Genomic DNA, 143229 nt, shown 5'->3' with positions numbered 1-143229 from the left:
GGGCAGCTCACTGTCGCCTTCCTGGGGGTTACTGGGGCTGGGCAATACACGCTGGCACAGCCAACCACACTCACATCCGGGTAAACAAATTAAACTCCATACATTGATGTCCAGAACAGTCACTCTCACCTCACCTCTGGCGCTCAGCTCTTCCGTGCACGTTAGCACCAAGGCTGTAATGAGGTCAGGAACTGGGTAGCCCTGGTGGAACCCAGACTGGGCATATTACTGTGCAAGTGCTCCTGAATAGCACCTTCTGTTACTCTGCTGATGATCAAGAGTAGATTGATGACTTGAATTTGTCCTGCTTTTTGTGGGTAGGACATATCTGGGAAATTGGTGTGTGGATGCCAGTATCCAGGTTGCACTGGAACAGTTTGACTAAGGGTGCAGCTAATTTACAAGCACAAGTCCTCAGCACCCAGTGGGTTCTGCAATTTATTGAAATAATACTGGAGCCCTTAACTGTGTTGTAGTCGATGCCTTCAGTTAATTCATTTTATCACAATAAAGCTTTGATATTTACTAACTCACACTCAAATTTATTAAGCATGAATTGGAGCAAACCCTGTGACATGGGGACGAGGGAGGCTGGTGACAGAGAGCGAGGGTGAAGGATACATACTCTGATTCCTGAGCATGACCATTGATGTTCAGCAGGGAACTCTCAGCTTTTCATTGTATTTATTGAGGACTTGGATGAAGGAATAGAAAGTTGAATTTACAAATTTACAAACACTAAATTGGAATGGCAACGTGTGATGTGAACTTGGGACCAGCAATTTGCAAACAAACAGAGACAAATTAAAGAGCAAAACTCCAATATTGCAGAGTATCAGGTGGGAGAAACTAACATTGGGATCTTTTATAAATTGTGACAAAATAGAAATTGCAGAGTAGCAATTAAATGGAGGTGTATGTGTTTAAGATAGGTGACATTAAAAACAGGTGAGCTGCCAGGGAAAGTAATATGTCCCTGTTTATACGCAAATCTCCATGTGTGTCTGTGAGGATTTATGAGTATGTGTGTGTCCAAGAGATTGTGTATGTGTGGGGATTTGTGTTTGCGTGTCTGAAAAGAGGTGTATGTCTGTGAGGATGTATGAGTGTCTGTGCAGGGGTGTGTGTGTGTGTGTCTGCCAGGATGTACATGTACATGTACATGTCTGTGAGGGTTTGTGTCCATGAGGATTTGTGTCTGTCTCTATGAGGGTATTTATGTGTCTGTGAAAAGGTGGGTGTGTCTGTGAGGGGTGTGTCAGTCTGTTAGGATGTGTGTCTGAATCTGTATGAGTGTCTGTCATTCTGTTAGGGAGTCTATCTGTCTGTGAGCATGTGTGTGTCTGTCAGGGTGTCTAAGAGGGTGTGTGAGTATGTGTTTCTGTGAGGGCTCTGTCCCCATAAACATGTGCATGCTTACGAAGGTCACTATCCCTTTTGAGTGTTGATAAGACTTTGGTCTTTGAGTGTGAGGGTCTCTCTCCCTGTGTATGCAGGTCTCTCTACCCTTGTGTAAGGATCTCTTTCCCTCCTGTCCTGTGCCTCTGTCTCTGTGTGAAGCTCTTCCGGAACATTTTTCCAATGTAACCTTACCCCGAATCTGGGAATTCTGCAAGTCCTTGGATAGGATCAATCTCTCAATCACATTAATAATGCAATAGCTTGAGTCTGGGGCAGGGCATTAAATTTCTTGTAAATATTAGTTGAATAAACAAGAACGAAGATGATCATAAAAAAAAAGAATTGGTATCATCCAGCTGTCCCTGTCTCCTCTACATTCGCTAAGCAACTGGTAACTTGAAATTAATTTTGGTGGAAGCCACCACTCTGTTTGTAAATATTTGTTCCCACTCACCCACCCTGACTTCAGGCTCCTCCAGCATTCCAGTAAGATTAACACAAAGTAATAGGACAGAATCCAATCTGTCTACTCAATGTTTTACAAGAAATTCATCAGGAAACCTTTTCACCCAGGAGAAAGAAGCAGGTTCAATCATAACTTTCAAGAAGTAATTGAGGAAATATCTGAAGAGGAGCAGTTTCGGGGGTTACAGGAAAAAGACTGTGACTAACCCAATTGTTCTCAAGTATTGCTGAGAAAGGACACATTTTCTGGAAGATTTCTGTCCTCAACTTATCAGGATGATCTGCAAGAATAGCCATTTAGGGAGATGTCCAAAATTTATACTGCATGACGGTGCTGATTGATTGTCCAGGGAACTCTGTTAGTCAGAGGTGCTACTATGGAGATTGCACCTATTAATGCTGATTGACAGCCAGGCTTTGTTGACATTGTGTGGTTACCTCTTCAAAGATGGACCAAATGGTCTCTCTTCATATTATATCATCCTATCATTCTATTGTACTTCTAACTTCAGAGCTGTCCCACCTCTCCCACCATCTCTTGATTGGTCAGTGTTATCGGTAGGTGCTCAGTATTTCCAAGCTAAATGAAAGGGACTGTTTAGGATGTTCCCATCATCTTGGCCACAGTGCATGAATCCTTGCTGTCCTCTAGCTTCTTAATCTCCAGTACAACCTTCTCAAAGTTGCTGCTTTTTTGTAACTTCTCTTTCCACACTTTGGTCCACATACCCTCTCTTGCATGTGTTTTTGGTTTCTGTCCTCACTGAGTACCTTCCATCCACCAAAACCTGACATTTAAAGTTCTCATCTCTGTATTGCAATCTTCCAATAGCCTCTCCCCACCCTTTCTCTGTCATCACCTTCAGTCCTACAATCCTCTCGGACCTCTGTGTGCTCTCAGTGTGGCCTCTTGAACTTCCTGGAGTGTAATGCTGCACCATTAGCTGTGCCTCCATCTCAAACTCTGGAATTGCCTCCTTAAATTCCTCCTGCCTCTCAATTGTCCATCGCTCTTAAGATTCACTTCTTTGACCAAGCTATTGATCACCTGACCCAATGTCTCCCTATATGGCATTTTGTTCCAACAGAGCTGAAAATGTGTTGTTGGAAAAGCACAGCAGGTCAGGCAGCATCCAAGGAGCAGGAGAATTGACGTTTCGGTAATGAGCCCTTCTTCAGGCTCATGCCCGAAACGTTGACTCTCCTGCTCCTTGGATGCTGCCTGACCTGCTGCGCTTTTCCAGCAACACATTTTCAGCTCTGATCTCCAGCATCTGCAGTCCTCACTTTCTCCTAGAAGATTTTGTTCTATCACCCTCTTTTAAGAATCTTGGGATGTTTTGGGTACTATGTAAACACAAGTTGTTTTTGTCTTAGACCATAAGACCATAGACCATAAGAAATAGGAACAGGAGTTGGCCACTTGGCCCCTTGAACCTGCTCTATTATTCATTATGGCTATTCAGACATTCCTCAGGTCCACTCTCCTGCCCTTTCACCATAACCCTTCATCCCAGACTAATCAAGAATCTATTTATATCAGCCTTAGATATATGCAAGGACTATGGCCCCACAGTTCTCACAATCCTCCAGGACAAGAAATACCTCCTCAACTCAATTTTAAATTGGTGCCCCTTTATTCTGAAACTATGTCCTCTAGTCGTAGACACGCACATGAGGGGGAACATCCTCTTAGCTTGTACCCTGTCAGGCCCCCTAAAGAATTCTATATATTTCAATCAGATCATCTCTTGTTCTATAAAACTCCAATGACTCGATTCCTTCCTGTTTAGGTTTTGCTCACTAGACAACCTCTCCATACCAGGGATCATCCTAATGAGCCTTCTTTGAACTGCCTCCACTGAAATGGTTTCAATAAGTGGATCAAAACTGCTCAATTTGCTCCAGATGTGGTTTCACCAGCACCTTGCACAGTTACAGTTAGACTTCCTTACTCTTAAACTCTAAACCCCTTGAAATAAGGGCCAACCTTCCATTAGCCTTCCTGGTTACCTGCTGCACCCATATGCTGACTTTCTGTGTTTTGTGTGGAAGTACCTCCAAGTCCCTTGGTGCTGCAGCTTTCTGTAGTTTTTCTCCACTTAAATAATATTCTGTTCTTTTACTCTGGCTTCCAAAATGAGCAACTTTGCATTTCCCCACATTATACTCCATTTGTCAACTTTTTGCCCACTTAATAACTGATCAATATATCTCTGAACTGTTTGCATCCCTCTCTCAACCTGCTTTCCCACCTCTGTTTGTGTCATCAGTAAATCTGGCTATATTCATTTCCTTACTCCCAGTTTGCAGCATATACTGTAAGCAGTTGTGGTCCCACTACTGATCCTTGTGGAACCTCATTGGTCATCAACCTGAAATAGAATCTCTTATCCCCACTCATTGCTTCCTACCCCATAGGCCAATTCTCTATCCATGCCAATGTACTACCTCCAATACTGTGGTCTCTTATCTTGTAGCTTAACCTTTTGTGAGGTTCCTTGTAGAAGTCCAAATGCAACACATCGACTGGTTCCTCTCTATCCACTCTGGTTGATTCTTCCTTGAAAAACTCTAAATAAAATAGTCAGGCATTTCATGAAGCTACATTAATTCAGTTTGATTCGATAATGATTTTTCATCTGCCTGCCTGTATGACATCTGCTGTTTACTGAAGTAGCATCAACTGCTTCACTGGGCAGGGAATTCCAGAGCTGATCTGGGACAGGCGCTGGAGTTCAGTTCATGAACTGTGATTCATTGTTGAGCTGAAAATCCAGTTGAGACATAACACAGTGGTATTAAAGAAACTGATTGTGGGGTAGTGATGGTGGTTATCTGGTCTCTGCAGGGACCTCTCCATCTGAGGATTTATACAATTCATACCTAAAACCTCAAGAAAATATACTAGGGAAATCATGAAGAGTTTTGCAGAAAAAATCAAGAGTAGGTGTCTCCAATGGCAGGAGGATCACTGGCCATAGGGACAGGGAGTGTTGGAGGGGGGGCAGGGTTGGGGAGAACATGCAGTGAATGTCATTTTGAACTGAATTGAGTTGGGATCTGAAAAGTGTTCCCTCAATAAACAATGGAAAGTGTTCAAAGACAATTCACGAGGCTGATCCCAGGTGTGGGGGGGTGGGGAAGCAATGTTATGAGGAGAGATTGAGTAGATTGGGCCTGAGCTCATTGGATATGGAAAAATGAGAGGCCGATTATTGAAATGTATAAGATTTTTAGGAAGCTCTCTGATGACTTGACAGGGTAGATATGGAAATGATTTGGAGGAGCTGGTGTGGGCAAAGTTGAAAATCACAAAACACCAGGTTATAGTCCAACAGCTTATTTGGAAGCACTAGCTTTCGGAGCGCTGCTCCTTCATCAGGTGGTTGTGAAGCTGGATTATAAGAAACAAAATTTATAGCAAAAGGCTATAGTGTCATGTGGCTGAAATATATTAAACAAACTGAGATTATGGAAACTTAGATATGGACAGGTTGTGGGAGAGTCTGAGACCAGAGGGCAAAATCTCACATTAAGGGGTCACTGGTCTATCAGAGATGAGGAATGTCTTCTCTCAGAGATTTAGTGCATCAGTGAAACTCTTTACGACAGAGGATTTGTCCAGGCTGGTTCATTAGATATAGTCAAGGCCAGGATAGATTTTTTAACCAATCAGGGAATCAAGGATTAATGGGAAAAGGCAGGAAAGTGGTGTTGAAGATGATCAGATCAGCCATGATCTCATTCAATGGTGAAGCCGATGGGCTGAATGGTCTGCTTTTGCTCCTATGGTCTTCAAAAGGAGAGAACTGGGGAAATGACTGGATTTGGAGGGAAAACATTTTAACAGTCAAACTCAAAACTTTGTGTCGCGGGTTGTAAACGTCTGAAAGCACCTCACGGATTTACATTTGGCGGTCACCGAGGATATAGGATACAGTTAGGTGATGGGACAGGGTTGGTTCGACCGTTCCTGGGTAAATGGTCCCTGGCAAGGGGCGAGCCGCGTGAAGGGGCCGGTTTGCTCACACTGACCACATGGAGTGCTGAGGGGGAGGGGGAGTGTGACTGACAGACTCTTGTCTCTGTTTTGTTTTTGTTCTGTTTGTTGTTTCGACTGCTCCCCTGGCCTGTTCGGGACACAAGGCGACAGACAGCGGAGGAGAGAGAAGCGGAGCGCCAGCAAGCGAACCGAATCCTGATGCAACTGCAGCAAGAAGCTTTCCAAAAATCCCTCAACCAGCCCATTCAGCCTGACCCCATCTGCCTGCACAACTCCTCGCTGTACGCCCTGCAGAACCTGCAGCCCTGGTCGGATGAGACGTCTAAGATTGCCTCGGTTACCTCCGTGGCTTCTGCCTGCGAGTAACAAATAGACTCAATCATGTAACTGGGGCTTTGACAAAGACAGAGGCCTCCGGATTCATGTTGTTGTCCTTGCAGTGGCACAGACCCGGCGCTGGGAGGCAGTCACTCTCCGGTCAAACTGGACTGGTTGCAGGTCCCGGAAGAGCCCAGTTTCCTGCTCCCCAGCCTCTCTCTTCGCTCCCTCCCGGGACACTGGATTGGGAATCCCCACTCCTGCCGGAGCAGAGATTAAAAAGCCAACTCGGCAGCTCGTGAATTCCACCTCTCTCCTGCCATCAGGTCAAGCTGCGAAGGAAGTGAGTGCTTCTAAAGCAGGTCAGCTCAGTAACACAGAGACACCTACAGAGACATCAAACAACAGCTCATACTCCAACAGAGGGACGGGTACCGACAGAGCCCGAGACTCAGATTGAATCAGTCAGGGGGACAGATACTTATAGAGATACAAACAGAGACATAAACAGAAATAGAGGGACAGTTGCCTATTCTGTATACACACAGAGACAGTTAGGGGGACAGACGCCTATAGAGACAGAGGGACAGATACTTACAGAGACAGTCGGGGGGACAGATGCCTATAGAGACACAGGCATGGACAAAGAGAGAAACACAGATACTGACAAAAAGTGGTGGAGGCTGGTATAATTACAACATTTAAAAGGCATCTATATGAGAATATGAATAGAAAGGGTTTAGAGGACTATGGGCCAAGTGCTGGCAAATGGCACTAGGATTAATTTAGGATATCTATGACTCTATGACATGGACAGAGACATGGGCAGAAACAGAGAGATAGATACCATCAGAGAGACAGAATGAAACATGGACAGAGACAGTCAGGGGGACAGATGTGGACATACACCTACAGACGCAGACACATGTATGTAGGATCAATGTTTGGACAATGAACTGACATGAGAGATACCTGCGTCCAATGATCATCCTCTGTCTCAGTTGTGAACCTTCATCCCTCACCCCAAATGCCCACCCTATGCAGCCTCAGTTCCAGCCTTGATATCCAACTTTGTTTAAGTCAATTGGAGAGGAGCTGTGAGGAACTCGGGGAATAAGAATTGCTGCTGGTCATTTCAAAGGCCACGCTGAACTGTGTACAGGTCATTAACCTCACTGGGCAGGGGACCAGGTAGAATTAGTAAACCAGTTGGCTTTTTATGACAATCCAACAGCTTCACAACCTCCTGAGGCCGGCCTCGTATTTCCAAATTCAATTACTTTTTACAACAAAAAGTGTTAATTCAGATTGCTGCTGTGGGATTTAAACTGTGGTCCCTTTCACTAACTGATGCAGTGATGTTATCAGCCCGCCGCTGTGCATTATAACAACAGGCCACCAGTAAAACATGGGGCAACCGTTCCAGATGTAATGAATGTGCAGTGAGCAAATGGGTTCACATGGAATGATTGTGGAGTCATGGAGTTGTTTGAGATACTGAGTTTCAAAACAGGTCACTGTGGAGGGCAATTCTCAATTTTAAACAACTCCTTTCAGTTTGGGAAAGTTTGCCCCATTCTCACACTGGTGAGTTAGTGCACAGCGTCGGTCATCATGAGTTTGTTTTAAATCAAATCAATGTTTAGTCTTTAAGGGATGAGAATTATTGCCCTGTAAGAGATATAGTGAGTCCACTTTAAAAGACATGTGAAAGACAGCTCCCTGTCATCGCTATATAGATATATATATAAATATATAAATATATAAAGTAACAGTAAAATTAGTGATCAAAGTATTTTGTTTTCTGAAGGTCAGTGTTAGCATTTACAATTTCGGCCAGGAATCTTTGTTGGACAAGCATTTGACAGTCAGAATGATTCCAGCACATAGGCTATTTCTTAACAATGGACCTAGCTTTCAAAATAAGTTATGCACTTATGATCAATATTTTCTGTAATCAACTTTCTACAAATCTTGTGTAAATTATGTCTAAAACGAATGAGGGGAAGAAAAGTTCTGCAGCACTAAGTCCTGTATTTGGAGAGTCTCTGATTTATTTTTCTATGTACAAATCTCAGCCTCTGAGAGGAGAGGGGTTCAGGGTCAAAGCGTCCCCATTTAAACAGCAAAGTACAGTCATGAAAAGGGCCAAGTCCTTGAAATCTGAAATGAAGACAAAGTGGTAAAAATGCACAGAGGGTCAGTCAGTATGTGAATGAAAGCAAGATCTTGCATTTGTATAGCACCATTCACAATCTCAGGACATCCTAAAATTTTTCATTGTAATGCAGAAAACACATCACCTGACCTTTGCACAGCGAACTCCCATAAACAGCGATATGATAATAACCAGTTAAACTGCCGTTCTGTCGTGTTGTTTCAGTGATAAATGTTGACCACAACTTCAGGGAGAAATCCTCTGTTCTTCACACTGAGATTTAGAGTGAAAGTACACGGAAACAGCTGACATTACCTTAAATGGGACATTAACTTGATGTTTCTCTCACTGTCAGTTGCAGTTGGATCTACACTGTATTTCAACAGCAACTTGCATGTAGATGGCAGCATTATCATAGTGAAACATCCCAAGGTGTGATTTTCAGTGCTGTCTGTTTTTATCTCTACCCGATTCAAAGTCAGTTCTATCATCCACCAGGAATTTTATTTTGTGTTAAATTTGTCAGAGCAGCTTTGGTTTGCATTGTTCAGGGTGTCCTAACTCCATAGTTTGGCCAATCAACCCCTGGATGAGCCTTCAACTCAATCCCATTTATTGCTTTAGGTGATACTTTCTGGATTGTTTGAATTTTCCTGGCTATGCTGATTTGGAGAAGATTATTCTTGGTGCCACTTTGATGAATATTACTCTTCAACTGAAACAAGAGATTTTTTAGTGACAGCACCTAAGAGGTCTGGGGATTCATGTGAACTTGGTTTTAAATGTTCTACACAGTTCACAATCTGTTCCTGAGTGGAAAAGTCTCAGACCCATGTCCCATATACTTAATAATCCATGTAACTGTTAGTTCCACAGATAGCACTTGACACAGTTACAACCAGCGTTTCTCCCCTCATCACAGAACCTTTTAAGTTTTGTAAAGTTGTTATTTTTTTCATCCAGTCTGTCAGATTTTTACCTGTTTTTCCATCAATCAATGTTTACACAATGTAAATAAAGCAGAAGTTTGGTTTTTGTGTGTGTGTTGTCTTTTCCTGTTGAGTTCTAACTGGCGTCAACTTTAGTGATAGTTTCTCAGTCACTGAAATCTCAACATAACCACATTCCTGTCAAAATCTCATTGGCAATCACACCACATTTGTCTCACTGCCATAATCTCAAATATTTCTAACATTCTAGAATACTTCTTTTGGTTTTTTTTTTAATTGATTCCTTGCTAAATTGATATTTGCTAATTTTCTCATTCATGTTTACTCTTGCAAGTGTCATCGTTGTCAAAAAGATTTGTTCAAATTATTTCAAACTTGCCAGAAAATAGATTTCAGGGATGAGGAATTAACTGTCTCAAGAAACGTTAAAAAAGTAATTTCTCATTTCCTTATAAGGAGAAACGCCATGATTTTTTTTATAGTTTATAAGGAAATTAGAATTGACAAATGGAGGCAATGTGCTCTTTGAGATGAAAGGCTGATTTCCCCTGAGCCAGGGTTAAAGACCACTCAGCGGGAAATACAGGGGAAGGCATCAGCCAGCCAACTGTCTTAGTGCAAAATAATTCTCAAGGAAGGACAGCAAATCCAATCAAGATAAGTGGGATGAAGAAACAATTGAGGAGAAACAAGGCATCAAGGAATGTGGGGACAAAGGGATGGTGGGATTAAGAGATATGGGGAGGAGGTGGATGGGGGTGGAATGGGGATGATGCGTTTGAGGGACGTGGGGAGAAGGGGAATGGTGGGATTGAGGGATGTGGGGAGGAGGGGGATGGTGGGATTGAGAGATTTGGGGGAAGGGAGATAGTGGGATGTGGGGAGAAGGGGAATGGCATGATTGAGGGATTTGGGGAAGGGGGGGATGATGAGATCGAATGATATGGGGGATAGTGGGTTTGAAGGACATGGGGAGAAGGGGAATGATGGGGTTGAGGGACGTGGGGAAAAGGAGGATGGTGGGATTGAGGTATGTGGGGGGGGAGGGAGATGGTGGGATTAGAAGGACAATGGGAGAAGGGGGTTGATGGGATTGAGGAATGTGGGGAGAAGGGGAAAGTGGAATTGAGGGATGTGGGAAGAAGGTGAGGTTGGATAGGAGGATGGTTTGAATTGGCTGAATGATCTACATTCAGACTTCAAAAATAAAATAATCTATTCTTGGGACAGTTTGAGTGGCTTTCAGATTCCAAAGATGCCGACCTGGATGGAGGAGCTAGCTGGGAATCAATAGTGCAATGCTATCTGACAACATCATTATCCAAGTTGTTTCTGCCAGCACAGCCAGTCAAGTTGGTCTCTCTCATTCTGTCTGTCTCTTGTTATTCTGATGTATAAAAAGTGGGGGAGGGTGCACTTGGTTAGAGAACAAGTTTGAAAGGATTGAGAAGACACTGTCAAACTTAAAAGCAGCAAAGAAGGCTTTTTACCTGCTCGCTTTGAAATTCAATATTGATTCCTCAGGTCTTTCAAACCAGATACTGTCAAACTGGGGAGCAGTACTGCAATAGGTGGCAAAGTATGTCTTATGGTTGCTCAGCCACATCTCAAATTGATCCAATTGTAAATAGCCAATTGCAGCTTTCAGACAGTGGAGGGAATATAACAACACTCAGATAAAAATAAAAATAACTTAATGTGTAGTTTTCCAGGTCAAATATTATGAAGCAACCCACCAGCACCTTTACTTGGGCAGTTTGGAAAATGTCAGATCAGCCAGTGACATGTACATCATGGTAAAGAAAAAGAAAATTTTTAAAAAAGCTTTACAGTTCGCATGGTTAGTCATAGTGGTGCGTGCATGTGCATACACACACACATGTTATACCCTCAGACTGTCAGGAACACAGTCCAAGACAACAAACATACTGTTGTGAAACAAATTTGGGATGTGATTAATTGCTTTCTTGGAATTTGTCACTTAATGTCCATGATTCCAATGGTATAAGTGATTGTTTATGAGGCGCAAATTTCAACAGAGTTACTGTCTCCTATTTCAACTGGATGTTTGAATTTATTTGTAAAAATCTAATGGAAAGTTTTACGTAAAATATATTTCACTGAAAAAAATACAATATTCTCTGACATGAGTTGCCTTTCTAGAAAATGATAAGAGTGATTGCTTAAAGTTATATTGGAATCCCAGGTTTAACTCAAATCTTGATGTTCTTTTTCAGCATTGCATGATATTCAAATCATAAATATTAGACTTATTTTAGCTGCTTACAATAATTAAAAATCAATTGCAATGAGTTTCATTCTGAAATATAACCAGATACTACACATTTCAATTCTCCTGCTCACTTGGTTTCATTCATTATCGTATGACAAACCCATACGTTACAATATCATCAATATTTCTGTTAAATAATCCAATTTTTACAATGTGTCCACTTTACTATAAATGAGTTTACTGTATTAAAGGAGGGTTGTCTGCTTTATAATGAGGCAATGTTGCTGTACTAACGGATTAAGTCACTATTGACATAACTGGCATTCATCTAGCAACTTTAACAAACTAAAACACTTCAAAGTGCTTCAGAGAAAGGTTATCAAGGAGTTTGTGACACAGACTAGTAAGCGGTAATAGACAAGGTAACTCAGCCACATTAGGGAGATTTAAACAATCCTTAGATAAGCACATGGATGATTTTTGGGATAGTGTAGGGGGACGAGCGGAGAATAGTTCACAGGTCGTTGCAACATCGAGGGCCGAAGGGCCTGTTCTGTGCTGTATTGTTCTATGTTCTAAGAGCTTGATCAAAGAGAAAGGCTTTAAATAGTGTTTGAAAAGAAAATTGTGGTCACGAGAGATGCAGAGCTTTGAGAAGGGAGTTCTGGATCTTGGTGATCTGGCAGCTGATAAGGCTGGTTGCTGGGTCTTAAGCGGCAGCGTGTTCCAGAGGCTAGAGTATGGGGCTGAAGGAGACTACAGAGCTAGAGAGGCATTTGAAAATGACAATGCATATTTTAAAATACAGTGGTTAGGATCTGGAAGGCATTGTAGGAGGAATATTCAATTGCAGCTTTCAAACGGGAATTGCGTAAGCACTGAAAGAGAAGTAATTTTCAGGGTTAAAGTGCACATGTTTGGGGAGTGGGACCAGCTGAGTTCTTCTTCAGACGGCCAGCCTAGGCTTCATGAGCTGAATGAAGCACTTTCCAAGCTTTTTCCCATTTGACATAACCGTGGGTCTATATGAAGGAGATTGAGGCACTGTCTCATTCCCACATGTTTAGATTAAAACAGCATCTTCATCCATAGAAGCTTTCTCCACATGGGGTACTGCAAAGCCTCTAAGCCCTAAAAACATTCCAGTTCTGTCTCTCAGAACTAGCTGCACCCCTAGCCAAGCTATTCCAGTACAGCTATAACACTGATGTTGACCTAAAGGTAGGACAATCCAACCTGACCAATTACTGTCCCATCAATCCCAAATGCTCTTGATCTTCAGTAAAGTGATGGAAGGGATCATCAGCAGCGTGAGGAATTGGAATAACCGGTTCTCAAACTCAGTTCCACCACACCTGAGCTCATTACAGCCCTGGTTCAAACATGGACAAAAGAGTCGAATTCAAGAGGTCAGGTGAGAGAGGTCTTGATAACAAGACTACATTCGACCAAGTGTGGCATCAAGAAGCCCTAGCAAAACTGGAATTAATGGGCATCAGGGGACAAATTCTTCACTGGTTGAAGTCATACCTGGCACATAGCAAGATGGTTGTTGTTGGAAGTGAGTCATCTCAGCTCCAGGACATCACTGCAGGAGTTCCTCAGGGTGGTGTCCTCGGCCCAATCTTCAGGTGTTTCATCAATGACCTTCCCTCCATCAAAAGGTCAAAAATGGGAATGTTCGCTGATGATTGCACAATGTGCAGCAACATTGGTCACTCTGCAGATACTGAAGCAATCCGTTTCCATATGCAGCAAGACCTGGACAAAATCCAGGCTTCGGGCTGACACGTGGCAAGTAATATCCTGCTCGAGAAGATGGCAATGGCATCTGCAACGAGAAAATCTAACCATTGGCCCCTCATATTCAATGGCACTACCATCGCTGAATCCCCCACTATCACCATCCTAGGTGTTATAATTGACCAGGAACTGCAGTGGACCAAATACAGTGGCTACAAGAGCAGTTCAGGGGCTAGGAATCCTGCAGTGAGTAACTCACCTCCTGAATCCCCAATCCACAAATCAGGAATGTGATAGAATACTGTGAGTTGGCTGGATGGGTACAGCTCCAACAACACTCAAGAAACTTGATACTATCAGGACAAAGAGGCCCCTCGATTGGCATTCTTTGAATCATCTATCACCTTGAAAATTGACATCCTCCCCCACCAATGCAGAGTGGCAGCAGTGTGTACCATCGACAAGATGCACTGCAAAAATTCACCGAGGCTCCAGTGAGAGCACCTTCCAAACCCATGAACACTACCATCAGGTAGGCATAAGAGCATCAGGAATCAAGGAACACTACCAAAAAGTCCCTGTTCAAGCCACTCACTATCCTGACATGGAAATATCTCGCCATTCCTTCACTATCTTAGAAAATCTATCCTAGAAACTCCCCACTTAACAAAGTTGTGGGTGTACCTACAGCACATGGACTGCAGCAGTTCAAGAAGGTGACTCACCACTACCCTCTCGAGGGTAATAAGGGATGGACAATAATCACCGGCTCATCCAACAACGCCTATATGCCCTGAATAAATAAAAAACTTCAGGTCTCACTGTAGTGAGACCTGACTGGGGCTGTTAATCTGGTCCAGTCAGAGAGACCTGGCTGACAGAGATAAACTAGAGTGAAACTGGGATTTGAGGTTTGTCTTCCTGTCCCTGTAAACTGTTTGAACGGTAGGCTTTGGGGCCTGACTTTGCTGCTCCTCTCCCTTGTAAAATTGCTGTCTCTTGTGTACAGCTGTAAATGTAACTGTTGTAAAATGTTTTTGTAATTTGTTTAATAAAATAAAAGAAAATAAACAGGAGATACAGCATCAAAAAAAAACTGGAGGGAAGAAAAAAATTAAACAGGAATATTGGGAATCTGGGTTGGAGGGTGCTGCACGCAGCGGTCCCCTGCAACTGCAGATTGCGGTGGTTCACGGACTCCCAGCCCAACTGCCTGTTCTGTGGTGCTGTGGAGTCCGTGGACCACGTGTATATTGGGTGTGGGCATTTGCACTCCCTTTTTGATTTTCTCAAAAAACCTTCTCTACTTTTGGTTGCACTTCAGTCCCACCCTCCTGATCTTCGGGCACCCGGTACGGAGGAGGGAGGGCAGGTCTGAAGACCTCCTCATGGGTCTGCTCCTGGGCCTGGCCAGACTGGCCATAAACAGGTCCAGGCAGCGGGCCTTGGAGGGGGTCATTAGGGCCGACTGCCTGCCCGCCCCTCTTCCATGGTTACGTTAGGGCCCGGGTGTCTTTGGAGAAGGAGCACGCGGTGTCCACCAACACCCTGGAGTTGTTCAGGGAGAGGTGGGCGCCGCAGGGAGTGGAGTGCATTATTTCCCCCTCCAACTCTATTTTGATTTAATCCCCTGTCCTCCCCTTCACTGTTTGATCACACAGCATTGCCCTTTGACGTGAAGGGCACTGCTTGTCACTGGACCACTCGGGTGTTTCCTTTTGAAAGTGCTGGATCAGTATGAGTGTGTGCACGTGTGCAAGGACTCTCCCCCTTGAAGGTGTCAGAGGGGAAGGGGACTATCCCTGAACCAGCTGCCCCACATCTTGAGAGAGAGGAAGGAAGAAGAAGAAGACAGAAGGAGGAGGAAGAGGTGGAAAGAGGTGAGAACTTTGAGTCCTGGGCCTACTTTTGGAGCTGCAGCCTAGCCTCGTCCAGGTCAAGAGAGTGTTACAGCTGACCTGGGGCCCACTCCCACTGCTGGTCTCTGGGACCCCGCCCAGGCCTGCCTCCACTACCACTGTTTGGGACTCGCCTGATGCCCCTTCCCACAATCTCCACCACTGCTGCGAACTGAGGCCCACCTCCACTGTTGCTGCCTGGGACTTCCTCCCCAACAGGTCTGCCTCCACCGCTGGGACCAAGGGTCTGCCTAGGACTCGCCTGAGGCCTTCCTCCACTGCTGCCATTGCCTGAGGACTGCCTCCACCACCGCTGCCTGGGACTCGCCTTGTCCCCTCCCTAGGACCTCCACCACTGCCACTGCTGGAGGCCCACCTCCACTGCTGCTGCCTGGGACTCAATTTTGGGGCTCCTCCCCAACATGTCTGCCCCCCCATCACCACGACCAAAGGCCTACCTGGGACTCGCCCAAGGCCTGCCTCCACCGCTGCTGTTGCCCGAGGCCTGTCTCCACCATCGCTGCCTGGGACTCGCCTCGGGTGACCGGCTTTGGGCACATCCCCAGGACCTCTGCCACTGCTGCTGCCAGAGGCCCACCTCCACCGCTGCTGCCAGAGGCCTACTAACATCCAGCAGCAGAGTATGGCGAGCCCGAAGGTCGCGGGGCCCAGCCGCACCTACGCCGGGGTAGCCCCTGCCTTAGGCTCAGCTGTTCCAACCCCGGCCGCAACCACAACCGCCTTCAGGCACTTGACTAAATGCCTGGGGGTAAAGGCCTATCCCCACCCCAACATAGGGCGGCACGGTGGCACAGTGGTTAGCACTGCTGCCTCACAGCGCCTGTAGACCCGGGTTCAATTCCCGACTCAGGCGACTGTATGTGTGGAGTTTGCACGTTCTCCCCGTGTCTGCGTGGGTTTCCTCCGGGTGCTCCGGTTTCCTCCCACAGTCACAAAGATGTGCAGGTCAGGTGAATCGGCCAAGCTAAATTGCCCGTAGTGTTAGGTAAGGGGTAAATGTAGGGGTATGGGTGGGTTGCGCTTCGGCGGGTCGGTGTGGACTTGTTGGGCCGAAGGGCCTGTTTCCACACTGTAAGTCTAATCTAATCTAAACATGTCCATCGAGGCCTGCAATAAGGCCATGGCTAGTGTGGTCGGCCCACTGGCCATCGTCGCTGCGGCCCGCATGTACGGGAAGGCCATGATTTTCCTAAAGACCGAGCAGGCGGTCTTCCTGGCCGTGGAGAGGGGGCTCACTGTGGGCAGGACACATTTGCCCGTCGACCCTTTGGAGGTCACAGCCCAGAGGGTCATGATCTCCAACGTCCCGCACTTCATTGCCAGCGAGCTCCTTCTTCCCCACCACACCACCTTGGGGAAGATCCGGTCGGGTGTCCAACCGCTCCTGCTCGGTCTTAAGGACCCCACCCTCCGACAAATATACTCCTTCCAATGCCAGGTGTTCATTTGCCTGGCCCGGGAGGAGGTCACCGAGGGCTCTTTCACCCTCCTCCACAAGGGCACGGCCTACCGCACCTTCTGGACGGCGTGCAGTGCCACCTGTGCCGCGAGGTAGGGCACATTAGAAAAAACTGCCCCACCCAGAAGGCTGCCCAGCCCACACCAACGGCTGATGGTGGTGCTGCCGCACCCACTTCCCTTCCCCCGAAGTCAACACCACAGGCCCCGGCACCAGAGGCTTCCAATGCTCCAGCGTCTGGCAGGGATGGGGGGGTGAGCGTCCGACCGGCGGAAGGCGCCCAGGAAGACGCAACGTGTCAGGCCCGCCCACGGGGGGACCACCCCATCCCCCATCCCCCATCCCCTCCACCTGGCCCATGACCCACCCCGCCCCAGCACGACAATGCCCCTGCAGCCGTGCCAGCACCGCCCCGGCACGGGTACCCTAACCCCGAACCCGTACCTGATCCTGGCCCCACTAACCCCACACCCGACCCCCGACCCCCAACCCCCACCCCATTACAGAAACCCGTGGGGCTTCAACACCTGGCCCGGGGCCCCACCCAGCCCAGCCACACCCTGGCACTATCCTGGGAGGAGCCACCACTGCCCTACCTCCTACAGCGACCGTGTCTCTGGGCCCCGCCTGTCAGCACCTGATAAACCAGGGGTGGGGCAGGAAGTGACATGCTGACCCTCCCCACACTGGCCACGCCCCCTGTCTTCCCCCAGCCAATCGTATTCCGGGAAAGGCTGGAGTGGGGGGAACCTCGGGCCCCATGACCACCAAGGCGGGTGGGGAGGGGAAGGGCCATAAATTCCCCCCTGTCCCTCTCTGGGGAAGAGGTGCCACCTCTTGGAGGAGAGAGATACTTCAGCAGTGTGCATGGCTGGTGCTGCCACTCTCTAGGGGATGAGCTGACGGTACCTCTTGACTGTCCCTGTCCTGCGCCGTGGCCAGACCTACCCAAACCCCCAGGGGCTACAGCGGGACCGTCTGCTGCCATAACTCCTCCAGCCCCTGGGGAAGACTTTGATAACCACACAGGCTGTGGTGCGGGTGACAACGGAGGACCCTCTACTGGGTCGTCAAACGGTGGAAGGGAGGAAGGTGTTATTCTCGATTCTCCCTTCTCCCTCCTCCCAGACTTTGTTTCTCTGGGGCCCTTAGCCCTGGGGGAGGACCTTTCCCCGAGGAGCCAGGCGTCCTGTCGTCGGGAGAGGAGCGGGGCCCTGAGCCTCTGCCGCCCGACGACCCAAACTCGGTGTGCTGAGGAAGGTACTGCCGGTGACCCTGGGGATGGGGTCACTGGAGGTTTGAGGCCAGTTGGTGGTGCTGGACCAGCCCCTATCCTCTCGGTGGGGGAGGGGTCAATGACCGAGGGCAACCTCCCGGAGGAGGGTCCGGGATCGGTGGCAGACACTGGGTCTACGCGGTGTCTGTCTCCAGCGACATTTACGAGTCTCAGGTGCCCCCCACCAATCTCCCCTTCATCCCTCTTGAGAAACTCCAGGAGTTTGTTGAGGAAACTCGGAGTTGCCGGGATAGAGTCCAACTGGCACTCGACCAATGGAGCTCCTTTGAGAGAGTTTACTGGTCGGCCCGGGCTCAACGCGAATGAGCGAAAGCGTGTCAGGAACTTCCTGGGAGCCCTCCTGGTGAGGGCGAGGGATGTCTATGCCCCTCTCTCGTCCTCCCAGTAAATATGTATATAGTTTTTTAAACTGTACTGGTGGTGATTGCACTATGCTTCCAACATGGAGACAACTATAGCCAGCCTCAACATCAACGGCAGCAAGGGGGTCACAGCGCAGATTCCAGACCCTCACTGTCCTTCGGGACGGGAGGTATGTGGTGTGCTTCCTGCAAGAAACCCACACTACCCCGGGAGACGAAGCCACATGACTCCTGGAGTGGCGAGGGGGTGGGTCTACTGAGTCACCTCACCCGCAGATCTGGCAGGGTGGCTATCTTGTTGGCCCTGCATTTACAGACGGAGATCTTGGGGGTCAGGGAGCCAGTGCCAGGCCATTTGCTTCACCTGACGGTTCGGCTGGGGGGCGCGGTGCTTCACTTGGTGAACATCTACGGTCCCCTGGCCGGGCCGAGGCAAGCAAGCTTCTTCGAAGAAGTGTCCGCTTCCATTGACGAGAACCAGTGCGTCGTCCCCGGGGGAGATTGTAACTGCATCCTCGAGGACAGGGACCACGGCGGTGCCCGCACAGGTTGGGCGTCGGGGAGGAGGTTGGGGGACTTGGTCAAGTCCTTCGACCTGGTGGACGTCTGGCGGAATCTCCATCCTGACTCCATCGCCTTCATTTTCGTGAGGCCTGGGGTAGGAGCGTCCAGAATCGATGGCCTGCACGTTTCGCGGGCGTACGCCTCCTGTTTTCCGAAGGCCCCATGTGGAAATTTGAATAAAGATTCGTGCACCTTGTGTCTTTCACTGTGTCTCACACCTGCATGTGCATATACACAACATAGGTGCTGTGGGAAAAATATAAGCACTACAGCGGTTAGGCAGTAGTGTGGGGGTTTTAAAAAATGTAAACATTAAAAAGAAGCAGGAGTTTTGGACAGCCCTTCCACTCTGAGAGGTGGCTCTGAGGGAGCTGAATCAGCGTCAAAGACTCTCCATGTGTAAGTAAAGGGTGATATAAAAATAAACTGGAGTGACAGACATCCTGTTTCCTCTGAGAGTTGGCTCTGAGGAAGTTGGGTCAGTGTCAAGGTCTCCTCATGTGTAAATAAAGAGCGACTTGGTGACGGGATACCAGCCTCTGTGGAGTTACTTCAGTGGCGATGAGAGAAAATGAAGGAATTCACCCACAACAGTGGTCTTTGAGTTGGGGTGAGCATTCTGGCATCATGCCATTGTTTGGGATGCTTAACCCGTTCACTCCTGCCTTTGAAGACTGGGCCCAGTATGTGGAAAGAATGCTTTTTTTTTTCTGGACAAGTAACATTGGGGCAGATGAAAAACAACAAGTAACTCTCCTGACAGCTTGTGGACCCACAGCGTTTTCAGTTATTAGAAGCCTGACTATCCCTGAGTGGACCAGATTTTAAAAGTTTTCAAGAGTTGAAGGATTTAGTTAAGAAATATTATGACCCCAAGCTGCTTCTAATTCTGGGATACTATTGGTTTTAGTGCTGAAAATGTGTTGCTGGAAAAGCGCAGCAGGTCAGGCAGCATCCAAGGAACAGGAAATTCGATGTTTCGGGCATAAGCCCTTCATCAGGAATGAGGAAAGTGTGTCAGCAGGCTAAGATAAAAGGTAGGGAGGAGGGACTTGGGGAGGGGCGATGGACATCTGATAGGTGGAAGGAGGTCAAGGTGAGGGTGATAGGCTGGAGTGGGGTGGGGGCGGAGAGGTCAGGAAGAAGATTGCAGGTTAGGAAGGCAGTGCTGAGTTTGAGGGATTCGACTGAGACAAGGTGGGGGGAGGGGAAATGAGGAAACTGGAGAAATCTGAGTTCATCCCTTGTGGTTGGAGGGTTCCCAGGCAGAAGATGAGGCGCTCTTCCTCCAACCGTCGTGTTGTTATGGTCTGGTGATGGAGGAGTCCAAAGACCTGCATGTCCTTGGTGGAGTGGGAGGGGGAGTTAAAGTGTTCAGCCACGGGGTGGTTGGGTTGGTTGGTCCGGGTGTCCCAGAGGTGTTCTCTGAAAGGTTCCGCAAGTAGGCGGTCTGTCTCCCCAATGTAGAGGAGACTACATCGGGTGCAGCGGATACAGTAAATGATGTGTGTGGAGGTGCAGGTGAATTTGTGGCGGATATGGAAGGATCCCTTGGGGCCTTGGAGAGAAGTAAGGGAGGAGGTGTGGGCGCAAGTTTTGCATTTCTTGCGGTTGCAGGGGAAGGTGCCGGGAGTGGAGGTTGGGTTGGTGGGGGGTGTGGACCTGACGAGGGAGTCACAGAGGGAGTGGTCTTTTCGGAACATGATAGGGGAGGGGAGGGAAATATATCCCTGGTGGTGGGGTCTATCTGGAGGTGGCAGAAATGACGGCGGATGATATGCTGTATATGGAGGTTGGTGGGGTGGTAGGTGAGAACCAGTGGGGTTCTGTCCTGGTGGCGTTTGGAGGGGCGGGGCTCAAGGGCGGAGGAGCAGGAAGTGGAGGAGATGCGGTGGAGGGCATCGTCGATCACGTCTGGGGGGAATCTGCGGTCCTTGAAGAAGGAGGCCATCTGGGCTGTACGGTATTGGAACTGGTCCTCCTGTGAGCAGATACGGCTGAGACGAAGGAATTGGGAATATGGGATGGAGTTTTTACAGGGGGCAGGGTGGGAGGAGGCGTAGTCTAGGTAGCTGTGGGAGTCAGTCAGTTTATAGTAGATGTCTGTGTTGATTCGGTCGCCCGAGATAGAAATAAAAAGGTCTAGGAAGGGGAGGGCAGGTGCATGTGACTTTAGTTTAACCATAATGCGATGCTGAGAGACCATTCGGTACGTGGAGTTAATGATGTAACCACACAAAAATGCCGACTAGCTGAAGCCCAACTGGACTTCACACAGGCACTACAACTGGCTTTATCTGGAAAATGCAGCAAGTGGAGCATATGTCTTGCAGGATATTCCGATGGAAGTGAACACCCTCGTCAATCCAACTGAGCTTATGGAACATCACTTGAATGAAGGCAATTGCATAGCCTCGCTCAGGACATTTCCTGAGCAGAGGGACTCCAGGTCAGCCCACAGCAAAACCCTAAATAAATCCAAGCCTCAGCCAAACTGTTAAAACTTTCTTCAGGATCTGGGCCAGCAAGCCATTGTAGCTGCTGCCGGTATGCGGACTCGAGACAGCAAAAGAGTCTCATTAAATCAAAACTAAGTAAACGAACTCAGAGACCTATATTCAGGAGAGTGCACACCCTGCAATGTCCACCTACATCTGTTGTGGAATGGTTAAATTGCTTCGCAACATCCAATCAAAATTAACCTCTGATTAAAGGGACACCTGGTTCTAACGGAGGTCAATACTGACACGACTGTTTCAGTGATCGCGAAACTGGTTTTTAACAAAATTCATTCTGGACTCCAACCCCTTAAGTTTGTGCAAGGTCTAGGCTAAACTGAGAATCTATATTGGGGAACTTTTACAGATTATGGCTATAACTTTCACTCCAATCTCTTATGAGAAGCAGCTGGTTCAGTTCCCATTGATTGTAGGAAAAGGCACAGGCCCGAGCTTGATGGAGTGAAATTGGTTGAGAAAGATGCACCTGGTTTGGCTCAACATTTTGTAATTAGAAAATGGCTGCCTGAGTGAAGTCCTGATTAAATACCCAGAAGCTTTTAAGAAAGGTCTAGGGAGCTATCAAAGAATCCATGGCCACCCTGCATGTTGAAAATGTGTTGCTGGAAAAGCGCAGCAGGTCAGGCAGCATCCAAGGAACAGGAGATTCGACGTTTCGGGCATAAGCCCTTCTTCAGGAATGGCTTTAAGAAGGGCTTATGCCCGAAACGTCGAATCTCCTGTTCCTTGGATGCTGCCTGACCTGCTGCGCTTTTCCAGCAACACATTTTCAGCTCTGATCTCCAGCATCTGCAGGCCTCACTTTCTCCACCCTGCATGTTGACCAGGAAGCAATTCCATGATTCTGCAAGGCCCGCGCAATGCCATTTGCCTTATGGGAAAAAAGTAGAGGCAGAAATCTGGCGGCTGGGAAGTGAAGGAATCATCGAACCAGTCCAGGTTATCGAATGGGCAGCACCTGTCACACCAATTGTGAAGCCTGATGGCTCAGTTTGCCTTTGTGGGGATTTTAAACAAACAGTGAACCACTTTTACAGCTGGATAAATACTCAATCCCACACATAAAGGATTTATGTGCAACATTGGCAGCAATTTGTCCTTCACGAAACTGGACATGAGCCATGCATACTTATAATTGCAGTTAGATGAAGATTCCCAGAAGTATGCGACCAGTAATGCTACAATTAATACCCATAAAAGTTTGTACCAATATATGGGTGGCACAGTGGCACAGTGGTTAGCACTGCTGCCTCACAGCACCAGAGACCCGGGTTCAATTCCCGCCTCAGGCGACTGACTGTGTGGAGTTTGCATGTTCTCCCCGTGTCTGTGTGGGTTTCCTCCGGGTGGTCCGGTTTCCTCCCACAGTCCAAAGATGTGCGGGCCAGGTGAATTGGCCATGCTAAATTGCCCGTAGAGTTAGGTAAGGGGTAAATGTAGGGGTATGGGTGGGTTGTGCTTCAGCGGATCGGTGTGGACTTGTTGGGCTGAAGGGCACTGTTTCCACAGTGTAAGTAATCTAATATAAGACTATTATTTGAGGTACTATCAGCCCGTGCGATTTTTCAGTGGACAGTGGAAAACATTTTACAAAGTCTACCTGAGGTTGCCATTTATCTAAATGACGTGCTAATAACTGGGAAGACCAATAAGGAGCACTTAGAGAGTTTGAACATAGTCCTTTCCCCCAGGCGTGTGTAAGCCTTAGATGGAAAAATGTTTGTTCCAGGCAGTAAAATGACCTAACTGGGCTGCAGAGTTACAAGACTGGGTTACATGTGTTGAAAGAAAGAGTGAGGCCTTAGGTCTTTCCCTGGGCTGGTAAATTATAACAGAAAATTCATACATAACCTCGACTCCATCTTGGCATCTTTGTATCAGTCCTTAAAAAGGGTCAGCCTTGGAACTGGTCATATAGCCAAGCCATAGCTTTCAGTGAAATGATGAAACAGCTATCACCCTCTAAGGTGTTGACACACTATGATCCCAAATGAGATCTGGTATTGACATGCAATACCACCCCGTACGGCATTAGGGTAGTATTAGATCATAGTGGCCCAATGGAGAGAAATATCCAATAGTGTAGGCATCCAGGATTTTGACTAATGCGGAGCATAAATAAGCCCAGATGGAGAAGGAAGATTTGGCAGTCATATTTGGAGTCAGGAAGTTCCACCAAAACCTTTATGGATGTAGATTTGTAACAATAACAAACCAAAAATCACAGCTAGGTCAACTGAAAGAGGACAAGGCAGTGCTATGTCAGGAATGCCAGATTCAGCTCAAATACTAAGTGTGTATAATTACAGGATGGAAAATCTCCCAGGAGGCTGTGTAACAAATACATTAAGACACCTCCCGCTGGCAAGATACACCACCAATGGGACCGCCTCTATTCTGGTTTCAAGTTTTCAAGACTCACTTTCAGTGACAGCTGACAATATCAGGCTTTGGATGCAGAAAATCCGGGCTGGGCAAAACTGAAACAGCTGGTGGTGATGGGGGAAACTGAGGGACTGCCACAACCAGAACTGAAACCTTTCTGTAACCTGGAGAGACCAGATCACTGGAGAGAACAGCATATTATCCTGGGGGGCAAGAGTGATATCTCCAGGCAAAGGTTGCTGCCAGGTACTGGCTGAACTCCACCAGGGTCACCCAGGGGGTTTTAAAACAAAGATGTTGGCAAGAAGCTATGTCAGGTGGCCAGGATTGGATGCTGACATCACTGCATTGCTTTGGCAGTGCCCAGAGTGCCAACAAGGACAAAACTTCCAGCAGCAGCTTGCCCACATTCATGGGATTGACCAGGTAAACCCTAGACTCAGTTACACCATACAGGTCCTTTCATGGACTCAATGTTCTTAGTCATTGTGGACACCCATTCAAAGTGGCTGGACATGCCTAGAGTTGATTCATGAAATGGGGACAATGATAGAAAAACCGTGCACATCTTCTCAACGCACAGACTCTGGAAATGTTCATCGCAGATAACGAGCCATCGTTTACCAACAGGGATTTAGAGTATTTCTGAAAGTTAAATGGCATTTGACATATAAGGATAGCCCCATTTAGCTCTCCACCCTGGAGGCTCCCTGCCTCCATTCCGGAAGAAGGGCTTTTGCCCAAAATGTTGATTTTCCTGCTCCTCAGATGTTGCCTGACCTGCTGTGCTTTTCCAGCACCACTCTAATCTAAACACCAAAAAAAAATAAGGACAGCTCCAAGTCATCCATCATCCAATGATCTGGCAACAAAAGCAGTCCAAACTTTGAAGGCAGGCTTAAAGAAACAGCCTTTAGCTTCACCAGGAGCCAAACTGTCCTAATTCCTATTGGATTGTAGGACCATCACTCATTCGCTCAGAGGGATAGCTCCTGCAGAGTTGCTAATGGGGATAAGTCTCCACGCCAAGTTAAATCTGATCTTCCCAGACCTGGGGTGGAGAGTGAATTGGCATCAGAAACATCAATGCTGTACACAATACGAGAGAGACAGTTTACTTCAGGGGACAAAGTTTGGTGTAGGAACCATTGGAATGACCCTGCATTGGTAAGAGGCATGGTCGATGCAAGGTCAGATCCAGTGATGTATAATGTTCGAGTAAGTGCGAAGATCCAAAAACGTGCAGGTTAGGTGAATTGGCCATGCTAAATTGCCCGTAGTGTTAGGTGAAGGGGTAAATGTAGGGGAATGGATCTGGGTGGGTTGCTCTTCGGAGGGCCAGTGTGGACTTGTTGGGCTGAAGGGCCTGTTTCCACACTGTAAGTAATCTAATCTAATCCTGAATATGCATGCAGACCATATAGAATCTGCAACCTCACAAACGGTGCGGGGAGCAAAACTTGCCCGGCTCCTTGACAGGCTTCACAGCCCATTCTGGAATCCGTGAGTTCTCCCTCTCCATCAACATTGAAGATACCTGGGGATCTGAGATGGACGCAGCAGATTTCCCAACTGTACAGCTCTATGACTCTACGTTGCCACCTTAATGCCTTTGCTGCTTGAAGAAGAGAATTATTTTCTGCCAAGATGCTCTGAGCACAACAGACGAGCTACTGGGTGTTATATTCCACCCACATCTGAGGCAGAGTTCGAAGAACCTGACCTGGTGCTACAACACCCCAGGAGGAGCTACACAAAAACCAGCCTTTGTCCTCGAACTCAGAGGGTTGTAGAGATTGTAATGAGGTCAGCCAGGTGGACCTCATACAATAGGAGATCTCAGATTGGGGCTGTTAATCTGGTCCATTCAGGGAGCGCTGGCTGACAGATATAGACAGGAGTCACCTGGTGCGAGGTGGGGGGTGGGGGGAAAGGAGGGTAGGTCAGAGGACCTCCTCATAGGCCTGGTCAAACTGGCCATAAACAGGTCCAGGCAGTGGGCTGTGGAGGGAGTTATTAGGGCCTCTTGCCTGCTCCTGTTCCATGGTTATGTCAGACACCACGTTTCCCTGGAGAAGGAGCACGCGGGGTCTCCCAACACCCTTGAGGTTTTCAGGGAAAGCTAGGCACCACAAGGAGTGGAGTGTATTATTTCCTCCTCTGACTTCATTCCTGCCCTCCCCTTTATTGTTTGAGAAGGGCACTGCTCGTCACTGCCCATTCGGGTGTTTCCTTTGTTCCTGATGGGGAAATACAATTAAAACTTTACACACGTGTTGTTTTTCACTGTGTCCGACACGTGCACACACATGACATGGGGAAAAATAAGCATTACCGCTGTCAGGCTGTCGTGTGGGTGAAAATAAAATTTTTTAAAAATCAGGAGTGTTTGAGGCTCTGCTCACGCTGAGAGCTGGCTCTGAGAGAGCTGGATTAGTGCCAAAGGCTCTCCTCATGTAAATAAAGAGTGACTTGGTGATGGGATACCGGCCTCTGTTGAGTTATTTCACTCCATGTTCAGCCACACACACACATCGTATAAAAAACACAGACAATTTAAAAGGCCAACACAGCTTTGAACTCTCAGTGGGAATTCGACATGTGCAGTTGCTGTCTCAGAATCCACAATCCAAAAAGTTCAGCACTCCAACCCGCTCAGGGTACTCATCCACAGTTGGGAGGGCCCTGCTGTAACTATTCTATAATTCTGAGTTAAAAATCACACAACACCAGGTTATAGTCCAACAGGTTTAATTGGAAGCACTAGCTTTCGGAGCGATGCTCCTTCATCAATTGATTTTGGAGGGCCCGATCGTAACACAGAATTTGTAGCAAAAATTTGCAGAGTGCTGTAACTGAAATTATACATTGAAAAACAGACAATCAATTTTTCAATGTATAATTTCAGTTACATCACACTGCAAATTTTTGCTATAAATTCTGTGTTACGATCGAGCCCTCCACAACCACCTGCTGAAGGAGTGTCACTCCGAAAACTAGTGCTTCCAATTAAACCTGTTGGACTATAACCTGGTGTTGTGTGACTTATAACTTTGTACACCCCAGTCCAACACCGGCATCTCCAAATCATGACTATGATACTGAATGTTTATTCAATTCTTTTTTGTAAGTCACCAATCAATCTGTCTCCAATGTCCTTCCAGGCAATGCATTCCTGTGCTGTCAATAAACATTCTTTCTTTCTCTCCCTCTGGTCATTTGGCAGATTCTCTTCAATTTGCGTCCCTCTCATTACTGACCCTCTTTCTGCTGGAAACAGTTTTGCATTATTTACTCTGTTAAAACACTGTCCTTTATTTAAACTCCTCAAATCAATACCCTCTTTCTAAGGAGAACAATTCCAGCTTCTCCCAGCCCCTCATCCCTGAATCAACACACTTTCTCACAAAGTACAAAGTGAGGGACAATGGAAGCAGATTAACCACTGGAAGGGTCAGGGACTCACACTGAGCCACGCCAGAGCCTTAAGGAGGGAAGGAAACAGAAGATTCAAAGCCACGCAAGATTTAATTCCCCCAGCATCATCGCTCCCTCTCTCTCTCAGAGGCTGATTGGCTCCTTATTAATAATTAATGTTTGTCTAAATGGCAGAGAGAATAGATTAAACTTCTGCACCCTCACTCACCACCACACACCTTAAAATAACTGCTGAAGGATCCTACATAGAGCGGGCCCGTTACTTAAAAAGCTTTTAAAAGGTCAGTTCATGCTGGGAGACAGCCAGTCTGAGGCAGAGGTATTTATAGAAAATCCTGTATCAGGTAACCCCATTCAGAGAGACCAGCCACACATTCATCAAACTCACAGTGTCTGTCGAAAATCAGGGTTTGAGGGTCGATGATCCTGGGGAGTATGAATGTCCAAACTTGCCCATTGGATATGTCTAACATGGGTTTCACCGAGATACTCCAGGGTAGGGTGGGATGTTACTCACGTTTTTCACACTCCTCGATTTCTGTCTTTCTGTCATCTATTTCTCTCTCCTCTCTATGTCGCATTCACTTTATCTTTCACTCCCTTGGGTGTTGGATAATACTGAGTGTCGGGAGGGGAGGGGAGGGTGAGGAGAGGGAAAGGCAAGGGGAGTGCAGGGGAGGGCAAGGGTGAGGGGAATGTGAGGGGGAGGGGAGGGGGGGAGGGGGAGGGGAGGGGGAGGGGAGGGGAGGGTGAGGAGAGGGAAAGGCAAGGGGAGTGCAGGGGAGGGCAAGGGTGAGGGGAATGTGAGGGGGAGGGGAGGGGGGGAGGGGGAGGGGAGGGGGAGGGGAGGGGAGTGTGAGGGGGAGGGGAGGGTGACTGCAGGGTGAAGGGAGAGAAAGGGCAGGGTGAGGGGAGGATGAGGAGAGGGTGAGGAGTGGGTGAGGGGAGGGTGAAGGGAGGGTGAGGGGAGGGTGAAGGGAGGGTGAGGGGAGGTTGAGGAGAGGAGGGGAGGGGGGGCGAGGGGAGGGCAAGGGAAGGGCGAGGAGAAGACGAGGGGAGGGTGAGGGGAGGGCCAGGGGAGGAGGAAGGGAGGGCGAGGAGAGGACGAGGGAAGGGCGAGGGGAGGGTGAGGAGAGTGTGAGGGGAGGGTGAGGGGAGGGCGAGGGGAGGGTGAGGGGAGTGTGAGGGGAATGTGAGGGGAGGGTGAGGGGAGAGTAAGGGCAGGGTGAGGGGAGGGCGAGGGAATGGTAAGGAGAGGATAAGGGGAGGGTAAGGGGAGGGGAGGGCAAATGCAGAGAATTCCATCAGCCAACATCACCAGCCCCTCCAATCCCACTCTGACACTAGCACCCTCACTGTCCCTAAACCCACTTTCCACCTTCACTGCCACCATCCCCAACCCAGCCTTCCTGGGCAGCCTTCCAATGGTCCCCAGTGGTAAACCTCCACAGCCCAGTCAGGTGGGCATTGATGGTGACATTGGTGGCAATGTCCATTCCTACAGCAATGGCGCTCCTTACATTCTATAACCAGTAGCATTCCCACCGATCGCGTATCTGATTAACCCAGATATCCCTGAACAAAACTGCCTGAGGGGCATTGACAGCATCATGCATCCTCCCCCAAACCCCCACCCTCTTGTGGCTTCTCCCTCTGATTCGCTCGCCAGCTCTTGTCCTCCTCATTTTTGATGTATGCCCTGGGGGAGGAAAACGCATTGATTTCCTCTGGAACATCATCCCCCGCTCCCACTGCTAAGCAACTCCTGCCTTGCTTCCTGTGATGGGCCTGTAGAAGGTCATAACCTTATGTCTTCTTGTCTATCTGCCTGTCTCTCTGGCTTTCTTTCTATCTGTTTCTCCCTCACTCTCTCTTCTCTCTGTCTACTTTGTCCTTGCTTATTCTCTTCCCAACAGCTGCCCCTTTCTGTCTCGCAAGCTCGTACATTTCTAGATGCTCTCAACTTCTCCCTCTGCCATTCCCTCATTCACTCACTTTTTCACACTCCATAGCGGCCACATGTTGACAGATCCACTGGATCTGTTACAGATTTCATTAATTTTCGAAATAGTCATTTTCAAAAATAAACAGAGCGTTAAAAATATATTCATTCGCATTTCAACATGTTCTCACTCTTGACTATCATAAATCTCACACTGAGAATCTCCTCAAAAACAGCTCATTATCCTGATATGTCAGTCTCAGCCTTTGTCCAGTTAACGCTTCCTGCCCTACATGTTTACATGTTTAATGGGACAGTGTAGCAAGGGCTTTACTTTCAGTTTAAAAGAGTTGAGGGAGCTTTACTCTGTATCTAATCCCACGCCGTATCTGCCCTGACAGTGTTTGGTGGACTGTGGTTTCATCATTCTGGATTAGTGGTGCTGGAAGAGCACAGCAGTTCAGGCACCATCCAAAGTTCAGCAAAATCGATGTTTGGGCAAATTTCGCTGCACTTTGGATGGTGCCTGAACTGCTGTGCTCTTCCAGCACCACTAATCCAGAATCTGGTTTCCAGCATCTGCAGTCATTGTTTTTACCTTGTGGTTTCATCATGCTGTGTTGAACATGTGGTATTCTATCACACTTCAAAGCTCATTTTGAAAAGTCTACTTTTATCAGCACCTGTTGTGAATTCCAAGTACAACTGCCAACTCCCATGACACAGAATTGAACTCCATTTCACCAGTAGTAAAACCCCATGGACAAAACCCATTTCCTTCACTCGTGCAGTAACAATCCCAATGGACACAAATCCCAACCCCTTCATTCCCACTGTACGCAGTCCCAATGGACACAAACCATTCCCATTCATTCCCACTGTACACAATCCCAATGGACACAAGCCCATTTCTGTTCATTCCCACTGTACATAATCCCAATGGACACAAGCACATTCCTGTTTATTCCCACTGTACACAATCCCAATAGATACAAGCCCATTCCCAATTATTCCCACTGTACACAATCCCAATGGACACAAATCCATTCCTGTTCATTTCCACTGTACACAATCCCAATGGACACAAGCCCATTCTTGTTCATTCCCACTGTGCACAATCCCAATAGATACAAGTCCATTCCCAATTATTCCCACTGTATACAATCCCATTTGAGACAGATCCCTTCCCATTCATTCCCACTGGACAATTGGCCAGTGCTGCTGTAGTTCTGTGTAATCTGTTCATTCGCTGCCTTTTGAATTTCTGTAGAAAGATGAAATTAGTCAATGAGCAAGTTGCCTTTTGTTTAATTTAATTGATACAGAAGGCTGGATCCGAGTGAATCCAATCAATGACGATTGAAATCTGTTTCTGTTGGAGGAATCCACTCCAGATGTGTGTGCAGGAATATGAAATCAAACTGGAACAATGCTTTGACAGGAATGATCTGACCTCATCGGATTTTCTGATGTACAGTTTGTCGAGGATTTTGAAATATTCCTTTACCAATCAATTGTCTGTGACCTTGATTTGTGTTATTTCCCCTTCTCTTCGATTCCAAATTTCCCAGGATAATTCACAGAAACATTCAGGATGGAATTGGGAATGGAAGAGTTGTCTCTGTTTCTCTCACAGACAGATTTGGTGTGTAGTTGAATCAGCACAGTTTGTTTTTTTCTACGAGGTGCAGGGAGTGAGAGTTTGCAGAGTCTCCTCTTTAACCATCTCATTCCCACAAAACCGGAAACTATCAGGAAAAATAAGGAACAGGCATTACAAAGTTTGTATAAGACTGTGAAAATCAAATTTGGGAAAGTTACGTTAGCATTCCATTCATCCCATTTTATCCCTGCCTTCCACTTTACAATTAGGAACCCAAGAACATTGCGCCTCTCGATGTTGTTCTATTGGTCAATTAAATATTGTTTAATCAGTATCTAAACTCTATCCAAACATGCTCCCTAATACCCTCTTATAAACATGACCATCAAATTTTGCCACAGTGCAACATTCCCTCAACATTGACCCTCTGATAGTGCAACGCTCCCTCAGTACTGACCCTTTGATAGTGCAGGACTCCCTCAATACTGTGCCTTCAACAGTGCAGCATTCTTTCAGTACTGACCCTTCAAACATGCAGTACTCCTCAATACTGACCATTTGACAGTAACAGCACTCATTCAACACTGATCCTGTGACAGTGCAACACTCCCTCAGTACTGACCCTCCAACAGTGCGGCACTCCCTCAGTACTGACCTCCATCAGTTCAGCACTCCCTCAGTACTGACTCTCTGACAGTGTGACACTCCCTCAGTACTGACCCTCGGACAGTGCAGCACTCCCTCAGTACTAACCCTCTGACAGTGCAGCACTCCTTCAATACTGACCTCTGACAGTGCAGCATTCCCTTAGTACTGACCTCTGGCAATGCGGCACTCCCTTAGCACTTACCCTCTGACAGTGCAGCATTCCCTCAGTACTGACCCTCGGACAGTGCACACTCTCTCAGCATTGACCCTCTGACAGTGCGGCACGCCCTTAGTACTGACCCTCTGACAGTGCGGCACTCCCTCAGTACTGACCCTCTGACAGTGCAGCACTCCCTCAGCACTGACCCTCTGACAGTGTTGCACTGCCTCAATACTGACCCTCTGACAGTGCGGCACTCCCTCAGTACTGACCCTCTGATAGTGCGGCACTCCCTCAGGACTGACCCTCTGATAGTGCAGCACTTCCTCAGTAATGACCCTCTGACAGTGCAGCACTCCCTCAGTACTGACCCTCTACAGTGTGTACTTTGGCTGTTCTGTCAGCAAAGATTATGGATTTCATTGGTTCGTGGTTTGCAATCTGGCATCTTTTATAAAAGGAGTCACTAAGCTGAGCGAAGCCCCACTTGCCCCCATAAAGAATTCTGCTCTTTCCTGTTCTTCAGATGCTGCCTGACCTGCTGTGCTTTTCCAGCACCATTCTGACCTAAACTCTGGTTTCCAGCATCTGCAGTCCTCACTTTTGCCCCATAAAGAAGCCTCCTTGTCATTACTGGGTGAATTCTACCACTCGCTGTCTTCACCTGGGAATCCATTGTTGGGCACTGACTGACCTGGTGTGGTCCTTCGCTCGCACCAGGGTGATGCTCTCAGCTCCGAGCTTGGGTTGGAAGATGTTGATCACATTGTTGTTCCACAGAAACTTCACTTTGGTTACATCACCCACATCATGTTCTGCATCAATGAGCGCCCAGTATGTTTTGCCTGGATGGAGTTTCGTTCTGGAATAAAGCAAAATGTCCCTGACTCAAACTCCTGCTGCATTTCCTGCTCAGTGTCCCTGTTACTGATCAGGGGGGAGGGGGGAAGGGATGGGTGGGGGTTGGGGAGGGGAGGTGGAGGGGGAAGGTGGGGGGAGGTGAGGAGGGGGTTAGGTGGGGAGTATCCTGTCCTTCAACTGGGTCACTGCAGGAAGCAGGTCCCATATCACAGAGCATCGAAAGTAGAGTTTGACCCAATGCACTGAATATTCCCTCACCAAGAATTATAATGAGGTACTTTATTACTTAATAAAAAGACAAATATATTAACAAAGGATACTTTGATAAAGGAATGAGCATGCTAAGTACATAGGCTTGATACAAGCTTCCTCCCAACACAGGCTAGGTGTGTTTGAACCCAACACAGGCTAGGTGTGTTTGAACGAAGAGTACATTGCATGTAAAATACAGCCGTTGCACAGCTCCCCTCCCCTCCCCCATACCCATCCCAAGTTGCCCATTTTAATCGGCGACCCAGCTTCCATTTTTCAATACATCATAATTTGCCAAATTTGTTTTTGTTACTAAGCCAACTACCTGGAATGTTCAAAGAATCTCTGCAGTGTGGAAACAGGCCCACCAAGTCCACACCGATCCTCCGAAGAGTATCCCACCCAAACCCACTTCCCTACATTTACTCCTGACTAATGCATCTAACCTAAGCATCCCTGAACATTATGGGCAATTTAGTATGGCCAATTCCCCAAACTTGCACATTTTTGGACTGTGGGAGGAAACCAGAGCACCCGGAGGAAACTCACACAGACACGGGGAGAATGTGCAAACTCCATACAGACAGTTGCCCGATGCTGGGATCGAACCCAGGCCCCTGACGTCATGAGGCAGCAGTACTAATCACTGAGCCATCTTGTTATGCTGCCTTTGCCATGATAAGAGTGGTCTAGCCAGGCAGGAATGGGAAGATTGTTTTTTTTTAAAATCCTAACTTGATAAAAGGCAGGAAGGGGGATGTCATAACCCTTCAAGAGGGAACTTGAACTTACTGAGGACATGTCCCCCAAGGGGGTATGATCAATGAGTTTGCAGCTGACACAAAAATTGATGGTGTGGTAAATAGTGAGGAGGAATACCTCAGGGTGGCTCAGTGGCTCAGTGGTTAGCATTTCTGCCTCACAGTGCCAGGGACCTGGATTCGATTCCCATTTCTTCCTACAGTCCAAAGATTTGCGGGCCAGGTGAATTGAACATGCTCAATTGCCCATAGTTAGGTGCATTAGTCAGGGGTAAATACAGGATGGGGGAGTGGGTCTGGGTGGGTTGTTCTTTGGAGAGTCACTGTGGACATGTTGGGCCGGATGGGCTGTTTCCATACTGTAGGGAATCTAATCTCAGACTACAGGATAACATCGATGGGACTTGTCAAACGGCTGAACAGGAATGAATGGAGGTTAATCCTGAAAAGTGCGAGGAGGTTCTCTTTGGGAGCACAAACAAGGTGGGAGAGTACATGTTGAATGGTGGGATCCATAAAGTACAGGGGATCAGTGGAACCTTGGTGTGCATGTCCATGGACTGCAGGATCGGCAGATAAAGCGGTTAAGGCAGCCTGTGTGATATTTGTCTTCATTAGTTCAGACATTGAATACAAAAGCAAGGATTTTATGACAGAGCTTTGTATAACATTAGTGAGACCACAGCTGGAGTACTGTGTGCAATTCTGGTCACCATATTAAAGGATTGCACGAGAGAAGGTGCAGAGGAGATTCACCAGGAAGTTGCCTGGGCTGGAATAATTCAGTTACGCAGAGAGACTCGATAGGCTGGGGTTGTTTTCCTTAGAGCTGAGTAGGTAGAGGGGAATCCGATTGAGCTGAACAAGTTTCAGAGGAGTGTAGGTAGATAGGCCTTCAGTAGAGGGACCATTAACTGGGGATATGGTTTTAAGGAAAGCAGCAGGTGGTTTCAAGTGGATTTGTGCAAATATATCATGGAACTCACAGACTACAAACAGGCAGGAACCTGCAAATATTTAAGGAGGATTTAGATGAGCAGATGAAACATCATACATATAAGGATTTTGGGCCAAGTGCTGGAAAATGGGATGAGAATAGATGCATGTTTTTTGATTGGTGTGGACATGATGGGCCAAAGGGTCCTTTCTATGATGTAAAAACACTATGAGGCCAAGATGCCGCCCTTCAATCTTTCCAACCTGCTCTTCAAAACTAGTTTCCCCATAATCCCTGTCATCCCTTATCTGCCCAACCATTTAGCTTGTGACTGACCACTCTCTGGGTAGCGTACCACTTTGGTAGTGCCCACCATCTAGTTCTGGTGCTACTGGTCTTGCTGGAGCTGCCAATCAGATTATCTAGGGTTGGGGGAGATCATTTCCCCCAAGACCACAGAACAGGGTCTGTCAGCCACCGATTGAGTGTGAAACCCTCCCTCTTAAAATCCAGGTCAATGACAATCCAATAGATATGTTGGAAATAGTGGCACTTACTTGGTGATTTGATGCTGTCGAGTGTTCCCTTTGGATCCATACAAAGCAACATTCAGAATCCCAGAAACAGAGTGGGAACCAGACAGTGTCACAGACACATTGTAACGCCAAACTGAGGGAGTGAGGAGAACACAGAAAGGGGTTAAAGAGTTAGACACAATTATACAACCCAGTGTGACTGTAATGTTGGATAGTTGTGGTAGGATTTAGATATTGAGGCCTGGGTCTGAATGAGATCTACCAGATCTACTGAGAGGTTTAAATGAGTGTCAAGTGAGTAAGGAAGAGATTGGTGGGAGCATGATGTTTAGGGAGCATGTGATTGGATGGAGTGAAGGTTGAAGGAGCGAAGTGAGTTTGATGAAACAAGGGTGGAGTTTGAGGGAGTGAGGTGAGGTTTCAGGCAGTGAGTGTGAAATTGGAGAGATTGCAGGTTAAGGGAGTCTGACTGATGGTTGACAGAGTGAGTGTGGGGGCAGTGTGGGAGTGGCATAGTGACTCAGTGGTTAGTATTGCTGCCTCATAGCACCAGGGTCTCAGGTTCGATTCTAGCCTGGGTGACTGTCTGTGTGGAGTTTGCACATTCTCCCTGTGTCTGCGTGGGTTTCCTCCAGGTGCTCGGGTTTCCACCTATACTCCAAAGATGTGCAGGTCAGGTGAATTGGCCATGCTAGATCGCCCATTGTGTTAGGGATGGGTTGCAGAGGGAAATGGGTCTGGGTGGGTTACTCTTCGGAGGGGTCGGTGTGGACTGGTTGGGCCAAAGGGCCTGTTCCAACACTGTAGGAATTCTAATCTAATCTAATATAGAATGTGAGAGGGTTGAAGAAGAAAGGATTGACAGAGTGAGTGTGAATGCTGATGAAGTGAGTATGATAACTGAGGGAGTGAGGATCAGGTAAGTACGAGGGCTGATGGATTGAGGGTCATGTGAGGGCTGAGCAAGTGAAGGTTGGGTAGTGTGAGGGCTGAGGGACTAACCGTCAGAGTAGTGTGAAGGTTGCGTGCGAGGGCTGAAGGAGTGACAGTTGGGGTAGTGCAGGGCTGAGGGAGTGAGGGTCGGGGTAGGAGTGAGGGTTGAGGTAGTGTAAGGGCTGAGGGAGTGAGGATCAGGGTCGTATGAGGGTTGAGGGAGTGAGGGCCAGGTAGTGTGAGGGCTGAGGGAGTGAGGGTCGGGTGAGTGTGAGGGCTAAGGGAGTGAGGGACGGGGTAGTATGAGTGTTAAGTGCCAAGGTTGTTCTATTAGTTTTACAGGAGAGGGATAGGATCGGGATGTGGGGAGGTTTTTTGTTGCTGGGAAACTCCGAGGCTAGTGAGGACACACTGCAGAGGGTTAACAAACTGCTCCTGACGCTTACCTCCATAGGGGCTGGATTCTCCTGTTCGAAGGTAGAAGGTCTGGTGTAGAAGCCCAGGTGCTGGGCGATATGGCCCGATCGTGTAGCCCATAGTTGGACAGCCTTCAGTTGGGCACGCAAAGCATTCCTCCTGGAACACACACAGCAAATCTTCAGGTTCACATCACCACCTACATCAGAGATCAGCTTTACTCCCAACAGTGCAGGAACCAGTGCAGAGAACGATCCCAAATACTAGTGACAAAGGCCCTGATAATGGCCAGTCAGTCTGCAGACCTTGCACCTGTATTCAGGGGATTCTGTCAGACTCCACACTGCCCAACGTTCAACATCAAACTGCCTGACAATCCATCAGAGAGTCTCAGGAAAGCCCTGGATCTAGACGCCCATGGGTGGGGGAAAGTGGAGTTCTCAAGTAACTAAATTGAGATAATCCATTTTCCAGGATTGGTTTTGTGAATCCCTCTGTATGATGTCAAAAGAGACCATTCTCCCAGTCCACCCATCCAGAGAGTACATTCCCAAAGCAGAATGGTGCACAGCTGGAGGGCAAATGAGAAACACTTTAGTGTTTTAGACCAGGGCTCGGGAAGTAGCAGATAGCTCACTGGCACCACCCAATGGCAGCAAAGAACCTTTCAGTTGGGCTCATTGCTGGGAATACAGCCTCAAAGCTGAACTGATCAACGTGGAACAATTGGCATAGCTGGTCGATGCAGAAAGGAATCTTTACACTTCTTTTCCTCTTGCTTTTCCAATTGAGGGGTTACATTTGAGCACTCAGTCATCTCCTTTTCTCACGAATTCTCAGTGAACTCTGTGCAAACTGTTAGCAAAGATCCAGCTCAACACACTGACACATGTGCTGCCAAAATGCCCAATGCCTCAAATTCGATCCCTCAGCAGATGATTCAAGCTGCCTTGGAAACAGTGTGCAGCAACCATTGTTCCCACCAAACACTCTTAGAGCAAGCAAAGCGCAGGATTAGATACAGAGGAAAGCTCCCTCTACTCTCTTAAACTGAAATTAAAGTTCCTTGACACTGTCCACATTAAACACTCCCAGAACAGATGTAGCACAGGATTACATACAGGTTAAAGCTTCCTCGCCTTTTTAAAACTGAAAGTAATGCTCTCTATAACTTTTTAAAACTGAAAGCTCTTCCTCCTCTTTGAAACTGAAGTAAAGGTCTCTCTACTCTTTGAAACTAAAATTAAAGCTCCCTTAACTCTTTGAAACAGAGAGTAAAGCTCTCTCGACATTGTAGCTATCAAACACTCCAGGACAGGAACAGCACTGATTTAGGTACAGAGTAAAGCTCTCTCTAATCTGTCCCCATCAAATACTCCCAGAATAGGGACAACACATGTTTAGAAACAGAGTAAAGCTTTCTCTACTCTTGTATATGGAGAGTAAAGCTGCCTCCACACTATCCCCATCAAACACTCCCAGGACAGGGAAAGCATGGGGTTAGATACAAAGTAAAGCTCACTCTACTTTTTTAAATGGAAAGAAACAAAATACACTGTCCCAATCAAATGTGCCCTGGACAGATATAGCATCTAGAAAAATAGAATGTAGGAATAGCAGCAGGTCATTCAGCCCTTCAAACCTGCTTTCCCATTCAATATGATCATGCAGATCATTCAACAGTTCCTGCTTTCTCCCCATACCCTTTGATCCCCTTAGCCCTTCAAAACATTCAATATTTTGATCTCAACTGCTTTCTGTAGCAGAGAATTCCACAGGCTCACCGCTCTCTTGGTTAAGAAATGCCTTTTCATCTAAATTCTAAGTGGCCTACCCCCCTATCCTTAAACTGTGACCCCTGGTTTTGGCCTCCCTCATCATCAAGAACACCCTTCCTGTGTTAATACTGTCTACTTCTGTTAGAATTTCACAGGTTTCTATGAGAGACTCATTCATGCTCCTAATATAGTCCTAAGTGATCTCTGCAGTGTTCCTTCATACCTCAGTTCTGTCATGGAGAAAGTGAGGACTAGAGATCAGAGTCGAAAAGTATGGCATTGGAAAAGCACAGCTGGTTAGGCAGCATCCGAGGAGCAGCAGAGTCTACGTTTCGAGCATAAGCTCTTCATCAGACATGCCATTCCAGGAATTAGTCTGGTAAACCTTTGTTGCACTCCTCCATAGCCAGAACACCCTTCCTCAGATAAGGAGATCAAAGTTGCACAGAATACTCCAAGTGTGGTCTCACTAAGACCCTGTATAATTGCAGCAAGACATCCCTGCTCCTGTACTCAAATCCTCTCACTATGAAGGCCAATGCACCATTTACCTTCTTCACTACCTACTGCACCTGCATGCTTACTGTGCACAAAGCTATCCAAGTTCATTTGCAGAGCACCCAGTTTCCCCAGTCTATTGCCAGTCAGATAACAATCTGCCAGAGGTAGATACTGAGTAAAGCTTCCTGTTTCTGATCATCCAGAGGCTTTTTCTTTTATCAGGACTCATTTGTAATGAGTTGTTTAGTTTGGCGTTCCCTGTGTTGTCTATGAGTAACTGCTCACAGCTGATCTTATTGATCTTCCCTCTGTAAGTAAGCCCTATTGTGCTTGTTTGATGTTTGATGTTGAAGGGTTCTCTATAGTTCCCTGCTATTTAGTTTGATTGGTAAATGCTGCGAGGGGTATAGATGAGTGAGCCGTACTCCCTCTCTCATACTTACTGCCTGAAACTCTTTCTCACTGCCACAAGGAAAGGCCAAAAAACCATCAGGTGACACAACACTCTCCGAAAAATATCGAACTGCACGGAAGTGGTTGCAGGAAAGGAAGTTCTTTGTACCTGAAAATTAATTAATAATCATAATTAATAATCCATAATGAATTCTGTGCAACTTTGATGCACCTGGAGGCTGGTCTGGTTCTGGATCTTTTGAACAAGGAGACCTAGGAATACAGATGTGACACAGATGTGTCTTTTCAATGTGTGGGTGTTGAATGTTTTCACAGTTCAAGAGTGACAGTGAACCTCAATGAGGAAATTGTCATCTTCTGGAACATTCTGTCACGATCGCTCGAGGTGCTAGGTCTATGATCTCAGGGGAAATGGCTGCACATGAAGTGATATTTCCTGCTTAAGAGGCAGATCAAACTTATTTTAAACTGATGTGGAGGTGCTGGTGTTGGACTGGGGTGGACAACGTTAGAAATCATACAACATCAGGTTGTAGTCCAACAGGTTTATCTTATAGTACAAGCTTTTGTAGCGCTGCTACTTCACCAGGTAGCTAGCCTGTTGGACCATAACCTAGTGTTGTGCAATTTTTAACGTTGTTTTTAAATGTCATTCACAGGGTGTGGATGTTGCTGTATTTATTGCCTATCCTGACTGTCTCACTCAACCACTTCAGAGGGCAATTAAGAGTCAGCCATATTGTTGTCAGTCTGGAGTCATATGTAGGCCAGACAGGGGAAGGATGGCAGATTGCCTTCCCTGAAGAGCATCATGAATTCTTAAGATTATTGTTTTATTCCAAATTAATCTTAACTTAAATTTGTCCAGGTGCTCCTTTGAGATTTGAACTTCTGCCTGGATTACTAGTCTGGTTCCCTGGATTACTAGTGAACCAAAATAACTTCCATGACACCGGTTGCTATACAAATGAAGAGGTTTAAAGAATGCTGTTATGGTTGTATCTTCCTGCACTTTTAGAAAGCAGTGTGAGGTACTGGTGGGATGAACAATCTGACGGGTTGCACCATGAATTCCCCATCATTAACCAGAACTGTCTGTCTCCTGGCCAGGAGGTTTTTGTCTTACACACCATGGAGGGAGATGGTTTACTCAAGTGAAAATATTGGGGGGGGGGGGGTTAAGGGGTGTGTGAGGGGGGAGTGGAGGCGGGATGGGTTGTGGTGTCAGGAATCGAATGAGATATTTACTCAGTACTCCAGTCTCCATGTATCAGGACTGTTCACAAGTGGAACATAAACACAAACCTCCTGATTTTGAACAAGGTGTGTCCAAACTTAAGCCCAGTATCAATCTAGATAGAAAAGGATGAGACCCAACATTACCTCATCACCAGCATCTTAAACAATCAATTTTGTACTCCAGCATGGATACAATGGGCCGAATGGCCTGTGCCATGATGTATTGATGTTTCTGTGACTGTCTCAGCTCCTGCAGGGAAATCTTACAGACATTACCCCAGTGATTAGGCCATTTTTGGAACACTGCATGCAACTCAGGTCTCCCTGCTATGGGAAAGATGCTGTTAAACTGGAAAGGGTTGAGAAAGAATTTACAAGGATATTGCCAGGATTGAAGGGTTTGAGTTATAGGGAGAGGCTGAATAGACTAGGGCTTTTTTCCCTTGAGTGTCAGAGGCTTATAGTGGTTTATAAAACCATGAGGGGGCATGGCTATGGTAAATAGCCAAGGTCTTTTTCTCAGATTGGGGGAGTCCAAAGCTAGAGGGCATTGGTCTAAGGTGAGAGGGGAAAGGTTTAAAAGGGACCTAAGGGACAATGTTTTCATACAGAGGGTGGTGCATGTATGGAATGAGCTGCCAGAGGAAGTGGTAGAGATTGGTACAATTACAACATTTAAGAGGCAACTGGATGGGTATATGGATAGGAAGGGTTTAGAGAGATTTTGGCCAAGTGCTGACTAGATTAAGTAAGGATATTTGGTCAGCATGGACGTGCTAGATCAAAGGGTCTGTTTCTGTGCTGTATGATTCTATGACTTTATGACTCTATGACAAAGGTGTGTCCTGGAGGGCTACTCAAGATTGAACACCCTTTCCCTCGTACCCTGGCTCTGCTTGGTGTTCCCAGCAGCAGTGTCTGCCTGAGGAACAATGTCACCACCTGGAACTTACCCTGCCATATCCCATCAATGTCCAGGATTGTTGAAAGGATGTTCTTGCTGCAGCCTGGCATGTTCTCACCACCGTTTGGGTAGAAGTCCATGTGTCCACAAGCCTGAATCATCCCGAATCCTGTAGCAGGAGACAGTTATAGTTGTTTTTTTTAGATTACTTACAGTGTGGAAACAGGCCCTTCGGCCCAACAAGTCCACACCGACCCGCCGAAGCGCAACCCACCCATGCCCCTATTACCTAACACTACGGACAATTTAGCATGGCCAATTCACCTGACCTGCACATCTTTGGACTGTGGGAGGAAACCGGAGCACCTGGAGGAAACCCACGCAGACACGGGTAGAATGTGCAAACTCCACACAGTCAGTTGCCTGAGTCGGGAATTGAACCCAGGTCTCTGGCGCTGTGAGGCAGCAGTGCTAACCACTGTGCTACCGTGCCGCCCAAAATTCAGAGTGATCCACAGAGAGAGGATTCCACTCACTCATACAATCACTAATGAAGCTACAAAATAGTGTCAACAGCACGTTAAACAGCAGAAACAGCAAACTCCAGGCAAATTTCAGATCTAACTGATCAGATGAAAACTCCACGATCCTGCCAAATCCAGTCAAACATGCTTGTGGATAATTTATATTGAAAGAGAAGGGTCCATTAATAACCTCATCCTCAATGTTGTGAACGACAAGCCTGAGCTGTTGCAACTTTAGCCAGAAGTACCAATTGCATGATCTATCACAACTTCCTCCTAAGGTCCCCAGGCCCACGGTCTCCAACCAATCAGATTTACTGCACATGAACTGGTTGGAGGTGCTGGATACTGCAAAGGCTGTAGGCCTTGTCACAAAGCTAGTCCCTTATTTTTTCTAAAAGCTGTTCCTTGGCTCAAGGATACTCTGTCCTGGATTTTCTTTCAGAGGGGTAATAAACCAGGCCAGGCTTTGAATGGTCTGGTTTGGTACAGAGATGAATAGAATTTTGCAAGGCCTTTTGTTTATATGTAAACAGATGAGACTTCAGGCCAAAGTGGTCATGTTTTAGAAATGACCTCTATAAAGAAAGGGGAGTGGTCAGCTCTCTGGCTGAACAGTTTAGTTCAGTCTTGAACTGGTAAGAAATTCAACAGGGAGCTGTGTGGAAACTCTTTCTCTTTCTGCCCTTCAACGTCAACCTATAAGCATGTGTTCCATTTATATTGGGTTTTAAAGGGAGTTGATTTATTAGGACTGTTGTGTATATTCAGAACAGCATAATTAAGGTTTGTTTGGATAGACTGAGTTCGGCAGGGGTTCTTTATTCTGTGCTTTCCATTTTATTGTGTAATTTTGTGAATAAATCTTTGTCTGTTTAAAATCTAGTAGTCAACCCAATATAACTTATTCTGGGTAATGTTCATTGTAAACTTATCGAAATAAATTGCAAAGTTATGGTCTGGGGCTGTCTGCTTAAGAATGTTTTGAATGGTCTGACCTAGTCCATAACAGCCATAACAACATTCCAGCCATTGCACTCAGATTTGTGCTGCAGAATGTAGGTTAGTCTGATCTTAGAGTAGGATAAAAGCCCGGTACAATATCGAGGGCTGAAGGGCCTTTACTGTGCTATAATGTTCTATGTTCTCACACTGGTAAAGAGGCCTAGATGAGTTGTTGCACTCCATCTTGTGCATGGTACACACTGCTGCCATTATGTGTCAGTGCTGATGGAAGTGAATGTTGAACATGGTGGATGGGGAGCCAATCAAGTAGACTCCCTTGTCCTGGATGGTGTCAAGTTTCTTGAATATTGTTGAGGCTGCACCCATTCCAGCAAGTGGGGAGTATCCCATCAGATTCCTGAGGAAGGGCTTATGCCCGAAACGTCGATTCTCCTGCTCCTCATAAAATACCTGACCTGCTGTGCTTTTCCAGCAATACACTCTCGACTTTGAACTCCAGCATCTGCAGTCCTCACTTTCTCCTAGTATCCCATTACACTCTGCCTTGTAGATGGTGGGCAGGCCTTAGTGGAAGAGGAGGTGTTATTCGCCAAAGAATTACAGTAGCATTTTCTACAGCCAACTTTTTGTTTTGTCTCAGGATTAGAAGCTGTCCTTAAGCTAGTCCGAATACCTTGCCCTGCTCCTGGGCTAATCCTAACAGCCCGTCCTACCCCAATCCCCTGTCTGGGTTTCTCTGATTGAATATTTGAGTGGTGTCACTTACCAATACTGGGAAATTGGGATGAACCATCCGTGTGAATCACATCAACAAAGAACGCATCAGTGGGATCCAGTCGGACTTCCGGTGGCGTGTTCTGGAAATACGGCTCCACAGGATCAAGCCCTGTGGGATAAATCTGGGATTGTTTGAAGTGTTTTTCAACATATTTGTTCGATTATTCATAACCTTCACAAACAGCAGCGTTAATTCCGGGTGGCTAACTTGGCCTCTTCCCATTCACCCCACCAACCAGCATTCTAATTAATCAATTCCATCTCATTTCACTCACAAGTTCCCCGCCGAGCCCCTCACCATCCTGACTTGGAAATATATTGCCATTCCTGCAGTGTCCCTGGGTCAAAATCCCGGAACTCTCTCCTTTATAGCATTGAGGATGTGCCTACAACAAAGATTTAAGAAGGCAGCTCACCACCACCTTCTCAAGGGCATAAATGGTTACTCAGCCAGTGACACCCACATCCCTTAAACAAATGAAAAAAAAACGTATATTGAATAATAGTCCAACAAATAAACACATTTCTATTATGTAAAATGCAAATGTGCTTCTCTTCGACACACAGTCCATGGGATTCCCATTCTTTCTGACTTTCATTTAGACAGCGGTTCATATTAGTTTGAGAATGGAATGAATTACCAGTAATCCGAGGAATGCCTGGTGCCCGTTTCCCTGCCTCCCCGGCTGCGTGGGCCCCTAGACTGTGTCCAACCAGGTACACATTAGATATGGTGTAATTATAGTGACTCTGAGGCAGATAAGGAAGAGGCAGAACGTTAAGTCCACAGACATTTGAAGTAAATTTCAGTGTCTTATCAAATCCCTGCTTGAACTCTCTTACTAAATCCCAGTAGAATTTTCCAATATTCAGAGAACAGGAATGAAATCCAGTCCAGGGATAACGACGGACAGGAGTCACATTGTATCTGCCCCTTCACCTCCTCATCCAACCACTTCCCGTCTGGCCCCAGAATACCTGACTTCAGGTAATGACACAGTGGTAATGCCACTGGATTAGTAATCCAGGAGCTCATGCTGTGGGGAATGGGTTTATCTCCCAGCAGGGTAGCTGGTGGAATTTAAATGCAGTGAATAAGTCGATATATAAACCAAGTAAACCTCCTTCACTAAAACCCTTTAGAGAAGGAAATCAGCCATAATTACCTAGTCTTGTGACTCTGGACCCATAGCAATGTGGTGGAATACTACTTGCCCTCTGAAATGGACTGGTAAGCCACTCAGTTCAGGGGCAATTAGGGATGGGCAACAAATGTTACACTTGCCACTAACGCCCACATCCTGTGATTAAAGGAAATGGTTACCACCAATACTTTATACACTTCTCTATAGAGTCACTGCTTCTGTTACGTTGTAAGCCTATTCTATAGAGTGGCTACCATCTGTTCTATACGGTGATTACTCTATGAGGTATTATTCCTCAATGGGTTGTCTGCACTGATCTATAGGGTTGCAGTTGATCACTCACCTCCAGAGTGTCCAGGAAGTATGCAATTTCCGTGCCCACAACTCGGATGTTTTGAGCAGCCTGGCTGTAGGAACATTGTGAACCCCCTCGCCAATCAACGCAGATACAGTTTACGTCATCCACACGCAGAATCGTCTTAGAGAGCAGAAAACAGGATCTGACATGAATTTGCTGACCTCACCAATCTGCAGGAACCCACCCTGAGGGGACTGCTTAAAAACACATATGTATTGTAAAGACAAAGGCCATTCACTACCATATTGGTGCTTACTCTCCACAAAAAAGAGTACACCCACTCCCCCACTCCCCCCAATTCCCTCCTCCCAGTGAGGGTCACCAACTCTCACTAAATGTAGTCCTGGAGGTTTCATCATTCGACCTTGGTCACTCATAGCCCCACTCAATAAAGTTGCCTTTTACTGTACCTCCAATATTACAGTATCAATAAAGATAAACAGAGTCATAGAGTCATAGAGATGTGCAGCATGGAAACAGATCCTTCAGTCCAACTCGTCCATGCCGACCAGATATTCCAACCCAATCTAGTCCCACCTGCCAGCACCCGGCCCATATCCCTCCAAACCCTTCCCATTCATATACTTATCCAGGTGCCTTTTAAATGTTGTAATTATACCAGCTTCCACCACTTCCTCTTGTGGCTCATTCCATACACGTACCACCCTCTGTGTGAAAAAGTTGCTCCTTAGGTGTCTTTTATATCTTTCCCCTCTCACCCTAAACCTATGCCCTTAGTTCTGGACTCCCGACCCCAGGGAAAAGACTTTGTCCATTTATCCTATCCATGCCTCTCTTACCTTTGTAAGCCTCTATAAGGTTGTTGAAAATGGATGAATAAATATCACACAATCGATTGTAGCACCTAGTGATATTGGCACCTGAGGTTAATTGTCTATTCCCAAAGCAATCCTCGAGGGTTGTCAGCCCTATTTCCCATTCGCCATCCCTCTTCTCACTTCAGAAAGTCACCAGGCTTCTACACAGAAACCAGTTACCCCTGACATACTTCCCCAGCTCTCACAGCATGGACACTTCTGCAGCCCTCACCTTACAGATATCACCAGCTCTCACATCTCGCACAGTTCTGTAGTTCACATCTTGCACACTTCCCCAGCTCACAGCTTGCACACTTGCCCAGTTCACACCTTGCCCACTTCTCCACCTCACAATTTGCACACTTCCTAATTTTACATATTACACAGACCCTGGCTGCCACCTTGCACAATGTCCCAATTCACACCTTGCATGCTTCCCCAACACACATCTTGCAGCCCAGCTCACACCTTGCGGATTTCCCCAGGTGTTATGTACATATCACATGTGACGTACGTATCATTACGTACATATCACTATGTACATTTCCCCAGCTCACGTGTGATACATATCACCAGCTCTCACCTTGCATAGATCTACAGCCCAGCTAACATCTCCATTTTCCAAGTATCCATGCATGATGAACACTGATTTCTGATCAAGGTCAAAGTTTGAAGCATCTACTGTCTCAGGGTTTGTTCCACTAAGTTCCTAAACAAATAGCAAAAAAAGATTGAGATTCAGATTAGAAGTGATTCCCCCTCAAATGTTTGTAATATAGTTGAAGCTGTCTCAAGCACATGGTTTGTTTATCTTGATCCTGATTGGATGGTCAGTACCAGAAGGACCATGCTCTCTGTATGACTAAGAGAAAGGTTTTCTGTAAAGATCTGATATTCACAAGATCATGGATTTTCCAGAATTTGATCTAACTTTAAGTCCGTCACCCTCCAAAAGTGTGGGAGCAGATAGATTCATCAGCCAAGCAGATTGAAGAATCAAGCAGACGATAAAGAACAGGAATTATAACTCCCTTTCTAAGGGCATTCAGGAAGTAAAGATCCAGACAGACGCAAGATTAAAAGATTAAATATCATTAATGTCATCATTTCAAATATCAAGGATTTTTTTAGTTTTTGTGGGATATGGCCTTTGCAGCATTTATTGTCCACCCCTAAGTTGCCCTTGAGAAGATGCTGGTGAGTTGCCTTCTTGACCTGCTGCTATTCAATGTCAGTGTTGGAGGGAGTGGATGTGGTGCCAATCAAATGGACTGCTTTGTCTTGGCTGGTGTCAATCTTCTTGAGTGTCATTGGAGTTGCACCCATCAGGGCAAAAAGGAAATATTCCATCACACTCGTGACTTGTAGATGATGGATAGGCTTTTGGGGAGTCAGGAGATGAGTTTCGTGCTGCAGTATTTCTAGCCTCTGACCTGCTATTGGAGTCACTGTATTTTATGGTGAGTCCAGTTGCTTTTCTGGGCAATGGCAACTGCTAGGATGTTGATGGTGGGGGATTCAGCAATGGTAATGCCATTGAATGTCAAGGGTCAGTGATTAGACTGTCTTTTATTGGAGATGTTCATTGCTGAATTGTTCTCTAATGTTTTTATCTGTTTTTCCTGAATTTGTTCAGTGTTTTATCCCTATAGTTCGCTATATTTTTCATCATTGACTTAAGTTGAGGACTGTGTACAGCTACACAAATTCAATGAGTTAAAGCATTCACCAACTGATTTGGCTTCATTAAGTACCTCTCTCTCCTTGGCTGAAGGCTTCCACAAGGCAAAAGTGAGGACTGCAGATGCTGGAAACCAGAGTTTAGGTCAGAGTGGTGCTGGAAAAGCACAGCAGGTCAGGCAGCATCCGAGGAGCAGGAAAATCGACGCTTCAGGCAAAAACTCTTCATCAGGAATAGAGGCAGGGAGCCTCCAGGGTGGAGAGATAAATGTGGTGGTGGGGCTGGGGAGAAGGTAGCAAAGAGAACAATAGGTGAATGGGGGTGGGGATGGAGGTGATAGGTCAGAGAGGAGGGTGGGGGAAGGTAGCAAAGAGTACAATAGGTGTATGGGGGTGGGGATGGAGGTGATAGGTCAGTGGAAGAGTGGAGCAGATAGGTGGGAAGGAAGATTAGATCAGAATGGTGCTGGAAAAGCACAGCAGGTCAGGCAGCATCCAAAGAGCAGGAAAATCAATGTTTTGGGCAAAAGCCCTTCATCAGGAATAGAGGCAGGAAGCCTCCAGGGTGGAGAGATAAAAGGGAGATAGGCAGGTAGGACAGGTCATGAGGACAGTGCTGAGCTGGAAGGTTGGAACTGAGGTAAGGTGGGGGGAGGGGAAGTGAGGAAACTGGTGAAGTCCACATTGATGCCTGGGGTTGAAGAGTTTCGAGGTGGAAGATGAGGCGTTCTTCCTCTGGGCATCGGGTGGTGAGGGTGGGAGCAGCGGTGGAGGAGGCCCAGGACCTGCATGTCCTCGGCAGAGTGGAGGTGGAGTTGAAATGTTGGGCCACAGGGCGGTGGGCGGTGGGGTTGATTGGTGCAGGTATTCCGGAGGTATTCCCTGAAGTGCTCTGCGAGGAGGCATCTAGTCTCCCCAGTGTAGAGGAGACTGCATTGGTAACAACAGATACAATAAATGACACTGGTGGATGTGCAAGGCTTCCACTATTCCAATATTATTCTGAAAAGGGAGAATGATGCAAGTCTTTTCTGTTACTGCATGTTTGCCTAATATGTCATATTGTGATCTGTCTTCATGAAGGATATTATTAAACTGGAGAGGGTTCAGAAAAGATTTACCACAATGTTGCCATGAATGGAGGGTTTGAATAATAAAAATAGGCTGGGGCTTTTGTCACTGGAGAGTAGGAGCTTACCTTATAGAGGTTTATAAAATTATGAATGACATAGATAAGGTGATAGCAGGTTCCTTTCCCCTAACGTGGGGAGTTTAAAACTAGGGGCATATTTTTAAGGTGTGAGGAGAAAGATTTAAAAAGCATATGAGGGGCAACTTGTTTTTTACACAGAGAGTGGTTAGCGTGTGGAATGAACTGCCAAAAGAAGTGGTGGATGGACATACAGTTACAACATTTAAAAGGCATTTGCATATATACATGAATTGGAAAGGTTTGGAGGGATATGGGCCAGGAGTGGGCAGGCAGGACTTGTTCAGTTTGCAGACATGGTCAGCACGGACTTGTTGGACCGAAGGGTCTGTTTCCATGCTGTATGACTCTGTGAGCTATAAGCCCTGGCATTTGTGTGGCATGAATGCCATTTGCCACTTTTCAGCTCCAGCTTCAAGGTACTGTCAAGGTCTTGATGCATTTGAATATTCACTGCTTCAGTAGCTGAGGAGTTGCAAATGGTGCTGAACATTGTGCAATCTCAGACAAACTTCTCCACTTCTGACTTTGTGATTGAAATCTTACCCTGAGGAAATGAGACCCACACTTGTATATTTGTTTTGGAGAGTCGGAGAGGTTATCTAGAAGTAAAGTTGACTTAGTCATGAGTGTGGTGCTGTAAAAGCACAGCAGGTCAGGCAGCATCCAAGGAGCAGGAGAATCAATGTTTCGTGCATAAGCCCTTCATCAGGAAAAGATATCACTTAGCAACATCCAGGTTTTTTATATTTAATTGTGCATGTGTAGGTGCTAGAATTTGATACACACTTCACAGTGGTGATAGTGATAACTGACATTACAATCAGGAATTTCAGGCTAGGATCTCACAGTGTAAATCTGTATAAGTGCCTCAAACTAGTACCTCTGTGCTTATTTCAAATGCACCAAAGAACTCAGGGCCAGGGGGTGTACTTACATTGGATCAAATCACACATGTGCATTAATTACTTTGTATTGTCATTCCTCTTACAGTCACAGAGTTATACAGCACAGATACAAACCCTTCCACACAGGCCAAATATCCTAAAGTGACTGAGTCCCATTTGCCAACATTGGCCCATTCCTATTCATGTGCCCCTCAAAGGTCTTGTAAATGCTGTAATTGTACCAGCTTCCACCACTTCCTCTGGCAGCTCATTCCATACACGCAGCATCTTCTGTGTGAAAGAGTTACCTCTTAGGTCCCTTTAATTCATTCCCCTCTCACCTTAAACCTATGCCCTCTAGTTTTGGACTCCACTACCGTGGGAAAAAGATCTTGGCTATTCTTCTGTCTACGCCTCTCATGATTTTATAAGCCTCAAAAGGTCACTCCAGTGAAAATACCCCCAGCCTATTCAGACTCTCCCAATACTTCAAACCCTCCAAATTCCTGCTATTGGTGACTGCTTGTGAGGATGTTCTGAGTGTCCTTACCTGATAATTGTTTGGGTTCTGCCTAGTGTACAGCAGGAAACGTGTGTTGATCTTTTCCGGGCTCCAGGGGAGTTTGTTAGCAGGCCTCTCCTTTGTCCCTGTCCATGGATATCCACTTGGGAAGCAGCCGAGTCTGTCATAGCAAATGCCCTCCGCTTCAAAGAAGGCAGCATTAACAGGTAAAGAAAACAGAGTCAGTGAGAATAATATGCAGTCTGATCCAAACCCTCACAAGCAGTCAACCTGCATTATATGTCATATTGTGCAAACTGAAGGCCCATGCTGCAGTGTACCTACGGTCTGTGTAACATGATACAGTACCAGATTTAGGCACATAGCATATCTAAGGGATTTCCAAAGACAGATTATTATATCAGACTGTGTGATCCCATGACAACAACCCATATTGATTTAGTGCCTGTAACTTCATAAGATATCACAAGGCTTGTCACATTGGACAACAGACATTTAATGCTGACAGATAACCAAAAGGTTAATAAAACTCACAGATTCACTGTATCAGCCATTGTGTGTTTCCTTATTTCAGTCTATCACAGAGTGATGGGTGATAACTCTAATTGTGCATTTGATAGGGGCAGTGTAGAAGAAGCTTTATTCCGTATTTAACCCTGTGCTGTTCCTGTCCCAGGAGTGTTTGATGGAAATGGTTTGTGGGAACTTTGTTTCCTCTTTCCTTGCTGTTGTGAAAGAGCAGAGGAAGCTTCACTCTGCATTGAATATTGTGCTGTCCCTGTTGTGGGAGTGTTTGATGGGGACTGTGTCAAGGGAACTTTACTTTCAGTTTACTCCTAGTTTAAAAGAATAGATGGAGCTTTAATTTCAGTTAAAGGAGTAGAAGGAGCTTTGTTGTGTGGCTAACCCCATGCTGTACTAATCCTGATGCATTTAATTTTTTATGATCTTTGATCCCAAGTTGCCCTGAGATGTCTAAGTGTTTAGAATCGTCGATAGCTTAGACAGGATCTATTTTCCTACTTTCCTACATGAGGGTGTTGATTGATTTATACAGGGTTTGAGTCACTTTCAAAGTCACTTTCCTGATTAATTCATTTTCCCAAATTGTCGTGACAGTATTTAAGATTTCCCCCATACAGTGAGTACTTCAGGAGCAACGGCTCTAGGCTGGTCCCACTCATGAGCTTCACCTTGAGCATTCCCACAGAACCGAGTGCTCTCTTGTTTCCTTACCGTTGACCTGGATTAGAAGGAGGGTGAAGGCAAGCAGGAGCCTCAGCATCTGAAAGAGAGATGAAGCCGCTGGGGTCATCGCCATATCGACCAGTGAAGAGGTTTTAACACCTGGAACCAACTCAGGAAACTACCATCATCTCATATTAGCTTTAGTCGTGTCAGTGTACAGACTGTGAATAAAGAATCTAGTGAACAGGACCACATTCGCTCACTTTAATTGTTACATTTTAAAATCTGAAACAGTGATACTCACTGATCCTTATCACTCTCTCAAATTATTATCGAGCTCCTGATGAACTGTGACTCCCTCCCAAACTGCAGCTCCTCAAAGCTTCTCTTCTCCTCATGTGTTCCACCAACTCTATCCTACACCCCCACAAATCCTGGCCATGATTACATTCTGGTTCCTTCCTCTACTAACCCTTAAGGATCTTAAAACTAGAGTGGCTCCTCTCTCCTCATCTTTCTCAGCCTCCTCCCTCTCCCCATCACATGCCTTTCTCTTCACCTTCATCCACCTCATTTCCGCCTCTTCACACTCACTGTCCTCACCTTCCACACTCCTCACGCTCTCCCTCACTCTTAACTTCGTTCAATTCTTAACACTTCCATCCTTATCTTCCTCTCTCCTCACCTCTCTTTCTCTTCAGCCTTGTCCACCTCACCGATCACCTCCTCATCTCCCTCACTTTTCACTTCCCCTCCTCACCTCCCTCACCCCTCAGAATCTTCTCTTTGTTACCTCCCTCATTCCTCAATAGTCCTCCTCATTATAATCAGAGAGAGAGAGAGAGAGAGAGAGAGAGATGTGCAGTACAGAAACAGACCATTCGGTCCAACATGTCCATGCTGACCAGGTATCCCAACCTAATCACGTCTCACCTGCCAGCACCTGGCCCATATCCCTCCAAACCCTTCCTATTTATTATGTCCCCACTCTTTATTCCCTTCACTGCTCCCTTGCTTCTCCTTGTTACCTCCTGCATTCCTCAGCTCCATCCCTCTTCACTTCTCTCTCTCCTCACTCACTCTGAGGGGATTTTCCACACTGTCTCTGAAAAAATATAAAATCAGAAAACACTTTTGATAATGTCAATGGAAAATGCCAATAGCTAAGTTTGCAGTTCCCTGCTCCCTATTTCTTAATTTGCTGTCTCTCACATTCACATCAAATGAAGGAATCTCAGGCTATTTGGCCCATCATATCTAGCTTGGTCTATCAAAATAGACCCAGACTCCTCATCTGCCCTTTGCCCAGAAAATATATTTCCTTCTTTCAGGTACATCCAATTCCTGTTTGAAAGCTTTAATTGAATTTGATTCCACCAACTTTTCAGGCAGTGCATTCGAGGTCACTATTGTTCTGTTTTTCCCTTTTTCTCCTCACTGGTTCTTATGTTATGGGACAGATGCTGCCAGTTTTTCCTTTGGTCCCATTCTAATGAACAACCTCAAGTATTTCCCCTGCTCCCAGTCAGGAACATTAAAATGACATTTATTCTGGGTAAGAAGTGAAGCATTAAATAGAGAGACTCACCTTCCCTAAGACCATGAAACAAGCACAACCTCTGGAGCTTGCCGCTGTTCTCTCTCTTATTTATATGCTCCAAGAGTTCTCAATGTTTCAAAACATTGAGTTTAAGTGTGGGAAGTGTACAGCTGGATTCTGGCAAACACCATAAACATACCCAAGAGCCTTTACTGTCACTGCCACAAGGTCAGGAGTCCAATTTCATTAAAACTCTAACTTGAATCCTTGTCACCTCACCCAGCAAGAAAGCAGTAAGAAAAGGTCTGGGGTGGGGGATAACTTTTAAAATAACAGCAATGTGGCACTCGTCTGACCCACTTGGCTGTCCAAGACTCGTTACCAGGAGTGGGGTGGTAGCAGCAAGAGAAAGGCTGCTGGATTCAGAGCTTCAGGGTGGTAGTATAGGGGTCAAGAAAGAGAGAGATTGACGGAGCAAGGCCATGAAAGAATCTAAACTAAATAAGAATTTTAAATCATGATGGCTCAGTGGGCATGGGGTTCATGGGCAAGGGGGTAAGGAATGCCCGTCAATGGTATGGGAATACAAGGCATTGGTCAAAGGCATGAGGTGTATTGGGCAGTGGGCTAGGCGGTTGAAGGATGGTGGTAGAAGGCAGGGGTTATTGGTCAGTGGGCATGGGATGTTGGAGGTTGAACAATAATGGACATTGCCAATGGACGTGGGGTTTTGAGCAGTGAAGACAGGGGTGTTCTCAGTGAGCATGGGGGTTGTTGGGTAATGGGCATGGAGGGTGTTGTCAGTGGACAGAGGGGATGATGGGTCAATAAGATCATAAGACATCAGAGAAGAAGTAGGCCATTCAGCCCATTGACCCTGCTCCACCATTCAATAGCTCATCGTTGCTGATCTATTATTCTTGAACTTTTCCCTTGACCCTTGATTCCCTTGTTGATTAAAATTAGATCTATCTCAGCCTCGAATATACTTAATGACTCAGTCTCTACAACCCCCTGTGGTAAAGAATTTTGCAGATTCACTACCCTCTACGAGAAGAAACTCCTCCTCATCTCTGTCTTTAATGTTTGACCCTTTATTCTGAGATTAAGCCCTCTGGTCCTAAACTGTCTCACACAAGGAAACAATCTTTTTGCATCTACTCTGTCAAATCCCTTAAGGATCTTTGATGTTTCAAGAAAGTCACCTCTCATTCTTCTAAATTTCAATGAGTACATACCTAACTAACTCAACCCTTCCTCATAAGGCAGTCCGAAATTGTGTCGCTGGTTAAAGCACAGCAGGTTAGGCAGCATCCAAGGAACAGGAAATTCGACGTTTCGGGCCAGAGCCCTTCATCAGGAATGAAGGGCTCTGGCCCAAAACGTCGAATTTCCTGTTCCTTGGATGCTGCCTAACCTGCTGTGCTTTAACCAGCAACACATTTTCAACTGTGATCTCCAGCATCTGCAGACCTCACTTTTTACTCATAAGGCAGTCTCTCCACATCTGGTATCAACCTAATGATCTGCCTCCAAAGTCAGAATATCTTCCCATGGATAAAGAAGCCAAACTGTTCACAACATTTCTGCTGTTGACTGATTAGTGCCTTGTATAGTTTTAGCGAAACCCCCTTATTTGAAATAAAGGCCAAAATTTCATTTGCCTTCTCTGATACCTGCCGAATTTGGGTGTTAGCTTTTTGTGATTCATAGATGAGAACTCCAAAAGCTCACTGTTCTGCAGCTTTCTGCATTATTTCTACATTTAAATAATATTCAGCCCCTCTGTTCTTCCTGCCAAGGTACATAACTCACATTATATTCCATTTGCCGAGCTTTGGCCACTTATTTCTTTTGTAGATTCTTTGTGGCATCCTCAGCATTTGTCTTCCCACCTATTTTTGACTTGGTGTGGGTCAAGATACAGCAACAGAGATTTGGACAAACCAAAGTTTACTCAGCATGGAAAAGAGATGGTGTGGGGGAGAGCAATATGCATGCATATGTGTAGAGGTGAGTACAGCATTAGATTAATTGAATCCAGTCTTGATAAAATATAGAAGACATTTCCACCAGCAGATAGACTAATTTTCTCTGTATTGTTCCAATTTAAATGTATGCGATCAAGTAGAATGTAAGGTCTAAGTGAGTGACATTATGAAGGTGGCGATAGGCAGTCTTCAGTCAATTTGATTCACTCCATGTGATATCAAGACATGGATGAAGGTACTGGATACTGCAGAAGCTATGAGCTCTGACAATAGTATTGAAGACTTGTGCCCCAGGACCAGTGAGAGTGACTGCCCTTGACATCAACATGGCAACTGATGAAGTATGACATCAAGGAGCCATAGCAAAACTGGAGTTAAGGAGAAAACTCTCCGTTGATTGGAGTCATACCTGACACAAAGGAAGATGTTTGGATTGTGGGAGGTCATTCATCTCAGTTCTATAACATCTTTGCAGGAATACCTCACGGTAATGTCCAAGGCCTCCTAGGCCATCTTCATCTGCTTCATCAATGGCCTTCCCTCCATCATTAGGTCAGAAGTGGTGATGTTCTCTGATCATTGCACAATGTTCAGCACTATTCACAACAGCTCAGATACTGAAGCAGCCCATGTCCATAAAAGCAATGATTTGGAGATGCTGGTATTGGACTGGGGTGTACAAAGCTAAAAAAAATCACACAACACCAGGTTATAATCCAACAGGTTTAATTGGAAGCACACTAGCTTTCAGAGCGACACTCCTTCATCAGGTGATAGTGGAGGGCTCAATCCTAACACAGAATTTATAGCAAAACTTTACAGTGTGATGTAACTGAAATTATTCATTGAAAAATTGATTGTCTGTTAAGCCTTTTATTTGTAAGAATGCAGTGATAGTTTCACTTCTTTACACATGAAAGTGAACTATCACTGTATTCTAACAGATGAAAGGCTTAACAGACAATCAATTTTTCAATGTATAATTTCAGTTACATCACACTGTAAATTTTTGCTATAAATTCTGTGTTAGGATTGAGCCCTCTACTGTCACCTGATGAAGGAGCGTCGCTCCGAAAGCTAGTGTGCTTCCAATTAAACCTGTTGGACTATAACCTGGTGTTGTGTATTTTTAACATAAAGAGCAAGACCTTGACAATATCCAAGTCTGATGTAATAAGTAGCAAACAACATTCTTGCCACACAAATGCCAGACAATACCCATCTTCAAAAAGAGAGAATCTATCCATCACCTCTTGATGGCCAATGGCAGAGCCATTGCTGAATTCCCCAATATCAACATCCTGGAGTTACCATTGAACAAAAATTGAACTAGACAAGCAATACAATTACTGTGGCTACAACAGCAGTTCCAAGGCTGGGAATTCTGTGGTGAGCAACTCACCTCCAGTCTCTGGAATACCTGTTCACCATCTATAGAGCACAAGATAGGAGTGTAATGGAATTCTCTGCACTTGCCTGTTTGAGTACAGCTCCTACAAAACTCAAGAACCTCAACATCATCCAGGACAAAGCAGCACACTTGATTGGCACCCCATCCACCAGCTTCAACATTCACTCCCTTCACCACTGATGCACAATGGCAGAAGTGTATACAATGTACAAGATGCCCTGCGCCAACTCACCATGGCTCCTTTGATCACACTTTCAAATTTTGACGCCTCTACTGCCTAGAAAGACAAGGGTAGTAGATACATGGGAACATTACTACCTGCAAGTTCATCTCCGACCTACACATCATCCTGACTTGGAAATATATCACCATTCCTTCAGTGTCGCGGATCAAAATTCTGAAACTCTCTCACTAATGACATATGGCAGTTCCTATGAGAGATGGAATATAACTGTTCAAGAAGACAGCTCACCACCACTTTCTCAAGAGTAACTAGGGATTGACAAAAATTGCTTATGTCCCACAATTGAATGAAGTGGAAATGTTCAGAACAGTCTGATCGAGTTGAGGCACTGGCCAGGGATCAAGATTGTGCTAAAGGTTGGCAGGGAAATTTGTTCCAATATTAAGCGAATGAGTTAATCATTAATACCAATTAATTATATTGAGTAACATTTTCCAGTTATCACTATATGAACACATTTTTCTTTCCTTGGTGACATGCTTTAATTTTCCAGTTATCACTAAGCAGAATAAGTAACCTTGAGATAAATAAAAATGCTGATACTTTGTAAATTACACTGCATTTTCTCGTTCACAAAATTCTGACACTTAAGCTGATCAATTTTTCTCACAGTGAACGATTCAAGCAGGGTGACAGTTTTGATGTGGGTGACTTGCAGGATATCAGAATTCCCTGTGTTTCATGAGATGCTTTTTGGCTTCCCTGTTGCTTTGGATTCTTCGCAAAGATACAAGAGATGGGTCACCAAGAATACATTAGGATTGTTCTGAAAGGAAGAAAAATGGACTCGAGGGCCAACACCCCTGGGCTTACTGTTCTGCTGACTGTTCACAAAGAAAGGGCCTGTCCTACAACTTTTGCCCCCAAGAGCCACACTGAGGATTCGTGTGGCTCCCAACTTTGACCAGTTTGGCCCATGTTGATGATCATGGGCTGCTTTGAGTTTTAAAGTTGTATTTGTACAGTGAGAATGTAACTAATTCTTTTTGGAAAAGCTTTCATAATACTGTTAAACATGTCTCTGTTTTGTTTTTCAGTTAAAAATCACACAACACCAGGTTATAGTCCAACAGGTTTAATTGGAAACACACTAGCTTTCGGAGCGACGCTCCTTCATCAGGTGATAGTGAAATCTGACATCAATAGTATTGAAATCTGAGTTACAGGATTTAATGTTTTGTTTGGCCTTAATATTAATCATTGTCTTCAACATGACACCCTATCATCCGTAAAGCAATTTACACTTTGCCCAAACTGTCGTAAACAGTGATGAGCAGCGGCTTGCCCAAACTGCCGTAAAACGAGGCGTCCACTTTATAAGGAGCGGTGGTGTCGTGAAACGCTCAGACGCTGTCAAAATGGCGGCGGTGTCAGAGCCGGCGGTGGCACAAAGTGAGGCCCCGGCGTCGGCCTCAACCCCGGGCCCAGGCCCTGCTCCCTCCCCTTCCCCAACCCCAGCTCCAGCCCCGACACCTTCTCCCGCTCCTTCACCGTCCCCCACCCCCTCTCCCACCCTGGTCCCCAAGCTGGAGCCGAGTGAAAGTCCGGCCGAAAACCACAAGCCGGGTCCGGCCGCGGGCCCAGCCCCGGCCCCGGCCCCGGCTCCGGCTCCGGCACCAGCCCCAGTCCCGGGCCCCGCTCCCGCTGCAGGCCCGGCTCCAGTCCCGGGCCCAACACCTGAGCTGCCCGACAAACAGACGCTGCTGGCTGTGCTGCAGTTCCTGAAGAAGAACCACTTCAAAGAGGCCGAGGAGATCCTGAGGAAGGAGGCCAACCTGCAGGAGAGTCTGGACGAGTCGCTGCTGAGGACGGCCGGCCACAGGGGATCGGACTCGGTTCATCAGCCCGACGTCAGCTCGGTGCTTTCGGCCTACAGCAATGAGGGCGACCCGAGCCTGTACGAGGAATACTACACCGGCCTCAAGGGCTTCATCGAGACGGCGCTGGATGCCTTCAAAGCCGAGCTGTCCACTCTCCTGTACCCGGTCTTCGTGCATCTTTACCTGGAGCTGGTTTACAATGAGCATGAGAGGGAAGCTCGGCATTTCTTCCACAAGTGAGGGGCCCCAATACCATCAAATTATTATCAATATTTGGAATATCATCAATATAATAATGACTGTAGTATCCTTAATAGCTCATCCTTATGGTTCTGATTTGTATTGAACTTGAGCTGAACATTGGTTAGGTCATAGTAAGGATACAGCCTACAGATTTATGTGCAGACATGGTAGAAGAGTGCACTGTAGATTCTCCAGAATCCTATCTGGATTGTCTTGGTTAAGTACAGTAACAGAGGTTACAGTATCTGGGGTTGTAATCCAGGTAGCTCAGTGGTTAACACTGCTACCTTACAGCACCAGGGTCCCAGGTTCAATTCCAGCCTCGGGTGACTCTTTGTGGAGTTTGCACATTCTCCCCAGTCCAAAGCTGTGCAGGTCAGGTGAATTGGCCATGCTAAATTGCCCATAGTGTTAGGTGCATTAGTCAGAGGAAAATGGGACTGGGTGCATTATTCTTTGGAGGGTTGGTGTGGACTTGTTGGGCCGAAGGGCCTATTTCCACACTTCGGGGAATCTAATCTAATCTATTCCCTGGAAACAAGTTTTTAACGTCGTTTGGGATCAGCAGACTATTCTTGCTGACTTGGGAATCTTGGATACTAAGTGTTCTAGGGAGTCCAGTATGTAGCAGAGTCTTGCAAAAAAGCCTAACTTGTAAGGAGTGGAATTAAGTAAAAGCAATACTGCTTGACACGTGAAGTAAAAACAAATTTCTGGAGAGATTCAGTAAGTCTGGCAGCATTTGTCAAGGAGAAATGGAAGTAACATTTGAATCTTTGAAACTAAAGGAGAGCTATATATAGCGTTTGGAGTTCTCTTTCACAAGTGCTGTTGATGTTAAATCTTGATTGATAAAATTTCTTTGCTACAGAAGGATATGATGGCCTCAGGGGCAAAGGTGGGGCGTGTGGAGTTAAGCCATGATCACATTGAATGACAGTGGAATAGACTTGGAGATGAACTGCCCTGTTCCAATGCTTTAACAATGGAATTCTCCAGTTTTCCCTCACCTCCCCCTCCAATATGCCAGCTAATTTCCACTTTGAATTCCAGCCTGCAAGGACATTTTCCTTGTCTGCATCCCATTACATTTGCCCTCTCCCCTGCATATGCTAAGAAGAAACCTCCTTCCCACCCTTTCTCTTGAAGACGGATTCTTATCATCTGTATCCCAGACGTCATTCTCGGCCACAGCGCCCTTAATACAAAGTAAAGTTAGCAGTTGTGGGTCAGGCCCCTTGTGCATATGTTGTGTTCAGTGAAGGAGGACATGTTTCTCTTTGCGCATGATAGCTCCCGGAAACATCAGTCTTTTATGATCAACTCCTGTGCTAGTAAACTTAATTTGCTTTTAAACAGGGGAAATCCCTGATGATGGTCAAAGTTGAAAATGGGGGGCAGGGAGCCGCTGTTAACAAAGAATTTGCTGGAATTCAGGTTCATGGGTCTGGGTTATGTTCCATGGGTTTATCTTGGGAGAGCTACTTCGAGAATATGGTTGACATTTCCTGCAATCTGTCTGAACCTGTTTTCTGGTTGTTTGCAGGTATCATGGGGATCAGGAAGGATATTACCATGACGACCTGCGAGTACTCGCTGGCCTGTCGAAGAAGGAACACATGCAGGGGAATGAGACAGTGCTTGATTTTCGGACAAGTAAGTTTGTGCTACGGATTTCACGGGACTCATACCAGTGCCTGAAACGTCACTTACAGGAGAGGCATAATAACCAGATCTGGAACATTGTGCAGGAGCAACTGTTCATCGATGTATTTGATGGGATGCCGAGGAGTAAGCAACAGATTGAGGTGACTTCTGGGGGAATGGCCGGAGAAGCAAAGAGGGAGGCAAACAAAACCAAGGTAAGGAACAATCTCTTTCAACAGAATCGCTATGGATCCTGTTGTACAGGATCATTGTCCTGGAATCCCTACTCCGTTCTCTACAGGATCTTTGTTCCGGGATCCCTGATCCCATTCTCTATAGGATCATCATCCTGGGATCCCTGCCCTGGTCTTTACAAGATCTTTATCTTGGGACCCCAGACCCCATTCACTAAAGGGTCATTAACATGTGGATGCTGACCACGTTCCTATAGGTTCAGTATCTGTGGAACCCTATATCCTAATCTTCAAGCATCTTTTTCCCAGACACTAAGCCCCATACTCCACAGATTAATATCCCCAAATAAAGTGTTCCAGATTTTGCTGTGGAATGTTCAGTCGCTGAAGTGTAATGCCCTGCGCTCCCAAGTTTTAATTTCTGGATAGGTGCATGTGGGCACTGGGCTCAGTTAACTTGTCAAAATCTTGGCAGGTGTTCTTTGGGTTGTTGAAGGAGCCAGAGATTGAGCTTCCACTTGACGATGAGGATGAAGAAGGAGAGAACGAGGAGGGGAAACCAAAGAAGAAAAAGCCAAAGAAGGATAGTCTGGGTGCAAAGAGCAAGAAGCAGGACCCCAATGCCCCCCCTCAGAACAGGTGAGTGGGGCAACAAATCACAGAGATATGTTCCTGCAGCTCCTGGCTCTCTGTGAACCTACATAGAATCTTTCTATCCTGTTCAGCTGTTGGATCATTTCTACTCTTTTCATTGAATACAGAGCTGAGCTGCTTGATTGTTGCTAGTAGAGTTAATTTTGAGAGAGTGTGAATAGTGGGAGCAGTGGGACATCATCTAGCCTCTTGAGCATCGTTTGGTTAGCTCATGGCTGTTGTGGATCTCCACATCATTCATTTGCTTTTGCTCTGTATTATTTAATAATCTGACCAAATAAAAATTGATCAATTTTGAAGGCTTCAGTCGACTGCTGCATTCACAGTCTTTAACAGAAGGGAGCATGTTCCAGATATATACTGTATGGTTATTTTTCCCCCATTTGTGCTTCTGAACAATCCGGCTCGAAATTTAAGATCTTATTCCTTTGTTCTTGATTTGTTCTAGCAGAAACAAAAGTGTATGCATCCATTATAAACATCTCCATGAAATCATTTCTGAATCTTGAATCAAAGCGATAGTAACCATGTTTAAACAGTATGCCCCTTTATCTCGCAACTGTACCACACAGTTGGAAACGATTTGGCCCATCATGTCTGCACTGACTCTCCAAGCGAGCTTTTCACTTAGTGCCATCCCTTGGTTGTCTTCCAATAACACCGCGCATTCTTTGTTTTTGGAGAACATTATTTAATCTTTCTCACCAGGGTATCAGACAGCTGAATCTCGTCATAACTGCTACAAAGCACTTTCACAGAGCCTGGCAAAAAATGGGTTGGGGGTGAGTGAGGTGTGTGCAATCTGCAAGTGGGGGAGGAAAGAGTGACCGCAATAAGAAACAAGATAGTTTCAAACTTGTCAACAAAGGAATACTCAGCTAACTAAGAGCCATGAAATCAGTAGTGTGATGAATTGCATGGAAATGACTGTGGTGTCTCTAGCTTTAAGCTGCATATGATCAGGAACTACTGAGTGGGAAAATTGTGTCTTTGCTATTCTAATGAATACAATCAGTTTTTAAATCTGCGAGTCAGGTCTGAGATGCATTTAAAAGATTAGTAACTTCTTCCAACTTTGATTATATATGATAGAAATGCATTAGCCATGACCTTATCAGTATGTGGAAAGTGTATTTAGGATGATGGTTTTTATTTATTACAGTGTATAGTCATTTTGGAAATCAAAACCTTGACTTGTGCCTACTGCCTTCTGCCAGTTTAAATACACTGGTGTATGAGAAATTAATGCTTTCCTTGGTTTGCTGTGGCTTTATGCTTCATGGAAACTGGAAATTAGAGGACATTGAAAAGTTCTTCTAATTCTGCTCCTTTAAGAGTCTAATTTGCCATGTCTCAACACAAATATTTGAGTTATTGTTACTTTTGACTGCATCACCTAATAAATGAGTTAGTGAGAACGTGCAAGAAGCCCTGAAAACCAAGGAAAATAGCCCCAAAGAGAATCTCAAAATGAGTCCTTGGTGGGGTGGGAGAATATTTGGTGCCTTGATGAATGCAGGCTGATACTACCTCGACATGGTCCCAAACACAGTGAGGACAGGTACAGCACAGAGTTAATTACAGAGTAACTATTCTTCTGTACTGTACACATCAGCTGTCCCAGGACAGATACAGTGTGGGTTAAGACCACTCAACCCTCTAGTGGTGTAATCCTGGCCCATTTCAGCATAGAGATGTTCACGGAAACAGACCCTTCACTCCAACTCGTCCATGCTGACCAGATATCCTAACCTAATCTAGTGCCATTTGCCAGCACTTGGCCCATATCCCCCTCAACCCCTCTTATTCATATACCCATCGAGATGTCTTTTTAAATGTTGTAATTGTACCAGCCTGCACCTCTTCCTCTGGCAGCTCATTCCATACATGCATCACCCTTTGTATGAAAAAGTTGCCCCTTTGGTTCCTTTTAAATTTTTCCCTTCACCCTAAATCTATGCCCTCTAGTTCTGGACTCCCCCACCACAGGGAAAAGATCTTGTCTATTTACCCTATTCATGTCCCTCAAGATTTTATAAATCTCTATTAGGTCACCCCTCAGCCTCTGACGCTCCCAGGAAAACAGTCCCAGCCTATTCAGCCTCTCCCTGTAGCTCAAATCCTCCAACCCTGGCAACATCCTTGTAAATCTTTTCTGAACCCTTTCAAGTTTCACAACATCCTTCTGATAGGAGGGAGATCAAAATTGCACATGATATTCCAAGAATGGCTTAACCAATGTCCTGTACAGCTGCAACATGACCTCCTAACTCTTATGCGCAATGCTCTGACCAATGAAGGAAAGCATACCAAATGCCACCTTCACTGCCCTATCTACCTGCGACTCAATTTTCAAGGAACTATGAGCCTGCACTCCAAGGTCTTTTTTTAAGTAACATTCCCCAGAACCTTACCATTAAGTGAATAAGTCCTGTCCTGATCGGCCTTTCCAAAAGGCAGCACCTCAGATTTATCTATATTAAACTCCATCTGCCACTCCTTGGCCCATTGGTTACTTTGAGGTAACCCTCTTCGCTGTCCACTACACCTCCAATTTTGATGTCATTTGCAAGCTTACTAAAACCACCTATGTTCACATCCAAATCATTTATATAAATGATGAAAAGCAGTGGACCCAGCACCAATCCTTGTAGCACACCACTGGTCACAGGCCTCCAGTCTGAAAAGCAACCCTCCATCACCACCCTCTGTCTTCTACCTTCAAGCCAGTTCTGCATCCAAATGGCTAATTCTTCCCGTATTCCATGAGATCTAACCTTGCTAGCCAGTTTACCATGAGGAACCTTGTTCAGTGCCTTACTGAAGTCCATATAAATCACATCCACCACTTTGCCCTCATTAATCCTTTTTGTTACTACTTCAAAAAGCACAATCAAGTTAGTGCGACATGATTACCCATGCACAAGGCCATGTTGACTATCCCTAATTAGTCTTTGCCTTTCCAAATACATGTAAATCCTGTCCCTCAGGATTCCTTTCAACAACTTGCCCATCACCGATGTCAGGCTCACTGGTCTGTAGTTCCCTGGCTTTTCCTTACCACCTTTCTTAAATAGTGGCACCATGTTAGCCAACCTCTAATTTTCCAGCACCTCATTTGTGACTTTCACCTACATCTCTTCTGTGTGAGATTGCAAAGTTAGGAGTTGTTTTGAACTGTTATCCAAGCACCCCTACTGCTTACGAAGCTGGATGAATCAGAGATCATTCGTGACTTAAAACCAAATTAGAATTACACTTAAGAGGGAGAAAATATGTAGAGCCACAGAGATGGAGAGCAATGTCACTGGACTAATAGTTCAGAACCCTAGATGGTTCATCTGGGAATGTTAGGTCAAGTCCCACCTTGCTAAATGATGAAATTGGCTACAATGTAACTTGTCAAAGAGTCATCTGGTTCAGTAATGTCTTTTCAGGAGGGACATCCACCTTGTCTGTTGTATATGTGATTCCACAGCAATATGGTGAAATATTATCTACTTTCTGGGCAAATGGGAATGGGCAATAAATGGTAGCCTAGCCAGAGATGTCCACATCCCATTCAAGAATATTTTTAAAAAACAGGGGAATAGGGTTGAGCTGCAGCTCTACAGAAAGCTAGCATCGATCAAATGGGCCAAATGGCCTCCTGTATCGAACTGACTTTATATTTGGACACAATTGGATTCTGAATGTGATAAGGATTATACCTTTAATCGTCTTTATTTACCACCTTTAGAATTCCACTTCCTGAACTAAAAGATTCTGACAAACTGGACAAGATAATGATAATGAAGGAAGCCACAAAACGGGTGAAGCTGGGGCCGGAATGCTTGCCCTCCATATGCTTTTACACTTTCCTGAATGCTTACCAGGTGAGTGGTTTACTACACAGGGATATGTTGCAATCTCTCCTCTTCCTGCGAATGACCACTCCCTGGTCAAGGACCTCCTTCCTGATGTCATTGAGAAGGTGCTAGACCTGCTGTGTGATTTCCTGTTCCTCACCATATCCAGGAACTTCTCAAATGCAGGAAATAGCCAGTACCGATCAGACTGTTGGTACGACACTAGGTTAGGAGCAGATAGACCACTGGGAATGATGATTCCCAGAATACCTGAAGAGTAGTAGTTGGCTGGAGATGGCTGAATAATTTCAGTCTCGTTATTGTTTCGTATGTTTGCTACTAGTTAGATGTGGCTCATTCAAAATCTGAATGTGATAAATTGTTGTTCTGCTTTTTGTGTAATATGTGAGGAATCAACGTCACTATCAGATGTGAGATCTCAAAACCTGTTCACATTAGCGTTTGAACCTTGGTTTATGTCAATGAAGTAGATAAGAATCTGAAGCAAGTGTTTCTTTTTCAATTGTTATGGCTTCCCTCCTTCCTTGGTACTAAACAGAAAATGTTTACTTATGGAATTGTTGTTGGCTATCCCTCAATTCCAGGATGATATATACTTGGTTGTGAATTTCTGCTGTCTGTCTGCATATTGTTATGCCTCACTGGGATAGTGGGCTGGAAATTAAGCCCTGTTATTCCCAGAGTTGTCACAAAGGTTACACATTTTATCGAAGTACCCAAAATTCCCTAATTTACCTGCCTTTTTAAATGCAGGTTAATAGAAAACAAAACCAGATATCTGTGCTTAACTAGAGTTACTATTTATTATCAACAAAATAGATTCTAGCAACAGATAGATAATACAACTGTTGTAATTCCCTTGTAAAGCACCCTACACACAGCCAAAGATAAACATTGGTGTTATGTGTAAGGGGAAAAACTGGGAAGGCAGTAAGAAGTCCAGTAAGGGTTTGCTGAGGTGATCCTTCTGCTTGTCTGGACTTGCTGTTTGTCAATCTCTTCTCCAGGTACTTTTCATTCCCATAGTCCACTTCCTTGCAGGAGGCACAGAGTAACTAGTTCACAAATTATAAAGTCTGACTTGCTGACTAAAAGCAATGACTTAAAGCATCTCATAAACAGAAATAACTGGATAAATTCAGCTGGTCTGGCAGCATCTGTGGAGATAAAGCCAAGTTAACATTTTGGGTCCAGTGACCTTGGGATTCTGAAGCACCTTCCAAACCCACAACCTTCACCATGTAGGAGACCAAGAGAAGCAGATGCCTGGGAACAAGACCACATGCAAGTTCTTCTCCAAACCACACATCATCTTGCCTTGGAGCTGTATCATCATTCCCTCACTTCCACGGGGTCAAATTATTGGGATGTCTTTCCAAATGGCACTGAATGTTCCTACACCCAAAGACTGCAGCATTTCAAGATGGCAGCTCACCAGTACTTGTTCCAAGTCCTTTAATGATGATCAACAAATGCTGGCCTAGCCAATGATGCCGGCATTCCAAGAACATACAAAAATCAGTTGAAATGTGAGCGAATGTATTCTGGAACATATCTCTTCAACATCGTGTAGGGGCCGGGAGAGGTTGGGGCGCTCTTGGTAAAGGGGTAAGAGCACATGTAAATAAGGTGATAAACATGATAAATGGGATTGATGTCTTTAAGTGGAGTTGTTGAAAGTAGAACCAATAAAATAATGATACTGTAAAGGAGGTTGATTATTTAGGGCATGAGAGAATTGTTCTTGCAGAAAGCTAGCACAGACATGATTGACTGAATGGCTATTTCCTATGCTGTAACTATTCTCTCATTGTATTGGTACTGGATACACTGACATTGTTTTAACAACAGCAAATTCTTCAGAAATGTCTGTCCTGTTTTGTCTGCTTTCTAATTTATAATCTCCCTTTCCTGTACCTGCACAGGGACTCACTGCAGTTGACTTCACAGATGATTCTAGTCTGATAGCAGGAGGTTTTGCTGATTCCACTGTCAGAGTATGGAGTGTCACGCCCAAGAAGTTACGCAGTGTCAAAGGGGCTACAGGTAAAATCAGCCAGCAGCCTTCTCATTAGGGCTCTACCCCAGTGACCCCAGGCAAATAAAGTTTACAGTGTTGGGTGTAGACAGCAAAGGGAATGTAGGGAATCAGACATTTTGTTAAACCAGTCTCCTATAGAACTTTACAGCCCTCTTGCCCTGTCAGCCTCAGTGCTTTCACTTTCAGGCTGTTTGGAATAGAATCTTGCAGAATGAAAAGAGGCTGTTCGGCCCTTCGGCACTATGGCCACTCTTGTAGAGCTTTTCAGTTTAGTTTCACACTCTCTGTTTCCCAGTAACCTTGCAAGTTAGTTTCCTTTGGGTATATGTCCAGTTACCCAATGGGTGACCTCATTTGGAATAGATTACCTTGACCTTTAAGACAGTGCAACCCTTGTCATCTGAACTGCACATGAAATAAGTTGTCATTACAATAATCAACTAACCTAGAATTCAGCACTGCTCCATGAGCAGCAAAAGAAGCTAGTGGAGTGCAACAAGTGAAAGGGCTTATGGCCCAATTAATGGGCTGAAGTGTTTTAATGTTGGTACTGGCTATAGTGCTGCTGATGAAATGCCAGTAGCCTCAGTGTCAGCACTGAAATCAAAAGCTCGATGCTCGTGATTGCAGTTGTAGGTCCTTCTCCTGCCATCCTGCACTTCCCCTTCCATTCCTGCAAATGTGCATCTTGAACAAATTTGAGGAAGCCGCAGTGTATCATACAAACTGCCTCTTGGGTCTTAATCCCTGAACATTGTGAACTGCAGTGTTTGTGCTTCACAGCCTCATCGGTCTCAGCACACGTGACCAGTTTAACATTGCAGCCGAGGGTGGTCATTGGGAATCTTGATTGCTCATGACATGCTGTGATTGATTTTGGTTCTTATGTATAAATCTGCAGAAAGATTCTGGTCTTGTCCAAAGAATGGCTGAGATACAGAAGATGTGTTGGCTTTTCGGCACAGTAAATCCAGAGGCAGCAGGCTCGATAACTGCTTTGTCTTTTCCCCCACTAGATCTCAGTTTAATTGACAAAGAGTCCGATGATGTGCTGGAGCGAATAATGGACGAGAAGACTGCCTGTGAGTTTAAAATGCTACTGGGACATGGGGGCCCAGTTTATGGGACAAGTTTCAGTCCTGACAGGTAAGGAACGGCTTCTTTTAGAACTGTAAATTAACAGACCCCAGGGCTGACACTAGTCAGAAAAAAAACACCTCTGTTTCTTTAAAGCCTTTTGTGATGTGGGGATGTTCATGTGCTCCACAGTCAATGTAGTGCTTATTAATTGTAATGACTTGTAATATTGGAAGCATGGCAGCCAATTTTACATACACAACTCCTGTAAATAACAATGAAATTCATGCCTAGGTAACCTTTTATATAGTAAAAGTTTGGAACTCACTGCCATAAAGAGCAGTAGAGACAGAAACCCTTGGCTCATTTAAGAAGCATCTGGATATTTACCTCTAATGTGTAACCTGCAGGGATATGAGCCAAATGCTGGAAAGTGGGATCCCACTGGGTGGTTTAGTTTTCAACTGGGCCATGTGGCCTGTTTGGTGCTGTCACTTTTCTATGATTTCATTTGATGTGCCACAGAGGAGAACGTTTTCAATACAGTGCCTTGGGATCTGTCGGATGGACTGTGAAGGGCAGTATGCATATGTCCATTCAGGCAGCTGTACTGTCAGGAACTGGTACTGTTTGATGCAGCTGAGTATCTGTAATCCTGGGCTGGCTGGGCACATTAATGCCTATCCCTCTTCTCTAACCAGTCTATTTTGCTCGAGACAAAAGTAGAAACTGCTGGAAAAACTCAGCAGGTCTGGTGGAGAGAAATCAGAGTTAACATTTCAGGTCAAGTGACCCTTCCTGTGTTCTGAGCAAGTTCTATTTTTGTTTCTGATTTACAACGTCCGCAGTTCTTTCTATTTCTATTTTGCTGGAGGGTGCTGTACCCTACATGGTGACAGTAAGTGCTCTTTTAGCAATTCTATTTACAAGATGGTGAAGGTGTGTCCATTACAGAGTTCATTGTCTAGTGTGAGAGTAATTTAGAGGATCTTTCCTCTTGACTGATAGTTGCTTTAGAGGGGGAAAGCTCTCAATCCATTATTTTTCTGCGCACTCTGTTGTCCAGGAACTATCTGCTGTCCAGTTCGGAGGATGGCACAGTCAGACTCTGGAGTCTGCAAACCTTCACCTGTCTCGTGGGCTACAAAGGACATAACTATCCAGTGTGGGATACGCAGTTTTCTCCGTATGGCTACTACTTCATTTCAGGGGGCCATGATCGGGTGGCACGGTGAGTATGATCGTGGAGTCACGATTGAGTGCCAGTGTGGACTGTCATGACTCAATTGCACCAATAATCAAGCTTCATTCTCTCACGATCTGACACAGATGTGTAACCACCAAAGTAAACTAAGAGCGTAACGAATTTGTCTGCCAGACTGCATCACATTTCATTAGTAACAGGACAATAACCCTATTTATTATAAACATACTATTTAATAAATAACATACAAAAATGGATTACTCATTGCTATTTTACAACTTGAGCTGAACTATTAAAATGTCAAACACAGACAGTTATTCACAAATAAGACAGACTGAAATGGACGTTTGGCAAAAATACTAATGATGGAAAAATAGGGGGGAAAAACAAATTTTGCATTTTGAGCCCACACCACAAGGGTGGGGCAAGTTTTCTTTTTGTGAGATGGTGACATGACGTTGTCTGCAGCGTGATTATCTTCAATTCAATTGCTGATTGGGTGGATTAGATCTTTTGCATTGGAACTCTTTCTTTTCAGAGACTTGACATCTCCCTTTCATTAGAGAGGGAGAGAACTATGTTCTCTGTTTGCAGGCTTCTGGATGTCTCTGAACATCCTGACAGGTCTCTAACAAATGATTGCTGAAGAAATATTAAGGCAGTTTTTAGGAAGCTTCTCCTTAATTTGAGGATTCCTGGTGCCACTGTGCTTTGTAAAGTATCCTCCTCACTACTAAAAGTAATAATCTTGAGCAACTGAATCATACACCAATCAATTCCACTTGGTCTTTAAGTTACAGAAACTTTCCTGGTACTTTTAACCATCAAACATCCATTTTTTTTGGTTTATAAGAGAAAAGAAAACGGTTGTCCCTGGAATAGCCACAATTGAATAGCACAGTTAGTGTAATGTCACAGTCACGACTGAGTGACATGGTGAGTGTGTGAGCATCGGGTCACAATTAAGTAATGTGGTGAGTGCAGGATTCCAATCAAGTGGCATGATGCGTGTACAAGGTCATGATTGCGTGGCATGACGAGTGTGCAAATGCGTGTAGGATTGCGATATTAAGTCGACACTTACTTTTGAAGGAATATCCCATTGTTACTGATGTGGACATGATGTGAAGGGAATCAGTGTTTCAAACAAGCTTTTTAACTGTATATGTAATTTATAGTGTTCTTTGAATGAAGTCCAATAAATTAATAGTCTACTACCATGTGGGACAAGATCAAAGTCTGGCATGAGACAGTTATTCAATCCATCTGCCCAAATTCAGTGCCTGACTACTTCACCTCAGACCTACCCAAACTGTTGAACATCAGCAGATGTCAATCCAGCTTGTTTTAAAGATGGTAGCCAATTAACCCTGCATCAACTCCCTTCTTGGGAGGCTTGATCTATATCCAGCACCCAGTAACCTTGCTGCAGGATTCTGACTGTTTTGCACGTATTCGCCAATCATTAATTCCTTACTTTGGTTCAACTGTTTATTTATTTTCACTTCACATCTTCCAGAATTTACAAACCATGTGGTCCTTCAATCTTTCCCCCGCGAAAAAGCAATTCAGTTGCTTGAGTCTTTCTTCATTAGCTGAGTGTCTGTCTAGTCATGCGTGTTTGAGCCCTTCCGAGGCATCTGCATTCACTTCTGACAGTCAGGACTGACCTTTGCATAAATGTATTTTAATATAGCAGCATTGTATTCCTGGCTCTAGGGGGACACAATGTGAATGACATCGGACGTGGGTGTTAATAAGATGGAGCTGTATTAGATAATAGTTAAAACGTTTTGTTCCTCAGGCTTTGGGTGACTGACCATTATCAACCGCTGCGAATATTCTCTGGTCACCTCTCTGATGTCACCTGCACAAGATTTCATCCCAATTCAAATTATGTAGTGACAGGATCTGCAGACAGGACCATCCGACTGTGGGACGTTCTAAATGGCAACTGTGTTCGAATCCTCACTGGACACAAGGTATGAAATGCTGACATGGAAGCTGTTGTTGAGTGTGCAAACACTGTCCCATGTGCCTGCTGAAACAGACACTCTTGTTAATGTTCCTTTTCTGTCTTCCTCCCAGGGACCGATCCACTCATTGGTGTTCTCTCCAAATGGTAGATATTTGGCCTCTGGAGCTACAGATGGCCGGATTCTACTGTGGGATATCGGGCACGGGTTACTTGTAGGCGAGTTAAAAGGTCACACCGACACCATCTACGCACTGAAGTTCAGCCGCGATGGGGAGATTCTAGCCTCAGGTGAAAATTTGTCTTTGGAGAATGGGTCAAAAGCAGAGTTTAAAAATCCTTCATTCTCATTGCTGGTATAGCCAGCATTGTTGACTGCTGTCTCCAAACCACCTTAGAAGACAGTGACAATCCTCCTTCAACCATTATTGGTGGCTTCATGCAAGCAGTGTGACCTGTTCATAGGTACTTAGAATCACCTGTAGGCTCAGACAAGGTAAGGATGACAGCTATCCTTCCAAAAGGACATGTGACCCAGTTGGTTATTATAATAATTCAACACCTTCATAACAGAGAATAGCTTTTCAGGGATTTTCAAAATCAAACTTTTAATCCCAAACTTGTCCAGCAAGACTTGCGTTCCAATTCCCTGCCTTATTAATATAGTCATACAACCAGTATATCAGTCCTCTGCCTTATTGTTAGCTACCCAATTCATTATCCTGCCAGGGTTGTTGATTTTGTTTCTTTATATCAGTTGAACATCTTGACCCTGTCTCCCCAGTGTCAATTGATGGGTCCTGAGTCAGTTTTATTTCCTGTGTAACAAATGTAGGAATCAATTCTGAATATGCTCAACTCTCCCTATTATGGGGCATGGGAGTCACTAACAATGTCAGTTGGGAAATCCCTTGGAAGTTGTTACTCCTCCATTGGTGACAGGTTCTACTGTACTTCTGGTGAATTAACACAGGTGGTGCAAGGAGTGTAGGAAGATCCCAGCTGTAAACTATCTCTGTTAAACATTTCCCACTGCATTACTGTGGGATGGTGAGGAGTCAGTTGAAGTTTAACATCTTCCAGTCATCAGGTCAGTTTGCAATTAGATATAATTTGCCTATTGGACAATGTTTGCTATGTAACCCTGAGTGTGAGGAATTACCCTGACAGTCAAAACATTAATACACAGGACCCTGTCCTTTGAAGAGAGAACATGTGCACTTGTTATGTTTGCTTTAACTCAACATGTACATACTTACAGGTTCATTTCTCAGGGCAGTGCCTTGACCATTCTTCAGGTTAAAAATTAAATTCAGCAATTAACTGGCAGCCGTCATCACACTGCTGTGATCTCTATGGCAATACTCCATATTCCATTTGTCAATCAAGAGCAGTGTTCTTTTATTCAGTAACATTTTCCTTTTATGTGCATATTTTGTGAGAATTGTCCTGAGTGCATGAAGTAGTTTTGGTAGAGTATATATTTTTAATAATACTCCACTTCTGCATTGCCAAATGACTTTGCCACTGTGCTGATGTGAATCTTCTGAATTGTTGTTTCAGGTTCTATGGATAATACAGTGAAAATGTGGGACACTGTCAAAGCATTTGAGGACCTGGAGACAGATGATTTCAGCACTGCCACTGGGCATATTAACTTGCCTGACAACTCGCAGGAGCTGTTACTTGGCTCCTACATGACCAAATCCACCCCAGTCATTGGCCTGCACTTTACTCGCCGTAACTTACTACTGGCTGCAGGGGCATATAACCCACAGTGATTGGCAAAACCCCACCTCTAGTTCAACTTTTCCCATCCTCGTTCCTAAATTGGATAGAGGATGTAGATATTTTCACAGTATCTGTGAAATTCTCATTTTGTGTTCCCTTCCCACCCAAAATCTTGACACCCCATCGTCATTTACGACATATTGTCGTGCAGGGATGTTTTGCATTACATTGAACGGTGTTTTTTTTTAAAAGTCTGAATGAAGTTTACAATAAAATACTGAAATCTATTATTGCTTATCTGCAGAAGGGGGAAGAGAAAGGCTCTCCTTCCTATATTGTAGGGTCTCCAGCTCAGGCTATGTTTAAATATAGCCCACTCTGCTAGTTGCTGATATCTACTGTAAGATTCTGATGTTCTGCAGAAAGCTAACCAGTCAAATGCTAGAAGAGCATTGTGCTGGAATACAACACCAGGTAAACCAGTATTTCTGAATCAGCCCAGACTGCTGTAGGTTTACATAGGTACAGTTGCACTGGTCCATGTCTTCATCTCGGTCTCCAAGCTCATCCTAAATTCTGCATCGATCAACCTTGAGCTCCTTAAGCACCTGGCCATATATTGCTTTAACATGATTTAATAAAATCCCAGCCTAGCTTTCTATTAAACACTGATGCAAAGTTGAATTTCAGTCACTGGCTATTTGCATCAATTTGAAGTATTGACCTTGAACATTATTACCTTTGCATCCCTGAAACAGCAAAGCTATATTTCATTATGGCGAATAGCTGAATACTATTTGTATTAGCCAATACTCACTTTTCTATAGAGCTTCAAGGAAGAATAAGTGGCCTGCACTGGGAGTTGCTTTTTGTTACAGTGGCAACTAATGAAACCAAACTTTATTTAACAAAAACAAAAGTTAAGCTGAAAATGAAAAAAGGTGTGGAGTGTAACATACCTATAAGTTTGTGTTTTTTAAAAAATAGAGTTACTGACAAGAACAAACAAAATGTGGTTGAGCATGGAATGAGACTAGTCAGCCATCCAATTGCTCCAAGATTCTAGTACCACACAAAACCATTTCACTTAAAAGTAAACACTGCAACTGTGGAGTCCCACAAGTTTTATTTGTGAAGGCTGATAACTTATAACATCACTATGACACGATTGTAGGCGTTTCAAGCATTCTCTCAGATTCCACACAATGGTCCTTAAACTCCAGTAGCACTGTCTTATGGAGAATCTGAAAATGAATCAAATATAATTTTATATTGATATTTTTATAATTAATTCTAATTCCAATTAAGTCAATAACACTGGACTAAACGTATCCCAGTGTTCATACTAGTACTCTGAAGTAATAGTTGACAGTTTTCTGTAGGAATTAGTCAGTAAAAAGTGCTTGTTTTTCCAGACTGAAAATAAACTTCCCCATACAGTTTGTAACAAACATTGTTAGATGCAGAATAAAGCATACTACACTTTTAAACTAAACGTGAAGCTCCTTCAATAATGTCCCCCATCAAACCCTTTTAGGACAGGTACAGCACAGGGTTAGATACAAAGTAAAGCTTCCTCCATACTCCCCATCAAATGCACAGAGGCAGGGACAGTTAAAAAAAAAAATTCCTCACCACATCATTTTTGTTCCGTGATCGCTGGTGGCGTCTTCTTTTTTGATCTTAATTTGAAGAATAAACAAATTGCTGCGATCCCAGTGTATGTTGCTATCACATACTGTGAACAGAGACCATGTGTTAACAATGAACCTACTTTAAAAAGGAAAGTTCATACTAGTCAGAGACATAGGGATCATAATCAAAGGGAGAACATAATGAAATGGACTTGTATTCACCACAATTTACAACAATAATGTTCTCTCATTTTGAAAAATAAAATTCTTAGAATAGATACTGGGAGGCGGTTTAAAAAAAAAACAGCAAGAGGCAGCCTCAGTTCTTTAAACCTGATACTGCATTCAGTAAGATTGTGGCTGATCTGCTACCTCACCTCAGTATGGAAAACGCTAAGTGATCTTGATCCTGAACACACTCAGTACTGAAGCAATCCAAAGCACCGAATTCTAAAAAAAACATACAATTCTCTGATTAAGGAATTGCCTTTCATCTCTGATGGCAGATCCCTTTATCTGACAGGTGTGTTGAATGAGATCACCACTTATTCTTTTAAAGTCCAGATGGTGGATATCAATTTGATTCAATCACTCCTCAGAACAACCTTATGAAATCAGTAAACTTTCATCGCAATCAGTCAGTCTCAAGTTTACCACATCCTTACATCAAAATTGTGCACAGTATTCACAAGATGGTCTCAGTTTAACTGTAACAAGACATCTTTGCACTTAATAATCCAACACCCCTTTTACTAGTAACCTCTCTAATTGCTGGCTGTAAATCCATCTTAAGTTTGTGATTCACTTATAAAAAGAGACTTTAGTAATTACTCACTTTTTAAAAACACATTCTGCTTGTCTTTCCTTCCTGAAAGTGAAAATTTCCATATCCCCCACATGATCATCTATCTGCCCATCTTCTTTCCCAATCACTAAACAGCCTCTTGTGCAATGTATCTATTGCATTTTACTGAATCTCACTGTGCACAAATTGCTACAAGGAGTTTTACATTCCAATAATCAACCTATTGATCACATTCTCAAAAAAAGTTTTCACAGACAATAGAGTGGAACTAGTGTTGGGAGGACACAGTTTACAGTGATCCACCATTACAGTAAGGCCAATAAGAGTACTGCCTACAGTATGAATGACAGGATAATTATCAATGGACCGAGGGACATCACCATCATTGGGCAGACTGCGTCCTTCTTGAACTGCATTTATCAAATAGCGAGAGACTGTAATCCAGGTATATCCAGTGGTTTCATTACCCAGACTCTGGGGTCACCTATTGCATTCAGATCACTGCTCCCAGTAGTAATTTCCAGAAATTTCAGGTTGCCGATTCATTTCTGGATGATCTGATTGTCCGTTCCATTACGGAGATAACAGTGCTCAGATCAGCCTTATCCAAACCTCAATGTCCAGACAATTCACACCAAACAAGAAGAAATGTAAATTCCCGTAGGAGGGAGTCAGCAAAGGAGCACTTTCTACTGGATATTTAATCCAACAGTGACAACATTTCAAAAGTCATTATTTGGCTGTGAACTATTTCCAGGTATCACAAAGAATAGGATAAAGCTGAACACAGAAGCAAGCATTTCCACCCACACTTAATAGACAGGAGAAGACCATTTAATTAAATCATGGCTGACCCTATTGTATTTCTTCAACATGTTTTGCTTTCAGATCACATCCTTGGCTTACAGAAGTCAACGTTATCATAGATTTCTTCAGGAGAGCTCCTCAGTTTTCCTTAATGGGGAGGTGATGCCTACTGGTATTAATCACTAGATTATTAATCAAGAAACAAGATTAGTGGTTCTGGAAAAGCATAGCACGTCAGGCAGCATCCAAGAGCAGGAAAATCGATGTTTCAGGCAAAAGCCCTTCATCAGCCCTTAATCCAGAAACTTCACTGATGATCAAATCCAGCCATGGCAGATGGTAGAATCTGAATTCAATAAAACAATCTGGAATTAAGAAGCTAATGACAATGAAATCATAGTTGATTGTTGGAAAAAGCCATTTGGCTCACTAATGTCCTTTAGGGAAGGAAATCTGCTATGGCCAGACCAGGTGAGGATTGCAATGTGGTTCACTTTCAACTCCCCTCCAAAGCAGTCTAGCAAGTCACTCAGTTGTATCAAATCACTATGAAGTCTTGACCAAGAAATCAAACCAGACACCTGGCAGTAAAAATAGTCTTGTCGATCCTGTAAAATCCTCCTTACTAACATCTGTGGGCTACTGCCAAAATTGAGAGTTGTCTCAGACTAGTCAAGCAGTAGCCTACTAGTCACATTCACAGAATCATACCTTAAAGATGATGTCCCAGACATCACCACAGCTACCCTGGATATATCCTGTTCACAGCATTACAGTAGTATAAAGTCAGGAAGGAGTCCTCAACATTGTCTCCAGACCTCATGAAGTTTTGGGCCTAAAGGGCAAGCAAACCTGCTGATTGATTATCACATACTGTTCTCGATTTGCTTTGAATCAGTACTCCTCCATGTTGAATAACAATTGGAGGTAGCACTGAGGGTGGCAAGGGCACAAAATGTACTCTAGGTGGGGGATTTCAAAGTCCACTGCCAAGAATGTCTCGGCAGCTGCACTGCAGATTGAGCTGGTCAGGTGCTAAAGAACATAACTGCTAGACTGGGTCTGCGATGGGGGTGAGAGAATGAACCAGAGGGGAAAAAACATACTTCACCTTATCCGTGCTAATTTGTCAGCTACAGAAGCACTTCACAGACCGTGGAGATAAAGTCCTGCCTTCATGTTCAGAACACTTTCTAAATTGTGGTGGTGTACTATCACTGTGCTACATTGGACAGACTTGAAATAGATCTAGCAACTTGACTAGGCATCCAGGAAGTACTGTCGACCATAAACAGCAGAATTGTACTGCAGCAGAGCCTGCAGCCTCATGACGTGGCATACCCCCCACACAATTACTAATAAAGCAAAGGATCAACCCTGGTTCAATAGAGTGTGCAGGAGGGCATGCCTCAAGCAGTACCAGACATTCAAAGGTTTTCACCTAGTAAGGCTACAAAATAGGACAACTTGCATGTCAAACAATGTAAGCAGCAAGCAACAAAGCTAACAAACAGATCAGATCTAAGCTAAGTCTAATTGTAAACGGTGATGGACAAGAGAACAACAACAACAACTCACAGAACAAAGAGGCCACTAATATCCCTCCTCAATTGATGGGGAAGCCCAATACATCAGTGAGGAAAGGCTAAAACATTCACTGCAATCTTCAGTCAGAAGTGCTCAGGAGATGATCCATCTCAGTCACCTCCAGTACTCCCCAGCATTACACATACCAGTCTTCGGCTAATTTGATTCACTCCATTTCATATGGAAAAAAAAACAGGTAGAGACGCTGGATACTGCAAAGGCTATGGGCCCCGATAACATTCCAGCAATAGTACTGAAAACATAACAATTACCCAAGCATGTCCTGTACACAAAAGTGGTACAAATCAAATCCAAACAATTCCTGCCACAGTCTACTCTCGATCATCATTAAAAAGTGATGGAAGGTATAATCAACAGTGCTTTTCAGCAGTACCTGCTCAGCAATAACCTGCTCAGGGTCACTCAGCTCCTGACCTCATTACAGCCTTGGTTCAAAACTACTGAAGTCCAGAGGTAAGGAGAGAGCAGCAGCCCTTGACATCAAGGCTGCATTCAACCAAGTGTGGTACTACTGGAACCAATGGGTATCAGGCAACAACCCTGCTGATTGGAGTCATAACTGGCCCAGAGGAAGATGTTTGCATTCGTTGGAAGTCAGTCATCTCAACTCCGGGACATCTCCGTGGGGGTTTTAGCGGGTAGTGTTCTAGGCCCAACCATCTTCATCTGCTTCATCAATGACATCCTCAATCATATGTCAGAAGTAGGCAAGTCCACTGATAATTGCCAATGTTTAGCACCATTTGCAACTCCTCAGATACAGAAGCAGTCAGTGTTCAAATGAAACAAGATCTGGACAACATCCAGGCTCGAGCTGATAAAAGGCAAGTAAATGCACACCACACAAATGCCAGGCAGTAATCATTTCCAATAGGGGATGATCAAACTACCCCCAACTTGACATTGTGATGTTATGATAACTGTATTCCCCCACTAACATCATTCTTGGGATTACCATGGAGCAGAAACTCAATCGGATATGCCATATAGTGCCTACAAGACCAGGTTAGAACTAAGAATATTGCAACAAATAATTCACCCTTGACTCCCCAAAGCCTGTCCACATCTACAAGGTAGAAGTCAGGAGTGTGATCAGCACCACATCCTCTTTTCCACCAGCAACAGCAGTGTGCGCTATCTACAAGATGTATTGCAGTAATCCATAGATCCTTAGACAGAACCTTCCAAACTAATAACCACTTCATCTCAAAGGACAAGCAAATAGATGGAAATACCACACTTGCAAGTTCCCCTCTGGTGGCACCATCCTGACTTGGAAATATTTTGCCATTCCTTCACTGTCATTGGCCCAAAATCCTGGAATTCCCTCCCTAATGTCATTGAGAGTTTACCTGCAGCCCAAGGACTATAGCAGTTCAAGCAGGCAGCTCACCACCACCTTCTCCAAGGCAACTAGGGACAGGCAACAAAGGAGCAGCAGGGGGGTTCCCAGCACCAGGGTCCCAGGTTCGATTCCAGCCTCAGGTGACTAGGTGGAGTTTGCACATTCTCCCTGTATATGCGTAAATTTTCTCCAGGTGCTCCGGTTTCCACCCAGACTTCAAAGATGTGCAGGTCAGGTGAACTGGCCATTGCTAAACTGCCCATGGTGTTAGGTGCATTAATCAGAGGGAAATGGGACTGGGTGGGTTGTTCTTCAGAGGGTCAGATTGGGCTTGTTTCCACACTGTAATCTAATCTAATAAATGCAGACCAGCCAGTGACTAACAAGTTCCACAAGTGAATAAAACTGTCCTCTCTTTAATTGTACTTACATTCCTCCTCCCAGTGATGGTGTAAGAATTGAAGTACTTCTGGAAGCCAGTGAACTGGTGCTGGCTACCAGCATCATGACCTGCCATCCTCTCTCCTCACTCAAACTGTGGAGGGAAACAATCATTTAAATCAAATTTTGAACATAGAAATGATCAGGTATATCAATACCAAATACAGTGCATATCATTTTCAAATAAGACAGAAAAACTTCTTCATCTCCTTTCAGGCTTTACAAGTTTGGCTCAGAATCAGTTGTAGTTTCATATCCTAAAGTCAACCTCTGGACTGTTTAAAGTGGTGATTCAGAGTGAAGGGTGAACAGAAGATTTAAGAAACTTTGACACTAGATTTGTCCTGAGAATTGCACCAACTCCCCTGAAATCTCTACACACTTTCCAACATCTTAAGAGTGAAGGGAAGGCCTTTTAGAACAGAGATAAGGAGAAATATCTTCAGCCAGTGAGTGGTGGATCTGTGGAATTCATTGCCACAAGAGGATATGGAATCCAGGCCATTGAGTCTATTTAAAACTGGAGTAGGTAGGTTTATGAGTATGAAGGGTTTTAGGGAGACAGCTGGAGAATGGGCTTGAGAAGCTTATAGGATAATAGCAGAGCAGACTCAATAGGCTGAATGGCCTAAGTTCTGCTCCTATGTCTTATCTTTTACTCTCATACACTGGCTGCTTTACATTTATAACGCAGACCACCTGCCATAGCGCCACGTCATGTGGGAGGGTGGAACTACAGCGTGACAGTTTACATTGACAATCCCATTGTCTCACTGGAGACAGCGACCGGGTGTGTTACAGGAACCTTTGTCAATGCAGCTGCAGCCCCAGCCCCAGCCCCAGCCCCAGCCCCAGTCCCAGGGCCAGGGCCAGGGCCGTGCCAGTCTCTGGGGCACAACTGGAATTGATCTCAGGACTCCCAGATCAGATCGGGGGCACCAAGCCCAGGGCGTGATTCTGCCTTGCCCTCACTCCTGGAAAAACTCCCCAAATGCAGTATCAGGCTACACTCTCACCGGGGCCAGGCACCAGCTTCACATACACCTCACGACCAACTCTCACCTTCACTCAGTCACTTCCCGTGCCCTTCACAGGCCCCGACCATTAAACCGCCCTCCGCCGGAAATAACCGCCCAAACCCCACTCTTATTGGTGTAAACAACCATCACTCAACCGGATACACACCAGCGGACGTTACGTCAGAGAGACTACACTGCCATTGGATAATATAGACGCCAACCGCAAATGTGCACCCGCCTTCCCACGGTGCCAGTTGGGCAGCACGGTTGTCAATCTCTAACGTCACCGGAGAGACTCGGTTGTTATTGGCTGTTTGTTATCATACCGCCCCGTGACGTCAAATGTAAGCGCTGCATCCAAGATGGTAGTCGATTGAGTGCGGGGCGGAAATGACTGATCAACGGGTGTCGCCGGAAGTAGTTGTCTGGAGGCAGTGAACGTTTCCGGAGGTTAGTGTCATGGCGATGGCCATGTGAATGATCGTGGGTTCGGTTTCAGCAGATTCAGAGTCACTGACGGTAACGTTCGTATTATCAAACATTGTGAGTGATGTCGTTCATGTGATCACCCCCTCCTCCAGTTGTTCTGCTTCCTATAGTCTTTGTCTGATGGAGTCAGTGATGTGGAGGGGACAGTGTTGGACTGGGGTGTACAAAGTTAACAATCACACAACGTCAGGTTGTAGTCCAACAGGTTTATTTGGAAGCACTAGCTTTCAAACCGCCGCTCCTTCGTCACCTGATGAAAGAGCAGCGCTCTGAGAGCTAGTACTTCCAAATAAACTTGTTGGACTATCATCTGGAGTCAGTGGGTGATCAGCTTAGAAATGTCTTGAGCATTCCCCATCACTGTGGCCCTTAGCTATTTACCACACTTCTGCCTCATCCCTCCTCTCCCCTACACCGGTCCTCACTTTCTAGTCCGGCTGAAAATGTGTTGCTGGTTAAAGCACAGCAGGTTAGGCAGCATCCAAGGAACAGGAAATTCGACGTTTCAGGCATAAGCCCTTCCTGATGAAGGGCTCATGCCCGAAACGTCGAATTTCCTGTTCCTTGGATGCTGCCTAACCTGCTGTGCTTTAACCAGCAACACATTTTCAGCTGTGATCTCCAGCATCTGCAGACATCATTTTTTACTCACTTTCCAGTCCACCAGCATCTGTACCATAGGCACCCAAATCTGCCATTTCCGCAACCTCCAGCTGGATGCCTCCACCAAGCCTGTTTTGTCCTCCTCTCCCTGGTCAGTGTTTTGTATAACCTCCAGGATACCTTGATCCATTCCTCCTCCACTTCCAACAACCCCATTACATCTTTCCATGCAATTACAGAAGGTTGTAACACCTACCTGTTTATCTCCACCCTCCTTCACTATCCAAGGCTCTAGACACACTTTCCAGGTGTAGCAGTGACTTACCTGCACTTCACTCAATCTGTGTTTGGGGAGATGAAATGGAGACTGGACAACAGCTTTACAGAATGCCTACTTTCTGTTCACAAAACTGACCCTGAACTTCCAATTGCCCACCACTTCATATACCGTGGCCAACACTTCTGCCTCAGCCTGCTGCACTACTCCTGCAAGACTTAGCACAAGTTGGAAGAACAATATCTCATTTTCCATGTGGGTCCCCTACAGTGTTTGAAACTCAATGTCATCCTTTACCCATCCCTACATCCCAGACCCTATCATGATAGGGACTGCTTTTAGCACAGCCAATCCACTTTCATCCACTTATTGTCCCCATTATCAACTTTTCTTTATCTTGAGCATACTATTACTATTCCTTTAGTCCTCCTATTTGTTTTTCTCCCTCTCTGGGCTCCACATCCATTTGTCCTCTCACTCTTTGTCCTTTTCCTAGCTATTATCTGTTCTGAATGATAATTGGACTCAAAATTTTAACTCTGCTTTCTATCCACAGATGTTGCTAGATCTGCAGCAATCTCTCTGTTTTGGTATTAACCTGCTCCTCACCTCATCTGTGGGGCCTTGTCTCATAACAAACCCTCCACCCCATCTAAAAAGCCTTCACCCTTCCTTTCCCACTGAACTGTTACTACTATAAGATATTCTTACTTCTTTCTGCAGGTTGCAAAAATGGCTGCAATGGATAAGGATTTCCCTCGTGGAGGGGTGCAGAGAAATCCCACTAGGGAAAAGGTGAAGAGGAGCGTGGAAGATGAAAACCTGTTTAAGGTAAGTGTCACACAGTTGCGGTTAGAAGTCAACAGCAAAATTCCAGATTACAGGAAATATTTTGCTGTTTGCGGCAAAATGAAGATCAAATAACTCGGGTTCTTTCTGATGCCTGTCATATGTTGCCTTCAGGTATTGGCTATTTTGAAAATGCCTGGGTATGTGTCCTTGGGGCCAGACTGTTGAATCAGTAAATACTTTGAATTCTAGATAACTTTATTCAGACCAACCTTTCAGTTTCAAATGTTCAAAACATCAACAATTAAGATACTGCTTTCCTTCTTATAGAGAGCATGAAGTGTGCAAGCAGTATAAATGGAGCTTTACCCATGCTCTTGCTGCAGTAGGTGTGTTTGATGGGCACTGTGTATACCACCATATGAAATAGGAGCAAAAATAGACCACTTGGTTCCTTGAATCTGCTCCATCATTCAATAAATAGCTGATCTGTTTGCGTTTTAAATTCCAAATCTTATCATCTCTAAGGAGTTCCCTGCCTTACATGAATCTATTCATCTTCGTCTTAAAAATATTCATTGACTCACCCTGGCCACCTTCTGAAAGGAAAGAATTTTTCTCATTTCTCCTGAAATGGCAAACCCCTAGATCCGGATTAAGCTACAAAAAGAAACATATTTTCAGTGTTCACCCTTTCAAGACAATTCAGGATGTTATACACAGATAGATAGGATAGAAAAGAAGGCGTTTGGTACACTTTCTTTTATTGATCAGAGTAATGAGTACAGGAGTTGGGTGGTCACGTTGCGGCTGTACAGGACATTGGTTAGACCACTGTTGGGATATTGTGTGCAGTTCTGGTCTCCTTCCTATCAGAAAGATGTTGTGAAACTTGAAATGGTTCAGAAAAGATCTACAAGGATGTTGCCAGGGTTGGAGGATTTTGAGCTATAGGGAGAGGCTGAACAGGCTGCGGCTGTTTTCCCTGGAGTGTCAGAGGGTGAGGGATGACCTTTTTATAAGAGGTTTACAAAATCATGAGGGGCATGGATAGTATAAATAGACAAACTCTTTTCCCTGGGGTGGGGGCGTCCAGAACTAGAGAGCATAGGTTTAGGGTGAGACGGGAAAGATATAAAAGAGACCTAAGGTGGTTTAAGCTAGCACAATGGCAACATTTTAAAAGGCATTTGGATAGGTATATGACTAGGAAGGGATTAGAGGGATATGGGCCGGGTGCTGGCAGGTGGGACTAGATTGGGTGTTGGACCGAAGGGTTTGTTTCCGTGCTGTATATTTCTATGACTCTATGACACTTCAATCAACCCCTTTCTCCTCTGAATGCCATGGAAGCAAGCCCAGACTATCCATGTATTCTCATTCCAGTTATAAATCTAGTAAACCTCCTCTGAACCAATTCCAATGCATTTACAAAACTCCGTTAAATAAGATGAACAATACTGCACAGAGTTTTTGAGATGAGGTCTGACTAATGCCCTGTAAAACTGAAATATAACATCTTTATTCTTGTATGCAATTCACCTTATAATAAATAATACCACTCCATTTGCCGCCTTGATTGTGTTGTATCTGCATACAAATGTTTGTGTGACTTGTGCAGCAAAATAATAAATCCCTCTGCAATTCAGAATTGTGTCCTTGCTTTCCATTTAAATAATAAAGTGCTTTTTCATTTTTCCTGTTGAAGTGAACAAAGTCACTTTTTTTCCACATTATACCCCATGGGCAGATTTTGCCCTATCTATATCCGTCTGCAATTTCCTTATCTTCCCACCTATCTTGTTGCCTTCTGCAAATTTTGTCACCATACCTTCATTCTGCTCATGTTAATTATTGATTTAAACTGTAAAAGGTTGAGGTTGCAGCTCAGATCCCTGCAGGACTCCAGTCACATCCTACCAATCAGACTAAAACAATTTATGAATACTGTTTTCTGCTAGCCAGAATCTTCTGTTAAAATTATGTTACTCTCTATGAACATTTTTCCACAATGACAAGGTAGCTAGGATAGTGAAGAAGGCATTGTGTGCTTTCCTTTATTGGTCAGAGCATTGAGTATAGGAGTTGGAGCATTTTGTGTAATTCTAGTCTTCCTTTCAGAAGGGTGTTGTGAAATTTGAAAGGGTTGTGTCGTGAACAGTGAAGAGGGTTACCTCAGATTACAACGTGATCTTGGTCAGATGGGCCAATGGGCTGAGAACCGGCAGGTGGAGTTTAATTCAGATAAATGTGAGGTGCTGCCTTTTGGGAAAGCAAATCTTAGCAGAACTTATACACTTAATGGTAAGGTCCTGGGAGGTGTTGCTGAACAGAGAGAGCTTGGACTGCAGGTTCATAGCTCCTTGAAAGTGGAATCGCAGGTAGATTGGATAGTGAAGAAGGAGTTTGGTATGCTTTCCTTTTATTGGTCAGAGTATTAAGTACACGAGTTGGGAGATCATGTTGCGGCTGTAGTTAGGTCACTTTTGGAATATTGCAGTTCTGGTCTCCTTCCTATCGGAAGAATGTTGTGAAACTTGAAAGGGTTCAGAAAAGATTTATAAGGATGTCTGCCAGGGTTGGAGGATTTGAGCTATAGAGAGAGGTTAAATAGGGTGAGGCTGTTATCCCTGGAGTGTTGGGAGGTTGAGGGGTGACCTTACAATGATTTATAAAATCATGAGGGGCATGGATAAGGTAAATGGACAAGGTCTTTTCCCTGAGATGGGGGAGTCCAGAACTGGAGGGCATAGGAAAAATTTAAAAGGGACTGAAGGCGCAACTTTTTTCACACAAGAGGGTGGTGCTGTTTGGAATGAGCTGCCAGAGGAAGTGGAGGCTGGTTCAATTACAACACTTAAGAGGCATCTGGATGTGTATATGAATCGGAAGAGTTTAGAGGGATATGGGCCAAGTGCTGGCAAATGGGACTAGATTAGTTTAGGATATCTGGTCGGCATGGATGAGTTGGACTGAAGGTCTGCTTCCGTGCTGTACATCTATATGATTCTATGACCTTGCACCTTATGAAATGCATTCTGGAAATCCAAATCTAGCATGTCTACAGAATTTCCTTTATCTATGGCGTGTGGTACTTGTTCAAATAACTCCAATAAATTGGTTAAACATAGTTTCCTTTTGACAGAACCATGTTGGCTCTTCCCAATTAACAAGAGATTTTCAGAGTGTGAAACTATAATCCCTTTAATGATTGATTCCATCACTTTCTCCATGACAGACATTAAGATCACTAGCTATACTTTCCTGTTTTCTTACTCCCTCTCCTGTTAGACAGATGAGTTACATTGGCCACTTTGCATTTTTGAATCGAGGGAAGTTTGGAAAATTAACACCAAGGCATCCAGTAGCTGATTAGCTACCTCTTTCAAGGTTCAAAGGTGAAGTCCATCAGGACCTGAAAACTTGTCAGCTGCAGCTTCATTGGTTTTAACACTACTTCCCTCGTAATTGTAATTTCTCTAAGTTCTTCCACCATCTTCCCTTCCTGACTTACTGCTATGATGGAACATTTTTTGTATAGTATTTGGTGAAGACAGAAGCAAAATATTTAATCATTTCATCTGTCATTACCTCATTGTCGACTGTTAACTTCCCATTCTCACTTTCTAATGGACCAACACTCGATCTTTTCATTTTTAAAAAATGTGTAAAAACTCTTGCTATCCACTTTAATGATTCTAGCTAACTTCTCATTATCTGTATCTAATCTCATGCTATATCTGTCTGGGAATATTTGATGGGATCAGTATGGAGGGATCTTTACTCTCTATCTAACCCCATGCTGTACTATCCTATGAGTGTTTGATGGAGGCTGTTTGAATGGAGCTTCAGTTTATATCTCACATACATGCTGTACCTCTTCTGCTTCCAGATGCATGATGATGATGTAAAAAAGAAACAGAAAAAGAAGAAAGAATCAATCCCTGTAGAAGCAAAGAAACAGAAGACAAAGAATGGTGGTACATCACAAACAAATCAAAGGAACAAGGCACAGTGTCTCTCCCTCAAGGTACATAAATGCAGCTGAGTCTAGGAGAATGTGATGATCATTAACACAGTGTTGGGTCCACTTTTGTTTGTCATTTGTGTCAGTGATTTAGATGAGAATGCATGGTTAGTAGGTTTGCAGATGACCCCCAGATTGGTGGTACACTGGACAGTGAAGAAGGTTATTTAAGATTACAAAGAGATCTTGATAACTGGGCCAGTGCGCTAAAGAGTGGCAGATGGAGTTTAATTTGGTTCAATGCAAGATATTGCATTTCAGTGAAACAAACAAGGGCAGGGCTTGTATAATTATAAGTAGGGCTTTGGGTAATGTGGTAGCGCAGAGAGACCTAAGAATTCAAGTCCATAATTGTTTGAAGTTTGTGCCACACACAGAGCGGTTAACAAGGCATTTAGCACACTTACCTTCATTGCTCAGACCTTTGAGTGTAGGTGTTGAGGTTGTAAAGGACATTGGTGGGCCTCTTCTGGAGTACTATATAGAATTTTGATTGCTCTGTTATAGGAAGGATATTGTTAAGGTGGAGACGGTTCAGAAGCATTCAGCAGGATTTTGCCAGGAATTAAGGGTTTGAGGTAAAAGAATAAGCTTTATAGACTCAGATCTTTTCCACTGGAGCATAGGAGGTTGAGGGGTGACCGAAGAGGTTTATAAAATCATGAGGGGTTCAGGTTGTGAGTTTGCTCACTGAGCTGGCAGGATTGTTTTCAGATGTTTCGTCACCATGCTGGGTAACATCATCAGTGAGCAGCCGGTGAAGCACTGGTGTTCTGTCCTGCTTCCGATTTGTGTCTTGGTCTCTTAAGGTTGCCCTTAATCTTAAGAGACCAAGCCATAGATAGAAAGCGAGAAGGTGATGGTTACCAAGGAATACCTGATTTTTAAATAAAATCACTTGAAGAGAGCTTGGAGCAGATGTCGAAAGTGGAAATTTAAAGTAGACTTTTGAAAGAAAAGTTGAGGGCAGGAGAAAAGGTGGAATTCCTGAACTTGGGAACTTAGTAACTAAGCTGAAAAATGTGTTGCTGGAAAAGCGCAGCAGGTCAGGCAGCTTCCAAGGAGCAGGAGAATCGACCATTTAGGCATGAGCTCTTATTCAGGAATGAGGAAGGTGTGCCAAGCAGGCTAAGATAAAGGGTAGGGAGGAGGGACTTGGGGGAGGGGCGCTGGGAATGCGATAGATGGAAGGAGATTAAGGTGAGGGTGAGAGGTTGGAGAGGGCGTGGGGGCGGGGTTGGGCGTGGGGGCAGAGATCAGCGTGGGGCCATGGGCACCCACATGGGCCCCGGCTACGCCTGCCTCTTCGTCGGATATGTGGAACAGTCCATCTTCCGCAGCTACACTGGCACCTCCCCCCACCTTTTCCTCCGCTACATCGATGACAGTATCGGTGCTGCCTCGTGCTCCCATGAGGAGGTTGAACAGTTCATCCACTTTACTAACGCCTTCCACCCCGATCTCAAATTTACCTGGACCGTCTCAGACTCCTCCCTCCCCTTCCTAGACCTCCCCATTTCTATTTCGGGCGACCGACTCAACACAGACATCTACTATAAACCGACTGACTCCCACAGCTACCTAGACTACACCTCCTCCCACCCTGCCCCCTGTAAAAACGCCATCCCATATTCCACCGCATCTGCTCCCAGGAGGACCAATTCCAATACCGAGCAACCCAGATGGCGTCCTTCTTCAAAGACCGCAATTTCCCCTCAGACGTGATTGATGATGCTCTCCACCGCGTCTCCTCGACTTCCCACTCCTACGTCCTTGAGCCCCGCCCCTCCAATCGCCACCAGGACAGAACTCCACTGGTCCTCACCTACCACCCCACCAACCTCCAGATACATCATATTATCCTTTGTCATTTCCGCCACCTCCAAACAGACCCCACCACCAGGGATATATTTCCCTCCCCTCCACGATCAGCGTTCCGGAAAGACCACTCCCTCCGCAACTCCCTCGTCAGGTCCACACTCCCCACCAACCCAACCTCCACTCCCGGCACCTTCCCCTGCACCCGCAAGAAATACAAAACTTGCGCCCACACTTCCCCTCTCACTTCCCTCCAAGGCCCCAAGGGATCGTCCATATCCATCACAAATTCACTTGCACCTCCACACACATTATTTACTGCATCCGATGTGGCCTCCTCTACATTGGGGAGACACACCGCCTACTCGCGGAACATTTTAGAGAACACCTCTGGGACACCCACACCAACCAACCCAACCGCCCCGTGGCTGAATACTTTAACTCCCCCTCCCACTCCGCCAAGGACATGCAGGTCCTTGGCCTCCTCCATCGCCAGACCCTGGTAACACGATGCCTGGAGGAAGAGTGCCTCATCTTCCGCCTAGCAACCCTCCAACCACAAGGGATGAATGCAGATTTCTCCAGCTTCTTAATTTCACCTCCCCCCATCTTGTCTCAGTCCCAACCCTTGGACTCAGCACCGCCTTCCCGACCTCTCAGCCCCCACCCCTCTCTGGCCTATCACCCTCACCCTCACCTTAACCTCCTTCCACCTATCGCGTTCCCAATGCCCCTCCCCCAAGTCCCTCCTCCCTACCTTTTTTTTTAAAGATATTTTTATTAGAAATTTAATATTTTGACAGATTTACAAAAATAAACAGAACTTTCAAGCACAAACATTAATATAAAAATAGATCTTAAATATATAATCATCAAAATTCAAAGGAATGATACTAAAGAAGAAAGAAAAACAATGAAACTCAGTTAACTACTAATCTAATCCACAATTATCCAGAGTGTATAGTTGAGTCACTTACATCCTTCAAACAAGAAAAAATGTTCTCTAATACACTCATAACAGTATAATAAAAAGGAAACTATTTCCAAACAATAAGAACAAAAAAAAACGTTTGAATGGAGATCCTCCCCCTTATTCTCAGGGGGCCTTACTTCCTTTCTAAAGGTCCACCATATCCTCTCCCAAACAGTGTCCCACCCTTGACCCGGGCGCTCCTTAATAGGATTTAGATATAATACCGAGCTAGAGTTAACAGTGAGCGCCCCACCCCCACCCCTCCCCACCCATACCTGAGTATATCTGATAGCATCAATGCCACGTACAAACACACATAACTATAAAATTACAACTCCAACAAATTACAGTTAAGTATAATAACATAAAATAGCAAGGGAAGACAACCCTGCTCCCAGAAGCAAAAGTAAAGTAGAGTCAAATATCCATTTCTCCCCACGGAGTGTGGAAGAGGCAAGCCAACATAAATTGTCTCTTATGATTTATTTAAACGAGTCTAAAAGTTCCTTAGCCTCTTCTGGTGATCTAAAATTATACTCGGATCCTTCGTGGTTAAAGCATAACGTCGCTGGGTAGCGTAAGGTGTATTGAATATTTAAGTTCCTTAGACATTTCTTCACATCATCAAACGCCTTCCTCCTTCGTGCCAAAGCCAGGGAGAAGTCCTGAAATAACATAATCTTGGATCCTTCATGAATCATAGCTTTAGGATCCTTTCCAAGCTTTCTGGAGGCATCCAGGAGTATCTGCCTCTCCCTATAACTCTGCAGCCGGAACAGGACCGGGCGTGGGCGCTGGTTTGGGCCAGATCCGCGTACTGCGACCCGGTAGGCCCACTCCACCCTTACCCGGTCAGTTTCAGCCCCCAGGTTTAAAAGCTGGGGCAACCATCGCTCCAGAAATACTACTAACTGTCCCTTCTCCTCTTGTTCAGGGAGGCCCAGAAGACGGATATTCTTTCTCCGATTTCTATTATCCAGGTCATCCATGTAGATATCAAAGGCCCGGACTCTCTGCTCCAGAGCTCGCACCTGTTCTGCAGCTGTTTGTGCTGCAGCCTCGGAGGTCGTGGCCTTTAGCTCCGCCCCCTTCACTCGGCCCTGTAATTCCTCCAGAGCCTGGCTGTACTTTTGTAACTTTTCTTCGAATGAGTTCCATCTCTGTCTGGATTCTGCGATGAAATTGACGAGTGTCGTTTCCAGCCTGGCAATCATCTCTTCAAGGCCTGTTTTTACATCAGCTGCAGCAGGAGGAGAGGAGGGTGGGGGAGGGGTCTTTGTTTTCTGAGAGCTGCGGGATCCCTTTGGTTTACTCATTATCCACTTAATATTAAACTGCTTAAATATAATAGTAAACAGCTAATTAAGGTTAGAAAATGTTTTTGGGTGGTTTGGTAAGTGTGGTGGGGGTGAGTAACTCACTTTACCCAGGTTTTGGGAAGAGCACTGTAAACTCAGACTTGCTGAGTCGCCGCCATCTTGGATCTCCTCCCTACCTTTTATCTTAGCCTGCTTGGCGCACCTTCCTTATTCCTGAAGAAGGGCTTATGCCCGAAACGTCAATTCTCCTGCACCTTGGATGCTGCCTGACCTGCTGCGCTTTTCCGGCAATACATTTTCAGCTCTGATCTCCAGCATCTGCAGTCCTTACTTTCAACTTCGTAGCTAAACATTGCACTGCCGAGAATGATCATTAAAAGCAAACATGAATACGGAGTGCGAGCCTGTCACTCCGTATGCCACTGAACAAAATCACAGTTTCTATTCAGAGGTCTGTAGATTATTCCCAAATGTGCCATCTTTCCCTTTTTTCCTATCTCTGTCAATATAGATCCATCTGATTCTAGATAATTTCTTGCTATGCACTCACTATATCTCGTACCAATGACACTCCTCAACATCCTTTCCTTCCTGCATGTCATTTTGAAAATTTCATTTCCAGCTTTGATCTCTTGTAGCCATTACTCCGTAATGACTTGAAGCTCAAACTCATTAACTTCCATTTTTGCCATTAATTCACATATTTTGTTTTGAAATCTGTGCAAATTTAAGTGCCGTTCATTTTGCCTTTTGACCAGTTTTTTTTTCTTCCTTTAATAGAGTGTATAAGCATTAACTTCTAACATTTTTCCTATGTTACATGTTAACAGACCTATGGTTTCCCACTTTCAGTTTACCCCCCCTTTTTTTAAAAAAGGAGTTATGACACTATTTTCCAATCTAATAGAATCTGAACCAAATTTAGGGGATTTTGCACATTTGTGTCGTAAGTCACTCAGAAGACCCAAGGATGAAGTAGGTCAGGACTTGGGAATTGTCAGCCTGCAGTTTATAACCATTTCCTCCATGCTAAATATCTAACTTCTTGCATTCCTCCCTCCTTTCCGTTTCCTGAATATTTCTTTTTCTGGCATGTAACTTGTATTCAGTATAGCAAAGACAGATACAAAATGCCTGGTCAGTTCATTTCCCGCATCTCCTATGTTTTTACGTTATTTCTTCTCCAGATTTGCTTTCTGTAGGATCAGCGCTCAGATTGTTAACATTTTTCAATATCTTTGGGAGCACCTACTAACCGTCTTCATATTTCTGGATGGCTTTCTCTCATACTCTAATTTTTCCTCCTCAGTTATTTTTTCTTTTAGTTATTTTTTGCTGTGGTTTTATATTCTGTCCAATTTTCTATCTTGACACTCATCCTTGTGTAATTATGATTTGTCTTTACAGTTGACGATACCTTTCAACTTGTTTATTTACCCTCAGATGATGATTCCCTCCGCTGTATGTCTATTGATCTGTCCTTGAAACTGATTTGCCAGTTCACTTCAGCCATCTCTGTTTTTAGGCCCTCATAATTGTATGAAGACCATATCTTTTTATTTTTTGATTATGGACTGAATTGAGAAAAGCCAAACGTTGTTGGAGAGCTACACATTGTAAAAGTGAGTTCCCTGCCACATGTTTGTAAGGGCTGTTTGCACTACTGTTTGTGATAGCAGTGCAGTGTGGACGAGGCGGAGCCTGGCCATATATACGAAGGGAGATTCAGCCGACTGGATGTAGTTAATTGGTGTGTGGACTGTCAATGACCGAGCTCGTCTGTCTGTTAACAATTGTTTCACTCCTAGGTAGCTGGACACCTTATGAGTGTGAATAGTAGGCAGAATCCATTGAACCTTCAAAAAGGAAAAACTGTCATTTTCTCTGCAGTAAATAAAATACATCAAGCCTGTAGAAAACCAGTTTATTTTCCTTCTTCAGTTGCTGTGAGCTGCGGCTCCAAAGCAATAAATCAGATACTTCATAAGTTGTGAATAATTTGTTCCGCGCCTCCTGCAGGTAAATGAAAATACCATGAGAAGGAAGATCAAAGAGTAATAAACTAAAACTAAGAATTGCGAATGGCAGAGATATGAAACAAACTAAAACAGAAATAGCTGGACACTCAAGTCTGGCAGCGTCTTTGGAGAGAAAACTGACTTAAAATCAAGGAGTAGGAGAAAGTGAGGATTGCAGATGCTGGAGATCAGAGTTGAAGTGTGAGGTGCTGGAAAAGCACAGCTGGTCAGGCAGCAGCTGAGGAGCAGGAGAATCAACGTTTCAAGCACAAGCTCTTCATCAGGAATTCCTGCATGAAGAGCTTATGCTCAAAGCTTCGATTCTCCTGCTCCTCGGATGCTGCCTCACCAGCTGTGCTTTTCCAGCACCTCACACTTCAACTAAAAATCAAGGCGTAACTGGTCGTGACAAACCAAAAGGATCATCTCAGTGAACCCTGTGAATAGGGGCTATTGAACAACTGTCCTGGGTCCTTCCGGCTGTCTATAATACCTATTTGTTTTGTTTGTGTACATCTCTTTGAGAGTAGAGAAGTTTCATGACTGGTTACAGTCTCAATCAGTAGACTTGTATGTGATAAAGTTTCCTGACACTGCCCTAACCTTGCATTTTCTCATTTTCCTCTGCCTGCTGAGCTTTAGAGCAGAGTGTTTAGGTGTTATACATGTACGTCAGTGAGATTGACTCATTCCTCTCTTTTTAATGCAGATTCGGTTGTGACCATCACCTACTTTGCTTGGTGGCCATCTAGTCTCTAATGTCCTTCTATGGAGAGAAATGGCTATCCTTACTTGGTCTGGCCTACATGAGACTTGAGATCCACAGTAAAGTGGTTGACTTATAACTGCCCTGTGGAAAATCAGGAATAAGCAATAAATGCTGGTCTAGCTAGGAGTGTGAATAAATAAAAAAGAGATGCCAACATCAGGTTCACAGCGATCATAGAGGATCTCGAGTTGATTTATTTCAGATTCTACATGTGAACTCCATGACAAAACTGTGTCTGATTTGAATTTTGTTGGTTGATTTATTCCTCCCTTTGCCACCAGGATATGAATGTTGGGATGCTCTTGCTCGGCTGTGTGAAGGAAGTGACTGATTTTGAACTCGTCATTGGGTTGCCCCATGGGCTCACTGGTTATGTCAGTCTCACCAACATCTGTGATGCCTATACCAAATCCCTAAGGGAACAGGTTGATGAGGAACTGACAGAGGTGAGTCTGTTATCCTTCTCTTATTGTATCTGTGAGTTTCCTCTTGTGCACCACATCCTGTTGTGACGCGGGGTTTTGGGGATCAGGATCTGGGCTACTTCAAGCCCGCCTTGTGTCAGAATTATCTTTGTTTCTTGGGTGATGTGGGGGAAGCCTTCCAGGTTTAAGTAAAAACAAAACTATCGCAGAGGCTGGCCTAACAACATTATGGTTAATAGTGTGGCAAACATCTGACTCAAAAGATGATGGTCTGCAACATAGTTGTAAACTCTAAAACTGTAAAGGCTACAGGTGCTTGTTCATCATTCTGCTACCCTCTCTTTTCAGTCCCACCTTGTGTTGTGTGTGTCTGTCGCTGGTGTACAGATCGAGAGTCAAGCCCAGTTGCTTGCCAGATGTCAAAACCTGAACAAATGCAGCAGCCAGTAACTTATAAAAGCATCTTCCTGCAGACAGATGCACCCTCAATAATTAGTTTGAAAAACTGGGTTGGAAGTTGGGGTTTTCAGAAAAATCGACTTCTGGCTGAGGTTCCCAGGCTCATGGTCTCCAACCAATCAGATTTACTCCACATGAAATGGTTGGAGGCGCTGGGTACTGCGAATTATAGGCCTTAACAACATTCCAGCCATAGCACCCAGATCTGTGCTGCAGAATTTGCCACTCATTTAAGCAACTCTTGGATAGGCACACGGAAAATAGTATAATGAAGGCTATGTACGTTAGTCTGATCTTGGAGTAGGATAAAAGGCTGGCACAACATCAAGAGCCGAAGGGCCTGTACTGTGCTATACTGTTCTGTGCTCTAACACTAGTAAAGAGGCCTTGATGAATTGTTACACTCTATATTGGGGATGGTACACACTGCTGCCATATGTGTCAGTGCTCAAGGAAGTGAATGTTGAATATAATGGATGGGGAGCCAATCACCTGGATTGTGTCAAGCTTCTTGAGTGTTGTTGAAGCTGCACCCATTCCAGCAAGTGGGGAGTATCCCATCAGATTCCTGATGAAGGGCTTATGCCCAAAGCGTCGATTCTCCTGCTCCTTGATGCTGCCTGACCTGTGCTTTTCCAGCACCACACTCTCAACTCTGATCTCCATCATCTGCAGTCCTCACTTTCTCTTAGAAGGATGAGGGGGACCTGATAAAATTTTAAAAAATAAAACAAAGAACTGCAGGTGCTAGAAAACTGAAACAAAAACAGAAATTGTTGGAGAAATTCAGCAGGTTTGGCAGGATCTGCGGAGAGAAAGCAGAGTCATTGTTTCGGGTCCAGTGACCTTTCAGCAGAACTGCTCTTATGAAGGGTCACTGGACCTAAAGCATCGACTCGGCTTTCTCTCCACACATTCTCCCAGACCTGCTGAGTTTCTCCAGTAATGTTTGTTTTTGTTAAAGATTTGTAAAGTCCTGAAAGGTTGCAGGAGGATGGACGTAGAGAAGATGTGAGGAAGAGGTTATATGGATCAGAAATATTTGGAAGGATATGGATGAAGCAGAGGCAGATGGTACTAGTTTAGTTTGGAACTATGGTCAGCATGGACTGGTTGGACCGAAGGGTCTCTTTCCAAGGTGTATAACTCTATGGCTCTAAGATTTATACAGATCCGATGGCAGAGGGACTAGTTTCTATACTATGATTTCTACAGAGGGATGTACAGTAGTGACAGGAGATTCTAGAGGCTTTTTGAGGTATTTTCTTGTTAAGCTTCAAGAAAGCTTTCTTTCATTGTGGAAAAATTAGTGAGGAATTTTGAAATTGCAAATGATCATTATAAGCAAAAAGTAACTAGTGATGTTTACTGGGCCAGCTACATGACCCACCAGGCATAATCAATAGACTGTTTCTACCATACGTCTATAAGTGCTGCTGAGTTTTGGCTTGTGTATTTGTACTCCTTTCTGATGTTGTGCTTCTCATCTCTGGTCTGATACGTTTCATTCCCAACAAACCCCAGGATCTGGTAGTCCTGTCAGATCTGTACAGCCCTGGTATGGTTATACGATGTGTTGTGTACGAGCTCGGAAAGACAAATTCCAACCACCCCAGCTTGAGACTCTCCATTAACCCGAAGGATGTAAACAAGGCATTATCTCCTGAAGCACTGCAAGCTGGCATGGTGAGTATATCGATATAGTCAGGAATTCTCAGATCCAGCTTTACTAATCTGATCCAAGGGAAACAGTTTAACGAAGTACATCCTCAAGTTTGACATTTCCAGAACCAATAACATGTCTGTCCCAAAAATAGAGGGCGCTTCGTGAGTTTATTGAGTCACGCCCACAAATGGCCCCAGTTTCTTGTTCAAGAGTATGCTCATTATCCCGAGTGTATCTCAGGTCTAACAATAGAACGTACTTGTGATCTGATTTGAACTGAATGCCCCACCATTCATGGATTGACATTATTTTAGTTCACTTCAAACCATTCTGTTACCCTCAAGAACACTTCCTGGCTCTGAGTTTTGATTTTGAATCTTCTCTTTTTTATTTTACTGATCATTGAAAGTGGCCGAGCCACTTTCTGACACAAACCTTTCCTGTCAACCATCAATAAAACCAGCTCCCAATACAGCAAAATAAGGAAAGTATTCCAAAATTGGTAGGAGTGAATGTTTCATCAAATGGTGCAGCATTGAAAGAGGCGTTTTTGCCCATGATGCCTATCTCAACTAGTCACCCTCCTCCACCTTTTCCCTGGAGCTCTAAAATCTCTCTCTGTAGATAATGATCCAATTCCCTCATGAAAGCTGCCATTGACCATGTATCATCCAAACTTTCAGGCTGCACATTCCAGATCCTAACCACTCACTGCACTTAAGAGTTTATTTCCTTGTGCTGCATTTTGTTCTATTTTCAGTTACAACAAATCTGTCACCTATGGTTCTCGATTCATCCACCAATGGGAACAGTCTCTCCCTAGCTTTTCTGTGAAGAGCCCTCATTCATTTTGAAAACTTCTATCAGGTCGCCTGACCTTTATGCTTCCCCAGTTCATTCATGTTACCAAAGTACCTCGTTCCTGAAACCATTCCTATGTATCTTTTCTGAACCCTTTTTAAAACCTTCCCATCGTTCCTAAAGTGTCTTGCTCAGACTGGACACCGTACTCCAGCTCAGGGCAAGCCAGTGTTTAATAAATGTTCTTCATAATTTTCTTGCTCTGATTTATAAAGCCCAGAGTCCAGTATGCCATCTTCAGTAATCTATCCATGTATATCCCAAGGTTCCTCTGCTCCTGCACCCCTTTAGAATTGCACGTTCTGTTTTTGTTGTTTCTCCAAGTTCTTCCTCCCAAAATGAATCACTTCACATCTGTGTTAAACCGTTCCTCGAGCTGGCTCTGTTGTCGTGAAGTCTCTCTCTATCTTCAGAGATGGATTCTTAGAGCAGCTGGTGCTGGAGCCGACCAGGGAGAAGGCAATTCTGGATCTGGTATTGTGCAACGAGCCAGAATTGGTCAGGGACCTCGAAGTGAAGGAGCCATTGGGAAGTAGTGACCTTCATACAATAAGCTTCAATCTGCAATTTGAGAAGGAGAGGGTACAATCGGAAGTGACAATATTTCAGTTGAATAAAGGGAACTATGGAGCTATGAGGGAGAAGCTGGCCAAAGTTCAATGGTGCAATACCTTAGCAGGAATGACAGTGGAGGAACAATGGCGGATATTTCTATGTATAATGCAGAAGATGCAGGATCAGTTCATTCCAAAAAGGAAGAAAGATCCTAGGAGGAGGCATGGGTGGCCATGGCTGACGAGGGAAGTTAAGAAACATATTAAGTTAAAAGAGAAAAAGTATAACATAGCAAAGATAAGTGGGAAAACGGAGGACTGGGAAGCTTTTAAAGAACAACAGAGGATTACTAAGAAGGAAATACACAGAGAAAAAAATGAGGTATGAAGGTAAACTGGCCAATAATATAAAGGAGGAGAGTAAAAGCTTTTTTAGGTATGTGAAAAGCAAAAAAATGGTGAGACTAAAATTGGGCCCTTGAAGACAGAAATGGGAATATATTACGGGGAACAAAGAAATGGCAGAAGAATTGAATTGGTATTTCAGATCTGTGTTCACTGGGGAAGACATAAGCAATCTCCCTGAGGTAACAGTGGCTGAGGGACCTGAACTTAAGGGAATTTATATTTGCCAGGAATTGGTGTTGGAGAGACTGTTAGGTCTGAAGGTTGATAAGTCCCCGGGGCCTGATGGTCTACATCCCAGGGTACTGAAGGAGGTGGCTCGAGAAATTGTGGATGCGTTGGTGATTATTTTCCAGAGTTCGATAGATTCAGGATCAGTTCCTGCGGATTGGAGGGTGGCTAATGTTATAGCACTTATTAAGAAAGGTGGGAGAGAAAAAGCAGGAAATTACAGACCAGTTAGTCTGACCTCAGTGGTGGGAAAGATGCTGGAGTCTATTATAAAGGATGAAATTACGACACATCTGGATAGTAGTAACAGGATAGGTCAGAGGCAGCATGGATGTATGGAGGGGAAATCATGCTTGACTAATCTGGAATTTTTTGAAATGTAACTCTGAAGATGGACGAGGGAGATCCAGTAGATATGGTGTACCTGGACTTTCAGAAAGCTTTTGATAAAGTCCCACACAGGAGGTTAGTGAGCAAAATTAGGGCGCATGGTATTGGGGGCAAAGTACTAACTTGGATTGAAAGTTGGTTGGCTGATAGGAAACAAAGATAGTGATAAACGGCTCCATTTCGGAATGGCAGGCAGTGACCAGTGGGGTACCGCAGGGATCAGTACTAGGACCGCAGCTTTTTACAATATATGTTAATGATATAGAAGATAGTATTAGCAATAACATTAGCAAATTTGCTCATGATACTAAGTGGGGTGGCAGGGTGAAATGTGACGAGATGTTAGGAGATTGCAGGGTGACCTGGACAAGTTAGGTGAGTGGTCAGATGCATGGCAGATGCAGTTTAATGTGGATAAATGTATGGTTATTCACTTTGGTGGCAAGAACAGGAAGGCAAATTACTACCTAAATGGAATCAATTTAGGTAAAGGGACAGTACAGAGAGATCTGGGCGTTCTTGTACACCAGTCAATGAAGGTAAGCATGCAGGTACAGCAGGTAGTGAAGAAAGCTAATAGCATGCTGGCCTTCAGAACAAGAGGGATTGAGTATAGAAGCAAAGAGGTTCTTCTGCAGCTGTACAGGGCTCTGGTGAGACCACACCTGGAGTGCTGTGTGCAGTTCTGGTCTCCACATTTGAGGAAAGGCATTCTGGCTATTGAGGGAGTGCAGCGTAGGTTCACAAGGTCAATTCCTGGAATGGCAGGATGACCTTACACTGAAAGACTAGAGCGACTGGGATTGTATACCCTTGAGTTTAGAAGACTGAGAGGGGATCTGATTGAGACATAAAAGATTATTAAAGGTTTGGACGCTCTGGCAGCAGGAACCATGTTTCCGCTGATGGGTGAGTCCCGAACCAGAGGACACAGCTTAAAAATACGGGTTAGACCATTTAGGACAGAGATGAGGAGAAACTTCTTCACCCAGAGAATGGTGGCTGTGTGGAATGCTCTTCCCCAGAGGGCAGTGGAGGCCCAGTCTCTGGATTAATTTAAGAAAGATTTGGAAAGAACCCTTAAGGATTGTGGAATCAAGGGTTATGGAGATAAGGCAGGAACAGGATACTGATTAAGCATGATCAGCCATGATCATATTGAATGGTGGTGCAGGCTCGAAGGGCAGAATGGCCTACTCCTGCACCTATTGTCTGTTGTTTTTCACAACTGAAAGAAACTCAATTTATTTATGTAAATTGTCATTTGTTCATGAGCCCCAGGGTCCTGTGGCAGCGCAGGTTGAGACTGGAGTATTAGAGGAGGATGACATTGACTGTGACCAGGAGGTAATCCTGTGTTAAATTGGTGCAGTGATATTTGGAGTATTTTCTGTGTGCTGCTGTAGTGATGTTTATCTCCCATTAAAGTTAGGCTGGAAAAAAAGTTGTGCTAATTTGCAAATTATTTTAGCATTCATTTGAACACCTGCTTTTGCTAAATATTGTTTTTAAAAGTGCATTCAATTCCTCATGTTTGGTTCTATATGTGCTATCAATTCTGAGAATCATTTCAAAATGTCAGCTTGGAGACCTGTTTTATTTAATCCTTCTTTCCCACAAAGATTAGTGTGAGGGTGTAGGAGTTACTGGGAATTGTTCCACTGATGTTCAGTAGCAGGAATGAAGGGCAGAAAGATAGACATTCAATCTGTCTTTGTTTCAGTTGTACCAACTACTAATATTGTGTTCCGAGTGCCATGCTTCCCTATCTTATTGCAGCTACTCTCAGGCTGTGTATCCAGTGTTGAGGAACATGGCTATCTGGTCGACATTGGAGTCAAAGCCACCAAAGCTTTCCTCTCGCACATGAAAACCCAGGAGTTCATAAAGAGTAGAAATCGAGGTGAGTCTCCACCAATAATCCGTGAGGTGAATCCTCTCTGATATGTTGCGCTCATCATTCAGCACACCAGTCAAACATACAATAGAGCCAACTTGATCCATGGCACCAGTTTCCTGTGGTCTAGCGTCCAGCTGTTGGGAGCTGCTGACTGTACCTAGTCAAGAGCTCTCTAACATTTCTGTAACTTGTTTGTGATTCGTGTGCACTTGCGTTGATGACTAGATCCTTTAACTTGTTTGAAACACCTAGGAAATCTGAGGATTTGGTTTGTAATTGAAAAATTCTGTCTGTTTATTACCCATTCATGTCTCTGCATGCATCTAAATTGCTCGATAACTAGACCTTGCTAGCTGTTTATATTGCAGTGGTGAGGTTCCGACTAGCGTGTTGACCTGCTCTCTTTGCTGTGTGCTTTGCTGTGATATTTCTGAATTTATCTTGTAACCAAAGCCCTGATGTATTTGCTCCCACTTAGGCATGCCTCTCCGTGTTGGTCAATATCTAACCACTCTGGTGGAGTCAGTGAAGAATGATGGCCGCATTGCCCAGCTCTCGATCCGTCATACTGACGTTGCTGCAGCAACAGCAACTGAAGATCAGAAATGGAGTCTCTCCAATCTGCTCCCTGGGCTGATAATCAAGGCTGAAATTCAAAAGGTGCAGGTTTTAGGACTTGTGTTGTCTCCCATTCCTGTTCCCAGAGAAAGAAGTAAGATGTGGGGTGATCTGTTTGAGGTCTTTGAATACCTAATCGAACTTCTGTCATTTGTAGAGAAGAGACATCTGGGAGAGGCCAAGCTCAGGACAATAAAAACAAAATGGTAATAGCTTCAACTGGGGTTTCAGATGGAGTTTACTTACTCAGAGAGTGGTGAGAATATTGAGGTCACCAATGGAGCGAGTGGTCGAGGTGAATACTCCCAAGGACACAGAAATCGAGCAATATGTTGATAGGATTGGAGCAAGGTCATGTGGGATGTCCACACTGCTGTAAACTGTTTCTGTGCTGGAACTGTAACATCCTCTGGATGTGCACACAAACATCAATTCAAACTGTACATCAGCTCCTCAAGTTGATCCAGTTGGACGCAGATTAAAGAAGTGGCCTTTTATCTAGGAGCAGAGATTCAGGGAAGGGCTGTAGTTATGATGTCAATCAGCCCTTACTCTCTCGGGTGATATCTGTCCTCTGAGTTCCATGCACTTTTGGTTTTAGTTTCACATTTGAGCCATTTTTGTTTCGGTGTGTACAGTATCTCAATGAGCTTCAAATTCCAGAACCTGATCAAGTAAACATTAATGATAAATGGGGATACTTACTAATCTCGTCATGTTAAATCAGAAATGGCGCACTCACTCTCTCTGTCTGCCTCTGGGCACGCTCTCTCCTCTCCTCTCCTCTCCTCTCCTCTCCTCTCCTCTCTCTGTCTCTCGTTTGGGTCCCTCTCTCTCTGTGTCTGTCTGCCCGCATTTTCTGGGTGTCTCTTCCTTTGTCTCCCTCCCTCTTTCTCTGTGTCTGTATCACTTCCTTTTTATCGGCTCATTTGGTCTGTCTGTCTCATGCCTATCCACCTCTGGTAACAGTGATTTGCTCTGAGCTCCTGTGTTCTAGACCTTGTGCTGATTGATTGCAGGTGGATACCTGCGGTTTGATTCTGCAGTTTAACTCTGGTTTGAGTGGGACCGTCGATTTCATGCATCTGGATTCACGGCGAGTCAGGACCTACCACCCCGGGCAGCAGGTTAGTTTGATGAAACTATTTGTACGCCACCTTAATGAAGAAAACAGTGAGAGAATGAGTATAAGGAGGTGATGATGAACCATATCAAACCCTCAAACCTTTCATTCCATTTACACCTGGCCAGCAGAGAGAAGTTAATTGTCGTGAAGCAGCTGCTCTGTTGATTCTGTCCCTTTCGATTTGGCACCACCTCTAGTTTTGCTCACCGCCAGCAACTTCATAATCTCAGTGAGAAGTGGAAAATCAGATGGAACAAAAGAATTAGATTGATTCAGGGAAATTCATTCTCTGATCCAAAGGGCGATGCAGGTTACTTCAGGAAACACTGGTGCTCATGCAGCAGTCGCTTGTTAGAGAGTACCACAGCGCTCTGTCAAGGGTTTGTGCCCAACCCAGGTTCATAGATCACAGAACTCAGGAGGGAGAATCGAAGGTGCAGAATGCTGCAGCCAAACATTCTCGCATGATATGAATGTTGTGATGGGAATGGTGTTGCTGACAGAGACCAGCAATGGATTTCACTTAAAAGCTTTCCCTCACTTTCACACACTCATCAGCTCCATGGTCCCCAAATGTGGGTTCTGCAGCCAAAGTTGCCTTTTCAAGTGTGGGAGTTTACACCGGGTTACCTATGACACGTTGTTGCTGATCAACTTGGCTGTCTCCATTAGACAGAACTTACTGAGAGTAAATCACCAGGATTGTGTCTCTGTTGCAGGTGAAAGCTTGTGTTCTGTATGTGCAGCCGGAAACAAAGGCTGTACACCTGACATTGCGGCCTGCCTTCCTACAGCCGGGGGCAATGTTGCAGGAGCCATGCCCCCATAGGATTGGGAAGATTTTCGAGCAATGCACTGTGCGGAGTTACTACAAAGGAGCTGGTGTCATCTTTCAGCTGGATGATGGGACCTTTGCCTATTCACCTGTGAGTGACTCCCTTCAGTTGTGTCTGTGGATTGAGCGTCAACACTAATGATATTTCAATCTGTTAACAGTTTTGCATTTGTATAACTCCCTTCACATCCTCTGGGTTTTGCAGCAAGTTAAGCACTTTTGAAGTAATGTAACACTATAAAGCAGTTAGGGATGGGCAATAAATGCTAGTCCAGCCAACAATGCCCACGACCTGTGAATACATTTTTTAAAAGGTAGCCAATTTGAGCATGGCAAAATCGTACAAGTAAGATAGAATAGTTTTTTTTAGAAAGTAATTGGAATTTTAAAAAATAACATTGGTTCAGGGATGGATATAGGATAGCGAACTGAGCTAAGCCCCTGATTTTTAAAATCTTGCAACGTGAGAGCTGACTGGCTCTTGGTTGGAAGTCACCTTGGGAAGAGGGGCCTGCTGACAGTGCGTCGTCTTCTCACCAATCACCTGCCAAAGGCGGGATGCTACCTTGCTGTCCTCCCACAATGGGGTGTTGTGATGCTGCTACATTGAACTATCAGTCTGTGGCCTCCCTCTCAAATCTCTGAACTGGTGTACAATGAGATGATTAGTTAGAAAATGCTGAAGTGTGCTACCCTCTCCCACATCTTCCCTAGCTCACTTCGACGCTGTAGCCCAGAGAATGATTACTACCTTTGTGGTTGAGACCCTGTGCTCTGCTGGAAGACCGATTTCCCATGCACCAGAGTGAGAATGCATTGAACAGAAACATCAATTCTGTGTTTTCTCTCCACAGATCCTGCCTGACCTGCAAAGTGTTTCCAGCATTTCTGATTTCATTGCAAATTACACTTTGTTGTTAAAGTCTTGTACCCTTCACTAAGTGTTGCAGATTAAACACTGACAGCAGATGAAGTAAAGCTGGTTTCATTATGACCTGGTTTAGTTTATATGATGGTCTGTCTGGTGTAAAAGTGCTGTTTCATTAACCTGCCTCTTCAATTGCAGGCATGCATTGTTGTCATGTGACTTTGCCTCCTTCCACAAGATCACTGATTGTTAATTTCTAACATTGCAGAAATCTCATCTGTCTGGCACTACGATGCCCTTTGACCCAAAAGACTTCAGTGAAGGTTCCAGGCACAGGTGCAGGGTCATTGACCACAGCCCAATGGAACAGATGGCTCTGGTTTCTCTGAGAAAGTGAGTGTGAAGGGTCATCAATACTGAGACGTTGTGTTCAATAGAGGGTAACAGGTGGCATAGACCATGAGTCAGCAATACCCTAAGACATTTACTGGGCAACAATGATTAGGAAAGGGAGCACATCTACAGCACTGGGTTAGATACAGAGTAAAACCCCTCTACGTTGTCTCAATCAAACATTGCCAGGACAGGTAAGACATTGGGTTACATACAGACAATCTGTTTTGTTCCACTTTCAATAGTTTGTTCTAGTGATGTGACATTTCCATCATGTTCTTAATTAAAAACAAGTTAGTTTTCCACTTTGTGGTTAGCCCAAACAAGAGGGACAGAAATAGCACAAACCAAATTCAATCGAGAACAGGTTCTGATAGCAGAGACTGACGGATTATATCTTGACTCCTGTAATAAACACACAGCCCTTCCTTGATTTTGAGTTTCTCCTTTTTAGGAGCATTCTTGATGCCCAATTTTTGAAGTACCAGGACATTAAGCTGGGACAGCTGGTCGAGGTAAGTCTTCACAGCCAGAGCTTTATAAACAGTACAGTCTTTGGAAAGTATAGATTCCTAAAGCAGCCTCCAGCAGGACAGGGTGAACAAGTGGCATGTGCCAAAATGTCCTGCTCTCTTGCCTCAGGGCTATTTCCAGCTGCTGCTTAACTAACCACTCTTCCATTGATTCCTTCTGTCTTTCCTAATTGGGTATTGGTTAGAGATCCTCCTAATCCGCCATGACTTTGCTCATGACTTCGGTTTTGCCAGGAGAATCTTATTGCTGCAAATTGAGAATAACAAAAACAGCGCTCTTTCTCCTTTGCTCTCCTCTTTTCAGTCCCTCAGCTAATCCAACCTGGCTGCTGTCACACTCACTCTCGCTCTCTCATCAACCTTGTTGAAGTGTCTCCATCCTCATTTCAGATCTGAACTAATTGTGAAAACTTGGTCAGTGTGACTGAGAATTGCTGAGAAGGTTCTTGTGAACTGTTCCTTCCTACCACTCCAGGGCATCCGCCTCATTTCAGTATATCTGAACTTACCTGCCTATGCTGAGGGAACAACCCTCTGCCTATACAACAATCAATGACCTATGTTATTCACCTATCCCTTGGTCCCTGACCTACATAGCCTTAATATTCAGTAGTGTCTGATCTGGGCATTCCAATATCTCTTTACCCAGTGACCATTAAGTATATAGTGACCTTTCAATAAAACCTATCTTGCGGAGATTTGACAGCACTTGCTGTCTTGTGTGTAAACAGGAACTAGCTATTTTTGGAGAGTTGAATGGAATCTAGCTAGGATCTTTCCAACAGATTTGTCAATGACTACATTCTTCATTTTGCTACTTTTCAGGGTAAAATCACCTCTCTGGAGAGTTATGGGATGCACGTGAAGCTAACTGACCACATTCAGGGACTGGTGCCTCATACTCATCTGTCAGACATTCCCCTGAAACACCCAGAAAAGCTGTACAGTGTGGGAAACCTGGTGAAGTGCAGGGTGAGTGTGCAATATGTTCTCTGTGCAGGACAGGCTGAGTGTGCAGTGTGTTTATGGTCCAAGAAGGACCCTGGTCCCCCAGATCAGTCCAGCCTGAATGTGACTCTGCTCTTTTCCCGGAGGGTGTAGTCCTTGAGGAATCAGCAGTATCACCACTCCTCAAAGATAAATGTCTATATTTCTGAATGACTGAGCTGAAGTGTTCCTCTTGGATTAAACATTTGTTTCTTTCTCAGGTACTGATGGTAAACAGTGACACCAAGAAACTGACCCTGACTCTGAAGAAGACGCTGGTTGGTTCAAAGCTTTCTGTTATTACCCAGTACAAGGAGGCTGTTCCCAAGCGACTGGCCCACGGTTACATCGTCTCTGTGAAGCCCTATGGCTGCATCGTCAGCTTCTACGGTGATGTGCGAGGGCTCGTCCCTCAGCAGGAGCTGAGTACCCAGCCCATCCCCTTTCCAGAGAAGGTCTTCTATGTTGGTCAGGTGAGAGAGCTCGAGCAAGGGAGACAGGGTAGAGTCAGACTGAGGGCAATCAGCAGGGGAGGCCAGGCAGAGTCGGAATGAGGGCAGTCACCTGGGGGAGACCGAGCAGTCTGAGTGAGGGCAGTCTGGGAGGGAGACTGGATAGAGTCAAAGTGGGAGGTCACCATATTGTGCAAGGGTGCTTCAGTGGGGAGGCTGGTGTTGGGTGGATTCAGAGTGCCAACAGTCATTGCGGAGCTTGGGATGGCTCAGAGTAGGGGTGGGTGTGGGAGGTATTTTGAGTGTTTAGTTAGGTCTATTCAGAGAGGACCATGTTATGGTTTGCAGGTGGGGAGCTTTCTGACTGAGGATGGTCAGTAGGAAGCTGCATAGATTTGGATGATAATGGCCAATGAGAAGGGATAATGTCATGTTGGGACTACTCTCCATGCCTTGGGGAGGCAGAATGGAAGGGGTGGAGCAGCAGTTCTTGTGATGTTTTGGATGCTGTACCAAGATCTTTTGGCCTCATGCTTGCCGTTGGACTTGCCCCCTTCCCAGGTTGTCAAGGTCATTGTCCTAAAGTGTGACCCAACTCAGGAGAAGCTGCTGTTATCCATGAAAACCACACAGAAGGTGGGAACTGACGCTGATGAGTCTTCAATGTACCCAACTGGAAAGGTATTTATCTATTTACAACAACTTTGATTAATAATGAGGAAGAAAATGTAAACTGTAGGAAAAATGTCAATGGACTTGTCAAATGAACAGTGAAATTTGTTTCACCAAACAATTATTGGGCTTTGATAGATGTAACTGAAATACCATCTCAGTATGGGAGCTTAGAAAAACAGCTACAAAACAGTAGTTACAGGCTAATGAGGTAGCAATGTACATTTACCAGAATGAACCCAGAAATAAAAGCATTCATTTGAAACCAGGTTTGTATTTGTGTAAAAACTGAAAGAACTGCAGATGCTGTAAATCAGAAACAAAAACAGAAGTTGCTGGAACAGCTCAGCGGGTTCGGACAGTATCTGTGAAGGCAAATCAGAGTAAATGTTTCATGTCTAATGACCCTTCCTCAGAACTAATTAGTTTTTCCAGTTATTGAGAGGTCAGTTAAATCCTGTGTATCAGTTTTAAATAAAAAGATTTATCAGCCAGATTTCTTAACCAATATGTTTATGAATTTATCGTCAAAACAAAACTCTTCCTCCCCCTTTTATGCTCTCTGTCTCCAAATGTCAAGATTTGGAGATGCCGGTGTTGGACTGGGATGTACAAAGTTAAAAGTCACACAACGCCAGGTTATAGACCAACAGGTTTAATTGGAAGCATTGGCTTTCAGAGCGCTGCTCCTTCATCCAGGTGGTTGTCAAAGCTGAGAATGTTTTGTTGAGCAAGGAAGTTAAAAATTATAGAATTAAATGAAGTTAAGCTCAGCCATCATCTGATTGTATTATTCAGCAGCATTGTGCTTGGTGGGGGCGGGGGAGAATGCGGGGAGGGTTGTGTGTGATGAATGGCCTCCTTCTCTCTTTGATATCCTATTTCTGAATGCATTTCCTTGCTCCTTTTGCTGCTGATGTGCTTTCACTGTGATAAATGTGTTTCAGATTGTCGATGTGGAAGTCTTGGTGAAAGTGGAGAATGGGCTGAAGGTCTCCATTCTCCCACAGCGTTCACCTGCCTTTCTCCCAACGGTACACCTCTCGGACTATGTCTCAAATTGTCAGCTTCTTGCTGAGAGGCTGCAGAAGGGTGACATCCTCTCCAATGTTATGTGTTTAAGCCAAGCCCATGGCCAGATTGTATCCTTTATTCTGACTAAACTTTAGCCAAACAAAGGTCTTCGTTATTATCAAGTATGCTTTCAACAGGAAGAGTTTCATAATATATCATGGAGACCAATATACTGTTAGACGAGTAATTAAAAATGCGATGGGTGGGTGGTTTAGTCATATTAATATCAATAGGTTCTTACTGTGAGTGTCACTGCTCCCTGACAGATCCCTTAGCAGCAGAGCGGTGACCAGCTCCTGAATCTTCCATTTTAAGTATAGGCCCGGGTTGGTTCCTCGGCTTTACTTTTAATCTTGTTTCCAATACTTTGTGAGTTTTTAAAATTTAACAGTTGAGCTAGTTGTCATCTGATTGCTGATAGTCAACTTTGTCTCTTTTTAGCTATTGTCAATAAATAAGTTGGGATAGTTAACAGGGAGACAGGAATAGGCAAGGGACTGGGGTAAGGTGAGTCAGTTTGGAGAGAGCCAGGAGAAACCAGATATGCTGAACAGTCTCCTATGTTATGTGGCCGGTATTAGCTTTTATGAATTCTTGAGCTAGTTCAGAAGGATTTGCGACATGATTGAGGATTGCATCAGATCCACTATAAGGAGTGTTTTTTTATAAATTGGGTTACTCCGTAACCAAGCTAGTTTCCTCTACAGTCACAGTGTTGCCTGCCCTTAACTTTGTTGCTCAGATTCTTTGTAGAAAAGCTGCAGTGATAGCTTTTGCTAAACAAGCGCCACTGCCAAAGGACGTATTGGAACTCCAGGTGAGTTGTAACTTGCTTCTTGAAGCTTGAGTCCCTCTGATGTGCTTTCTTTAGATGTACAGTCACTTCTGCTGTAATGTGGTAGTTCGGTTCTCGTGCAATCCTGTGTTATAAGAAAATTGCATAATCGCATCACCACATAAACTAATGGGACTAGAACTGCGTCATAACCAATACACACTTTAAAAGTTCACACTATACAAACAGTGTCCCCAATTCATGAATTGCATTGTAGTGAATTTGCATTAATGAAATGCGTGTTATAGCAGAACGACCAAAGAGTTCAACTTTGATAGTGAATCATCATTGGGATGGACAAGCTCACTGGTATTGCACTGATTCATAGTGTGCTTGCCGACATAATCCTATGTTGCAAATAAAGGAACTGGGAGCTGTGTTGCCCCTTTGTCATTCATCGCGATTGTGACTGATCTTTTAAGAAGACTTCTTAAATTTTCTGCCTCATCCATATATTCCTTAATTCTCTTAGTGTTCAAAACTCTATCTTCCTCCGTTTTAAATAATCTCAATGACTACGTCACTAGGATCGAGAAATCCAAAGATTCACTGTACTATATTTTTTGAATGACAAAATTCTCCTGTCAACGCTAAATGGCTGACTTCTTATCCTGTGATGTCCAGTTCTAGTCTCTCCGTCCAAATGAAGCAGCTTCTCAGCATCTGCCCTGTCAAATAGTATAGGAATTTTGGAACGGTAAAATACTAGAGATCTGAAATAGAAACCACAAATACTGGAAATGCCCAAAGTTAGGTAGCATCATTGGAGAGAATTGTGTGTGATTCAGTCCTTTGACCTTTCATCAGAACTGGAATAAGGTAAATCAGTAGGTTTTGAGCAAGGTAAAGGGGAGAAGGTAGGAAGAAAAATAATAAAAAAGGAAGATCTGTGATAAATTAAAGGGGAGTTTAAAAGACAAAAGGTTTCGTGATATGAAGCCAGAGATGGTGGCAATGGACATGTTTTTTAAAAAAAAACTCAGAGGATGTGTCTAGAGGTGGTGTGATTAACAGGATACTGAATAACATCCATTGGAAAACAAAAGAATTAATCGAGAAACCAGATTTAGAAGCAAAACAAAATTAAATAAATGCAGTCTTTTAAAATTGGTGAACTTCATGTCAAGTCCAGTTGCTTGAAATTATATTTTCAAAACATGTTGCACTCAGGCTTGGTTTGAGCCGCAGCAGACTAAGGTCAGAGGGCTGTGTGGTGAAGATCTAAAACAACAGATGACAAGAAAGCATTGCTCGCTAACTGAATAGATGTATTTTACAAGGTGGTGTCTGGTCTGCATTTGGTCTCTTCAGTACAGAGGCGATTGCATTGTTACCAGCAAATACCTAATTAAGAGGCCTGAATTCATGCTTGGAGCTTTGAACAGTGAGAACAAAGGAGGTGAAAGGGCAGGTATTGCATAACCTGTGCTGACATCAACAGATCCTATTGGAAAGGAAGAATGTGTTCGGAGAGGCTCCAGACTGGACTAGGGTTTCAGAAAAGGAGTGATCTCTTTGGTGGAGGCTGGTACAATTGCAACATTTAAGAGGCATTTGGATGGGTATGTGAATAGGAAGGGTTTGGAGGGATATGGGCCGGGTGCTCAGGTGGGACTAGATTGGGTTGGGATATCTGGTCGGCATGGACAGGTTGGACCGAAGGGTCTATTTCCATGCTGTACATCTCTATGACTCTTCAAAATCCTGAAAGGAGAGGTTATGAGAGGATGGATGTGATGGCAACATCATACTGGGGCTGGTGAAAATGGCAGGCAATGATGATTTGAATGCAGAGGCTGGTGGGATAGAACGTTGAAGCAAGCAGAACCTGTTTGTGGTTCTGGGAGGGAGGAAAGGGGATGAGGGTAGAAGGGTGGGAAATGGAATAGACAGGGTCAAGAACCTCATTGGTCTCAGGAGGACATAAAGACTTTGGAAACTGATGTGGAACGTTGCACCTTTTAAACCAGTGCAACTGAGATAAAGAATCTGGATTAGAATAGTAAAGAATTTTATCCAACTAAATGAAATCCTTCTAAGTGGTAACTATTTTAGGCTCATTCTACTTGACCTGTCCTCCCAGCATTGGTCCTCTATCCCCAGAATCTAGTGAGACTTCGTTGCATTACTTCTGAAATAAGTATCGTCTTCCTTGGGGAAGGAGCTCTGGCCTCTAGAAACCACTCTGCTTTACCTGTCTCTCTGTTTTCTTTAGGTGGGAATGCAGATGCCGGGTTTTGTGAAGAACATTATGACATATGGAGTGTTTGTCGAATTCCCACATGGATTGTACGGCCTGGCTCCCAAAGCTGTGAGTCCAATATCCAGTCTACACCTATTGATTTGTTCTGACCAACACAGCAACAGATTTGCTGAATCTTATTAAATGATTTACATGGTCCTGTAGTGATGGTGTAGTGCTCATATTATTGTAGTATTTGTAACTAATGATTGGGAGATTGCGCATTTGAATTCTCATAACTGAAACATTAAAGGCTGGAAGTAAAAAGCTGGTCTTGGGGAAGATGGCCAAGGAACAATTGTCGCAGAAACCCCGCCTGGTTAACTAATGTCCTTCAAGGAAGGAAATCTTCCTGACCCAGTCTGGCCTGAAGGCGACTCCAGTCCTACAGCATTGTGGTTGATTCTTAACAATACTCTGAAATGGCTTAGCAAACTAAGGGCAGCTAAGGGTGGGCAATACATTACAGACTTGCCAGTAGTGTTCATATGTAAGCTATCTAAACAGACTGGATTCTAGTCCAGGGGTTTATATGTAGAATAATTGATACCCAAGAATGGTTTAAGTGTGTATTAAATTTGCTGGTTAATGTTTCTTCTCCTCCAGGCTATATCTGATAAATTTGTCACAAACATCGAGGATCATTTTGTGGTGGGCCAGACAGTGGTTGCCAAGATTACAAACCTGGATGAGGAAAAGAAGCGAGTATTACTGACTCTGAAAGTGTCTGAATGTGGGTCTGGGGAAGAGGATGATGAAAGTCTTGCACTCCTGAGCCAATACTGTAGGGAACTGGAATTTGTCAGGACCTTGATGAGCAGCAGAGGTAATGTCTGAAATCCACAATTTGGATGGCCTTCAGAAAGGAAATATTTTAGAATTGATCATAAGTACAAGAGGAAACCATTCAGCCCCTTGAGTCTGTTTCACAAGTCAATTAGGTCATGTCTGATCTCTGAGTAACTCTGTTGACCACAGTCAGTTCCATAACCCTGATTATTCTTTCCCAGTTGTAGTTATGATATTTTCAATTGAGATCCTGCCTCAGTAGCTTTCTTGGGCAGCATTTTCCACATTTCCACTCCCATTTTGGAGCTACCAGTTTTGAGTCCACCTCTTTCTGCCTTTCAGTCATGAGTGTAGAATATCAGAGGTGCAATTTTCACCATCATGCCCAGACATAGCTTGATCTTAAGAACATAAGAAATAGGATTGAAAATGGGTCATTCTGCCTTTCTCCCATTCAACAAGATGAAGGCTAATCTGCCCCAGGCGCCTCAACTCTCCTTTCAGCTGACTCCTCTCAACCCTCTGCTCCCTAGAATTTCAAAAACCTGTTTATCTTCTCTTTAAATACGCTCAGTGATCTAGTCTCCATAACTCTCTAGGGTAGAGAATTACAAGCATTCACGACCCTGTGGGAGATGACATTGCTTTGCATCTCCATTTTACAAGAGTTTATATGTAGAACAGCAGGTATCTGGGAGTGAGTTATCGGCTGAAATCTAATCAAGCGGTACTTGCAGGGCAGGTTGATGTTGAATTCTTCATGAATGTTTACTGTTTCAGATTCTCCAGTTGCTGTCAGTTTAAGTCGCCTGGCTACAGGGCAGAGACTCCAGCTGGTAGTTAGCAGAGTGGTGGGTGATGGCACAATGTATTTCACGGGTACAGAGGTTACCAAGCACACTGTTACAGCCAGTCGCTATCACCAGGAAGGTAAGTGCATGTCTGGCATTGGCATTTGATGAGTGGCTCACCTGATGATAATTTAAATCAAAATTCTGTCTGACTTGACCTTAAATAATTTCAAGGACTCCAGTGCGCTCTCAGGAGTGAATTCCAAAGATTGACGATCCTCAGAGAAGAAATCCCTCTTCATCCCTGTCTGAAATGAGCATCTATCAGTTTTGAACTGTGTCACTAGATATAGATTACAATGACAGGAAACATTCTCCCAGCGCCTATCCTGTTTATATCTTATAGATCCAACAAGATCTTTGCTCATTCTTCTAAACACCAATGAATGCAGGCTAAGCTATTCCTCAAAAGACAACCTCTTTATTCCAGGAATCAGCCGAGTGAACCTTCTGTGAAATCCCTCCAATGCAAATATATAATTCCATAGGTAAGATAACTAAAACTCAGCACAGTTTCCAGGTAGCATCTCCCAAATGCCCTGTCCAAATGCACTTTCTTACTTTTACACTCCATCCCTTCTGAAATGAAGGCTAGCATTCTGTTTGCCTCCTTCTTTGTACCTTCTTGCTGATATTTTGTGGTTCATATACAGGGATACCCAATCCCCACTGGACTGCAGCATTCAGTTTGCTAACCCAATTATCCTGACTTTTTTTTCCCCTGGTTGACAGCCAATCCATGCTAACGTATCACCCCCAATAACATAAGATCTTAGCCTGTGTCTAACTTATTTTGTGACACATTATCGAATGCCTTTTAGCAATTTAAATGCTCACCATCTGTGGTTCCCCTTTATCCACCCTGCTTACTATAATCTTTAAAGACCTCTCAAATAAATACATTTGTCAAGCATGATTTGGTACCTTGTTTGCCATTTACTTTTAATCCAGATTCCCCCTCATTGTTATTCAGTAATTCCTTTTCCCCACAGCGCCCTGTGTTAGTGTTTCTCTGCAGATGTTAAACCAGCTCTCTCACTGCATAACGAATCACCTCCTCATCCCTGCATCCACTATAAACAATAGCCTGAGTGATCTACTATTGATGGAATATTGATTCGGACCACATCCTGCAGATGTGAATTCATTTGGAAAACCAGTGAAACTTGGTGGCTTTAAAGCATTGAGGTTTTACAATGAGACTGACTTTTTAAACAGCTCAGCATCATTTAAGGAGCTTGCTGAAGCAATGTGAGCATAGAGCGTGTGAATAGCTGATGTAGGAAAACCAGTCACAGATACACCAGAGCATGGTGCTACTGACTGAACATGGGCGGCACGGTGGCACAGTGGTTAGCACTGCTGCCTCACAGCGCCTGAGACCCGGGTTCAATTCCCGACTCGGGCGACTGACTGTGTGGAGTTTGCACGTTCTCCCCGTGTCTGCGTGGGTTTCCTCCGGGTGCTCCGGTTTCCTCCCACAGTCCAAAGATGTACAGGTCAGGTGAATTGGCCATACTAAATTGCCCGTAGTGTTAGGTAAGGGGTAAATGTAGGGGTATGGGTGAGTTGCGCTTCGGCGGGTCGGTGTGGACTTGTTGGGCCGAAGGGCCTGTTTCCACACTGTAAGTAATCTAATCTAATCTAATCATGATACTGTTGTGATCACAGTTGAGATCTCATGGATCAGTGTGGTAGAATGAACTCACTACTTCGGGAGCCAAGGACGATGGACTGTTTTACATGAAACAGCAAAAGACTGATGCCGGATTTGTTCACTGTGCCTTGGTTCTTTTTTGTAGGGGTGTCTCTGAGCCCAGGACAACAGTGCACAGCAGTCGTGGTGTTTGTAGATCTCCTCTCATCCACTGTTCATGTGTCTCTCCGTCAGGAGCTGCTAAATGCTGATGTGAAAAAGGTACAGTGGTGCTGGGTTGAGCTGTGACAAAGAAAAACACAATCAGCATCTACTCCAGTGGCACTGAGCAAGAATCCTAATTTTAGAACGAAAATGGGATTCCAGTGCTATTTCGGAGAAAAGTGAAGCTGAGTGTGTCAATGTCAGGCTTGAGATTCGGGTGGATAGAAGAAAGGAGTTTTCCTCCACTTCTCAAAGATTCCTGTTAACCCTTAACGATCAAGAATTAATCTGCTTAGAAATTGCTACAAACCGAAATGTCTGACTGAAATTGATAAGCAGTGAGCACAGCAAGTGTAGAGAAGGCTTTACTCTGTAACTAACCCCATATTCTCCCTATCCTGGGAGGGTTGTAGAGACACAGTTGAGGAAGCTTTACCCTGTATCTGACTCCCTGCTGACCCTGTCCTGAGAATGTTTGATGTTGACAGTGTTGAGGTAGCTTTACTTTCAGTTTAAAAGAGTAGACAAGAGTTTTACTCAGTAGCTAACCCTGTGCTGTCCCTGTCCTGGGAGTGTTTGATGTGGAGAGTATAGAGGGAGCTTTAATTTCAGTTTAAAAGAGTAGAGGAGATTTTACCTTCAGTTTAAAAGAGTAGCGAGAGCATTAGTTTGTGTCAATCCACGTGCTGTCCCTGTCCTGGGAGTGTTTGATGAGGACAATGTAGAGGAAGCTTTACTCTATATTTGTCCCCATGCTGTACCTGTGCTGGAGTATTTGATTGGGATTTGTCAGGGGAGTTTACTTTTTGGTTTTAAAAAGAGTAGTAGAAGCTTTACTCTGTGTCTAAACCCATGCTCCCCTTGCCCTGGGAGTGGTTGATGGAACAGTGTCGAGGGAGCTTTACTATTTCTAAATCCTTTGCTGTACCTGATCTTGAGGTGTTTGTCAGGAAATCTGGTGCAAGGGATAGAGACAGTCTTGAGTTTGCATTATGCAGATGTGAAAAGCTAACAAGGTGGAATAATTGAGTCAGTAAATGATGAGCTGATGAACCGAGTGGACAATTTTGTGTTGCAGTTGAAAGGAATTTCCCAGCATCCTGCTGTGGTGCAGTTTGTGACACAGGACGTTGCCGTTGTTTCACTGACTGGTACTTCGAAGCTGCTTCTCGTTCCAGTCACATTCCACGTAAACGACACCTTTCACTTCGACTCTGAGAAACTCTTTGTGGGACAGACCATCTCTGTGTCGCTGAACACAGCTGGAGTAGAACATCTTGGGATCCCGCTCGTTGCCCGAGGGCGCAAGAAACACAGCAGGGTCAAGCGAGAGCGCCAAATGTCAGAAGAAGAGGATTTGACGCCTGTGGTTCAGCATGCACTGTATGTCGGGAATGTAGTCAGTGGAACTGTGAAATCCGTGCAGCCAAACTGCCTGCTGATCAAGTTAGAAGGCGGCGTGACTGGATTTGTTCACGTTTCAGAAATCGATGACTGCGTTCCTGACGGCTCCTTCCCAACGACGAAACAAAAAGTTGGCAATGTCGAAACAGCAAAGGTCATTGGAGGTAGAGAAGTCAAGTCTCACAGGTAGGTGCTCTGCTGGTTTCTGAATGTTTTTGGTTTGACCTTAATCCTGTGGGCTAGCCCTGAGGTTTGGTGGGAATACTAAATGGAAAGCGGGCAGTCACTGTTCTAGTGCAGCCTTACAATGTCACCAAGTCCTTTTGAGTTAACAAGTGTTGCTGAGGTTTTTTGTTCTCATCTGGACACAGGCAAAGTGGCACGTGTTGGCCTTGCTTCACTATTCTGGCACTCAACCTCATTGCATAGTGAGTACCTGGTGTCACATGGCTTAGACTGAGACCATCTGACAGGTTATCCTACTAAGAAGCATTAAGGAAAGTCTCTCATTTCTAATTGCCATTCGCAGTTATGTCACCTTGCAGCAGTTAAATGCTTTGAAATATAGTTATAGCTGTATTGTGGGCATCGAGACAGCCAAGTTACACAAAATAAGATCTCAAACAGAGCGGTGAAATACCAGTAACGGCCCCAGAGACATGGCTTCAATCCTCACCATGCCAATGGGGAGGGATTTAAATCTAGTTAATAAATTTACACTGCACTGCTAGTTTCACTCTTCATAAGGACACCAAATTATTGTGAAAACTCAAACTGCTCACTGATGTCCTTTCGAGAAGGACATCTGCCGTTCTTGTCTGATCTGGCTATTCCTGACTCCAGATTCTTAACAATGTGATTAATGCTTAACTGCCCTCTGATATGACCAAAGAAGATATTGGTTCAAAAATAAAAGGACAGTAAAAGCTGATCTTACCAACCATACCTATGTTGTTTAAACAAATAGAATGACCAAATCAGTTTCAGTGATGCTACAGGATAATTTAAGACAAAGTTATTGCCATGCATTACATTGTAGCAACCAGTTTGGACAGGAGGGCCCAAGTTTAACATCTCATCTTCAGCAATAGCCCCTCCAACAGCGTGGCCTCCCTTCGCTGTTGACCCTCCGACTGTGTGGAGCTGACCCAGAAGTGACTCTGTTGAGAGTTATTTAATGTGAATTATTTTGCTGGTTTCCCATCTCACAATGGCAGATTTAATTAATTCACTCTTGCAAATTGCTTTGATATAGTTTAAACATGACTTCTGGAATCCACTCCTAAAAGCTTATTAATTTCAGGGGTACAAGGTTTGTGCACAGGTTAAGTCCTGCAGTTAGAATCAAAATCCATAGAATCCCTACAGTTTTGGTAAAACACCATTTGGTCCATCAAGTCCACCCTGACCTTCCAAAGAACATCCCACCCAGACATCCCATCTCTGTAACCCTGTATTACCCATGGCAAATCTGTCTAACCTGCGCATCTTTGGACTGTGGAAGGAAACCCACGCAGACATTGGGAGAATGTGCAAACTCCGCACAGTCTCCCCAGGATGGAATCGAACCAGGTCCCTGGCGCTGTGCAGCACAGCACTAACCACTGAGCCACCTTGCCATTTCATCTTGCACATTGCAAAGAGTTGGAGTGTGACATTCAATGTGTGTGGAAACCATGTCCAGTAGTGATTGTACTGAAACTAGAATTAGCCTTTCATTGTAATTGATTATGATCGCGCAAGCATTATTATTGCACTAGTGTCCAGTTGCAGGCGGCTCGATGGCTCAGTGGTTAGCGCTGCTGCCTCACAGCACCAGGGACCCAGGTTCGATTTTAACCTTGAGCGACTGTGTGTGTGAAATTTACACATTCTCCCTGTGTCAGTGTGGGTTTCCTCCAGATGCTCCGGTTTCCTCCCACAGTCCAAAGATGTGTAGGTTAGGCGAATTAGCCATACTAAATTGCCCATAATGTTAGGTGCATTAGTCAGAGAGAAATGGGTCTGGGTGGCGTACTCTTTGGAGAGTCGGTGTGGACTTGTTGGGCCGAAGGGTGTGTTTCCACACTGTAGGGAATCTAATCTAATCTAATCTTTAAAAAAAGGTCTATTTTCTGGCAGTAATTGATATTATTTTTGTCTTCCCACATTTTAGATTTTTGCCAATCACGCACCCGAACTTTTCGATGACTATACCGGTGTTAACACTGCGACCAAGGTAAGTCAAGATACCGTGATGGTTGTTGGAGAATCAAATACAGGTCACAGAAAGTTTAGCTTGCTGTACACTGTTCTGGTTTGGTTTGATCAAACTTGGAGTGTGTGCAGAATGCCAGTCTCCATCTGAAGTAATAGAGTTATGGTGAAGGTACAGAAGGGATTCACAAGAGCTGAGAAGTTATAACTATCTGGGGAAGTTAAGCAGGCAATTCTATTACAGAAGAGAATAAACATGAGGAAGAGGTTGCAGAGATCTTTAAAATAATGAAAGGGTTCATTTGGGTAAACCGATGTTGCAATATGTAGATAAGATCAAAACTACAGACTATCAGTATCAGGTAGTATATAATAAGTCCTGTTAGAACGCTATCCGGAGAGTGGTGAAAATGTGGTACTGTGTACTGCAGGGAGCAGTTGAGGCAGACAACACTGAGGTGAAGCTATGCCAAGGAAGGTCGAAGGGGTTGTATGGAGCAGAAGCACCAGTAAGGATCAGATGGGCAATTTGACCTGTCCTGTAATTACAATGTAGATGAATTGCCTTGACGCTGATTGGCTCAGTGAGATTTTGAGCAAACAGCTGAAGCTTTGCAAACACAGAGAGTCATTGGGAGGAGGAAATGAGAGATGGGGATTGGATTGGACTTGGCTGCGATACCTCGGATTGAACAGCTTGTCAGCACTCACTGTGAAATCTTGCTCTTTTAAAAAGAGTTTATAATGAGACAGGATCCAGGCTTCGAGTCCACTTTTTTTTCAGTTAGAGCGCATGAATGAATAGGGAGCTTGGTAGTAAATGATCAGAATGAGGAACTGATATCAAATCATAAAACTCCAGGAGCAGATCCATGTGTTCATGTTCTGTGTTCACTCAGTGACAGATTGAATACACTACAGAAGGAGATCATTTAGCCCATTACACCTATCTCTCTGTAGGATTTACTTACCTAGTGCTATTCCCTTGACTTTTCCACACAGCCTTGCACATTCTTCCCCTTCAGATAATGGAATCCTTATTGAATGCCAGTATGGAATAGGTATCCATCACACTATCAGGCAGTGTATTCCATATCCCACATTTCATTACATGAAAAATCATGTTCATGTTATTGCTTTTTCTGTCAGTTTGGTTCTCCATCACTCAATGGGAACATTTCTTCCCCTGTACTCTGTGCAGACATCTCGTGATTTCTTTAAGATATTCAAAATCATCTCAACATTCTATTCTTCACTGAAAACAACCCTGGCTTATCCATTTATCAGAAGTTTCCCACTCTCAGCCATTCTTTGAAATCTTTTCTGCACTCTCTCTTTTACCTTCACATCCTCCTTAAAGTATGTGGTGCATGCCCAGCATACTGGTTGTAGTATTGAAACTAATGTTTTATACAGTTTAACATCACTTCCTTGCTTTTGTATTTCATACCCATATTGATGAGACGTCAGAATGGCATATGCTTCATTAACTGTTCTCTCAACCTGTCTGCCCCCTTCAAAAATGTGTTCAGATCCTGTGTTCTCTTTAGAATTATTTTCTTTAAACTGTGTCTCTTCATGCTTCCTGTCAAAATGATTCAGTATTGCATTTCATCTGCCACTTGCCCATCCACTCCACCAACATGCTTATGTTCTTTTGAAGTTCTGTAGTATCCTCCTGAGTACACAATATTTCCAAATTTTGTTTTATCCACAGACTTTAAAATTGTGACCTGTATACCAAAGTCTGGGTTACTATATGATAAGAAGAAAGAAGTTCCTAATACTGAACCTTGGGAGCTCGCTTATAAAATTTCCACCATCTGAAAGATATTAGTTAAACACTCCTGTTTCCTGTCACACAGCCAATTTGTATTCATGTTACTACTGTTCCTCTTATTCCATGAGGTCTAATTTTGCTGGCAAGTCTGCTGTGTGGCAGTTTATCAAATATCCTTTGGGAATCCATGTGCACCTCATCAACCCTCTCAACTTTTTAAATTGCCAGTAAGTTAATTAAACGCAATTTGCCTTTTAGCCAATTTGTTCTGGCTTTCCTTCATTGACCCATATTTACCCAAGGATTTGTTGACTTTGTCCCAATATGTCACTTTTAGAAACTTCCCCCATTGTCAAAGTTACAGTGACTGATCTGTATTTGGTTGACTAACCTTTATGCTTTATTTTTTGACAAGGATTCCACATGTTTACAATTCCTCTATCCACTGGCACCACACCTGTATCCAAGGAGCTTTGGAAAATTATTGCCAGGGCCTCCACAATATCTACAGTCTCTTCCACCAATTTTCATGGATACTTTTTATCCCGGTTTGGTACCTTATCACTTTTACTGTAGAAATTTGACTATGACCACCACCTTATCAATTTTTAAACCCTTCAAGTGTCTGAACTCACCTAGGGAGATTTTCCTGGATGTTTACTTAACCATGACCTCTTCCTGCTGACTCTCCCTTTCCTTCCACAGCAAGCTGTCAGCAGACTGTGAACTCATGTTCCAGAGCGAGGACTTAGCAGACCAGCTGAAATCCTACAAACCCGGCCAAGTGTTAACGTGCTATGTGTCAAAGGTACAGCAGCTGATTCCGTACTGGGTGTAGGGAATCAACATGGGAGTAGGGTGTGGTCACTGAGGAGACCCTGGGGCAAGGAAGGTGAATGATTCTGATTTGAATGGGATTGATGTGAGCAGTTCGTATATCGGTACCTATTGTCACTTTACATTTACCAACTGGGTGTTTTCAGCTTCCAGGTGTGAATGATGGAATATATTGAGCTGGGTGGCCCCAGGATGATGGGTGATAGGGTGTGGCATGTTCTGTTTCTGTCACTGAGTGTGGGTCATAGCAGTGGCATCAATTTGGAACATGGGACTTGGAGCAGGCTGACTGACCCGGTGCTGTTTTTCAGTGGGTGAAGGGTGCTTTTGGGGAGAGGGTGTTCTTTGAGCAAATTAACTTCAGTAATGCAAGAACTTGCCCAGTTTGAATGTCACTACCGTGACCTCCTGTTGCTCTGAATTCCAGTTCTTATCATGACCAACTCTCGCATGTATTTTGCCGTACCACCTGCTCTTGCCTCCTGTTTCTGTCTCACCATCTCTTAACCCCTCCTCCTCCTCCTATTTTCAGTACAACCATACTAGAAAATGTCTGGATGTTGAAGTCACTCCTGTCATTTCTGGAAGTGTAGAGCTGCTGCTGATGTCTCAAAAAGTCAAGGTAAGTCTCCTACTGTGGTACAGGTCATGATCTCAAACAAATCAGCCTGGCTGCCTGGATCAGAGGGTCATTAGTTCATGTCTCATTTGATATCCCATAATTCATACCGACATTCCCAGTGTCAAACCAAGAGTGTGTTTTCATGGAATCACAGAATGGTTACAGCACAGAAAGTGGGCAGTTGACTCATTGTTTCTGATCTGAGCATTGTGACTTGGTGCCCATCTCCTGCCTTTCCCCCATATCCTTATTCAATGCTTCTACTCAAGTAGTCATCCATTGCCCTCTTGAGTGCCTCATGCTTTCCCCACACTTCCAGGCAATACCTTCCAGACTTCAATCACTCATGAGAGATTTAACTAAGGCCCTGTTTGCCTTTTTTAGCTGGACATGAAAGATCCAATGGCATTATTCGAACCTTGTCCTGGTGTCGTCATAAAAAAAAGGAGTGTTATGGAACTCTGCTTTTCTCTCTGTGCAGATGCTGCCAGACCTGCTGAGCTTTTCTAACACTTTGTTATCATCCCCCTGGTGCCCATTACTAAAACTTATCCTTTAGTATATCTAAAACAGATGGTCTGGTCATTATCACATTGCTGTTTGTACAGTGCTTTGATATTGGATTGATGTAGCCTCTGACATCCTGAGGGTGTGTGACTTGGCAATATTGAAATTATTGACTAATCCCAGTGATCAGTTACTCTCTTTTAATTTATAAAAGAACCAGACCTGATTTGAGGAAATTCCCCAGCAGTGGAGAGCTTCAGGAACGATTGATTCGAAGTTGGCTGTTACTCCCAAACACGCTACACTCCATGTAACGCGAATCAAACTACTCCGCTGCCCTGACATTTTAAAACACACAACTGGAGTAAAATGTGTAGTAGAAACAGAAAACAAAGAGAACCTCTTCAGAATCTTACCACTTCTGTTGAATCTCTGGTAAAAGTGAGTCTTTCAGCATGAGGATTGAGTGTACTTGACACTCCAATAACCCCATCACAAAGCAGTCATCCTTTAATAAGACTTCAGCTTGTTGAACACGCTGACAATTTCATCCCCGCTGAAATGCTGCAACTATGAAACTTACAAACGTCTTTTTTTTTCAATCCTCCCAATCACTCCACTTAATTCAGCACTTGAAGTTTCCCAAGAAACATTTTCAATCTGGCCAGGCCTTAACCGCGAAGGTGATCGGCCCAGACACAACCAACAGCCGTCTCAGCCTCTCACTCACAGGTAAGACTGAGCACCAAGGCTACTGTAGCAGAGGGAGGTGTCTGTCTTCTGATGGTTGCCTATATTTAATACATTACACTGAACTCTCACTGAACTGGAATAATGAACAACGACTGGGAGGGATATTTGATTGGATGTAACTGCCACCATCAGGTGTGGGTTCAGCAGGGGAGAACGGATACTGTGGAGAGGTTTGGGTGTTGATAGTTCCTGAGAGTGAAATTTGCTGACTGAAGGTTCTGAACAGGGCCATGGAGTGCACATAGGTTTGAGGTCAGAGAGTAAAAGTTGGAATCTTGGTTGAGACGCACTGGCAAGACTTGAACCTGAGGGGTTCTGACGTCCAGTTCAGACCCAGAGGACTGGGGAAATAGAGACTGGGGCTGGCTGCAGGAGAGGGTGTAGTGAGAGAGATGGGTCACAGGGGGAGGAGTAGTTGGGGTTGGAGACATGTTCAAGAGGGCAAGATTTGATTAGGATAGACTCTGGCTGAGACCGAACCCTTACAGGAATATTTCAGCTTTGGTTTGAATGCTGACAGATTCACTGGATCTGGGCTATTTGTGGCTGTGTGGGTTTTCTCTCTGAGACAATTGAAAAGATTTATTATATTATCTTGCCATATGATATGTTCCAATTCTGATATTTGTATTTTATCAAACTATCTTAATCAGAAGTTCTCACTAGCTCCTTGAATTCACTCTCTAGGTTTATGTTCTCTGGATGAAGGTTCGATAACACTGGGCATAATCAAGAAGGTCACTCCACACTTGGGGGTCACCATCAAGCTCCCTTTTGGAAAGAATGGTCTAGTGGGGCTATGTGATATAGCAGATTCATACAAAGAGTCACAATTCGAGGCGCTCACCCCGGGCCGCATAGTCAGGTTAGTACCAGAAGATGCAGCATGTAACATGCAGAATCCTCCCTGCTGCTTTTACCTAGTTACTACACTTGGAGGCTGCGCCTCGCTGCAGGGAGGAGAGTGTGAGTTGCTCATCGGTTGTGTCTGAGTGGGTCACATTCTTAACTCTGTTAGAATGTTGTGATTTTAAGTCCCACCCCAAAAACATGAGCACAGAACCTTAACCAAGGTACATCCATGCAAGACTGAGGCAGTGCTGCACTGCTAAAGATACCACCTTACAGATGAGACATTTTAACTACCTACTCGCATCCCACAGCCATTATTCAAATGGGAGCAGGAGAGCTCCCCAGGTGACTGAGTAATTTTTATCATTGAAAGCAGAACCTCTTTATTATTGTCTCATTTCTATCATGGGAACTTGCAGTGCTCACATTATCTTTACAAGCAATTCACATCGGATATAATGTGGGATAGTAAGAGAATGTGAAAGGTGCTGTAAAATTGTATTTTACAATGGAAACTGGAATTAATTCTGTTGAGTCGTCAGCAGATGTCTCTGCTCTATTAAGTTTCCTGACTGAATTATACACCTGGGTGACTGGGAGAGTCAGTAGCCTCCCTACCCAGCCCGGTTTGATCCAAGTAACTACACAGATCAATCAGCTTCTGAGGAGATGCACGTTTGTATGTGATCCAGTTTCCAAACCATTGTCTTAATCCTCTCATTCCCTGTTTTATTAACTTTTCTGTTAGTTGCCCCAGGTAAAATTAATTGTGTAACCTCTTGTAGTGGCCTCTCTCACTGACTCTAGTGTTTTGACAGGTGCTGTGTCATTTCAAATGATGAGCATGAGTTGGCAGTTTCTCTCAGGAACTCAAGGTGAGCATTTCTCAATTAATTCTCTCTCTGTTTTTCTTTTTCTCTTTTTAGCTCTCTCAACCTTCCTCCCTGTCTCTCTCCCTCCTCTCCCTGTCTCTCTCCCTCCTCTCCCTGTCTCTCTCCCTCCTCTCCCTGTCTCTCTCCCTCCTCTCCCTGTCTCTCTCCCTCCTCTCCCTGTCTCTCTCCCTCCTCCTCTCCTTGTCTCTCTCCCCCCTTCCCTCTCTGTCTCTCTCCCTCCTTCTCTCTTTTTGTAGAAGCTAGCACACATTTGACCCCAGAGTTACAAGGGATATCTACATGGAATGACTGGTCAAATAAATTCGAGTCTGTCAACTTTGGGCATAGATTTATACTAGTGTGCGTAAGGTCCTACAGAAATATCCAAGGCAGAGAAAGACAATCTGTGGCACTCTTTATGCAGCTGTTGTTTTGAGTTTAGAATTGCTATCTTTATTTTCAAATCCTTCAACTGATTATCTCCTCCCTTTCACCATCACCTTCCACATCTCTGCAGTCCTTTAGTTCTAGCGTCTTAAACATGCTCCAATTTCTATCGTTACACCATTCCAATTTCTCGAACTCCCTCCCTAAACCTCTCCATCTTTCTCCTTTGAGTGATTCCTTGCCCCTCACCTGATTACAGCCCTATTGTTCTAATTATTGATATTGCTCATGTTAAAACAGAAGCTGATTTACCAAACCATCACTGGGTCTTGAAGAAACTATCAGCTCAAATCCCTCCAACAGTTGAAACACAAATAGAAAATGCTGAAGAAACTCAGCAGGTCTGGCTGCATTTGTGGAGAGAAAGCAGTTAATATTTCGAGTCCAGTGATCCTCCTTCAGAATGGAAATGAAGCAGAAATTGTGCTGCAGTGGTGGGCAACTGGAAATTCAAGGTCATTTTTACAGATAGAGGGGAGGTTTTTGGCAAAGTGATCAGTCAGGCTGCATCTTTAAGTGTCTACTGGGTTACAAGGTTACAGATTGTGTTGGAATATGATTCTGCTGCTACTGATAGCCAATATGTGCCTCTTGGATTCCCAGTCTTGAGTTGGTAACTTTGTTCCAAGTCTATCCCTTTACCACAATGATCGAACTTTAGCTGGCCAATCTCCTCTTTCCAGTCAAGTGTTGATTGGATAGAATGTATACCTCTGTGTCTGGCTTGTGTCTCCACAGCAGACCATTTAGCCCAACTGTTTGACGCTGTGTTTTCATGTGAGTTTTGTTTTGCATTACCAACATAACCTTGTTCCAATCTCCCTTGTTTTAACTATCTTCCCCTTAAGTACTGCTCACCTCCCACTTCCAGAGCAGTGAATTCCACATTATCAGCACGCTGGATAAAGAACCCCCTCCATGTTGGATTTGTCAATGAGTATCTTCTTCAGATTTATGGCACTTAGTTTTGGGGTCTCTTTCCAAGTGGAACAGCTTCTCTGCATCTATCCTGCTGATCTCTTTGACCAATCAAGTTACCTCTCAGCACTCTCTTTTCCAGAGTCAAGAACCTGTGGTTGTTTTAATCTTGCATATCTGGTAGAATTTTTGAGAGTTTTTTTTGTGCCTTCTCTAGTCTCTCTGTACCCTTTTTATAATGTAGAGTCAGGCTGTTGCAGTGTGATCTAATCAAAGTTCGACTCAAATTTAACACAAGTTTTTGTCTGCATTAACTTAAAAGCCTGTTTGAAATATGTCATCCTGCTACTGTTTACTGGGTTTTCCAGATTTATGTATGTGTTCAATTCCTCTCTAGAGTGTACCCTGAACATGAGTCTTCAATAAGTGACCCAGAGATTACATCGGCCAAGGATCTTCAGAAGGGGCAGCTCCTGAGAGGTTATGTAAAGGCTGTCAGAGAGTCTGGAGTCTTTGTCAGGTGAGCTATGTGTGGTTGCGGTGAGAAGTCAATCATGAATTAGTGTGGCAGACTATAGCAAGCCATCGTTTGCAAGTGTAAGCTTGAGCTGAGTGTACACACACCCTTGTCTGGGTTCTTAACTCTGGGCTTCTCCGATATTGAATGGCTGTTTCTTAGAGCAAAACAGTTTTAAATCAATGTCAGTGAGACGGAGGCAGACACTTACACAGGCTGCTCCTTTGCAAGTCTCCGTGGGCAGTAGGGTACTGACCCTCTAATATTTTGAAGGTGGAAAGAGGTGATGTCAGTCTCACTGTTTCATCGCTTGCCCCAGTGATGACCATCAGAGGGTGACCAGGCAGCAAGGTGTGATGGACTGAGGCATTGACCAAAAGAAAGGAGAAATGTACTGTCAGGTGGGGGAGACGATCTCCTCCTTCATTCACAGGAATTGAACTATTAGTGGGCACCTTGTCTGTATTGGCCCCTAATTCTATTTCTCTTTAAATAGAAATATCTTCTCAGCACTAAGTGAGATATTAACTCATTTTAGAGATTGCTATAAGATCACTTGCCCAATTTTGCTGTTGTAGAGGAAGCCAATTCCCTGATAGAAGTGAAATCATACCAATAAATTTATACATCACCTACAATGCCTTTCTATCGTATCGAGATCAGAACTGCTCACAGTATATCGTCTGCTTTTCATTCTGACGAAAGGTCATTGATGTGAAACATGACCCGGTGTATATTTCTCTCTCTGCTAGGTCATGCTGAATTTTGCTAGTCCGCATCTTTTTGTTTTTAGTTCAGATTTTCAGCATCCGCAGTGTATTACTTTGTGTTTCCCAACTCAGTTTCACTCATAGTTTGTGGAAGTTATCCTAGTGCTTTGTTTCCTTTTTCCCTATGGCTTTCTTACCCTCTGATGGTTACAATGGTTTGTGAACCTGTACGGCAGATCTTTCTGTTCCTTAGCTCTATTTAGACAAGTATTTTCCAGGATGTGGTTTATTGCTGCTGCTTCTTCTTGCGAAAATGCTCACCTGCTTTGAAGTAAACCCCCTCTGAAATAGTCTTGCAAGCAACTCAGGTCTAGGGTAGTTAGGGACTGGCAACAAATGCTGACCTGGTCAGTGACACCCATGAACAGATTTAATTTTAATAAATGTTAGATTTTCGCAAGGAAGTGGAGTGGCAGTTAGTTCTGGCAACTTGTATCTTGAGGTTTCTCCTACTTTGTGGTGTGAAAAAGGAGGTTCTTTGAATTTTTTTTCAAACCGTACGGCGATGCAGTGATGGTTGGCTGTGCAAATATTTCACCAAGTAATCTTTGTGTTTCAGTCTCTCCTCTTCGGTGTCAGGCCGTGTCCTATTCAATTACGTCACAGATCACTTTGTCAAGGACCATGGAATCTTCATGAAAAACATCCCAAAAGGAAAGCTGGTGACAGTCAAAGTACTGAGGTAGGAATTTACTGGGAAGGAGGAACCGAACAAGAGAATTGCTGAAGGTCCCAAGCTGGTGTTCACTGGGTTGAGTTAGCTTATCTCAATGTGGGCAACGCCAACTATCTGGCTTCTCGGGCAGAGAGATTGGCTCCGTTCTGAGCTCACTCCAAAGTGCCACCACATACTCCAAGGCAGCACCAAGTGGTCAAAGGTCAAGAACCATTTCCTGGCAAGAATCTGCACCTTTGGAGGAGGGAAGGAATCCAAAATGAGCTGTCGATGGCAGACATAGCACAGACCAATCAGGCCTGTTCTGGTTCTTGGAATGAGTTACCCAATTATTCCCACTTCTCCGGCTGTTTCCCACAGCCCAGCCATCTCCAGTTCCCTTTTCACTGTTATTATTGAATCTGCTTCCACCGTTCTTTCATGCAGTCCATTGCAGATCTTCAGTTTGCATCGCATGGAAACAAAAAACCATTTGCATCTTACATCTGTGCTGTTTATTACCGCCTTCCTGTCCGTGGAAACAGCGGAGATAGAGAGAAGCTGTCAAACTCCTTCAGAATTTTAAACTCCTCTCTGTCACCTTTTCCCTCTGAGGAGAATGAGCTCACCTTCTTTGTTTTTCCATTTAACGTATGTTTCTTGTCCTTTTATCATCCAAGTAAATCTCCCATGTGCCCTCTGATGGTTATTAAGAAAAGGATTTGCTATGTCATTTGAGGATTTCCTAAGGCCATCTCTATATATTCTAAACATTCCTTTGCAGTGTAAAGGATGAAGTGGAGCTCTCGCTCCTCCCTCAGGACACAGGAGCCCCAGATGTGCTGTCAAAGTCCGGCTTACCATTGAAACAGTCCAAAATGCTGAGTAATGCAAAAGGGACAGTCTCAAAAACCTTCAAACGCAAGAGAAGAGGTTCAGAGAGTGAGCAGGTAGGAAGCTCCGTGCCAAAATGTTTGGGGTTTTTTTTCCTAATAGAAATGTTGACTCTCAATCACCATTTTCCCGCTAACTCAGAAGGTGACTCCCTCTCACAGTCAGGAGAGAGTGATACTATCCTCACTCCATGCTGAGTGAGCTGGTGACTGGCAAGAGGGGAGGATCAGTTTAATCTCATCAGTTACATGCTGAAGGAAGCATAAGCAATTCCCATGGGGCCCTCTATTTAACACTGTCCTGTGGCTTGTGCTGAACATGTACAAGTGCGTATTACAGGAGGTCAGAGTTGGTCTCTTTGCTGCTTGCAAGCCAGACAGAGAGTTCACGTGTGTCTGGCTTCGACAAGTGAAATCTGAATGTGCCAATTTGGTGATTTTTCTCAATGGTTTTTCACAAAAAGGATAATTCATCAAGAGATGTACTTGGCACAATTGGGTCAATCCTTTCTGCTTCATGTTTCTATTCTATGGAACTTGCTTTAGATGCAAAACTGTTCAATAATCCAACTAATATTGCAGTGAGACACTGTGTCTTCAGCAAGCAGGTTACCATAAGAGAGAGTGAATAGGACTAGGCGTCCCTGAAAATAGTCCATTGAAGGGTAGATGATTAGTTTTTGGAGCAAAGCTTCCACATATTGGAACAAAGAGAACTGGGGGAGGTGTGGAAGGACTAGGGGAGTGATGCTAGAGGATACAGGGAGTGGGTGGATGGCATGTTGACCCACATTAACAGGAAGGAGTTTTGCCATTCTCTCCCTGTTGCTGTCTAGAACTTTGTAGTTGATCTCACGTTATTTTTATCTGTATTTGTGTTTGATCAGATTTCCTCCAAAAAATTGAAAACAAGCAGGAAACAGAAGAATTCGGAGGAGGCAGAGAGTGGAGTGGAGGTATACTTTCATGAGGAGGACAGTGATACTGAAATTCAAGTGAGTATCACCAGGTTATCACCACCCGTGTCCCAGATTGATCATTAACTTTTATGGGAGCTTGGGTTTGGATCCAGAACATTCCAAGCCCATTAATTCCTGCTCATGTGACAGCCCTTTCAGCAGCGCGCTGGGATTGGTCCCTTGGGGGATGGAGTTTATGTTTCTCTGCTTCTTTGGACCAATGTCAGCCACCCTTCAGTAACAACCACAAAGAGCTTGCATTGATGTTGCTAAAGTGTAACAGGCAGGAGCCAATTTGCACCCACCAAGGGCTCACAAATAGCAATGTGATAAGGACCAGATAATCATCTTGTGTTGTTGATTGATTAGTAAATGTTGGCCTGGGCACCAGGGCTCCAATTATTGTCTCAGCTGAAAAATGGAACCCGTGAAAGTGCAGCACCCAGTGTGTCCTGCCCTTCCAACAGGGCAGGTATGAGCTTGGATCGTCAGATAATGTAGGGTTCATGTATAATTCCAATTAAAGCCAAATGTCTTATGTATTAGATACTGAACCTGGTTCGTAAGAAAGATTTGGAGCCAGAGGAGGCCATTCTACCCCTTAAGCCTGTTCTGCTGTTTAGTAAGATCATGGCTGGTTTGATTGTGGCCTTAACTCTATTTCCCTTCCTGTACTTTTGTAACCTTAACTCCCTTCTAGATGAAAAATCTATCTAATTCAGTCTTAAATATATTCAATGACCCAATTCCCACTGCTTTGTGGAGGGAGAACATTTCAAAGAATAACTGGTGCTCTAGGAGAGAAAAACAAATCTCCTCATCTCCATCTTGTGATCCCCCTTATTCTGAAACTGAGTGCCCTCATTCTAGATTCCCCCAGAAAAGAAAGTATCCTTTCAGCTTCCGTGCTGTCAGACCCTTCTGAATTATATGCTTCAACAAAGTCAACTCTCATTCTTGTTAACTCCAGTAAGTGTGGGCTCCAGACTGCTCGATCTTTCCTGATAAGACAACTGTGTTCCTGAAACTGTCATAAAGACGCTTGTAGACCTTGGCTACCTGGCACCTAGTAGCTAACAGTCACTATTCTCTCTCTCTCAGCAGCAGCCGAATCCCAGAAAAACCCCGGTTCCCAGGCTAGAAGTGCCCCTCGGCTTTGCTTGGGATGTGAGTTTAAACACTATCTCTCCTGTGACTCGGAAACGTGAAGACATCAGCTCAGACAGTGAGGAAGACGAGCCTGAGGACTCCAAGGTAGGAGAGCTCTCCCTTCTGTTCTGTAAGAATTGGTTTCTTAGTCCTAGCATTAACTGCATGAAAGAAAAATCAATTTGGGGATAAAACTAGTTGTCACTCAGCTCAGTGACTGTGGGAGCAGTGTCCTGTTTTGAAAGATGCTACCCTTCGAGGAACAGGAAGAAACCCCTTCTGTGAATAATTTTCATTTTTTTTTTAAAAAATGACTCTTTTGAAAAGATAGGAATGTTGAGGTGTAGTGGGAAGAGACGGACCGTGACGGAGCAAGTGGGATCAATGGGCAGTGAGAGATTCTTAAAAGAAAACCTGCAATAACTATTGAAAAGGTTCTCAGTGCCTAGAAAAGGAAGGTGGGGTTGATGTTGAAAGTTCGAGGAAAAAGGGCTTATGCCCGAAACGTCGAATTTCCTGTTCCTTGGATGCTGCCTGACCTGCACTTTTCCAGCAACACATTTTCAGCTTTGATGTTGAAAATTGCTTATCTCAGTCCAACCCGACCAAATGATCTCTTTGTCAGTTTGCTGATGAAATGAATGCTGGAGCTTTTAGTACCAAGTGAGATAGGCAAGGTTTGCATTGCTTTAGCCTCAGCCCACCACAGCCAGGTCCCCTGCCCTTTGTAACCCATCCAGAGAGCTGTAAGAAGAAGGCAAATGAGAAATGTGATTTTTTTTTTTAGTTTGAGTATGTGTGATTGTTTGTTCCTTCAGGCCAAGGTGACGAAGAGAGAGAAGGAAGTGAGCAAGTGGCAGATGGAAAAAGAGCTGACGAAGGTTGAGCAGCAGCTGATGGACCCCAATCGACACCCACAGTCAGCTGAGGACTTTGACCGTCTGGTCCTGAGCTCCCCCAACAGCTCCATTCTCTGGACACAGTACATGGCATTCCACCTGCATGCAACTGAAATTGAGAAGGCACGGACTGTGGCAGAGAGAGCCCTGAAAACCATCTCCTTCAGGTAGGCGCTTAACTGGACCAGAGAGTGAGCCGGAGAGGTACTGCATCCAGGCAGAAGAGCCAATTCCACCTACCCTGGCTCATTAATTCTGCTGGTGTATTCAACAGCCTCACAATTCTGCTTTCATTCAAAAAAATGGTCCATGATCTCTCCTGAGTCTTTTCCCTCTACTCTTGTATCAGTCATTCCTTATTCTAGACCCCAAACATCTCCATTAATTTTCTATGTGCTACCTTACTCAAGGTCTATGTACACCACATCTGCGTTTCCCAGCCCCTCAATCTGTCGCCTCACTGAGTTTGCCAGTTTGTGTGTAGAGTCGTGTGTTCCCATGTGTTGCTCTGTGTGATGCAGTTGACAGAAGCCCTGGATCATCCATAAAGGGGACAGACATTGACACTTCATTAAAATTCCTGTTTCTTCACCCTTGGGGTAAAGTTCAAGCATACAGGTTCTTGAGGCTTGTAGTGCACTCCTATGACATTATCCAGAATAGATTGCTACAAAGTGACCAGCTTGTTGCTCTGGTTCCAGTGTCAGATAAGAGTGAACTATATTGGCCCAGACCAGGTAAGGGGCAGATATACTTCCCTGAAAACAATGTCAATCAATCCAGTTTTTCCAGCAATTGAACATCTGCATGGTCACTTTTCTTCTTAGTTGTACTAATTTCCATTTTAAAAAAGATTAATTTAAATAATCAAACTGTAGTGATGGGATTTAAGTTTGTATTGTCTGCATTATCACTGCTGCTCTCTGGAACACTGGTTCACTAAAATAGCCAATACACATCTGAATCAGTAAGTTCCTCTGTTTTGACTTAGAATGTATTCACGTTTGTTCACTCTCCACAAGTTTACTCACATAAACCTGGAAACCAAGAATGTCATACCCCTGGGGTTATTATTTAAACTGTGTGGCAATCTGCACCTTCAGGAGAGCTGTCCTACCTTTCCTCACCGGTAATAATGATCATGAGAGTGATATCTCGGTTGTGGTATCATGCATCATTTACTGACTAGAAAGTGCCAGGTGTTGAAATACTGCAGAGTACTAGCAGGAGGTCATAGTCATAACGACGTACAGCACGGAAACAGACCCTTTGATCCAACCCTTCCATGCTGACCAGATATCCCAGCACAATCTCGTCCCATCTACCAGCACCTACCGCATATGCTTGAGAACAGTGAATCCTGTGTTTTGCAAGGAAGGTGGAGTCGCCATATCGGGGAGTTGGGTGTGTTCCTGTGTCTCTGACTCTGCACCTTGAGCTTCCATCCTTGTCTGTCATTGAGCTGTCATATGGAAGAGAGGGCACTCAGCTTATCTCTGAGGACAAATACAACAGTCTTGATCCATAGCAGAATTCACACAACAGCAATTTGCCAAATAACCAGTGAATCTGCTCTTTGAGTTGCAAAGAAACATCTTGATAGAAGAAAGTACAGAATCCCTGACCTCCAAGTATTGTCTTCAGTATCAATTTTTATAACTGCCAAATTGATTCTCTGTCTGTCTCGTTCTCTTCCTTACCGTATACCTTTGAAGAGAGGAGCAGGAGAAATTGAATGTCTGGGTTGCACTGCTAAATCTGGAGAATCTCTATGGCACAGAAGAGTCACTGATGAAAGTGTTTGAACGTGCTGTTCAGTATAGTGAGCCGCTGAAGGTCTTCCAGCAGTTGGCCAGTATCTACACCAAATCTGAGAAGTACAAGGTAAGCACAACTGTTGTCAACATTGTTTACAATGCAAAAGCAATAGATGTGTCATTCATCAGGATGGGCTATCTGTAACACTACCAACTTGGATTGAGTTGAACTCTGAGGCTGCTAACTCTACAAGCTGCTGTTACGTAAATCATGCGCTTCTTGGTAAAGCTGACACTATAGTGTCCCAGACTCGGTGCAGCAGCGTGTTAGATACAAAACAAAGTTCCCTGTACACTACAATAAAATAAAGGAATGTGGATGCTGCCAATCTGAAACAAAAACAGAAGTGGCTGGTGAAACTCAGCAGATTTGGCTGCATCTGTGGGTAGAAAGCAGAGTTAATGTTTCGAGTCTAGTGACTTCAGAACACATCAGTTCTGACCCTGATGAACAGTCACCGAACTCAAAACGTTAACTCTACTTTCTCTGCACAGATACTGCTGAACCTATGGAGATTTTCCAGCAATTTATGTTTGTGTTCCCCTGCACAACCCTCATCAAGTATTGCCAGGGCCAGTGCAGCACAGTGTTAGATATGGAAAAAGCTCACTGCGTTCCAGTACGTTATCTCGGTTTTGTGCTGAGTTCATTCTGAGGTGTATTCCCGAATCCCAAGTGACATTTCCTATATTTTGACACCAGCAGCTCCTTTCTAATTGTCACTTGGTGCCTCATTGGGTGCTGTTGATGCCTGGGTCCTCTACATATCCCAGTCAGATTTCCAAAACATTATTGTGGTTGGCTGGCAGCCAGAGGGCCTTCAGTGATCTGAACGGGATTTCCAGGGGAACCTTGATTATCCGAATAAAGTGGCTGCTCGTACTCTGCTGCAGCCTAGTCTCCTGAAAGGGGAGCGGACATAGCAAGTGCTCGCTGTGTCAATCCCAATGGAGTGAAGCAGCAGCGGGGAGAGGCTTCAGCAATCCTGCAAGTTCCTTCCACCACATGTGTGTGTCTGCTCAGAGGCAAACCCTGAGACAGAGAGAGGGAGCAAGGCAGGCAGGGCGAGGAAAAAGGAAACTTCAGAAAACTCCGAGTCCCAGAGGAGAGGCATTGAATCAATTATTTGAATAATCAGTTGTCCGAACAAAATACTGCCCACCCATCTCATTCGGATAATCGAGGTTCCTCTGTATACCATTGTCCCAATGGTCAATCAGCCTCTGTGATGTGCTGAAGAAGTCCTGGACAAGGACTGAAGTTGCTGCAGTGTTATCTCAGTCAGATTGTACAGAGCTGGAAGGGCTAGTTCTGAATGTTAAAACGAGAAAATGTTGAAAATATTCAGCAGCTTCTCTGAAGAGAGAAACACAGCTAATGTTTCCTGTGGATGACTTTTCGTGAGGCCTGATTTTTGGAGACTCTTGGCTCTGTTAGACTGTAGTACTGTAACTATTTGAGATTTGGGGCGGTGTGTATGATGCATGTTCTGTGCTTTGTGCGTGTTTTTCAGCAAGCAGACAACCTGTACAACACCATGCTGAAACGGTTCCGCCAAGAGAGCACTGTCTGGCTTAATTACGCCACCTTCCTCCTCAAGCAGGGAAAGACTGACTGTACCAGTGCTTTACTGCAGAGGGCACTCAAGTGTCTGCCCCAGAAAGAACGTGAGTCAGCAATGGGATGTGGGTGGGTGTGGGTGTGTGGAGAGCGGTGGAGGGCAGCTGACCATGTAGCTAACGCCTTCACCCCGTCAGCTGAATGCAGTTCTCACTTTCACATTTGTCCTGTGTCTGGAACTATCTTGCTGGTTTCATAAATTGCTGCTTCTGTGTCCCTGTGTTTTATGTCTGTTGGTACTGGGAGGTTAAAGAGAGCCTGTATGTCTGATCCTGAACTGATAATCAAGAGTCCCCTCCTTTTTATCCAACCCAGTACCTGAAGCAAAAAGCTCACTATTGGCTTCCCAGGGCAACTAGGCTGCAGAATCTTTAAAGATTAGGACAGAGGTAAATAGATTCTTGGTTATTGAGGGGATGAAAGATTATTGGGGATATACAGGAGTGTGTAAAGTTGAAGTTAAAATCAGATCAGACGTGATCTTATTGAATGGGGCAGTTTCAAAGGCCTGCTCGGCCTAATCTTCTTCCTTCTCTGTTTATAACTATAGAATCACAGAATCTCTACAGTGTAGAATCCCTATAGAATTGACACCAACTCTCCAAAGAGTGTCTCACTCTCCTACCCTATGCTTGTAACTCTGCATTTCCCAGGGCTAATTCTCCTACTTGCACATCCTCTGACACCATGGGCAATTTAACATGGCCAATCCATCTAACCTGCACACCCGAGGACTATGGAAGGAAACTGGTGCACCCAGAGGAAATCCAGGGAGAAATGGGAAGAATGTGCAAACTCCACACAGATAGTTGTTCGAGGGTGGAATTGAACACTGGTCTCTGGTGATGAGGCAGCAGTGCTAACCACTGAGTTACCATGCCGATCCTGTCGGTGCCATGTGAGGCTGTTGTCCTATGATTGACAATGTACAGATTGGAGCCTGGGCCAGAATTACTCTGGCAGCAGTAACTTATTGTGGACTCCAGTAATACTGAGATAGCCCAGAATCCCAGCATCCTGAGGGTGGGGTGGCTTGGAGAACTACTTTCCCAGAGGCAGGATATCTGAGGACCACCCTCCTGTCCCCAAGGAGGAATGAATCTGTTCCAAGTTGGCGAAAGGGAGCAATAATTTACTTCATATTTATTTAGAAGTTCTGTTTTGTTTCAGATGTTGACATAATTGCCAAGTTTGCACAGCTGGAGTTTCGTCTCGGGGACACAGAACGGGCGAAGGCAATGTTTGAGAGCACGCTGAACAATTACCCCAAACGCACAGACCTGTGGTCAGTCTATATCGACCTGATGGTGAAACATGGTAACCAGGACGAAGTCAGGTTAGTCACACTGAGTCTAAAATCATATCACTGTATCTCGCTATTCCCCAGTGCTGCAGACCCAGTAGAATGGTTTGAAGTGTAGTTCCCTGTTGTAGTTTAGGGAACACAATGTGCTCTACAAGATCCCAGACACAATGAAATAATGACCAGACGTAGGGTCATAGAGATGTACAACACAGAAACAGACCCTTCGGTCCAACCCATCCATGCCTACCAGATATCCCAACCCAATCTAGTCCCATCTGCCAGCACCTGGCCCATATCCCTCCAAACCCTTCCTACTCATATACTCAACCAGATGCCTTTTAAATGTTGCAATTGCATCAGCCTCCACCACTTCCTCTGGCAGCTCATTCCATACACGTACCACCCTCTGTGTAAAAAAGTTGCCCCTTGGGTCTCTTTTATAAATCTGCAATTTGAGAGGGAGAGGGTACAATCGGAAGTGACAATATTTCTGTTGAATAAAGGGAACTATGGAGCTATGAGGGAGGAGCTGGCCAAAGTTCAATGGTGCAATACCTTAGCAGGGATAACAGTGGAGGAACAATGGCGGATATTTCTGTGTATAATGCAGAGGTTGCAGGATCAGTTCATTCCAAAAAGGAAGAAAGATCCTAGGAGGAGGCATGGGTGGCCGTGGCTGACGAGGGAAGTTAAGAGACATATAAAGTTAAAAGAGAAAAAGTATAACATAGCAAAGATAAGTGGGAAAATGGAGGACTGGGAAGCTTGTAAAGAACAGCAGAGGATTATTAAGAAGGAAATAAGCAGAGAAAAAATTAGGTACGAAGGTAAACTGGCCAATAATATAAAGGAGGATAGTAAAAGCTTTTTTAGGTATGTGAAAGACAAAAAAAGGTTAAGACTAAAATTGGGCCCTTGAAGACAGAAACAGGGGAATATATTATGGGGAAAAAAGAAATGGCAGAAGAATTGAATTGGTATTTCAGATCTGTGTTCACTGGGGAAGACACAAGCAATCTCCATGAGGTAACAGTGGCTGAAGGACCTGAACTTAAGGGAATTTATATTTGCCAGGAACTGGTGTTGGAGAGACTGTTAGGTCCGAAGGTTGATTAAGTCCCCAGGCCCTGATGGTCTACATCCCTGGGTACTGAAGGAGGTGGCTCGAGAAATCGTGGATGTGTTGGTGATTATTTTCCAGAGTTCGATAGATTCGGGATCAGTTCCTGCGGATTGGAGGGTGGATAATGTACCACTTTTTAAGAAAGGTGGGACAATCACCTGATGAAGGAGCGTCACTCCGAAAGCTAGTGTGCTTCCAATTAAACCAGTTGGACTATAACCTGGTGTTGTGTGATTTTTAACTTTATCCTTCACCAGCCAATGAGAAGGTCAGCCCAGTCAGATGAGGGGAATGTTGTGATCCTCACAAGAAGTATGCCCCCAGATGTTGTTCCAGAATTCCAAGCTAGAATTGCAGTCTGTATGAGCTCTCTTCCTCCAAAATCTGAGGCAGTGGTGGCTCCCTCAATGTCACAGAGTTAAGGAGAGAGGAGTGAGAAATATTGGCTGAGCCACTGAGAGGATTCTCCACTGTTAGTGCAGTGAGATCATTCCTGCTCACCTTTCTGTTCGTCTCCCGCCTGTGGGTACTGTGCTAATTGTGTTCCTGCCTCCAGTTGTAGGTGACCTGCAACACTGCATGTCAAAGAAGGTAACAGATGTCCTACTGAACTGTAGTACAGACTGTTCAGCTCAGAAATATCTTTTCGTTGTCTCTGTGCATCCCAGCTGAACTAGGAATGTCTGCAGTCCAAATAAAGTCAGCTGATCCTTTAGCAGCTTGGGTTAATTTCTTTCCCAGCCCAGCCTGCAACCATTTTGTCCACCAGTGTCCTGGCATGGTCACGAAGAATGCAGACTGCTTTCCATCTTAACAGCTGAGCAGGTATTCAGTCTGGGTGCTGCTGGTGCAATCTGAAAGCTATACCCAGACTCAGCAGAGGCCAGCTGACTGTCTGTAGTGCAGCCCATACAGAGCTCTGTAAATTGCTGATATCCATTCTGCGAAGAAGGGTGTGTAGTACTATCGTCACTGGACGAGGAATCCAGACGCCCAGTTTACTACTCTGGGGGTGTAGGTTCAGATTCCATCACAATTGATGGTGTCATTTGAGTTCATTTGATAAGTCTGGAGTTAAAAACTAGTTTAATGGCAATCAATTCTTTTTCTGTCCAAAGTCCATCTGCTTCACTGTTGGGCCTACACGTGACTCCAGACCCACAGCAATGTGATTGACTCTTAACAGCCCTCTGAAAGGCTGAACAAGCCACTCAGTTCAAAGGACAATTAGGGATCAGCAGTAAGTGCTGGCCCAGCCTTCATCCCAACAATTTTTTTTAGAAAACACTCCTTATTGTGGAAAAAATGTTGTCTGGCACTACTTGAGTACAGAGCAACCTGGATTATCCAAACAAGACTAGTGTGAAGTATTTTGTTCGGATAACTGATAACATTTTTACGGTACTTTGAGATCTTGTTTGGATAATCCAAAATTCGGATAATTGATGTTCAGATAATCAAGGTTGCTCTGGATTCATGACTGAGGGTATAGTTTCTCTCTCTGCCTATCATGTGCATTTTCTGTCTTTCTCTATCCTTTTTGCCTGTTGCCTTTCCCTCTTCTTTGCCTGTCACTCCTCTCTCTGCTCCTCACTCCCTCCCCATTCCTCGTACTCTTTCAAATCCCTTTGTTATCTTGCGCACACTGATTCAGTTACTGAACTGATAGACATTGTGTTAACTTGGAGTGAGAATGAAGGAACAGATTGGATAAGCTTTGGAGTTCTCTTCAAAGGACATTAAAGATCAAAATGGCATTTTTGATGATTATTTGATTAAGGTATCCATTTATTAATGCTGCAGATATTTGGTTTTCCCATTGTGGGATTTGAACTCTTAACCTCTCGGTTGGGAATCCGATACAATAATCACTACTTACCAGAATCCAAACTCAGTAAATTATTCAGAATGTGAATTGTAGATTGAGTAGTTCACAACAACATTTTGCTCTCTGCCCTTAGGCATCTCTTCGAGAGAGTCATACACCTGAAGCTTGCACCAAAGAAGATGAAGTTCTTCTTCAAAAGGTATCTTGAGTATGAGAAGAAACATGGGACCGAGGAGAGAGTACAGGGCGTGAAGGAGAAGGCGCTAAAATACGTTGAGTCAACGAGCTTGCCTGTGGACAGCTAATCACACTGATAGCTGCACTTTACAAATTGGATTTCTCAGTGACTACGTTGGTGTCTGAGGTTCCTGTGTTCGAGGAAGGGCAGTGGGACAGATCTCTAGACAATCCAATGAAACTTCGATGCCCAAAAGCTTCTCCAGTTCATCAGCAGTCAATACATGTGGAGTTGAGAATCTGGTGTTGATTGCAATCTCAGTGCCAGGGATTTCCCTGCTTTCGCAAAGACAGCTGGTGTAGTAAGGCATTGATCCAGGGTGCTGTGGTTACATCATGGCCAAGTGCCCAGAACAGTTCTTGCACCACATTCATTCAGACTGATGGTTAACTAAGAACATTCCTGCTGTTAACTCTATTGCCAATGAACATTATTCCCTCAAATAAAGCCCACCATATTGCAAAGCTGTTTTACTAGTTTGGAAATCAGGACTTCTGTTGTTAACGCAGTAACCAGTGCACACGTCTGCACATCTTCCATTGCTGTCTTTGCACCCCCCCCCCCCCATCATTAAGCCCATGATTAATGATAAGTCCTGGCTCCAGGTCTGCAATGTTTCAGCCCAGAATCCAGGCTGCAGCATGTTACTGCAAACCTTTCCAGGTGAGCTGAGCAGATTCTCGAAGGGTCTGAGTTTGTTTGGTCTCTTTTCCACTCGATATCATGGTGACGTGGCGACTGTAACTTCTGAATTGTTGGAGAATGAGTTGACAAGGTCCAGGGAGTGTGATGTGTCTCTGTTCTGTATGGAACTCAGACTGAGATGTTACAGAGTGAAATGACGGTGTATGTTTTATGTTAAGGGATAGTATTTTGCTGTATGAGTCTCTTTACAGGACTGACCCCGTTCTGGCAGTGTGTGTTATAATGCCATGGTGCTTCCTGATTTTGCATGTTGCTATCAGTCAGTCTCAGATGTAAGTCTCCTTTGGATCACCAACACTCTTGCAAACAGTTCCTTTCTCTCTATTAAAATACTATGATTTTGAATGTTTCTAATTTCTTCATCATGTAACCTCCATCAAACTCACTCTGGTTTCTGTCGTTCCAGCCATCAGGTTGGCTCAGAGATAGACCCCCAATCTGCCTGCCAGCCTCCATCTGTCAGTGACCCACAAACATCACAACCTGTGTTGAAGTGCCTTGGGCCTTTTATGATATTAAAGGTGCTATGTAAATGCTAGTTGTTGTAACACAGCAAAGACACAACAGGTGGTCACTAAAAGTCAAGGAATGAATGTAAATTGCATATCGTGAAGCAAGTTTATTAAGTGAAGGACCTTGAGAATTTGATGGGCTGGGTGGTGCTTGGTGGGAAGTTCGTGTTGAAATGAGAAGCTGCTTTCAGTAAAAGTGACGGTGAAACTGTTTGCCATAAAACTCAAAGGAAAATGTGCCACCTTCATCTTCTCTAGTCTGAGAGAATACAAACTCTCAGCACCATCCCCACCCACTCTTAGTCCTGTTTTACTGATGTACGATAATGCTCTCTTCATCAGAAAGAATGATGCTATCCCAACACAGCAATGAATGCAGTGATGTCAGGTTTTCTGGAAAGCAGATCTGAAAGGTAGAGAGCAGATCTGAAAGGTAGAGAGCAGGGCTGAAATCTTCCATCCAGGAGCTAAAGTAGACCATTCAGCCCAATGAGTTTGCTCTGCCTTTCTCATCTGATCATTTTCAACTCCACTTTCCTGCTTTTTCCCTATAAATCTTGATTCCCTTACTTAGTAAAAATGTCTGTTTTGCCCCAAATATAGTTAATGATCCAGCTTTAACAGCCCCGCAGTAAAGAACTCCACAGATTCACTATTCCCTGAGAGAAGAAATTCTTCCTCACTTTCTTAAATGTGCAGCCTCTTCTTCTGAGATTATACCCTCTGATTCTAAACTGTCTCACAAGAGGAAACGACCTCTCCGTATTTACCCTGTCAAGTCCCCTAAGAATGTTGTATGTTTCAATAAGGTATCCTCTCATTCTTCTAAACTCCAATGAGTATAGGCTCAACTCCTCCTCAGAAGACAATCCCTCCATACCCAGTGTGAGTCTAGTGAACCTTTCCCAGACTGCCTGTATCTTTCCTTAGATAAAGAGACCAAAGTTCTTTGTTATGTTTCAGCTATGGCCTGACGAGTGCTTTCTTCAGACTTGGAAAGAGCTGCACCTTTATGTTTTGACACCAAATCTGTTCCGGCTTAGGTGGCCTCCCCCTCTCTCAATCTAAATCTTTCTGTCCCCACTGTCTAATCTTGATGATACACATAGTTTCTCAGCACAAAATTCTCCAATCCGCTTACTCAAACAATTATTGCCACATCTCCGGCACAAGCCGAGGATAATCAGCTGCTGTATACTTTGGTCAGTGTGTGGCAGGTATTCCTTAGGAGCCCAGGTTTGTTGTTGTTGTCCCTGAACAGAGCTGCAATTGCTGCTGTCTGGGTTTAATGCAGTTCCAACAAATTGTGCCAATCAGGCATCATATATTGGTTTTAACTATTGGCTAAGATGTGTACCACCAACACCTAAACTAGTCTGTTTTTACATATTTCAGGCACAGGAAGTTAGCCTCCTAAATTGGATCCATTTTATGTCTATTTAATCTCAAGAGTCCAATTCTATGACCATTTTTATATATGACTGTGCCGATAAATTTATCAAAACAAATATGCAATGATAGAGAAACTGTTGCAAATGACCTCATTGTCCCAGAATTCATCAGGATCTGGATCACAGTTCATCTCTTGTGCTGTACACTCTGAAAGGTAGGTGAGAACAGGATTTGGGTTAACTCTGCTACCTTCTGCGGTCAAAGAGATATGTATCAGCTCTGACCTGGAGGATAGACACTTCGGAAAACTACTGCTCATTTACAATTCTCAGCAGTGCTGAATTTAGATCCCCTTGGAGGCAGCAGTAGACAAATGTGTAATTTAACAGAGTGCAGCTCAAGAGGCAGTGTGAACTTAGAGCCTGTGCCAAACACCTCTTGTAGTGTCCCTCTCCCTGGACTGGGAGGCCCAGGTTTAAGTACCACCTGCTCCAGAAAAATGTAATAACTTCACTGAACAAGTTGTTTAAAATGTACGAGGAGAGAGTGAGGTCTGCAGATGCTGGAGATCAGAGCTGAAAATGTGTTGCTGGAAAAGCGCAGCAGGTCAGGCAGCATCCAAGGAACAGGAGATTCGACGTTTCGGGCATAAGCCCTTCTTCAGGAATCATTGTTTAAAATGTAACCTATTTTTAAATCAAAAATCCTGGGGCTTGTGAACTTTGGAAAGGCATTTCAAAAGGGCTGAAGTTCAAGTTAAATGCAGCTTCAGCAGTTTGGTATTATCAAACTCAATTTACTGAGTGTTACAAATCAGTGATTAATACCTCAATTAATATTATCATATGTGTTTTAATGCATATCACTAGAGCTGATGTGAAATTGCTTGAATTTTTAAAAATATTTTCAATAAAGGCAAGATGATGTGTCAGAACCCCAGGGCGAATGAGTTATTACTAAAGAGGAACTCACTCTTAGGAACAGTCATCAAGATGATGGTCACCATCTCCTAGCTCCTGATTGAATAATTTCCAGTGTTTGCTTTCCACAGTCTTTATTGAGGAGATTA

At 44.4% G+C, this 143229-nt stretch overlaps 5 protein-coding genes across 9 annotated transcripts in view; 3 read left to right on the top strand and 2 right to left on the bottom strand.

Moving 5' to 3' along the window:
* Nucleotides 1–6238, top strand: part of tlx1 (T cell leukemia homeobox 1) — a 14822-nt gene extending 8584 nt beyond the window's left edge. Inside the window, exon 3 of the mRNA XM_060842467.1 lies at nucleotides 6016–6238. Within this exon, the coding sequence (XP_060698450.1) occupies nucleotides 6016–6238 (223 nt within the window). The remainder of the gene's footprint in view (nucleotides 1–6015) is intronic.
* A 24333-nt stretch (nucleotides 6239–30571) lies between these two features.
* LOC132826166 (inactive pancreatic lipase-related protein 1-like) lies at nucleotides 30572–51312 on the bottom strand. Its single transcript, XM_060841808.1, has 12 exons — nucleotides 51228–51312; nucleotides 50019–50173; nucleotides 46275–46400; nucleotides 44859–44993; nucleotides 44012–44120; nucleotides 43360–43479; nucleotides 41153–41272; nucleotides 38990–39108; nucleotides 36297–36426; nucleotides 34939–35050; nucleotides 32265–32432; nucleotides 30572–30907 (listed from the first exon to the last, which is right to left on the bottom strand). Exons 1-12 carry the CDS (start codon nucleotides 51310–51312, stop codon nucleotides 30838–30840), a joined length of 1449 nt encoding a protein of 482 aa, XP_060697791.1. The 3' UTR covers nucleotides 30572–30837.
* A 6411-nt stretch (nucleotides 51313–57723) lies between these two features.
* Nucleotides 57724–74080, top strand: taf5 (TAF5 RNA polymerase II, TATA box binding protein (TBP)-associated factor). The gene is made up of 10 exons (XM_060842180.1): nucleotides 57724–58421; nucleotides 59975–60290; nucleotides 60745–60908; nucleotides 64663–64798; nucleotides 66718–66838; nucleotides 67850–67979; nucleotides 68977–69141; nucleotides 70919–71096; nucleotides 71203–71380; nucleotides 72653–74080. Exons 1-10 carry the CDS (start codon nucleotides 57724–57726, stop codon nucleotides 72868–72870), a joined length of 2304 nt encoding a protein of 767 aa, XP_060698163.1. The 3' UTR covers nucleotides 72871–74080.
* Nucleotides 73930–80608, bottom strand: atp5md (ATP synthase membrane subunit k). Of its 2 annotated transcripts, none has more exons than XM_060842182.1 (4): nucleotides 80523–80608; nucleotides 79450–79554; nucleotides 74456–74558; nucleotides 73930–74064 (listed from the first exon to the last, which is right to left on the bottom strand). In XM_060842182.1, exons 2-3 carry the CDS (start codon nucleotides 79534–79536, stop codon nucleotides 74460–74462), a joined length of 186 nt encoding a protein of 61 aa, XP_060698165.1. In that variant the 5' UTR covers nucleotides 79537–79554; nucleotides 80523–80608; the 3' UTR covers nucleotides 73930–74064; nucleotides 74456–74459. The 2 variants fall into 2 exon arrangements, with proteins under 2 accessions (XP_060698165.1, XP_060698164.1); XM_060842181.1 differs by having other exon boundaries at nucleotides 80477–80579.
* A 301-nt stretch (nucleotides 80609–80909) lies between these two features.
* On the top strand, nucleotides 80910–140601 carry pdcd11 (programmed cell death 11). Of its 4 annotated transcripts, none has more exons than XM_060842178.1 (37): nucleotides 80910–80998; nucleotides 82572–82679; nucleotides 86530–86667; nucleotides 93843–94007; nucleotides 95970–96131; nucleotides 100332–100455; nucleotides 100931–101112; nucleotides 102090–102197; nucleotides 102916–103122; nucleotides 104168–104292; nucleotides 104747–104807; nucleotides 105651–105797; nucleotides 106034–106285; nucleotides 106826–106945; nucleotides 107884–108078; nucleotides 108753–108827; nucleotides 111061–111156; nucleotides 111694–111913; nucleotides 112657–112806; nucleotides 114530–114645; nucleotides 115667–116178; nucleotides 118148–118210; nucleotides 120674–120776; nucleotides 121338–121427; nucleotides 122564–122666; nucleotides 123375–123552; nucleotides 124358–124414; nucleotides 126174–126296; nucleotides 127623–127745; nucleotides 128503–128668; nucleotides 129499–129606; nucleotides 130672–130824; nucleotides 131538–131785; nucleotides 133334–133502; nucleotides 134950–135103; nucleotides 136227–136392; nucleotides 139447–140601. In XM_060842178.1, exons 1-37 carry the CDS (start codon nucleotides 80957–80959, stop codon nucleotides 139616–139618), a joined length of 5481 nt encoding a protein of 1826 aa, XP_060698161.1. In that variant the 5' UTR covers nucleotides 80910–80956; the 3' UTR covers nucleotides 139619–140601. The 4 variants fall into 4 exon arrangements, with proteins under 4 accessions (XP_060698161.1, XP_060698162.1, XP_060698159.1 ...); XM_060842179.1 differs by having other exon boundaries at nucleotides 80920–81022; nucleotides 102117–102197; XM_060842176.1 differs by having other exon boundaries at nucleotides 80920–81022; nucleotides 130675–130824.
* Nucleotides 140602–143229: the final 2628 nt, after the last annotated feature.

This window comes from Hemiscyllium ocellatum, chromosome 22, assembly GCF_020745735.1.
Source record: "Hemiscyllium ocellatum isolate sHemOce1 chromosome 22, sHemOce1.pat.X.cur, whole genome shotgun sequence".
NCBI lineage: Eukaryota > Metazoa > Chordata > Chondrichthyes > Orectolobiformes > Hemiscylliidae > Hemiscyllium > Hemiscyllium ocellatum.
The sequence above is the reverse complement of the archived record's forward strand: the minus strand, read 5'-3'. Positions and strand labels throughout refer to the sequence as shown.

Coding starts and splice junctions, on each gene's coding strand:
- LOC132826166 (XM_060841808.1), bottom strand. CDS start 51,312: ATGGCGATGACCCCAGCGGCTTCATCTCTCTTTCAGATGCTGAGGCTC. Junction 39,109..41,152: donor CATTGATGGGATATGGCAGG/GTAAGTTCCAGG, acceptor ATTAATTTTCAG/GTACAAAGAACTTCCTTTCC. Junction 35,051..36,296: donor AGAATCCAGCCCCTATGGAG/GTAAGCGTCAGG, acceptor TCACTCCCTCAG/TTTGGCGTTACAATGTGTCT.
- atp5md (XM_060842182.1), bottom strand. CDS start 79,536: ATGGCAGGTCATGATGCTGGTAGCCAGCACCAGTTCACTGGCTTCCAG. Junction 74,559..79,449: donor CCATCACTGGGAGGAGGAAT/GTAAGTACAATT, acceptor CTCTGTTCACAG/TATGTGATAGCAACATACAC.
- pdcd11 (XM_060842175.1), top strand. CDS start 80,957: ATGATCGTGGGTTCGGTTTCAGCAGATTCAGAGTCACTGACGGTAACG. Junction 96,132..100,331: donor AAGCACTGCAAGCTGGCATG/GTGAGTATATCG, acceptor ATCTTATTGCAG/CTACTCTCAGGCTGTGTATC. Junction 100,456..100,930: donor CATAAAGAGTAGAAATCGAG/GTGAGTCTCCAC, acceptor GCTCCCACTTAG/GCATGCCTCTCCGTGTTGGT.
- taf5 (XM_060842180.1), top strand. CDS start 57,724: ATGGCGGCGGTGTCAGAGCCGGCGGTGGCACAAAGTGAGGCCCCGGCG. Junction 60,291..60,744: donor GGGAGGCAAACAAAACCAAG/GTAAGGAACAAT, acceptor AAATCTTGGCAG/GTGTTCTTTGGGTTGTTGAA. Junction 64,799..66,717: donor CTTTCCTGAATGCTTACCAG/GTGAGTGGTTTA, acceptor GTACCTGCACAG/GGACTCACTGCAGTTGACTT.